The following is a 144,179-nucleotide window of genomic DNA, read 5'->3' on the forward strand; positions in this document are numbered from 1 at the left end:
CCAGACCTCCGATGGTTCCATACACGAACCGCGATTATCTCATCTATCTGTTAGATTTTATAACATAACTAGTTAATTTGGCCCGGTTGCAGGTTTCGCAACAGAACTTAAGACGTGTATACTGACTGCAGGGCATATTTAAATGTTTTCATGCAAACATGTAGATAAGTATTCCTGCTCTCTTTTGATATCTTTTTACTGATACTTTTTATGACCGTGTTGCTATCTTGGTACAGGTTTCCATCCAATTCTTATCCCGGTTTATAGCCCTTCCATAGTTTTGTCTTAAATACTAATTTAAATGTTTTATTTACAAATGTTAGTGTTTCCATTACATTAGCAATCGTGGCCCACTTTCTTTTTCAATATGTTTGACTGTCGGCTGGACTTGTGGTACAGTCGTCAACTCGTACGACTTAACAACATGCCCATCGTGGGTTCAAGTTCCAATATGACTGACTATTATCCTGCTATAGGTTATCAAAAAGACACTAAAAACCAAGCCCCGATGTGGCGCAGGCAGGCCTTGGTCGACAACGGTAGTTGTGGTAAAGAAGAAGATGTTTGACTATTCCGCTATCATTGACCATTTTTACAACCATATAGGACATGAGATAGCCGGTCTATATAGTACAGTCGTCAACTCGTACGACTTAACAACATGCCCGTCATGGGTGCAATCCCCAAATAGACCGTGCCGCCATACGTAGGACTATCCTGCTATGGGGGGGGGGGGGGGAACCAATTAGTCACTGAAAGCCAAGCCCACAAGTGGGTACAGGCAGGCCTTGACCGACAACGGTTGTTGAGCCATAGAAGAAGAAGAAGAAGATAGGACATACGAAAATTTAATTTAGTCATGCTGAACTTATGGAATAGCTTCTATTAAATGTCATGACATGTTCATATGACATATGGGTCTTCCATCCACAGGGCTCACTGTCACGGCTTATTATTGACCCGTGCCCTATCTTCTGCATGACTATTTGTGTACCAAGCAGCCAGGAGTGCTAAATGCAAATAAAATCAATTAAACTAACTTCATTTAACTTTGTTGCTTCATCATGTGCTCATATAAAAACCCATAGCCCAGGAATGTCCTTATTCCGTGTATATTATTATTGTATATTATTACGTGGGAAATATAAACCCGTTATATGCATGTTTTAAAGTTGTTCACTTAGTCCTAGTTATGCAGCTCCGATGGTTTTACTATTTTGCATGGTACCAAATTTTTGGGTTAATGTACAATAGAAAATTGTAATTGTTAAACGTTCATAGCGTACGATTTGGCAATCCTTTCAAGCAAGCATTTGACTGCATTTGGATGATGGTACATGAAGCAAGTACATGATAGTTCGAAGCAAGTCTTTTAATTTAAACGTTTTGAACTACACAAAAAAACACTACTACGCATGATAAAACGGATGGAGCGAGGTAGAATCTCCACCACAGAATTATTTAGAATCACTGTTGTTGGGTGATTTTAATGAAAATAGAATTCTTTTATTCAGGAATGTGTTGTTGTGTTGGCTGCCCTACGTTGTGTTCTGTTCCGTGCGGTTTTCAATCTGACACTTCCCAAGCAGCCGTCTGCCTACCTTTGACATTTCGTTCGTTAAATGTCATTAAGTTCGTTAATATTTTGAATTCGCTAACTTTGACGGTTGATCGTTAAATATTCCCAACAACTGGGAATTATTTGATAATTATTGATACTCTTTCAACACGTGTGTAGAAGAAAACAATGATGTCTTTTGAGCTGAATATATCAATGATTCAATCACTCTACCATTGCTTGTTGCCTCGGAGAATGGAAACACCGCAAAGAAATAAAAATCATCCAAGCACCCATAGTTGGTTAGCAAAACCGTTCTATAGTGAGTAACTTTTTCGTACAGGAAGATCCTATAGTGAGCAATCGTTTCACCTATGAGCGTAACGTGAGCGTGACGTGAGCGTCACCTCTTACTTCGTTTTGTATAGGGAGATTGACAGCTCAAGTCATACGCGATTTTCGCGGTACCGCAACGATCTCGGATCGTCTATTTGCAGCCGTAGATTTGTTCAGACAGTCAGTTCTACGTATGGGGGCACGGTCTATTAGGGGCTTGAACCCATGACGGGCATGTTGTTAAGTCGTACGAGTTGGCGACTGTACCATCATTAGTAGTTGCCGTATTGGAGAATGCTGAAGGCAAATTTTATTAAAAGTTTAATAAGCTTAAAGAAGTCATAATATGAAAAGAAGTAATAGTAAGAAGGTTAATAACCTTACACATAATGGATGTGTAAAAGATTTTGAACCACTTGTAGAGGCACATTGAGCGCGGGCAGCTACATTGAGCTATAATTCAACTCACCGAGCTACCTTGAGCTTACTGAGTTAGAAAGAGCTTTTAGAGCTGCGTTAGGCTTTTGTAGCAATACCGAGTACGCTGAGATACATTGAGCTTAAAGAGCGGAATTGAGCTAGCATTGATACCAATCGAGCTGCGTAGAGCTTGTGGAGTGATTGAACTCACCTCGACGTATTCGGGGTTTTACTGTGCGTGTGACACTGTATAGAGCTCTCCTCGCTCTTTTTGGAGCGCATTGCCTCAACACTTCTATCAACATTTTAAGGGACATTTTCGGATGAGTAAACAACACACAACAATGACTCGCTTATTTTAAATGTTTAAATATTTTCATAATATATTTTATCAATGTCTATAATAGCCCTTTTTCCATCACTACGTGATTGTTTAATATGTGTGTATGTCTGTGTATGTGTATCTGAGTGTATTTTTTTGTGTTGAGTGGTGTGAAAATGAGAGAGTAATGTTCTTCATTCATGGGATTCTCCCTTTGGTTTAGCTCTACTCAGCTTTTCAGCACTTGAAACGAATGCTTAGGTGTAGGTAAAACTATACGACTGCTGCTTCTATCCTTACCAATAGAATGTGTATGTCAATGTGTGTGTGTGTTTGCTTCTATTACAATAGGAATACGACACCTTTTCTAGCAGCGTCTAGAGAGTTCTTGGAGGAGGAAGTACTTGAGTCATTTTGTTGCGAGTTGATTCTCTTAAGTAGGATTTGCACAAAAACAAAAAAGACCTATGCTGATGTAAACTATGACCAAAAAAATGGGACTCCACGTTGCGTTGCGTGTTTGTGCTTCTTCTGCTGCTTGCTATTCAGCAACATGTAATTGAAATCGATGCAAACAGAAAGGAGAAGATCCATTTCTCCCAGAGTATGCACACTTCCCGTTTTCACACACTTACACACACACGCCCTTGCGTGTCTCCTATTTAATGATTAATAACTGACATGACTTTCAGTGATAAATATGGGTTTTTTTGTTCTTCAATAGTACCTTCTCCCTCTCTCTCTCACTTACTACGGTGACACACACTATTCAACACTAGAACGGAACCGTAACGTTTTTTCCTCCTGCTTCTTCCCCCTCTCGCCTACGAAAGTTAGCCCGGGTGCTCTAGTACCTGTTTAAAGTACACAAAAATGCAGGGTTCGTCTACCGCTACCTGTATGAAAAGCTGTATGCTTCGCTCTGCTCTTTTCTTCTCTACTGGTATTTTGCACTCACAACACTTCCTCATACAGTGGAGACGCTAACGAACTTTCATTAAGAAAAGAAAAGAAACTTATTGAATTGTGTACGAGACAAAACAGGTGCTGTGAGTATGTTAGCACCACCAACTGTTTTACATATATGAAGTGGAAGAAAAACCGTTCATCCTTCTGGCTCCTTTCAACATAGGAAGAGTTCTTTTTTGGCATTCGATTTGCATTCTTTTTCTTTTTTTCTTCTTCTCTCTACACATTGTGTGTTTCTCTTTTTCTCTATCGTTCTCTCTCTCTCTCTATCTCTCTTTCTTGTTCTTTTTAACTTCGAAACCTATATAAATGGGGGAGCGCTTCGGATTACATTTACATTAAGTGTTTTTTGGTTTAATAATGATTAAGTTAGATTTAATCTTTGCCTTTCTTCCCTCTCCCTCTCTCTCATTCTTTCTCTCACTTTCTATCTGTTAAATTTACCTTCCCTTGCATCCTGATGATATGGGAGTAATAGAGAGGACGAGGGCTGAGCGTAAACTTATTTATAGTAACGTGAAAGTGAAGGAAACCAGTGAGTTTTTATCTTTTCTTTTCTTTTTTTTAGTATCAACAAAACGAGTACCGCCTCTTGTATCACAACATTTGAAACGACATTTCTACACACATTTCTGTCTATATCGTTTTTTTTCTCTCTCTTTTTTTATCTTTCTTCTTACATAGCCTCTCTACTTGCCACTATATTGCACGCACACCCAATTGCATATTTCTGCATTCTTTTCTGTCCAGCAAACCCTTCTTTTACCAACCACAAAAATTGCCGTTCCGTTGCTTTGCGCGAACAAAACAATTATATTATTGTCACCAATGATAAGACTTACCAAACTCAAAAACAACTGCTGAAAACATAAACGGCTTAGTGAGTGAACCCTTACTTCTCGCTCTGTCTTTCTTTCTCACTCTTGCTACGGTAAACTGAGGATTTTGCTTTTCTCTCCGTTATTTTTTTTTTGTACACAAATTCTGCTGCTAAAAGAGCTCCTAAAATGCGGGCTTCTAAAGGACTCTCTCTCTCTCTCTCTCCACAAGAGCGGGCTTTTCTAAACTGTGTGTGAGTGTGTGTCTGTTTATTTATGTTTTCATGTGTTTTGTGTTAACTGCACGTTGCATTGAAAAAAACGGCACAATCATACCATTTTGTTTTGCAAATCATGTACCTTTACCGTGTTATTTGGGTTGCTTTTGCATGAGGTTAACGTTCTTCTACATTTTCTAGAAGACTATCAGGCGCTGTGTTTGGTTTTTGCATTTTCTTAAAAAAACTGTGTTTTTTGTTTGTGTCTTTTTCTGTGGTCTATTTTTCATTAAAAACGAAGCCGCCTACCGCGATGGGAAAGGGAGAGCCTACCTTTGGCGTGTGCAAAATTAGCGCTACGCTGCTGAGTGAATTGCATACTTGCAGGCGAAATGTCTCTACACATTCACGAAAAGGGATAGAACGCCTAAAGTTATGCGCTGCTGCATTACAAAATTAGCGTTTTTTCACCTTTTGTATGCATTTTGTTACTGTGTGTATGTGTGTGTTTGCAGGTAAATCCCTTTCTACGGTATGTTTATGTTCTTATTATCCTGTTGCTTGTGTTTTCTTCTTCTTCTTCTCCTCCTCTCGGCTTTAAACTTTCAGTTTTTTTTGTTTTTCAAACCACCACCAAATTTACAAAACCAAATGCTTAAAAGCGGCTTCCTTTCCAGCTTCCTGCGCTGCGCTTATAGTGCAGCTCATAGGATTTGCGCAATGACCGGCTCGAGAAGACACATGTGCTCGGCACCACGGACCGGCAGCCGGTTCAGGCAGAAGTGCCTGATCATGTCCGGTATCGTTGGGAACGGGCGGCTAAACTGACCGAGGATGAACTGGCCCGAGTCGGCGTCCCGCTGTATCCGCATGTGCATGAAGCCTTTGGCGCTCCTAAAAGAAGCAACATCAAAAAAATAATTAATGTTATGCAAAGGAATTCAAGAGAACGCTGTACTTACTTCAGCGTGAGTGAATAATCCTGTCGGGTTGATTCGCTGTTACGTACGAGGAAGCTGCCCTCCGACAGTGGTCGAAGGATTTTCTCCGCATCGATCCGGCTGATGGAACCATGGTACCAGCTGCAGGAGAGGCACAGATAAAAGCAAAGAGTTGAGGTTAGTATTTCTCTTTCCCATGGTCACATGGTAATAAAAAGATATTTATTGATCGCTTACCCTTGCCGGTCGAGCGGAATAGATGCATCGATGAGGTCCACGTTTGGCCTGTTTGTGCCCAGGTTCAGGCCAAGATCGAGCGTACCGAACTTTTTCGGCGGCCGCTGGCCACATTCGTTCAGGTTTAGCGTCAAACTTTGCTTGAAGAATCCTGCAAAGAGAGAGGAAATAGATGAAAATATAAACATCAATTATGTACCAGATGTTATCAATTCTTTTATCAAACAAATCGATAAACAGTTCTCCATAATAAAAATAGTAATAATTATCATTATGATGATGATGATGAGGATGATGATGATGGTGATTAGTATTATTAGTATTCTTATTATTATTATTATTATTATTATTATTATTATTATTATTATTATTATTATTATTATTATTATTATTATTATTATTATTATTATTATTATTATTATTATTATTATTATTATTATTATTATTATTATTATTATTATTATTATTATTATTATTATTATTATTATTATTATTATTATTATTATTTTTATTATTATTATTATTACTATTATTATTTTATTATTATTTTTATTGTTATATTATAGTTGTTATATTATAAAAAAACTATAACCTCATTAAAACTTACTTTGCATTTTTGCAAAACTAGCGAGCCTTTCTAAAGTGTGTGTTTGTTTATGTTTTATGACTGTTCTTATATGGAGATGAAACCAACCAAACGGAACGTTGTATTAGTAGTGGAAAAGATGTATCACCGCATTTGAATCATTCATTATATCCTGCTACTGTGTAAATTACACTCTGTGAACACAATTTTGTATTACGATCGATATTATACTATTGTTAGTTGTTAGGTTCTTCAACCTGGGAAGAGGAGACATGATCAAGCCTAAGTTGAAATGGAATCGTGCCAAAAAGCATCCTCCATTAATCCCATCATGAACGATGTAGCAGTTCAGTGTTGGATCCTCACTGCGGACCAAAAAGCGAAAAGCGATTGTACCGTAAGTTAAGTGTATGTGTTAGTATTAGTAGATTGATAGTAGATGATAAGGTCACATCCACTTGGTGCACCAAAGGGACTTATTTATAAGAGTTACATTTTAAATATGTATATGCTTATCATGAAGGAGAAAATGAACGATAATTTAGAATAATTATCTGTTTAGTTGTGTTAGTATCTGATCATGCCGGGAAAGGTCGTTCGATAAAGTATGAGATCTAATAGAGTTTCTCGAGTTTCTCGCTACTAATTCATTGCAGTCCAAAATCAATATGAAGTTTGGATCTGTTTTTGTCGTTGATAACGATCAAAAAGGCGAAAAACACAATTAATCACGCAGAAGAGTATGAATGATAGTGTTTGTCCTTCACTTCGTTCGTTCCAGAGATTTGAATTGTTGGCTGACACTGAAAATTATTTATCAATAATCTGCAAAAACGGGCCAGTCACCAAATACACCAAATACAATCGAAACTGAGTCATTTCATACATTTCCACCAACTGTAAAATTGTGATCAGCACCATTTACACTTTCCAATTAGAATACAATAGGATCACGGCTCGTCAACGGAATGCCCAGCCGAATGCCCTTCACTAAAAGCATTGGGCACCATTGTCTCGTTAATGCTTCGGTTAGCATAATCCTACCAATTGTCTACCGTGCTTCAACACAGACATAGAGAAAAAGAGAGAGGGAGAGAGGCAGACTTTTCCTAGTGAAAAACACTCGGCTCGTTATCAGCCGACGTCTCAATGCCATCCAAACGCAGCACCACCATCTGTGCGACCACCACCATCTAGTTCAGCCGTTACTATTGGTGCTAATGCTGATTGTTATTGTTTGACATGGCTACACGGCTGCCTGGTTTCCTCAAAATGGGAAACAAACCGTGGTACGTGATTGGAATGTCGCAAGGAGAGTTTTCCCGAAAAAAAAAAAACACAATCGCATTCAAACCCGTTGCACCAATTACTTTCTAACTGATTAATTCATTATTTATTCGCCGCACGGTGCGGCCCCATGCACGAGGCACATGATTTAAATATCTCCACATCTCATACCCAGCAGCCAGCGTGGTGCAGCATCCGGTCGCGATTGTTGTGTTTGGTTGGTGACAGCGGCAATACATTAAACATTAAACAATTGTGCGCGGAGCTCGTGTGTAGGGTGGGGTTTGCGGGCAAGCGGCTGTAATTACTTGCTCGTTTTTGTACACTGTGCGAGGTCAGCAAAATGGTCAGCCCGAAGCCGCGTAGTTCCGTGGTTTTAGTCACCTTCGTAGCGACTTCTTTCGAGGGTAAATCGGTCCTCGTAGCTGGCTGCAAACATGTCGGCTGTTATTCACACACAAAAAAACACTACAACGACTAAATACATCACGTCAGGATGTCCCTGTGTGTCCCTTGCTAAATGCTAGTAGGGCGCTCTACCCCCAGTTTAAACCATTAGCCATCTCTTCTCGATGTTTTTGCAACTGCTGAGCGATAATGTTTACAACATTTTTCACTTCACCAGCCGGACTCTGGCCGTGGACGACAACACACGTGGCTGGTTGGTTGGTTGGTTGCTGTCGTGCACCCGGAATACTAAAATACTAACCGTGAAACCATGCCCAAAACATGTCTGCAAACAACGGTGCTAAACGATTGTTTATCACATATATACGCGAGAGTTGCGGGGATGAAAAATGTCAAATCTTTGGCTCAACTGTGTGCGAGAACGGGGGGAAAACTTTTACTCCCCTTTGCTTTGCGCTTGTGTGTGTGCGTGTGTGCGTAACAGTACGCAAGGACACACGTTTGCGCGTGTGACGGCCGAAACCAACCACAAGGATACAGGCGTTTCGATGCATAATTTATAAGCGGTACCCTCTGTAACTTCCGTTCGAGAACGCAGGAACTGCGAGGAAACTGGACAAACCTGCCCGCACCCAGGCCAGGATCGCGCGCTGGACAATACGTTTCATTGTCGGCTTGTCGGTAACATGTGCCATTGAACGCCAAAGCCAATGCCTAAATCTCTCAATTCAAACAGAGAGAGAGAGCTTGATGGTGCGCCCAGCAAAGCCTGCTGTGATGCGGCTACCTTAATTAAGCTGTGCAACGCCACCAACGAACCAACCCCGGATGACAATTTCAGCACGGAAAATCGGGTTGACATTTGATGCAAGTCGCTTTCCGTTCCGCTTTTCAGACGAAAGCGATCTCACTATGAGCAGCGTGCTGTGAGAAAAAAAGGAAGGGGAAAATCAGTGCAATCATCGTCATGGTAGTCATGGCGAAAAAAAGGTATTCCCCTCTTTCACTTTTTCCACCGTTACATCCCTAGTACACTCTGACTCTTCCTTTCTATTCAGTTCATCTGTTGACTTGTTGTACTGCCGTGGTTGGATTTGATCCGCAGTACATCAAGTCAGAACAGCTCTATTAAACATGTAAACCATTGAAGGCTTCGATATCTAGGACGTCTAAAAGGCACTAGTGGAAAAGGAGTGTACGCTCTCTAAGCATGGATGAATTTGCAAATAACAGAGGATGTAAGAACACTGCAAAACAGCACATGTTATGTGCATGTGGCCAGTCGACTCTGTCACTCAATTTACACTACAAACCATTAAAAGCACGTGATTTTATTTAGCTTTTTTAGGGTTCTTTGCCACGTGTAATTTTCAAGCTTATAAAGCAGGCTTTTAGGCTTTAGGCCTTTCTGTGATTCATAGGAATGTTTAAGAAATGTTGTTGCAGGTCAAAACTACAAAGTACATCACGAATCAATACAATTATATTATTTTTTAAAGTAATTGATTAGATGTGTATTTCTCTCAGTTTTAATGTGTTCCATCGTATTTAGTTGTTTAAGTGTCGAACATCTGTGTCGGTCAGGGGCCCCAAAAATGGCACCTACGCCCCGCTCACAAGTAAAATTGCTACTCAATCTCTGGTTAGGACATTTGATACAAGCTTCAATCAAGCCTCTAATTTCGTGTGATCGCTTAGGGCCTCCACTCGTCTTAATCCGCCACTGCTAACAATCACCCACAATCCAAAAGATGGCCTTTTGTGGACGATTATTTACGTTCTAAATTCGACTCGATGCGGTATTTCTGGGTGTTTCTAGGTAGGTTCTAGGCTCTCTAGGTATTTTCAATCCATGTAATATTCCTCTTGATTTTCAACGTTAACGGTTAATGGTCATCGCACAACTGGGTATCTTCTTCATCGTCAAACGCTGCTTCTTTTTTTTATGCCTGTCATGGAGAAAGAATCACCCTCTGCAATTTAAAAACGTTTTCTAACATGGACAACAGCACTCTGTTGGGTGTTTTACACTTACCAAGAGGCTGTAAATCAACTATTAGTAAGGGACAATGTTCATCATCTTCCCATGTTCGCCCTCACGTTTTCTTCAAAGCATCGTGTGTCCGATACAACATTTCACTATATTTTAACTGATTTGGGATATTTGATATGCTCTTTCAACAAAAGAATCGAGAAATGTAGACCGCGGTCAATTATTGCACGTTTTACAAATGCAAACAATTCGTTAATGATCCAATGTTCTCCTAAAACCACAACACAATGGCGGCTCGATGTGGGGAAGAAATTTTTACTCACTCCAAAATCCGACCTCATCATGATTTCATCATGTGAGCGGCTGTTTTCTTGATCATCTCATTAGAGCAATCATCGGCGATAGATCTGCTCACCATACAAACAAAATCATCTCGCCTCAGCGAGGGGAAAAAACAAGCTTGCTCAGTATGCAGGAGGAAACGATGATAGCCTCTCAGTATGGGTTGAAGCAGCTGTCATTGAGCTCGCCATAGTGAGAGCAGGCTGAATTGTCATTTGGGACGGGACATGTTTCTGCTAGCGTCAGGAGTTTTTTTTGGGCGTTCTTTGTTGTTCTCCCCTGATAGTAGCAGCCGATTTTGCTGTTGCGATAGATGAAATGATACAGTATTGGACAGTGTTTTTTGGAAAGGGAATTCTATAACAGTGCTTCGATCAGCAGAAGCAGTAGTATTTGCCGGATGTAAGCCTAGAATTTGATTTAACGTAAAAATATTATAAATTTTACGTCACAAAGCTGTTATTTTTTTTTTCGATAGTAGCAATTGAGTTATATTGAACCTTCTTCTTTTTTTAGTTTGAATCTATTTGAAGTTAGTGAAACATTTTAGTTGAACAATACAATACAACTAAGAGTAAGTAAAAAACGATATTAAGGTTCTAATTCAGAGGTCTCCAAACTACGGCCTGCGGGCCGCATGTTGCCCTTAAAGGCCTGTATTGCGGCCCGCGATGACTTTGTAAAGGTTAAAATAAATAGCTTATTATAATGATTAATTAATAAAAATTCAAATATTTACTTTTGAAAGACGAAAATCCAATTTCCATGAAAGAAAGATACAGAAATTTGATACATTCAATTTATATTTTCTAATTAAAACAAGATTTAAAATTTTACCTATTGTAAAGGTAGCGTCAAAATGTCCCTAAACAACGTTAATTGTGAAGCAATGCGCCCGCGAACTGAAAAGCTTGGATACCCCTGTTCTAATTGAAACCTTTCCATTCTAGACCGAACGAAACTGTCAACATTACTACGATTAATCGGAATCCTATTGGAAACCGAAGACTACCAATTGTGATCATTCTAGTGATGGGCAAGACTGAATCAAAGGGTGCCAGTGAAATCTTAACAGTGAATGCATTGAATCGTGAAGAGTTTATTGGACTTATTTAAATCTCTGCAACTGATTTAAATCGGTAGCAACTCGTTCACCGTGAATTAAATCAACTGCGAGTTCAAGAACAGTGGCAATAGTTAAATCTTGTTTAATTGCTTATTCTTTTTTAAATCTTTTTTAATAAAGTAAAATTTAACTGTGAATTTTATGTAATGTTTAACTCAGTGAGTTGCATTATTCGCAACCTGAATAACTATTTTCTAGAGTTGCGTCTCAATGAGTGGTAAAACTCGGAGTGATATTTGCCAAATCAGCCAATATCACAAACTTTGGCTATATTTAGAGCAGCTTGTGGACATTGAACCATGAGTCTTGAATATCCTTAAACAATTGAGAACGTTTGTTGATATTAATTTGGCTTTATCTTACTTTGACTGCCAATTTGTTACATACAAATGGTCAAATTCGTCTCAAAATCTTTATTTTTAGGTTAGCAATAATCTGTATATCATCTCATGAAGAGCAACATCAATTTTAATGACTGTAACAAGCATACATAAAGCTCTACCGTAAATTGAAATGAGCCTTCTGCATGCTCTACTGTCTGTAACTATTATTTAATGCTAATCCTTTATTTTGTATTCTAGTGCAACCTTTTTACATGTTATCTCGGATGTACTTTATCCGATCCGATCTGATCATTTTTTGTCATATATTACACACGGTGTCGTTTTGTACTTTCCAAAACACTCCTCCAAACAAGGCATTGTTTCCTCCTACCAATTAGGCATTCCACCCCGTTTTAAGCCGAACGGGTATGCAAACGGAATCTTTATCTGCTAATGGAGGATTCTGCACATCATCCGCATCATCATGATGCCTTTGTTCGGTGCGCCTAGGTGTGGCAGGTGTATGTGTGTGTGTGTGGTCTGCACTGCCATAAATCAATTACCAGCCCGAGCCACGCAATCCTTACGCAAATGTCGCCCTAGTCAGCCCCAAAAAATCTCCCCCCAAATACGCACCACGTACGTGACGAATGTTGCAAGTAAACATGTACATATCATCCATTTATCCATGCAGACCGTGCAATGAAATGGTCATTACACAAGATACTACAAGCTCTCTTTCCCTCCCCTGGTATCGCTCAAATCGCAACTGTTACAAGATGGAAATCGATGTCATTCGATACATCCGAGTGGAGTGGAAATTAATTATTAAAATGAATGTACCGAGAGCTCCGTATCATGCGACACCAACGAGGGTGATTGAAACATCACTACCTAACCGCAATCGGCACTCGACGGCGCGGAGGGACGTGTACTTACCTCCTGCTAGTGCCAGCTTGCTATCGGAGTCTCGCATCGACAGGCTGGAGGAGGCTTGGGACAGCCCGCTTGATTCGGTGCTCGTCTGCAGCAGCATACCGCCGCCCGATGTTGACGCAGCCGTGCTGGTCTGGAATGGGTGCTGCTGCAACTGATGCTGCTGCTGTTGCTGTTGCTGTTGCTGTTGTTGCTGTAGCAGCTGCTGATGTTGCTGATTTTGGGACAACCTTAGCCGGCGCCTCAACTTCGGCATATCGAAGGGTAAATCACCCACGTCCACCGACGTGACACTGCCAGATGTGCACGGTTCCTGGTGTGACGGTTTGGAAGGAAGGGAACCCCATCAGTGTTTTGATGTGAAAGATGACGAGAGAGTGTTCGTCTAGCCATCGCCACTACTACCACTACTTACCTGCTGCAGGTGTGCTCTTCTTCTGCGCAGCTTTGGCATATCGAACGGCAGATCGCTTAGGTCCTGCGGCAGTCCCGACTGTCCCTTGCCATGGTCGCTCTGCTTGTCCTGGCCGAGGGAGGCCCGCTGAAGGCTGGCGTTTAAAAAGTTTGTTCGGGATTTTAGATCCTCCCGGGAGTGTAGCGAGATGCCACTATCGGAGCCTTGTATTTCGGGACCTGGGTGAGAGTTCAGTACAATGTTATCAGTAAAGCGTATGCACAACAAATTAGAGCACAGTGGGTATTTGGTAGGGATGACATATCCAAAGTCTCCAAAAAAAGTTAATTAAAAATAATTTGATTCTCCGCGATGATTTTTCAAAATAAATAATAATTAAATACATTCCAGAAAATATTCAATTTCATATGCTAAACCTTCTCCTAAAAATATCTGAAGACAAGGACCATGGCTCAATTTTAATTACACACTTTAATGTTTATCTTTTCTTGTCGTAAAATGTGATCTAACCATACTTTTCAAGGATATTTAGTGACAATACACTACATAACGTACTTGATTATGTTGAGAAAATATAAAATTAATTGTCATTATATAAAAATGAAAATGAATCAAAAGAAAGTAAAAAAGGTAAAACAAAAAACGAAAAACTAAGAAAACAAGCACAAGAACATAAACAAAGGAAGAGAAAATAGGAAGAAAGAAGACAAAAAGGTTAAATAAAACGAGTAAGACAAATGAATAGTATTTAAGAGAAGTCTTGTTGAAAGTTATAGTATTTTTAGACGATTTGCTTCGACATTTCACATCAACTGAGTCGATCCAATTTTCGTTTGTTTTTGTTTCCTTCTTTTCATTGTAAAACTTGTCTACATCGATAAATGTTCCAACCTTCTCCCACTGTGCTAGTGATGCCCAACCGAAACCGAACTTACCCGTTATTAACAGCAATGCCTTGTTCGGTGCCGAACGTCTCTTTGTGACGTTCGTTTTCACAGCCTCCGTACCTACGGCACCACCACCAGCGCTCTCCTCTCCCTCCTTCTTGCTCAACGTACCACTTCCTCCACCAGCAACAGCACCACCACCACCCGTAGTACCATCCACGGGCGACTGCTTCTGCGAGTTGTTGTTGCGATTGTTAATGTCCGACGTCTCCGAGCCCGGCTCTTGAGACGACTTGTCCGAAATCGGACTCAGTATGTTCAGCTTGTTGTGTATGGCCACCGGCACCCTCAGCGGGAACGCCAGCGACGGTCCCGAGTCGGAACTGTGCGAACTAAGCGACGAAGAGTGCCGCGAGTCCGAACTGGACGTACTGCGGTTCCCTTCGCTCGTACTCGACTTTAACGACTCCATGCTACCGCCACTACTCGAAGTAGCCATACTTTCCGTGGAGGAAAAGTTCCCACGTCCACGCTGCTGCTGCTGCTTACCATGATGGTGATGGGACGCACCCCGATGACCTCGCTTCAACTCCAGCACCCGCTCCGGCTCGAGACAGAGCGTCGAACGGGGCCGTTCACCCACCTTACTCCCATGCCCAAACGGTGCCCCCTCGGCAATGCTGCCATCGCAGCTACTCCCACCCGCACCGTCATTGTTGCGCACGTTCTGTATGTCCAACCGCAGATCCTTCAACCTCGGATGCTGAGCGCCCGCATTGGAGGAGGGCAGATTCGGTGCACTCTTGATGCTGCTAATAAAGAACCGCTCATGCTTCCCTGGGAACTTCATCGGCAGGGGTGCCGTTGACGGCGGGGACGGCGTATAACCCCGCAGGGGCAGCTGAGAGGAAGACGTGGAGTTGGCGTTCGCTATATTGTCCATCTGTTTGTCGAGCTGCAGCTTCTCCTGCAGATCCTGCGCCAGCTGATCCGCCTTGGCTTCTTCCAAGGCAGGCTGAGCCCCTGCAATGTCCTGCCCACCGCCGGAAGGCGTTTTACTGCTCGCGGATTTGGTCCGCTTCGTTTCGAGCCGCTTAGTGCGGGACGGTGGTGGTGCTCCTCCAGTTACCATGTTGCTCGCACTACTGCTGTTACTCTTCGTTAGCTGCAGCAGCACACTCTGGTTGGTGATCCGGTCCACCTCGTCAAGATCGTCGTCCGAGCGCGTTATCTTCGAATCGAACGCCGTCTCGTAGATTTGGCGCGTGCGCACGTTCGCCATCTCGTCCTGTGCCGGGGTGGAACTCTGCAGATCACCTGCCCCTCCTAGTGCACAGTCAGCACAGTCGGCGGCGCCCGGTTGGTGCACGTAGAAGATACTGCGCGGACGGAACAGCTCATCATCGTTGTCATCGTCGTCGCCGAACGCCTGGGGCGTTGCACAGGCACAGACTGCCGCCGGTCCGAGCAGACGGTGCGGTGGCATCGAGTCGACGCGCGGCCCAAGGTTACAGGTTGCCCGGGTGATCGCTAACGCTTGCGCCTGCCACGCCCGCCGCTTGCAACATTCGGAGCAGTCCGAATCGTCCGAGGTAGTGGTGGATGGGGAGTCGCACCGTATGATCCGTACGCCCTCCTCGGTGATGGAGTATCGCTTCGGTAGCGGGACTTCCTTCTCCGCGCCCGGTGTATCTAGGCTGCTGCTCTTCTTATAGCGGACGGGAGGATCACGACGGACCACTTCTGCTGTGGGCGTTTGCTGTACTGTTGGAAGATTCGCAGGCAGTCCAGTGTCTGCTGGAATTAGTTCAGTTCCTTCCCTTTCGCGCTGTTTGTTCTTCAGCAAGTCGGAGTAGTAGTAGGGCGATGGGTTCCGTTTGGCTGTATCGGGACCTGTTGTCTTGATGGGGCTTTGACGCAATGGTAGTGCTTGCACGAGATCGTCCGATATACTGTCCGGCGAATTCAGCTCCGGTATCTTGCTGAGCTCGTCCTCCTCTTCGTCGTTATCTTCCTCTTCAGAAGATATCGGTGCCGATGAACCTGCAATTCAAAATCAAGGCTTTCAAAATATTGAAATGCCATCAAAGGGACTTGTTCTACTTACCGGAACTAAAGTTTTGATTGATGTACTTCACCTCCGAACAACTATCTGGACGCCTTGTACGGCTTCTAGCGCGATGCCTGCCGGCCGGCTTATAGCTCCGACGGGTATCGAAGATCTCTTCGAGTGTTTTGATGGCGACGGTATGAGCCGCTGCTGTAGTTGCTGCGTCCGGACCTGGCTGTAGTGCAGGGATAGGGCACAGCGATGGACCGGAAGCTGATGGGACGAGCGGGAGTGATGGACGACCGATGGTACCGGTACCTGGTGGAATGCCGGACGATGCGATCGTTACACTGCCCGGTACGTTATTGCTGACGATGGTCGGAACCGCTGACAAGGGTTGCTGTAGTAGCAAAGGTTCTAGAAATGAAACCTGAAAGAGACAGAGAGGCAGATAGAAGCGCTTGGTTAGAGTTAGGAATAATTGGCAGAAACGTGGTGCACGAATTTTGTGCTAACATTCGGGAAATCTGGAGATATTTAGAATCGTTGAAACAGTCGGAATCTTCTGGACCGTTTTGAACCATCAATAATCTTCAAAGATACAGAATTGTTTCTCCAGAAAATTTCCCAGCAACTCATCTGATAGTTACACACGATTCTGGATGGTTTTGGACTGATCCAGGTGATTCCAACTGGAGCTGGCGCTTCTATTTCTTCAGAGTTGGAATAGGAATTAATCTAGTATGAGCTGAATTGGAACCGTTAGTGTCCTCCCAGTGAATCCATAAATACAGTGGAGTCTTTGTAAGTAATCTGCAGTCTTTCCAAATAAATTTTTCCAGTAGTCCACTCCATCTAGTCTGTAACCCAACAAGACTGTCGAATAGGCATGTTCCTATTTGTGTTTTCAAATTCTATTGAAAAGGTTTTATGGAGTAGAGTAGCAAAAATGGCCTGAAAATGAGGAAAATGCAAAGTCCTCAGAGAATATCTCCCATAGTTCTTCAACCGATTCGAGTACCTAGACTTAGAAATTCCAAGTCTTTGAAACCATTGAAGTAACGAATGTTCACAGAAATAATGTATACTAAGGTCCAAGACTAATGCTTAATATCTTGGATAACCCTTAGCAACATGTGGCTTTAGTTTTCCTAGAATAAATGTCTTTTCTTGGGTCCCTTGGAGATTCTAGTCAGAAAGACTTCACGGTATTCTCAATACCTGATAGTGTTACGGATAATAATAAACTACCAGTAGATACTGTGAACTAGATTTCTCGATTACCGGCACTGATTTTGAACCCTCAAAACAAACGAACGTACGGGGCCAAAAAAAAAAACAAAAACAAAATCAATCCAGAAGTTATTTCCAATATCAAACTATAAAAAACGCGCCAATACCATACGCCAATCCCCCAAAGGTACGATTTCAAGCCGGGAGCTTTAACCAACCATAAACATTTCAAAAATCGATTATCTTCCTATCCTTCGCTCGCCCGGTGCCCACACAGGTCACAGGACATGCTCCTCCTGGTGCCGTTCCTTCCCCGAGGGACCCGTTTAGGGTCGTGGTATATCTCGCTCATAATCCTACCCATCCTTTTGGCACACACACACATACACACACAAAAACACATACCCACAGCTGGCAGTACAACACGCCCTCAGGCCCGTGGCTATGTGTCCCACACTCGGGTGAGCGCTCGCGCGCGCTTGTGTGTGAATTGATGGATCCGTTGGGGCTTCATTCACGCGATTCACGGTGCGATGCCGTGTAATGCCAATAGTGCAAAACCCCCCGCCAGCCAGCCACTTGTTCCAGAGTGGTTGTTCTTGTTGTAGCAAAAACGCGAGATCCCACTCGCCACGTTTTGCACCAAGAACGCCAGCCCTGGAAGAATGTCTGTCGCCAGTTTCCACACGATTTGCTCGAGGCACGCCAACCTTACGAAAGGTGACATCTTGATCCCTTGGGCGACCAGCTCAAGTCTCCCCCGTGGAGTAACTGCAACACACAGACACACGCGCACACACACCCACAGAATGCCTTCAAAACTGGTAATTTATGACAATTTTAATTTATGGTGTAAACAGAAACATGCAAACCCAGGCACCCAGGCAGCAAACACGCACAACTGATACCGCTGCTCTTACAGGAGAAGAGCTTGTTGCCGAAAAGCTTGTTGCAATTTTTGAGCGTCACGTCATGATAAGAGTCACGGAAAAACCACGGGGGAAATTGAATAAATTTCTTCGCGTTACGCCGGGTTAATTCGATTAGGCTCATGAATATTTAGCGATACCCGATCACACCGCATCACACTGCACGAGGCGCCTGGCGAGCGTTTGCTATATTTTTCTAAAAAAAACTTTCTGCCCGATATTATCACTCTCTGGTCGGTGAGTGTGTCAGGGGAAAGGGACAATTTTTCCCTTAAAATGAGCAAAGAAAAAGTGTAGTCAGTCTCTTTCCCCTCCCCCGCGATTGAAGCTCCTCCAATCTGAACGTACACTCTTGCTAGTAAAATACAATTTGAATAAATTTAAATTGAACACTCTTCGGTGTATCAAGTTAATCCGAGTAGGTGTGTAGGGAAAGGTGTCATTGGCGTAGACCATTTGACTGTGGGTGTGTATATTATTTAGCGCTAAAATGCTCCCTCTCTCTCTTTCCCTAGACAGATCGAGCGAACCACATATGGGTGGTGGGGAATTATTTTCCTTTTATTTAATTAAATTTAACGTCCCATGCTACCTCTCCATTTATAAGGCTATTACAGCATTCCTTAAATCTCTCAATGGCTTATATAATTGCTTTTTGATTTTTGAGGGGGGAACTGGGCACGTAGAAATAAAGGCAACAAGACCCGCCTCTGCATCTTCCATCTCATTGAAATTAGCTTGCAATGGAATGTGAAAACCTCGACGTTCTCTCATTATGAAATATTTATCGAACATTATTGTCGAGGTTCCGTTTCCGATCCTCCTACTCTACCCGGCTTGTCCCGCAAACGGGCACGTCTATTTAATATTCCGCGTCGGTACGACAACATAGCAAAAAAGGGACAATGGAAACGAACTGAAAAAAATAGAGGAAAAATACTCTCATCTCGATAAGGATTTGCCGTCCTACAGGCAGGACAAATTTGAACGCCAACAGAACGACAGACTAGGAAAAATCCAATTCATAGTAACGATCTAAAAGCTACCCCATCCAGTGGTTGAATTCCGCCGAGTGTAGTCTTCAGACTCGTCCACCAAAACCCAACCGTGTGTAAAATATTTAAAACTCAATATTGAACGATTATAAATTTTGCCACCAGCTCAACAAGAAAATACACGAGCCGCCGAGCAAATGACTACGGAATTGAACGGTTTACGAAACCGGCTTCATCTCCCATTTGGGTAACAATGTGCAACAATGTGTCCGTCCGTCCGGGGGTCGTCTCTATAGCGATACTTCGATACGATAACAGTGCCCAAAATGGTAGACGAAAACCAATAACAACTACCAGCGGAAGTCAGTAGCAACAACGAACCAAAAAAAGAATGTCGGGAAAATGACTTCTCTGTGCCTAAACTCTAACTCCTCCAGAACTTGGAATTGTCGCTAGAGTGCGTTCCCTCGGCAATCGAACGACTGGCTTCTTGCTATCAGAAACAACACAAAAAAAGTGCACCGTTTTGAAAAGCATTCAGACTCGGTACGGCAAAATACCTTTTGTTGTTCGGTTGCTTTTGGCGGCTTCTCTCTGGTTTGGCTAGAAATGTTGAGCACAAATCGTGTCATTTGTGTCGGTCCTGCCAGCCGGATTGAATCGTATTCGCGGGAGGCTGATTGCGCGTCCGTTGGTTGGTTGGTAATAGTAAAAATTCCGCGCTTTGCAATCCCACTCGGATATCGTTATATCGGTTTTCCACGCTCAGGGCTTTCTCATCAATATACGTTGCGACCACCATCAGACTTTTCCAACAACTGTTTTCTGCCCGCTACGAGGGGAGAGGCCATTGTTTGGTAAAACTATACCAGCGCAATATGGTAGGCATGCAGGATTAGTAGTAGTAGAAGCAAACAGGGCGAACATACGAACACACCTATTACCTGGTGGTGAAGCGGATGTGCACATGGTAGGGTATTTCTGGTATGAGCAGAACCATCGGCAACAACAACAAAAAGTACGCCTACCACTTCATTGCACCAGCACCAGTGTTCCGTTGAGCAAAAGACACTCCAAGGTCTGCCGACTTCTGGTCGCTATATTTAGCAAAGTTGAGTGCAACAACAGAAAAATGAAAAAAAAAAAACACTCCTGCATGAAGAACATTGTGAGGTCCGTGATATGTCTGCACGTACAGCGGCACAAGTGCACAAGTGATAAGGGCTGTGTGTGTTCTTGTTCGCTAAACTTGCCATTTTAAGCCCTTAACCCATGCCCCATCCTGCATGTGTTTTGTCTTTCAAAGTTATTGATTTGCTAAATGAAGCACACATTTGCGTCATAAGAAAGTGGCTCTGCAGCCAGAAAGTTACAGACGTTTGATATCAAGATCAGCTTGCAAGGCAAAATTTTTTGACGTCCTTAAAGATGTTGCATTTGCTATGTAGAGAATGACCTAGAACTGCATAAATGCAACGATGTAAATCCTTGCACCTAAGACTAAGGCTTAAGCTTAAGGCAACTTAATGCAAATGTCACAGACACTTCATCCAAGGTAAGTAAAATCTGAGCTCCTTGCCACTAAAACGCCTTGTTTCATCAATGGAAGGGATACTTCAATAGAATAAATAGTAAAGAAATGGACAGATTCATGATATCAGAGTTATCTATACCTTTAAGATTTAAAAAAATACGTATGAATATTCTACCATTTGGTTCCAAAAGCCATGACAACATATAGTTCTGATTTAATTTCAAATGTGCTTCTGAGACTAAAAATGATATCTGTATGACTGTATAGAACCTTAACCTGGAAACTCTTTTGCTAAAAGTTGAGGTTAAGTTTTCATATTTAAAAAAATAGTATATGTATAGAAATAACAAACATTAGCAAATATCAAGAGAGGTAATAACTATACTCAACTATTCAAACTATCTGAAATCACCTTCTTCTAGAAGAAAACACCTTTATTTTACGATTTTAGGAAAGATATTCTACAATTATTCTATACACTGACCATGAAAATTCCAAATTATTTTTTTAAATGAACATTTAATGAAGTATTTATGCGAGATAATGCAAACAAGGCTATCAGTTTTCGGTTATCAGAATCCACCGTTTGACCTTTACTTACAAAACTTTCTAATTGAAATGCAAATCCAACATGGAATCAAAGAACACTATCAACCATCCAACGATGCAACACATCACCAACTACGGCTTTATTGAATTTTGCATTGCTCTTTAAAAATGCTAATCGAAAAAAGCAGATAAAAAAACCGCAAAACCTAAGCCTGGTAAAGCTTATAACCTCATAAAGTGCACCTTTTTGTAGCAACAAAAGTGACCCTCACCTCCCGCTTTTGTTTCTGTTCTCTCTTACTCAGTATAACATCCGCACTGATCCAATGAATATTGATTTTTACGATTATTAGTTGAGCTGGCCACTTTTGCGAGCATAACTGGGAGTGTGGGCACAAAATTATCCCATACCTGTGTCTAATGAGTTTCGCTGTCGAGTTTTTCGCGAGCGTCAAAATGGAAGAATACAAAACTTTTTCGCTAATTTCAGTAGAATGTAGCAAAGAAGTACGTACGAAGTACGAAGTCGCCCAGGGTTCAGGTGTTTATAGAGTGGTGTTGCACGATGGAATCGAGTCTGTCGGAAGCGATTAACAACAGTGGGCCAGGTACATCCTGGCAGCTCCACGCGCTGTCACAAGACCTTCTGCACAAACTGCACGTTCAGGAAGCAGGAAAGAAACGGGCGCTAAATCTACCTTGACATCCAATTATGCTTTAATTTCTTCAACCGCGATGAGCGAACGGAAGAAGGTAAAGTCGCGTTTAATCTGGACGGGACGTTCACAGATGGGTATACATTGTAAGCCGTGGCGTTATTGCTCGTTCATTGCTTTCGAAACAATTTAAGCCACTCGAGCGATTATGTGTCGACTTGTCAAACAGTGTTTTTTCAGCGTAAAGCTGTAATATGACACTGAAATGAGTAAATTGACAGTAAGGATTGAAAAAGTGTCATAAATTTAAGGCAATAGTTAAGATGGAAAAATGTATAACAAATTTTGTACTTTAAGGACTTTTAATGAATTCCCTACAAAGAATTCATTACAATAAAACTCTCCTCGACTCTTTTTTTCAATCTCTCCCCACTTGCATACATTTCGTATCACTTGCCGTTTAATAATTCATCAACCCATCGCACCGTTCGCACCGGCAACAATCGACATTCCAACACCCCCGGCAGAACCTGGCTTGCCCAGCATCAGGTTCATAATTTATTTACAATCACCTTCATCCATTTCGTATTGCATCCTAGCTCACCGCAGGAGGGAGGAGCGTTGGTTTCGCTTCACACTCCAAGATGAATCCCGGCAATGGTCGAAACGCAGCTAGAAACGCACTTGAATCCCCAGCTTCGTTCTCCATTGCTCCAGGTGTATTCCAGACCGTATGCTTACACCCGCTAGGACATACAAACATTCAACGTAACACGGGCGGCACATAACAATAACAAACAGCCACGAATGCTCCCCAGACTTGGGAAAGTAATTTATTTGCGTTTTAATTAAATTCTAATTCAATTAAATTATGGTAGTTCAATTTTTTGTCCATTTAAAAAGTAATTATTTGCACCACGGGGCGATTTTGCAGTGCACAGTCTTCGGTGCTCAAAAGAGATAGCGAGAGAGTACGTTGCTTGATGATCATCGCATGCTCTTGTAGTACGCCAGGCATCGGTAAAAGTAGTAATCAGGGCGTGCAGACTTCTTCAAAGTGCGACCAACGGTAAAATGTGGAGTGTTGTTGATTAAATGGTGTGTCTTTTCCAAGTGGTTGTTCACCTTCCCACCCAACGAACACGGGTTGCATGATTTGATTTTCCACAAGAATGCTGCTGCTAAACGTCATCAGTTAAGGGGTTGTTTCAATTGGTTTAGAGAGCGCGTTTTTCCAGTGTTTTGCATGCGACGGAAGGAATTGCTAGTTTGCCCCATAACTACTGTATTAATGTTAGTAATCTGATAGTAGCCTGATGATGGGGTGTACTAAGTGTTTGTACTAAAGTACCTAGAAGTTGATCCAGGCATTCCATCTTCACTATAGTGACTCTAGAACATGAAGATCTTCATAATACAACTGATGACAAACAGCTCAGTAAAGCCTAGGTCATACAGATAAAAATCTAGGACTCTTAAGTGCGCAATTCTCACTTTAGTCATATTAAAACAATTGCCATACATTAAAAAAAAAACTTAAAATTTTACTGATAAAATCTCCAAAATATCACAGTTCACAGTCTAAAACAGATGAGTTGAGGCTAACAATTAAACCATACACTTTAAAGATTAAAAAAAATTTGATGGCAAACAATCTGACTTCACGAAAAAGTGTGCAAAAGTAAGGGGTAGGCATCAACATCAAAAGATCATAAAATTCTAAGAAAACGCCAACATTAAATATCATTCCAACTTTCCTTTGTAATATCCAAAAAGTTAATAGGAATAATAGGAAAAGAATAATAGGAATAATAGGTAAAATGATAAAGACAATCCAGGGTGCTCCATTTGTAAAATGATAGAGATATTCCAAAATTCAATCAGACGTGTGTAGCCTGGAATTAAGAGCGAGTTGTATCAAGTGTGTAGTGTATTAATCTTGGCAGCCTACAATCAATAGATGAAATGTGCCAATTTCCTTATATTGAGACACTTCTTGTTTCATAATTTAGTGCCTTAGAAGTAAACAATTGCAGTTTTCAATGCACATGACACATAGGATAATATTTGAACTACTTTTAGATCTCCATGAGCCCCTTTAAGTATTTAAAACATTCAACGTGTACTTACGTGTTCTGATTGCGGACTTGGGGAGGCCCAATTGGTTGGTATATGCTGTACGAGGCAGGGATCAAAACTGGACGGTCGTTTCTTTACAAAGTCAATCGGTAAGCTGTAGTCATCACAGACGGATATCTGAAAGTACAAAAACAAAGCAACAAACTGATAAGTGGTTAAGCTTCAACAACGTAAACACTAAACTACCATATCCAGCACTACACAGAACTCTTGCAAAATGTTTTATAGACTCCCTCTCCAAACTGGTCCATCCAAAGCCAGGCATCCTTGCCACCACCACAAGTGCCCTTCACTCCAGCAGCTGGGTTACTTTGTATATGCATCTTTTGAAGTACCAAGCAAACGATTTCCATTTCCCGGTTACAACAATTTCCATATTGTAACCGTTGTCGGTGGAAATTCCACGGCTTTAGCACATACTCTTACTCCTCGCTCCTTCTCCGGAGATATGACGCACCACGCTATGACGCCCTCCCCTCTTTTTTAAGTTTGTCACACCCCGGTTTTGGAATTTCGTTTATTTCGGACCTCCTTCAAATGTGCATAAATTTTGCGAATTCTATTGTTTTCGTTACATAATTCATATCCGTACCAGCAGCACACGACAGCTACCTTGGCGCTTAAATCCGTGGGGCCCCGGCCCAGTCGGGACAGATTTCCGATACGCCTTCCGAAGCGTTTGCCGTTGATTGGGAAAGTTGCGAATGGAGGGATTGATTCGTTCAGCGTTTATGTTAAATTCAATTTTGCTCCGTGACCACACATTGTGGGTGGGATCGAGTGTGTTCACCTCCTCAAGCCGTTTGTCCTTGTTGCAAAACCCATCTAAACGTAAACGAGCCGGGAACCCCTGTTTGTTCTAGCGAACGTAGGTGGTAATGATACGACGATTAATACCCCACGCACACACACATGCGGACTGTTGTGCGTTCCCTTCGAGTTTCGACGACGAGGTATCGACAAGTGTTTGCGTCGGTGCGTTTTGTTTAAATATACACACACACACCCACCCCTACACGCATGCACATGCACATCCACTTCAAAATCAACCCTTTATTTATGGACTTGGACAGGGCTAGGGATAATGCCTCTCAGCCCCAACGACACGGGAATGTGGTCAAAAATGTGGTCGTAAAACGTTTAATTATTTGCATTATTTTTCCGAGAACTTCAGGACATGCCTATCGTTTTATGTACTATTTCTTGTGTTGTATTAATTAACACATTATTTACTGCTGTTTGAGTATACTAAACAACTTATACATTGCATTGATTATTGTATATATTACAATATATTGTATATTGTAAAAATATTAATATATTCCATACTAGTGCGCATAGTGCAATAGCACACCCTTTGGGGAGCAAAATTCAATCCCTATTCCTCGTTTTACTCTCGGAACACACTGAACCGTGGCCGGAAGTGACTGCTGGTGCCGGCCAGCAACCAGCAGCGACTGGAATGCACGCACACACACACACCCGCTCCGTCCAGCAGCAACCCTTTTTCCGCCCCATCCCATCAATGCATATTATTCATATTCATGATTTACGGTCGCATTAACCTTAAATACGTACAGCGGCGTTGAGCACGGGGTTCAGCTCGTTGTCGTGGCCGTTCACCGCAGTGGGGGTGGAAGAACCCATCCCAATGAAGTGAAATTTATTAAGCCGTAATCATTGCAAACAATGCACACCCACCACACCAGCTACCCCTTTTGTGCGGGATGCTTCCAGGGATGACTCGGAAAAGCCGAACGAGGAACGTTCATCAGCGACCTACGTATCATAATGTTTGGTTTTCATTTCCGTTCATGTCCTGTTTTTTCGACAGACTGGGAGGATTTCTTGTGGCTTTCCGACGGAGAGAGGGGGATAGTGACATGAGAGGCAGAATAGTCCACGTGCGTTTTTTTTCTTCTACGAGGGGAAATGACTCCCTCCCGCCGAAAAAAACAAGCAAACAAACACGCCCTGGCCTGGTCATTTGTTAAAGGGGGTAGCTTATTGAAAAAATAATTCATTCCAAATGATTTCGTATCAATTTCAATTACGCTCTGTATTTGTTGCTTTTGATGATGGCTGCATTTTATGACCCGCGCGTGCGATAAATTACGACGATGCGATAATTATCGTCAAAAAAACGCCGCAAATGCAAGCAAGCGAGCCTTTTTATTTTTTGGTGGAGCCTATTTTTAATGGTTATGGATGTCATTTTCGGTGGGACATTAGGTGATTGAAGCATCAGCCATCAGGCAGGCTGAAACCGATTCTACGCCAAACTTAATTAAGCTCAAAAGTCACATAACGTATATGAGGATTATAATGTAAGTGTTATAAGAGGGATTGTTTAAATGTTATTCAGTCCCATACATTAACAATTCCGATGGATAATTCACTTTAATCTGAGAGTAAATATTGAAACATTTATTTTCATCCAACGCCACTAAAACAGCAAAATTGTGCAATAATCATTGCATTATGATTTTATAACTAAATGAGTGTCTGATCATTACAGACAAATGTTCGTCAACTTGACTTCATTTTGAGCTTCGTAAACTTTATTTGTTAATGTAATTAACAATTTCGACACATTTTACTAAAGCTTCTTCATCAGAAGGGTAATAGAAAATGGAGTTTGAAGTCAAATTTTGAAGAAATTAGATTCTTTTAAGGATGTACTATGCTTGAATTATACACGGTTTTCAAAGTCACATTCGATTGTGCATATAATTATTCATCCCATCCAAGATGTTTTTCAACAGCTTTCAAATGGTGTATTTGTTTCAGAATGAAATTTCAGTTTCAACACATGATTTTCAACACATAACAAAGAACTGTCAAACTCAATCGAGCTTGAATCGTGTTGAAAATCATACTGAAGAAATTATAAATTATTATGATGAGAATGAAATGACAGAGTGCTGTGGAATAATATTTTGCACGCGGTGAATAGCAATGTTTACATTCGAAACTCACTTGGAAAACCCTGTAGTTATGGCGTAAAAACCGATACATTCTCATATCTGTTTTACAAATATTTATTATTATAGCAACAAAATAAAGAACTCTTTGTTGCCATTTCAACTGAGACAATCCAATTCTGTATATACGGAACAGCTAATGCATCAAAAGGAAAGGGTCGTGCCAATTTGTCCCATCTAAATGTATGCTACAAACAAAACAAAGCAACACATAAACCAAAACAAACCCTTGACAAATGTAACATTTGTCTCGGAAGCAGTTTGTGTGATTTATTCCAACCTTCCAGCCTGATGTGGAGCTGATCTATGAAGCCTCCAGCTTCGTACAATCACAATACAATCAGCTCCCAGTGCGCGCCGTTTTTCACATTAAATTTTCATACCTAACACTGATAAATTGTATCTTTTTTGTTGTTGTGGATGGGGTGTGTAGTATAGATATGCAAAAGGTAGTGGAAAAGAAATGTTTCAAATAAAAATATTCACACCTTTACACGACGGATAACAGGTCCCACCGAACGAGCGGACATAGATTTCACTTACCGCCAAAGGCAACTCCCGAATCACATCACACCCTTTCCTCCTGACGCTAGAACGAAGCAAGTAAGCAAGCCAAAAAAACGAACAAAATTCAATCCAACAGGCAGGCAGGCAGGCACACACGCCAGGGTGGGGTGCAAATTCAATAGGAACAGGTACCACACAATTTGTTTCGCCACCCCTTTCACCAGTGCGCATAAATTCGACAAATTACGGTAGCCTAAATGGGAGTGGCGTGAGGTGCTCGCGAGGGCAAATGTTCAGCGAAGGGAGGAAAAAATCCACCCGGCGTGTACCATCTTCGCTAAAGATTTTGGCGAAAAATTTGGTTCCTCACACACACACGAGACGCGCGTGTCTTCTTCTCGAAACATTCGGACGGATTTGCTCCAAAAAGCCGTGGAAGGAAGAAGCAAATCAAATCAATTTCCGGCTATAAATCAAAGGTACGGATGGCATGGCGGGAGATGATTCCAATATCTTCTATTTTTTTCTGGGGCCTTTTCTAGGTCCTCAGAAGTGCTAGCCAGCTCTGTCGTCTCGTACGCTGCTCGCTGTGATCGGCTTAATGGCCATAGTTGTCGTTTGGCGCGGATCTACACATCCCTCAAGGGGAAACAGTGACACGGTACTACTACACGCGACCCTGGAAAGACACTTTCTATTTCATTCTATACCCCCTTCGCGTACAGGCGCTGGAGAACCTTGTAACAATCACAATCCGTTGTGACGGTAAAAGACAGAAGGTTCACTAGGATACGATTCCACGACTCTGTACTCTGACTCCGGCAGGAAATTGCTCGTTTCATCAGCACACAGCAGGGAGAAAGGATTCTCTGTATCCGTTGCTGGCCCGGAAGCGTTGATCTTCTACCACCACCGTGGTGCACAGAGCGCCCTCTCTAGATCAAGCAAGAAGCGGTGAAGATTTATGGCATCTCATTTGAATGGTAGTGAAAATGCTCCCGATCACAAGTATTTGCTACAGATTCGCCCCCATAAAGCATCCTTCAGCACGTTGGAGATACCGTCACTATCGCCTCGATGTCCGTCCCAATGCAGACATGTGAGGGGGTATGTAAATAGGGGTTTTATTTATTGAACACACTATTTACATTTTATATTTATAACATCTAATATGCATGGCTTTCTCTTCGCGTGAATGTTGCATGTACGGCCCGTTGCATGTAACATTACAAATTGTTCGCATTCTTCCGTCCTTCGAAACATAAAAGAAGCAAACCAGATGGAGCTTATTCACACTATTCTACCGAGCGAAGCATGAAGGCGACTGCAAAGAGGTGGTGACGGATTGCACACAATGTATCCTCCGACCACATGTATTCAGTCGTTTTTTTTTATTCCTGGTAAAGGTGTACACTGATTAGATTTCCCAGCGCCATTCCCTAAATAGAAGTGCCGAAAGGCACTACAATCACTGCTCCTTGTGCTTTCCCGCCGTCAAACTACTCTCGTGTATATGCCACCGCAAGCAACAAATGGGTGCCATTTCCTTGGAACCACGCGCCACTCCCACACCAGGGTGGGCTACACTAACGGCCACTCATCGATCTACTTGTTCGCGGGAATTGCAATATACGTTTTCCCGAAATTGATTCCATTTACACGGGTTTTGGGAAGCGTTATTACGCACCATTTGTAACTGTGCGTGAGTGTGAGAAGCTGTCAGTAGCAAACGGCAAACGACCGCTGCTTGCAGACAATGTACCACCGTTCTCGCATTAGCTGTACTGTAATCAGTGCGCAAGCGACGAACAAAGCACTGCGAAACGGTGGTTCAACTTTAATTACCATCTGGCTGTCGAAATCTGGCAGTCCAAATTTGCATTTTACACCCAATCAGTGGGCAACATGTTGCTCGCAATATGCAACATTCAATTACTTATCCATTAGTGGAAATAATGGAGAGAAAAAAACCCTCCCAGATATAGCGAGCGCCAGTACCACATGATCCCAAGAGTACCGAGATTAATAGTGGGATATAAAATTTAATTCACTTCCCTTCCCAATAGAGAGGTAAAGGTTGTTATCCTCATCCTGACGGCTTCGAATTTCGTACTATTTCATCTGAAAATCCGGATGCTGTGCTGCCGGTGTAAGGTGTAAAACAGCAATAACTACACACGCTTGCTACATCCCCTGGGTCGACAGTAAAAATTCATTAAAATAGACTTTTATAGACGATCAATTTAACGCACTGACAGTCATTAACATATTTGTCCCAACGATAACGGGGCGGCCCGCCTGCGGTCATCTCCGGCGTCCAAGAGCGTCGTGCTAAGCGCACGTTACCAGACACTTGTTCTCTCTCTCCCGCTCTATGCAAGCTCGCCGAATCCCCCGAGTCGGAGCTCATCCACTGTGTGGTAATGGTGTTTTGCGGTGAGTTTTATTTCTTACAAGTTGGTTGGTGCGTGCGTGAGAGAGGGTTCGAATGGGTTAACTTTTATTGTCCACCGCCAGGTAGTCACACCGACGTGGACGTGCGCGCGGAACCTCCGGGAGTCTCCGGGACCCGGGACAAATGGTTATTTTATCGTGGGAATGTCGGTGTATGTGCTGCTGCTTCTATCAATAGCACGGTGCACGATGACCGTTGTCGTTACCAGCCCGAGGTGTCTGTGGAACGTGTGCCTGAATGTCATCAACACTCCTCCCCCCGCTATTGGGTGATTATTGTTTGACGCTGTAAACATTGCTTTGTTGCACCGTGTCCGTGTCGAACACGTATGTTTGGTAGTGGGTGAGTCGTGGTTGCAAGTAATTGTGGCGCTTGTTATATAAAATGTGAATAATGGCATCTCAATAACACTGGTTATTGGAACAAAAGAAAGTGGCAGAGATGTACAGAGTGGGTGTTGTGGACATGTGTATGTTGATGGGGTAGCCATTGTAACTAGGCGAGGTTACAGAGTGGATTAACCTTGTTGTGGAGTTCAAGAAAAACACAATCAGTTTTAAATTCAGAGTAACTGGAGCTCCTTTAATCTCCAGTCGTTATATTACAGCTTAGAAAATCTAGGAAATCTATCTTATTTGGACCAAAACATCGATACAAAATGCTTAATTTCTTGGAATAGATCAAACAAGGTGGCCTCAGACACTTCATCCTTAGAGAGATTGAAGTAAAGCTGGGATCTGATTTGGTATTACCACCAAGAAGATCCTAGCATAATAATCGAATAGACCCTAGCTATGGAGGAGTTTCGCTCCAATTGCAAACTCTAACAATTCCAACTCCGACAAGTCCAAATATTATGAAATTGAGAGCTAATTTCAACCAATTCTTGATCTGAATAAGAGTTATCTTTATTCAGATGTGTTTAAGTTGTAACACCAAGAAGATATGAACCTTTAAATTATGACTTATTCTTCGTTCAAAATAGCTAAGATTTTTGGTTTCTACAAACAGTCTTGTATAGCGTTATATATGTCAACGCTCTGTATCAATTTTCATCTAGTTTCTACTAACAAGTCATAAGATCACAGTTTGAATATTAAAAATATGTCAATAATTTAGCCAAATCCAATACGTTTTTAATAAGGACGATGCTTAAAAACGTATTGAAATTCGTATTTTGCTCTCAATTTCAAATTAGCTTCTCAGAACTTACATATTCTTCTCAAATTTGAATCAGTACCTAGAATCGAGTCACTTTTTTCTACACTTATAAATCATTCTGAAATAGGATAGGGAATCGATCCTTGATATTTATTCTTCAGATATTCAATGTTCCTCATTGCAATCCGGAAACCATTTGGCGGCACACCTTTAATAAATTTCACAAAAATCGAATTTGCCTGAATTCACCGTTTACCCGATAAAGAAACTGCAGACATTTCACGTACTTCGTACGCTTCAGCAAACCCCGTCACGTAACGACGGTAAATCCTGGCGTCGAAACGAAGTCGTGATTTCTGCAAACATGATCTTCCTGTTTGTACGGGCGGTTTCTTTTTTTGCGTGTTCTGTTTCGATTTATCACATTTTCTGTTTTTCAATACCGTTACATCCTTACAACACTTACCAAGAAATAATTTCTTGCTCTAAATGCTACACAAAAGCCGTAGCAACTAGACTAGACAACCACCGGGTGTTGCCACATTCCACTTTCTCCAAGGCTGTTCCTGCGCGCACACCACATCTGGTTGGTGCAAAGTTGCCGAATAAAAAATGTATACATTGCTTATGACACCGGGAGCCGGGAACGTGTAAGAAGCGTGTTTTGTGCGCACGCCAAAATCAATGTGTTGAAAAATGGCGCATCATTATTCTCGCACACAAACAACAATCGTTGTCACGGGCAGAGTGGCACAACGATCATAATTTCCTCACTCCTTGGGCGGTCCTGGCTACCTGGTTGTCACGAGCGTAATAAAGAACAGGAACCGTTTTCCCACCTTCACCCTCTGGGTGGTGTTTTTGTTCCCATTTCCTCGCCCCTCCACACCCGCAAAAGAAACCAGATAAATCTCCGACGCCCTTCACGCGGTGGTTCTGCAAGTTATTGCTCTTATTATTACATAAATTGCTTCTTCACTTTGCCCAACCGAGCGAATAAAAGGAGGCCGATGGGAAAACGGTTTTTGAAATCACTCAACTTTTCACCACACCCACAACACCACACCGGTGTTTCGAGGAGGAAGTCAACCGTCGTGAGTGCTTTGCTGTGGAAGCAGCCCCGCCCCCTCAACCACTGACCGAAAGCGATAAATTATGCTTAATGTATCTCACTCTCTCTATCTCCCCATCCGGAAAGCCACAGAAAACTCCAAATCCACAAGCAAGCCAAATAAAAGGCAGAGGCGCGCTTTTTCCGGTTACATCCTACTGCTCCAGTTGCTCTAGACGCGCACTAGTTGTTGCTGAAGATACGGGGGATAATAAAGGGGAAAGAAAAACTTTCGTACGCAAAGACGCGCACCAAACCACAAAAGCAGACACCGTGACGCCATTCTTATCACCTCGATTATCGCCAACAACGCAGGCGGCGGCAGTGTTTTTATCAACGGCCGAGCCTAACCAATAAGTATGGTAAATCTTTTCCTGCTTCTATTTACATAAATCCTTGCCGCACTCTTCTAACTGGCGCAGAGACACAGTCCTGCATGCTGGAGTGCTGGTCTGCTGGCAAAAGATATTGACTCCCCAAACTACCACCTCCATCCACCAGCGCTAAGAACGCAGAAGCAGAGAAAGGCAGACCAAATCGAATCAACATAAACACTGGCCCCGGCAAAAAAAAAGGATTTACTATCCAATCTCCCAGCGGGTTAGCAGGAGTTGGGAGTGGGGACCGTTTTGCGGGAGAGAGAGAGAATGATTCAATAATAATCATAATTTTCTTTGTCATCAGGGCTCGCTTGCTCTGTTTTTGGCTCTGTAGCCATTCTGTAGCCACACGTATAGCTCTGGACACCGTTCCTGAGATGTTTAACTTTTGTCCAACAATGTGCCAGAGAAAGAATACCACACAGAGATATGACTAGGCCAGGGAAATAACTTCAAGGACGTCTTGAAGCAAATATTGGAGCAGAACGTCCGTTGGCTCTGGTCCAAACGAGCGGCTGGTACCTACAAAACACCCACCCGCCCCAAACTACATCTCATTTCCGGCCAACTACAGTCGTAACTATTTATTGAAGTCGCTTAACAGCTTTGGACGGCTCGCACCAGCATCGCCACTGTCATGCCATTGGCAGCATCGCAAGCATATTCACACATTTTTTGGTTATGACAGTTCGTTTCAAGATGATATCTCCCTACCTCTTGAAACACGTATGGTTTTCCTTCATCAGTTTCTTCTCCACATATGCGAAATCTCCCCGGGTGGAGTTTTTCCGTTGATCCTTAAACGGTCCTCAAGTTGTTGTCGGAACGGAAATAAGGTAAGAGACTCCCCGCTGGCGCTCCGTTGACGATGGATCCTAACAACGATGTCCACACATCCGTTGCGTTATGAGCGTATTGCGGATCAAACGCAACGCCAGCTAAACATGGCTGACGAGAGAAGAGGAAAAACCTCCTGAAGAAAAAATGGAATGTTTCATGAGCCTATCATGTACCGAAATATTTCCCCCCACCTCACGGGGTTTGTACGTATCATAGTATATCTTGAGGTTTTTGATTACCTTTCCAACCAGCTGCAAAGGTACATTGTAGGACCAAAAGCTATGAAAGAACAAGGCCGGTAATGGTATCGACAAAACGTAGACACACACTCCCACCACACGCGTGCTTGCAACGCGTCTCTTATCCATGAGGCTCTAAGAGTATGACTGGTTCGTACATGATTATAATCCGAGAAGGATTTGTACCATCATTCCCTTCAACGTTTGAAGTTTTTTCCTTCTTTCTTGCTTCTCAAACTCTCGAACGTCTCCTTCCAAGAGGAAAAAATCCCGATAAGATTTATTGGACGGCTTATCTGTTGACGCAGTGATATGGTCCAAACTTTCGGCAGATTTGTAGACCGGAAGTCGTAATAAGCAGCCGAAATAATCTGATCCCCTTTTCTAAACCACTGGAAACATATATTTGCCTCCCGCCACGGGGTTTGGCCCGTCTTATCCCGTCTGGGGAGATTGACTTTAGCCCAGAGCTTGGAATATGAGGCCTATCATACATTTGTGAAGGAAACGTGAAAAAAAGGAAGTAAACGAATATCCCAATGCTGCTGTAGACTTGGACATCTTGCGCCGGCAAACCACTTTGATGAAGCTGTACCCAAACTAACATTTCGTATTCATAGAATCACGTAAATCCCAGCCGCAGTCTCATGCATATGAGCTCCATTTGCTCTGCCGAGACGCACTGCATAATTCTACTCGGGCAGCCCCAACGCCACACTTCCGAGACGGATCGATAACCGAGTGCCTTCCGCTTGTGGAAAGCGCCGTAGCCGTTAAGTGACGAACGAAGATGCAAAGAAATGAAGAAACACAAAAAGCGGAGCAATTCCTCAAATGCGCTCAAAGTCAGTGCACTTTAGCGTGTGGAAAAATAAATGACATCCAACACCTGCAACCCTTCGAAGTCGACATTCCACCACCTCAGTGTCTACTGAAAGGTTCGAATAACTCGGCGCCTCATCAAATTTCCACCTCGCACGGCGAAAACGGCGTGTCGGCGGCGCGTATGCACTTTCCACGATTCGTCAAATATTCATGAACCTCAGGCCCTTCTTCAGCAGGCCTTCCAGGCAAGCGAAAAAAACAATAGACCGTGTTCCGACCCGGGCTGTGGATGCCTGAAGGTGTATCAGCAGTAGGAACAGCAAAAAAGACATCACACTACGGTGTACGCATATCCTTCCCATTGTCACGGCAAAAAGTCTCCATGTCAAGACCTTCTCCAGCTCCAAAAATGGCAGAATGAGGAGCAAAAAAAAAGAAGGAAACAAACACCTTCATTCGTTCCATGCACTCCTTCCCTCCTAGAAGCAGAAGGAAGGATTCGGTTTCATTTAGTCAACTCCCAGCTCCCAGCAGCTTCCTCCGCCCCCTTTATCGTGCATAATTCGTCCTCTCAATCAAGGAAATGGAAAAGGACACTTTTGTGATGCTGCCTAGCGTAAACCGTTGGGTGTGATAAATTAAGATGTGTACGAAGTGAAACTTTATATCCTACGGATGGTGCCGAAACCTCGTGACAAGATGGATAGAGCATTGAGAAGGGAGGGGAAAAAAACACGGAAAACAAGGCACATAAAGTCCAGCGAGACGTAAATGTCAATAAAGGTGATTTGGTTGTGTTAGCGGAGATGGTACCGGGCAGCATAATGATGAGATGTTTTGACAGCTGCGGTTCAGTTAGCATCAATTAGGATCAGGTTCTCGGTTGCCGTGTCCCAGCTTCGCCTCTGCTTCTAGAGCGCTAGATCATAAATATTAAATTTTCGAACAATTTGCACCGTCGTTGGGGGTTTCGCGTGAGGTTAGAAGGTTGACGCTGTATCACGTGGTTGCCTGGTAGGAGGATTTGCGGACCTTTTGTTTGGTCATTGGAAATGGTCTGGTCGGCAAATAGAGCAATTTTGCTGACAAATTGAAACTAATGATTCATCGTCGCCTCGGTTCAATCGACCAGCGTCGAACAGCGCAATCAGTGCTAATGAAGGGCATCGGCACCAAAGTCTTCTCGGCGATGACTCTTCGCTGAAAATGTTGAACACGTTTCCAGAGGGCTTCCAGGGAACAGCAAGGCTTGCGCGTTCGATCGGGGAATGATACCAACCTGAAATGAGGCGAAAAAAGGCAAAAACACAATATTAAAAATCAATATTTCACTAAGATGTCGGTCAGTGTGAGAACGAGGGACGGAACAACAACGAAAAAATGAGCTCCAAGATAGACACCCAACCCGTTTGGGTTGGTTGCTTCGTCCGAGCGAACTTCTATATGCGCAATCCTAACTTCAATCCCCATGTGGCCAGGAGTCGGGAAGTAGAAGAAAAAAATGTAAAATTCATAAGCTACCTCCAAGCACACCTATCTACGTTGTTGCCGGTACGTTTTGCAAAGGTATGTTTTCGCTTGCCAAAAACCTCACCGGGATCACCAGCGGGACCATTTGTTTGCGTGTTAGAGTTGGTGCTATTTTTTCCTGGGTGGGCCACTATGTTTACTCTATCACTTGTACCGGTGTCCCTTTTTTGGCAGACCGAAACTATTTCTACCCCCTTCGCTCGCACTCTGGAGCCTTCCCGAGCCCCTCGAGTTCAGCGGGCTAACGTCCTTTTCAAGGGCCTTTAGTGAGTCATTTTTTTACCATCTTTATGTGACCATTACCGAGGTTTTCCTCGTGACAGAGAGAAGGAGACAAGCAACCCGTTGTAGCTCGTGCTTCAGCGTTGTCTCAGTGTGGATGTGAAGACATTCGAAACATAAACAATTTTATGAGCAAACTTTCCTTTCACCGCAGATAAACAATCTGTTTTGCCCGCTTCCACCTGCCTCCACTGTCCTGGTTGGACATTGGGAGTGAAGTTTGGTGGAAAAGCGCCGACAAGAACCTCTGGCATTTTTGTATCTTGTTATTTTTTCGGCTTCTTCATGTTTTACGCGTTTGAGTTTTCGATCTATCGTCCTTTTTTCTGTGTCAGGTGAACCTTCCCCTGTTCTGTTTTGCTAAAGGTAAGTGGTCCTGTCCTGCACACTTATGGTAGGGGTCGAGTGGAGCCCTCGCTCTATCACCCCCTGCAACTGCTTCAAGTCCCTAGGAAACAACTAAAGTGGAGGAGTGGGCAAGTTTGGCACAGAGCAAGACACCCAAGGACGATTGCTGTTGCTTTTTCGCAAAACACACTCGCACAAACATTCCTGCTGCGCATATGTTACATAACCATAAAAATCAAAATGAAGGTATACTCCCCCCGCCAGGTTTGAGGAATTTGAGGAATTTCCGGCACTTATATCCGCAAAAGGCATTTCGCGAACCTTCCGAGAGAAGAAGCGCTATACGGTGTTTGGGTTGAAAAGAAAATTAACATTGTTGCCCAACCGTTCCTGTGGTTTGAGCTGAACCTCAACGAAGACGAGGTTCTAGTAGACGCTCTATTTTGCGGGGATTTCTACTGAACCAGGTTGTAGTATTACTCCTCCACAAAAACCACAGACATTGTTGCCGTTTAGAGCTGTTACCAACACATCCCAGAGCTTAAAATTGCCCTCAGACAGGCGACTTAGTGGCTAGATTATTTTGTGAGCATTCACCGATACAACGGCTTTACTTAAACACAAAGAGAAACATCCAAAAATGCTTCCCACAGTCACAACTTTAAAGTTGCAACATTCCGTTGCAAATGTGTCTCTGAACGTTCCACCAACAACAACAGCAATAAAACACCAGAAAACATTCATTCCTTATTTATCTGCCCGAGTCGAAAACGGGTGCGTGAAAAAGCGTGCTAAAATAATAAATCAAGCCCACAAAAATGTTGCTCCACCAGCGACGAAACTTCTGGTTCGTCCCAGCCATTGTTATCGAGTTTGAAACGGTAGCAAAAAAAACAAAAAACAAAAAAAGTTTTCCAGCCTCTAAAGCACCGCCGTTTTGTGATTTTTGTCTTATCATGCAACGTAAACGGGCGATAGCACGGATTGAACAACCATCAAAGAGCGCGTAGAATGAGTATCGCATATCCCTTCTTTATGCTTGCATTCTTCCGCCAAAAAAGAATCCATTCAGCCGCTGGATTACATTCTTGGCGTGAAAATCTCTCGCGCACAAAGCGATGAAACGACGCACGCGGGCTGCAATAAAAATATAATTTTACAACACTTCCACTCGGGGCTTCTCGGGGAAATTTGGGGAAAGTTTGGCTTCCAGCGGCGGCAGTGTATTGAAAAGGGAATGGTACTGATATTGAATGTGCAGCGGAGAGCGAAAGTGAAACATAAAAAAGCTATTCAAAATTATGTGCTCAGTGGTACATGGAGTATTGGAAAAAATATATATGCAGGAAGTTCTTGCGTGATTTCCATGCAAACTGATGTGACTTTAAAGGGTAGATTTGTTCTTTGGAATGTTTTCCTAGTTTAGGAATTTTGAAGCAAAAGGATATATCGTTAACCTCATTTTTTTGTAAATGATCAGAAAATATCGCAATTGAAGTATGTAATATTACACACCACACATAGAATCATGAGTTTCAAGAAGATAACATCACTTTATACGATTATGATATCAACTGAATACTTTTATTTATAGTTCCATAAGGTTTGTGGGACTGTTTTTCAAAAATATTCTCACGACGTTTGAAGAGTTTCTTCTCAACTTGGCGCAGCGTCCTACGCGGACATACCGGCCTATACAGCTATTCAGGGCTTTAGAGGATACGTCGGAATAAGGCTTGAACCCAAGACAGGTACCTTTTGTTATGTCGGTCGAGCTGACGACTGTACCACGGGTCCGCCCGATGCATTTATTCTCTTAAAATTGCTAATAAATCGGAGAACAAACTGAAACATGTGTGGGGAAAAGCAAAACTTGAAACGTTCATCAAAACATTGAAAGAGTGCCAACAATTAAATATTTTTGATATTTTATTTCGATTATTTATACGACATTCAAACATCAAAATGAAGTAACCATCCATAACCATTCATTTTATACATATTCTTCTATTATGTCCAATTTTTCTGAAATTTCAACTCAAATACAAGACTGAAAATCCTTCGAGGCAGTGATTTTGCACATTCCTACACACACATTCACATGTCACCCGAAACCCCGAGTCCCAATACTCACATGAAGAGCAAACTGTCACGATAAAATAAAATTTTACTATCTTCAGGCACCATTTACCGTCATCCGCCACGCTTAACGCCTTCGCTAATGGCAAGTCGCGAAAATGATTCGAAAGGCTTCACGCCATCCCGCATGGAGCCCAATTTCCATACCCCTGTGCTAGCAATTGCCGTAAAATGTACGCAAATAAGTCGTTTAATGTGGAATCGAAATAAAAACGACCCAGAGTGCGGCACAATGACGTGCCGCAAGCTTGGGAGAGCAAGATATACATTAAATATGAAAAATGGAATATTTAACACCTCCGGGCGTTTCAGGTGGAAATACACAGTTTCCACGAACTGTCCGGGAATTGGCAATTCCAGTGCGCCGTTAAAATCTTCGCCCAAAATCACAACTAAACAGCGAGCGAGCGAGCGACCGAGAGCCGTAATTATCATTAATCTTTCGGCCCTTGCGGCAACGCAGATTTTTGGATGAATTCCACCCGCCTGGCTCCGCCTGTCAAGATTAAAACATCTCCTTTGCGCCTGGGCACTTTCACGTGCCTGCGAGTACTAATTTCCCGAACGCTCTCGTTGGATGGATGGATTTCCAGCTCCCCCTGGTTAGAGGTGTTCTTTCTCCATAAAGGTTTTACGGCATCAAAACTTGTCCGACCCCGGCTAAAACGAACGCGATGTGCATAAATACGATTATGAATAGGGGGCCCGCGGGGTTTGACAAGAAATGAATGATTAATGACTCCATCGTCCCGAAGACAGGCACGTCAACTTGAGACGAGCGAACCCTATTAAATTTTGTTTCCGGGGCACGCGCTTCTTCTGGGTTTGCCGCAAAATCGAATAAAGATGATACCTAATTCCAAAAACTCACGCACACCCCAAAAACGCCTAACGAAACGCGTTTCCGATGAGTTGAGATGGTAAATATTGCAAAGCACATCACCTAAGTGATGTGCCTATAAACGCAACGTGTTGGTGCGGGCAAAACGGAAGCGAGATAGTATGTCTCCACTTAATCCCAGATGCTCTCAGCTGCTTGCCATTGATTCTTGCATCATTCGAGCAAAGGCGCTTGATGGTACCTCTAGTACAATAGACACACATTTAGGAGGCATCATGTGCACTCATAAAATGAAGCCAAAGCCGGCGAGAGCTCGAGTTTTCATTCGAACGCGTTAAAGTGGAGAGTGATTAGTCGCAGGAAATGGTTTGCACGCAGCATCCCCAAAACCGTTAGGACCTTCTCCCAACCAATCCTATGCTTGTTTTGGACGCTCCCATCCGTTGGAGTGGTACAATTTGTTGAATAGAAATGGAGAATCCCCGGATCATCCATTGTCCGGCTATGGCTACCAGGGAGCGAAAAACCCATTATGCACCGATGCCGTACCGCACGATGGACAACCGTGGGCAAAAACCATTCCGGTTTCGGCCATTGGTCTACGAAAAAACCGGGAAGCAATTCAGTACCAGGCGCAGCTGGGCCCAATTTTAATATGCTCCTGCACGAATCCCATCAAACCGGGCGGGTTGGGAAAGCGCGCACGCTCCGGGAGGTTTAAAAATCCCGCTCCCCCAACATTATCTTCCTGGGGCATGCAGGCTAGTGGCTGCTGCTGCTGTAATTTGAGCCACGCAGAGGCCCAGCAAGGGGCATGTTTCCGTCGTTACATAAATTCTGCACAACATATTTTATAAATTTCCAACAAGCAGTGAAATTGTCTGCACTTAAGCGTCCTGCGTCCAGGATGAGCCCGTTGTGGATGAGCACGTGTGGACGTGTGATGCGAGTAAAAAGATGTTAGGCGAAAAAAAATATACCCCGAACCATCCTGGCAACGCTATGGAAACACACCGGTACTACCGTGTTACACACCGTGCGTTCATCCGCTTCGTACCATAATGAATTGCAGGTGTTTTTGTTTCGCGTGAGGATTTGGTGGACTTCAGGCGAAGATGGTAGAAAAAAAAAACAACCAAACCATTAGCAGAACCACGTCAAAATAAGCATTTGCATAATATGATGAGGCGATATTTGCATAACAGCTTTTTCGACCGATGCAGTTACTGTAAGTACTTTGTTATATTGCTACGTCGTTTGAAGGTCAACGATGCACTTTAAGGTCATGTTATAGATAAATATTGAAACCTTTTACTAATTCATCTGGTATCTACTTTTAAACATATTTACTGCTTATCAGTCTTCTATTAAAACATATGCGATATCCCTTATTTAAAATTATTTTTCAATTTTGTCTTAATAATAATATACTTAAATCTTAAAAACAATTCAATTAGCATAGTTTCTACTCGAAGCATTTTAATTACATCTACGAACTACGATATAAACCTTGTATAGCTACTTTTCAACGCGACTTCGATAAAGCCGTCGAATAGAGCCGTACATAAATTCTCGGCCTCGCGTACCAAAGGTCGTGCGATCGAATCTAAGCTGTGAGTTTCTTGGATTTTGATGATTTTGAGTAATGAGTACATACAATCAAGATAAGCGTATTTACATAATCATTGCTACTCTGTCTCATCTACCCACACCAAGAAACTTGTTAACTTGTCCAAAGGTATTGGGGAACAAAAAGGGAAGAAATAGAGATTTTCGATTTAGATTTTGTTGTGTTTATCTACAAAACACAATTTAACACACAAACCAAACATCAAACCCCCCGTCAGCACACGCGCCGTTTGTTACTCACGCCCAATGTTTACAAAAACGTCGTAATTGCGTCCGTGTTGGATGATATGACGGTCATTAACACAGGACAAATAATTGTTCACACTCGGCGTAATACGCATTTTAGCATTTTCGCGTGCCAACATTACTTACTGCTCACAGCACCAAACCGAGACGCGAGAGTGGTGTTTGACCGATGGTGGTGAAAATCTCGTTAAACGTACAACAAAACACATTCACGCAAAACCATGCTAAAGCAACAGATATATAGCGTGCGCGCTTCTAACTCGCGACCAAACCTCGCGATGGTAAGCTACCAACATTCCACTTTCACGCTATTACACATCGCGCTGCCGGTACATTCTGATTACTGTTTCCTTCGCCGAGGCCTCGTGCGCTTTCCATTACCATGCAAAATTGAACACGCGAAACAAGGCTCCTCGGCCTCCCAAAAGGGCCATTGCAGTCCAAGGGTTGCGCGTTCTCATCGTGTGCGCCTCGGGGTGTACTGTGTTGCGTATTGTACCTGGCCCAAAAGCCATAAAAAACACCAGAGCGATGACGGGAGCAGGTGGAACCGAAACACGGTGTTGGGCCAACTATTATTATCTTATTTCACGCACCACTGACCGGCCAGCATTAGGCGGATCTGATTTTCTGACCAACTGATACTGGTCACTGTACTGAATAGTGTTTGAGTGGGTGTGTATGTGTCGTTAGCACTTGCAGAGCACTGAACCAGTTCACTATTTTCACCAACACCTACAACAAAAAAGAAGCCAACTACCCCGTAACTCTTAACCCATGCGACACGTGTTGGTGTACCAGTAAAGCATAACTAGATCCTCAGTACCGGAACCTCCCCCAACAACGTTGGAGCGTTCGGGGGTGGGCTGGCTTTACACAGATTGAGATAATTAACCGGTAGATGGATGATTTACCGCACCTAATCCATCCACACCGGCAGCAGCAAACGAGGGAGGCAGCAGCAACATGTCTCCGCTGTGGTCTATTTAACTGCCAGAGTTAGCCATGAAGTCTGGCAGTTTCGCAAAAGATTCATTACGCTTAGGCATTACGTTCTGGCAGGTCATTGAGGTTTGAGGACAGCAAAAAAACCACTGCAAAGGGGCGTAAATGTATCCTGGACACGCGACAACTCCAGCCACAAACTGTTAAAGCAGCTCAGTCTCGATGTTGGTACATTCTGCACACATGCCACCACTGAGTAAAACCCATAAAAGGCCTCCATACCTTCCAGTGTGTATGTGTTTTGCTTATCTTTCAGTAAGTTTTACTAACACCTTTTGAGGCAAGTCAATTTGCTGCACATTGTCCCGGACCTAGAGATATGAAGATGCACATAAACTCACAGAGGGAGCAGGAAGTCGCAAAAAAAGAAACATTGTCATCTAAATCGGATGTACCCCGCACGGCTGGTAGTAGCCGGAAAGGCACACAAACACAAACCCCCACTGCCTTTAAGCCGAATTTACATAATCTACCCATATGTAAGTGGCGCTGATGTTCATTAAAATCACTTTCAGTGAGAACCAGTTCACCCCCCACATCTCAGACACAGGAGACCAGAAGGAGGAAGGCGAAAAAAAAACAACAAGGACAGAGCCGCCACGACACAGGATGTGCTGCTTTGGGGGGTCTCGCCAGTCCAGACGAAAAAGTTTATCGCAAGATAGATCCTATTTGTAGACGAGACTCTCTATCCGGAACTTCCGGCAAGCAGGAACACACACACACACACACACACAGACACACACACTCGTTCCACATCCAGTAGGGAAGGGCACTGAAACAAAGACGTCCCACCATACCCGTTGGAATGGGTATAATTGACGAAAAATGGTAATCAGCGTTCAGGTTCCCAGACAATAAACGAGACTCAAACTTCCGGGATGCTGGTGGTGGAATGGCGGTAGTGGTTGACTGTGCTAACTCTTTACCCCTTTTTTTGGTGGTTGTACTTGCGAGGATCGGGGGATATATTTAAATGAGATTATTATTAATTTCCGTAAGCCATTTTATCTGCTAAAGGGAGAGAGATAGAGCGAAACAGTGATGTGAAATTAGTGTCTTATTTGTTGAAAATGCCCAGATGCCTCGTTTGCCACAAAATGGAGTTTAACGAAATGAGGATAATGGTTGTTTATTTGTCTGAAATCTGCTAATGTAGTTTGTTGTGTGCTTGCATACCTAGTTGTAGCGTTTTAGTACACATTGTAGGACAGTTGTATGACAGTTTATATATGAGTAGTTTCAAAACAATCTCAGTTTGGACCTACAACGCACACATTTCCCTTGTAATTAGTAAAGTTAATTCCTAACGCTTAGAATGAACTCATCGAAATGAACACACTAAACAAGTTTATACTCGAGAATTATGGGATTATGGGATTTAGTCATTAGATGCGTGACAACTAATCACTGATGTGGTCATATACAGAAACATCAGTCCATTTTGGCAAAAAAAATATGCCAACAGCAGGAGCTTTTGTTGTGACTTCGAGAAACTTATTAGAGAGAAAACATAAATTCCTTCGAAGAAATGAACAAGTTGAACAAATGAATAATACTTTCCTTCGAAGAAATGAACAAATGAATATTACTTTCCATTAAAAGCCTATTTTTTCTTTCCAAAGGATTTCAGGGTTTCTGGCATACTTATCAGAACATTTAATTTCTAATTAGAAATGTTTTCTGTCAATAAAGGTACCCTAGGACATGACAATCACCATCCAAAAATCAAATCCTGTGCGAAAAAATCCAGTAAGTGTTATAAAGTATCAAAACCGTGTGTCGTCTTTGCTCTTAGTTAGTGAAGAAAGTTACTGAAAATAGAAAAAAGCTCTCATTTTGAGAGGGTTGTCAGATTGTTGTCGCTTCTGTGCTGCTCACCTTTTTATGCATGTCAAAATACACTTCAATAAACATTCTCTGTTTGTTTAAAGCTTGTATTACCATTCATATTAAACAAACTGAGCTTGCGAGTGTGGAACTTATTTGCCAACCCAGCCGTGCATACTGTTGTGCCCATCGGGCTCCACCATATATCCCATGACGCTCATTCTGACCGAAATGCCTCTCACCCCCGGGAAGATGCCGAGATTCAGCGCTGCACAGGAAGCGGCAACTTTTTCCACCACGCAACACTATCACCGCCTCCACATCAAAGCCCATAATCAAGTCATAAAAAGCGGATGATAACGTCACCGGGATATGCTTTTGTTCGTTAGGGATAACATTTTCCCCCCTTTCGGTGCAGGTTTTGTGTAGGTATCCTCACCTCGCACGCTTCCATGTATCGTCAGCTTTATTTTTTCCGTCTACTTTTTCTCGCTTTATTCAAACCGGACGTAGGCTCGAATGTGGAATTGACGACATAAACGGTAAACCAGGATGGCCGAGAGGGATGGCAGGATGAGTTGTTCAGTGTTCGGCTTGTGTGTGTGTGTGTGTGTTTGTCTATGTGAAAGTTTGTCCGGAAAGTTCAACGCTCGTTTGCTGCCTCCAATGTTCCATCAGCCAGGCTCTTATCTTTCCCGAAGGATCACACGGCGGGAAGTGGAGAACTTATTTTTAGATCCTTTCACGTTGCATTACACTCAGCCCACCAAACACCATGTTTGACCTCAAAAATGTTCGCCTCGCAACAGCACTTCCGCGCCCTCTAGTTTCCCAGGGAACACTCTCAGGCACCAATCTCAGCTCAACAACCTGTGGTGGTGGTGGTGGTGGTGGAGAACCTGTGTAGGCATTAAACTATTCCGAGACATCTTTAGCAGTGGCGACTAAAGCCGCATCCATTTTCACGGCTTGTCAATTTTTCGCCCAACCTGTCAGTTGGGTTTGCGTCAGTCGCTGATGGGGCGGAACCTGTCTTGGAACGTGGACGTCATTTCTACCTCCCAACAAGGTTCTTCGTACATCTAACCACCCATTCACCCGCCAAAGAGTTCAGTGAGAACACAGTGTTACAATCACCGCGTGATGGATACTTAGGAATCTTCTCTTCTTAAGCTTCATGACAGCAGCCCATTATTTGAGCAGTTCATCAACCACTTTCCAGCAGAAGATTACTCACTCTATCGATCGATCCATGCTTAACGAAGCAGCACCGTCATCCCCCAAAATTTTCGCTGCCATGTTTAACCTCTTCCAGTCTCAGAAAACTGTCCAAAAAGGTGGAGTGAGCATGGAGCAAAAAATTAACATCACGAGTCAATCTACAAAATGTTCTTCCCATTTTCCCCCTTTCCGCAGTGGCTTAATGTACACGAACATGGAAATTTGAGCACTCTACACTGTTCGTGGCTGCAGAGGGTGGTCATTTTATCGAACGGTTGAAATCAAATTCCAAACTCTACCTAAATTTCTGAAACATTGAGTGCCTCGCGGCGGTTACAGTGCTCTGTAGCCCCGTACATGGTACCGTTCCCTTGGATACACGGGATGATGCAACCCCCGGTGGCGTTTAATCCTTTGCCAGACGATTTCATACGTACGCTCTGGTCGTTGACGTTGCGATCACTGTTTTATACAGCGTCGGTGTAATATGATTTGCGATGATTTAGTTTGCACGTACAGTTAATATGTACGCTCTCCCTCAGTTTACTACGTGCTTTAAAGCGAACGCCATCAGCAAATGGTTTTCTACTCAATTGCTATTGCTATTATGAATATTAAGTTAAACTTATCGTGTTTAAAGGCCACGCTACCCTTCGGTGTTTTGAGGGGCCAAATCCAAAATCTGTCTCACGAACGAACGGACTGTACTGCCTCGGGGTAGCAAACAAAACGACCTTCCCATCCGTCCATCATACCGTAGCAGCTTCACAAACTAGTCTATTGCCTGCAAACATCAGCATCGGTCCCAACAAAAAAAAATACACATCATTTCTTCAGACTTTCTTCAACTTCAAACTTCCCAATTACAAAGATTAACGATGTCACGGCGGGAACCAGTACAGATGCGCCTCCCTCTACACACTCAAAAGAGTTACCGAATCGTACTGAATTATTTGTTCGAACCATTGGAAGGAAACTCTTTTCAGAAGGATAGAACTTAGTTTTTTTTTTGCTTTGATCTTTTCTTTTATTTTGGTTCCTTTTTTGCCATGTAGAATGATTGACTGATTCGACTCCATTTTCTAAGGTTCAAGAATGAGTTTAAAAATCGAAAAGAAGTACTTCCTTAGAATGAAGAAACACAAACAATCACACTGCTTTTTAGTCTAGGGATGTCTTCTTTGTCAGAGGTGAAATAAAACGTTCCATTTCAACCAGAGAAAGCGTCCAAAAAAGTATGGAGAAAGGTCTTCTTTGATTTTATTATCGCGCAATGTTTGAAGCATGTATTATTGTATGTATGTAGAAGAGTCTTTTACTTGATTTATATACACCACTTCTTCCGGTTTAGAAAATCAATTCATACATCGAATAACGATTGGAATTGATCACACGATCTTCGTTGTGGTACGCAGTCGCTTTTGTCAAGGCTCTATGCGTTCCTCATATAGTGTGGGCGTCAATAAAGCAATAAAACCTGCACACAATGCACCCACTACTGCTTTAAAACGATGCTTCCGCATAGTGATTATACTTTTAAACGAGTTTCGGCGCATTTCCATCGATGCAAAAACGAAAGCAAAATTGGCAATTTAACCTTTAATTAAACTGCTTGTTTAGAAGCTTCGTTTACACTTCGTCCTCTGTATTACGCTCGATTACTACTGCACCTTAACATGGTTTATGCGGACAAAGCAAACCGTTACTTCCGTGCTTCAAGCAAGCGGATTGACCCTCTGCACTCCCTTAAGGGAACGGCAGAACCATAAATCATATTTTCCCATAAGCTAATTGTTGTGCGCTCGGCCGGCTGGCTGAAAAGTCCACTTGACATAGGTTGACTAGCCTTGAAAATGGGCTCAACAATAGCAACAACAGCTCAACTTACCGTGAAGTGTTATCAAAACGATGAAAAGCGGTTAAATAAACAAATAAACAACCAATCCCGAAGGGGCGAAGGCTTTCCCTTTTTCCATCTAGTCTGTGTGTTTCAACGGTTGGATTGGAAAGATTTAGCCAAAGGGGGAGGAGGAGGAAGAATATTTACCCGATCAACTGGTGTCTGTGTGTGTGTGTTTGGAGGCTTGGTTGGCAGGGAGTATATTGAATCGAACATGATAAGGATGGAATTTTACTATAACTAACCCTTGTCTAGCGCTCCTTCCACTTCATAGTCCAGACAGGAATTCAATTGCACAAACCGAATTGGCTGATTTATTGATTTGTAATGCACTTCACATGTCCATTGTGTGGCATCGGCGGTACCTTGTGAACACCACTGTCCCTCCTCTTTTCACATTTGGGTATTTAGCATATAAAGCATCTTCACTTCGCATCTCCACTGTTGGATCAATACTTCCACACCCTGAATCTGGTAGGAATTCTAATTTGACTCAAAAACATCCCCCCCAGCTCTCTTCCTCCTCTTTCCTCCGGCGCGCTGGAATGGCTAACAAAATGGCGTCCCTCCCTGGCAGCTTCAAAGCATTTCCGGCCGATCTGATATCACTTTACCCGGGCGGGGACGGGAAGACAAACCGGACATTTCGTTGCCGTTGGTAACGGCAGCTCGAGGATGGACGGAGAGATCGATACCAGGAAAAGGGCTGCCCATCATCATCTTTCTTTCTCTTGCACACACAAGAGACTGTTTTCTATCTGTCAGGATGGATGGTTGGCCCGTCGGGACGCAAAAAGTTAATGATACTAAGTGATGCTTCTTTACGGTTTAACGGAAGCGTCGAAAATTTTCAAGTGCCCGCGTGGCGACCTTTTTAAATCATTAAAGTACTGACAATGTTGATACTCGAAAGCACATAATTGGACCGGGCGTATTGCTGCTGGTTGTATGAATCGGACCGGACTGAATAGGGGCTGGAAATTCCGTATGAGCAATCTAACTGTCCAGGTCGCTGTCTAGGGGGAATTCAATATTTTGCATTTTTTTCAAAGAAATTAGACGAAGTGAGACAAAGTTATGGACACACAAAAATGCTTTGTTTTATGTTCCGTTTCTGCTGTTCCGTAATTTAAGAACAACTTCTTTTTGAAGTGCGATGTGAAGTAATTTTATGTAATATTGTTTTTTTTGCGCACAAAAAACTCCTATCAAACGCATCTACCTTCATCCTTTCACTCTTTAACAGCATGAACATAAAACAAAACAATTTTACCTTTCCAAAGCATACATCTTCTTGTGCATTGCTTCTTTCGCTACCTTACGACTCCTTCTAACACCTTCAGTACGTTAGATGAAAAATAGCAATTGCCCCTCTTTCCTCCTCTCAGTCATTTTTTTCACAAACATGAAAGTAAATGTGGCCTTCGGATGACATTTCATGTCGGCACCGGCACCGGTGAGTGTCAAAAGCGTTAGCTGTGCACAAAAAAAAACCGCACAACCTTCCCTCATCTAACCAAAAACGAGGGTTCAGTGTACAGTGCCACATACGCAAACACACACACAGAAATAACCCTTTGCGCTTCATAAATTCAGCCTTCAACCCGGACGGCGTACCAAAGGTCGAACTGAAGAGGCTGTCGTACGCTTTTCGCTCCGTTTGCCATAAGCCACAGCCCCAGCAAACCACTTAAACCACCCTCCTTCTGGTAAGGAACCTGGCCGCTTACCTTTGCCGTCAGCATCCAAACGCCTCTCGCCAAGCACTGTACAAATGCACTCTCTATCCTATCCTTTCAGATTATGCTAGGAATATTCATACATTTTGCAAGGAGAGTACAAAAAATATTATTCTACACAGTACAGGAAAACATTTCTCACACTTTAGAGCTGCGGTAAATGTCTTTATGTCCCTCCGGTACGGGCAAACACACCACTGCAGTTGAGCGGGAATCTCATACTTTATACCTTTTAGATTTTTTTTGTTCTAGGTTTTAATATCTCTCCCGCTTCTACCCAACTGGTCACACTGTGAAGAGAACTTTAAAACTGCAGGAAACATAAATTTCACATAAGCTTGAATTAAGATGCAAGTAACGAACGAAACAAAAAAAAAACAAACACGACACATCTCCACTCCACGAAGGGAAATAATTGCCGACTTGTTTCACGAAATTAAACGAAACGTAAAGTTTCCGATTCTGTGAAAATTCACAAAGGAAAAATTAGAAACTTTTTCTCGTCCTATTATCTCCCACACCACCTCCCCTATCAACACATCCTTTCCGCACGACCCTAGGGTGTTTGTGTCCCGTCGTTAGCCCCCTTTATTCGTTCGCCCCGCGAAATAGAACTTTTTTCTACTGTACCTCTGTTTTGTGTCTGCATGTTTCGGTATCTCCTTTTGGGACACTCGTAACGATATGATAAAAAAAGTATGAATGAACACCGCCCAAAAGCATTCCGTGAGCCGAGGGTTTAATTATTTTTCATAATTTTTCATCCTATCGAGTGGTCATAGGTATGGGGCAAGGAACCCCCTACAGTGAATGAAATGAAGAGCCTCGATTATCTTCCCCCCGTCAACAGTAGCCGTCTAGCTGTAGCATCATCAGCAAAGGGAATCAACACAGGAATAAACAAATCCAAACAAAACAAGCAAAAAATATAAAATAGAAACTTTTTTCCGAGCCTTCCGTCCTGGGGAAAAGGTAAAGCTGGATTATTATTTCTTCCTTTCCATTTTGCAACCGCCAGGGGAAACATTACAGTGCGGGAATGGAGAGACCTGAGGCTGGAAGCAAATATTCAATTTACTGTGCTCGTCAAAAACTTCCACCAGCTCTAATTCTCGGTTTCAATAATCATATAAACAAATGTTTGCCTGCCTGCCTGCCTGCCAGTAGCCACACTAACAAACACCGAGACCGAGGATGCTGCTTTTAGATGAGATTGCGCAAAAGCTGTGATTATCTAAGGGAAAACGATCGCCATCATCGATTGACCCGGGTCTCTGGGTGCATTGTACAGCCACCGCAACAACACGATGGAAAGATTTTAATGTATCAATTAACTTTTACGGCAGTCAGCCAGCATGCGACGCGGGGAAACAGCAAAGCTGCCTCAAGTAAAGGATGAAAAACACAATAAAAGAAAAAAGAATCTCCTGCCAAGCCGTGCGAGTATCTGCACCAAAGCATGAAAAGTTCCGTGGCAAAGATGTCTACCGTCGATTCCGGCGAGCACTGCCTGGTGGCACTACACTTGGCAAACGATTTAACTTTTCTATCAATTTGCAACATGAAGTGTTAACAAAGAAGGCAAACCGATATGGCAAAATCCACTTGAGAGAAGGGCAAACTTTCTTTTGACCGCTGCAAAAGAGGCAAGCAGTTGTAGGAGCAAGTTAGTTTGGCGTGAAAATAGCTTGCTGTTGCTTGCTCAAAAGAATTTGTATTGCATTTTTCTTATCTGTATTTGTTGTTGCTAGTGTTGTGTCCAATAGACATAGACGTACTCATTAGTGTGTACTTTCAAACAAAGACCCAGAATGGTCCTTCGAACCGGATTGTCATTAGTTCTGTAATTTAAAGACACCTTTTTGTTGTTTTTCTAGTTTGTCACAGACCAAAGAAGATTTCAAAAGGAATATTTATTGCCAAATATGTTGTTTAAACGATTGTCACAGGATCTAGTATATAGCATCGAGAGTAATCCTCAAGACAGAACTTAAAAAGCCCTTTCTCGAATGGTTAATACATCATGGGGCTAAATGGCATGCCAGTGAGTATTAACGCCAAAAGGATTTAAAAAACAAATTTTCGGTGTCTACTGACACTTTTGAACGAAATTAAATCCTGAAAGACTGGCCAATACAAATAACTCATTTCAAGACATTAAAAAAGACAATCTCCTCACAAATCCCGCACAAAAATTGACTTTAACTTTATGTACATAAAAATTACGTTCATAAAACACTGATAAACTGAAATACTCTGCGCAATTTAAATGCAGTTATCAAAATGTCGTAAACATTCCATTCCCACCCAAACAGGTACAATTGTCCCAACGGTTCGACTGACCGACCCATCGTACCAAAAGGGGAACATGCATCGAAAACGCCATCGGCTGTAAGCGAGAAAATGGATATGATGATTGCTTTTGTTTCGGCAGTAACACCACCATCCGGTGGATTTTCCTCTGATTTTTTACAATACAAAACCATACAGGATGCAGGGAGGTGGATGCGCCCCAATGAAGGTGTAAATCATCACAGTTTGCTGTAGACACGCTGGTCAAACAACTGTAACGCATCGAACACCAATAACTTCCCCCATTTCTCTTCCCTGACAAGCGAACAATTAATTGAGGAAATTGAATGTGGTTTTAGGGAATGATTTATAAGAGGACCGCCAACGGACAACGATCGGAAAATTTACGCACACACGCACACGTGTAGCCGCAATTTAATAGAAATAAATGTAAAAAGCCACTCTCTCGCCATATTCGGATGGCGAGTAAGGACGATGAAGCCCAGACTAGTCAATATACTATTATGCCTCCCCAGTGCATCCTCCATTTGGGGATGCATCGCAAGCAGTCCGCTAACGTACGCGAAACAGGGAAACACGCCATAATTTCCATCCCACCAACTGGCCGAAAGCATAATCCACTAAATTAAAATAGCGGATTATAGTTAATTTTTACGATAACGGGGCTCATAACAAGCTGTTCGCCGTGGCAAGCCCCGTGGTGAGTTGGTTTGGTTTATCGCGTGTTGAAGCGCGAAGCAGAATGCGAAAGCTCGGCGGAAGTGGGAAACTCATTTTAAATCAAAGTCCTCCGGCAGGAGCACACTGGCAGGAAAGAGGGGCAGGAACAGCCGTGTTATAGTCAGCGTAATTAATTACGCATTTCACCAATAATGCACCGTGTTTCCACAGTGCGCTACACGACTCGTTTAAAGAGCAGTATTTTTCCCCCGGAATCTTCCCAAAAGACTTGAAAAAGCAATATGGTGGAACGTGCCTTTTGCAAACATTATTTTTATGTGACACGTATGTTTGGTACGTGTGAGGGAGTGCTCTCAGGGGTTGGCGAGCTCTCTGGCCGGGAGGTACAAATATTAACTTTCTATCATCATCATCATCACGGCCCACCAAAAAACCCTCTTGCCCCACAGTGTCAACTTACGCAAGGATCAAGCGTATGTGGCACCACTTGGCGAAAGTTAATGCGTTCAACTCGCCTGGAAGCCATCAATCAATTTCGGAGGCCTAAGGAAAACATTTTGCTCTCCCGCCTCTCACTCAAAAGGCACACACACACAGCAGGTCGTCATCTGTTGATGACAGGAAATGCTAGGCGCTACAAGGACGCTAGAAGCAATGTTACCTTGTGCCAAAAAGACGTTGCTTGTGCGAACAAGATCCCTTTTCGCCCGCCGTCAGATCGCGTGACGAGCGTACATGGGTTTGCTCACCGAACGAAAGTGCGAAGAGAGATAAATCGAGGGTAAATGCAACACAAATAGAAGAATCCTTATGCTTCTCCAGGACGCAAGGAGAAGCAGAAGTAAGCAGAAGGCGCTTATACACCAGCTGCTCTGCCGCAGCAGACGAGGTTGCGTCACGGAAGATAATAAAGTAGATTTGCAGCAGCATTTCATCCTCATCTGGCCCGAACACCAATATCGTCGTCGTCGTCGTTGTTGTCGTCGATGAAGTACAAGCTATTGAAATATGATTTCGGGATGAATAAATAAATAGCAAGAAAATTACAATCTCTCGTAGCGATTACGAACCATTGCGTCATTGACTTTCCATCCATGCGGCGGTCTTCAGGCCCGGGATCGTTGGGACTTTTGCAATCAATAATCTATTGAACGGGCAAGCAAGCAAAGAACGACCGGAGAAGCAAAAGCAAATTCAAATCCGATCAATATGGAAGTTCTCAAACACTGTCGCAGCCGGGTTGATAAGACACAGCCCGACGGGAAAACATAATCGATACGCCATTGGAAGGCGCGATGAACCGGGTCGGTGTTCAAGGCGCAAGTATTCTCTTCAATGTAGATACAACAGCTTATTAATCTCTCGCTGCCCGTACACTTTGTTTGCCCTGCCTGCTAGTGGATTTGTTTGTTTTGACGCGGAACAAATTTAGTCTCTTTTAGTGGTTGAACGGGAAGCAACGGCAGTGCTAAATGATTGTGATGAATTGTGATGGATGACCTTTCACTAAGGGGGTTTACTTTTGTTTGTGGCCAGTGTGATTGGGTGGTGTTTACCGAAAATATGCTACTATTGCCCAATAGTGGAGATAGTACAGTGGCTGCAATGACGTATTTGATTTTGGTCCTTCGAGCCGGATCACGGTTGATTAATAAATCTAACGCCTATCAATGGAGTTTGTTTGATGTGGGAGGCATTTTTCTCACATACTTCTTCGAATGAAATCTTTTCTTTGACATCCAGTAACCGTAACAGTAACTGAGGAAGTCCAGCAAGACCAAATGAAAGGTTTTATTCCTCATCACGTCTCACGTCAAGCAGTTTTGAAGTATCAGTAAATTCACTAATTGGCGTCCAACACTGCATATAAAGTGGGATTGCTTAAATATAACTTAACGAATAATCTTTCAATCCACATGATTCATTCATTCTAAAAATATTCTCAAATCTTTAAGCTATTCTGGAAGTTTTCAAATCCCTAACCAACAGCTAAATCTTCCCACAGCTATTCGAGACACTTTGGTCCATACTCAGTTAGCACCCACTCAGAGATTTACAATTGTTTCGGCAATCATCGCATCCACCTTAATGGCACACTTGCGACTGGTCATTTCATTAAGCCGCGCGATGATTGCTTGCTCCTCATTATTGTACGTGCCTCTTTATTTATTTTACTTCTTCGTCTTTTCATGCTGCGTCAAGTTTTCCCTTTCTCTTCAACCATCTGCGCTTTGTTTCATTTTCTACAGACATCCTACAAAAAAAACACAGGCATCTTTTGTTACCTTTTACTAAGACGCAAACACACCAGGAGACCTTTCCATTTATTTTCCCACTCCCCCTTTAAGTGGAGCAAACGCTGCGCAAGGCTCACCCAAGACGCACCTGGTCTAAAATATATATCGCACCCTCGGGATACCCCTCGCGAGCCCACGGCGAAGATATCTCCCGCTGGGACAAGTTGCCCATTACCGTAACTCATTAAAACATTTAGCGCCATAAACAGAGACGTCATTGTCAAACTTTTCAGCTGTGGCAAAGCGCGAGAATGCGCGCGCGCGTCGACAACATTATGGACCAATAATTATGATTAAAATTAATATTTAAACAGACATTACCCCCAAAAGCAGCAGCAGCAGCATCGGTGATGTAATAATAGCCGATGATGTCCCGTACGCGCTATTTTCGCTCCGGCAAACCGTCACCGGCACCGCTCATTGCAGGCAGAAGGATTGCATCGGGTGACATCGGCGTGATGACGCTACCCAAAACGGCCTTTCGTAATGGTATTAGCCGTTAAGCCTAGCAAACACATTGTAATTAGAGCGCGAAACGCTTCAAAGCGGCCAAGCACCAACAGCCTCGGATCGGGGACTACCATGGCTGCCCTGCAATGCGCCACCGAGCGCAGAGTGACGACGACGACCGCCGACGACGTCTTTACGGCCACGTTGGATGACGGTTCTGCGGGAGGATGGCCCTCAAAGCACGTCGAGCCGGGCGCGCTTTAATTCAATTAGAAACCATTTCCCCGGAATGGGGCACACGGAAATTTTAAGGTTTCTAATGCCCTGTCAACTAACCATTCCCACCGGGTGGCCGGGCAATCGGAACCATTTTCTCCTGTGTGTGTGTGTGTATATGTCTGTGCTTCTAAAAAACTATAGAGAAAGAGATTGTGAACGCTACGAGGGCAACGTATACGATGGCCCTCTCGAGACCATCTCCGCCACCGTTAAGTGTTGAGCATTATCCGAATGTCAGGTTTTTATTGTTATTGAATGAAGACGAAAGCATCGTCCCGGGAAAAGCGTACGAATCCTTTCCTGGTGCTTTAAAATCTAGGTTGCAAAACGAAATACAAAAAAACCTTCGTTAAACATCTTGATTGCAAGCGCCAAAGCCCGGAATATGAGTTTGCTCTTCCTTGGGTTTGTCCGCAACGCATTTTGTCGTATTTTTATTCACCATTCCGGCAGGAAGAGCGCGCTGCTTACTGCTGCTGCTGCTGCTTTACACCAAATCGGGCGGGCCCAGATATTATTTATGGCAAGCTTTATTTGTCTAGCCGCTGGAACGATCCCGGCAAACGCCCTTGCCGGAAAACAAGTGCCACTTTTACTAATAGAGATAGAGAAAGGGAGCGTCGTGGCGGGATCCCATTTTTGCAGCAAAAATCATCATCACACCCATCCAATCACACGGCCGCACGGCGGAATGAGAACCTTCCAGAGTACGTAATCCCGGGCACAATTTCGCATAATAGTTTTATGCTCCAGCCTCCGAAAAATAGCACCAGCCAATGCTTCGGAAAAGGCCTGGGAAAAAGTGTGGTATGAGACACATCGCAATAATCTTACACACCAAGTGGTGCGACATGTGTGGTAGCGCGCGCTGAATGGCATTCAATTCTGAAACGCCTTACTTTCAGGGATTGAAGACAGCGACATTACACTTGCTGTGGTGCAATAGTTTTTTTTTCTGAATTTTGGATTCACAGCGCTGTTCCCCTTTTATTTCCACCGGGCAAATGTTCCAATCCATTTTCCTAAGCGGTTTCCCCCAACCGGTTTTTTTTTCTCGGTTCGGTTTGCTGCCCGGCACGTGCTGACACGTGTGAGGAGCCGGGAGGAGTGATGTTGCTTTCGTCAGGCGTAGCGGATGGCCTTGCCGGCCGATAAGAAATTGCCTGCATGTGTCGCACATTAGTGTGGTCCATTTGATTATCTTCTATTTAGATAATTGCATTCATTTGTCTGGATTATTGTGCTAAACTACTGGCGGCGATGGCAGCTGCATTTTAAGCACAAGGAAGCTCCTAACCTTTGTGCCTGATGAGTGTCGGTGGACTGCAGGTAGCACTATAGGTTTAACTGGATTTTAGTCGCTAAGTAACTTCTATCAGAAGATTTGTATTCCATATGACAGAATAACCATTGTTTCACGGTGGAGAAATAGCAAGAAGAGCTAGTTCATAGACATTCTTCCGAAATAATCTTGTCTAGAATGTTAGGAAGTAGCAATTAAGCTCTTTGTTGTACCTTAATTGTGTGTGTCGTCATCTTCACAAGATGTCTGAAATTAAATGAGATTTCCAAGGTTTGTTCTCCCACATTTCTAATCAGCTTGAACATGTCAAATGCTTATACTGTTAAGTAGAAATTGTGGTTTCGCTTGTATTACATAAATCAATTTAAAAGTTCCGAAAACGCCCTCTATTCGCCTGAACTTTGCCCGACAACCTGCCGAAAGTCTCATTTTTCTTACACTCCCAAACAGCTAGACCACTCATTTGCAGGACACACTGTGCGGCTGCCGATGTCCATCGTGTAATTTATCGATCACAATTAATTTTCTTGCCACTTCCAGCCACTAATTAATTTTACGAAACCTGCTTATAAGCAGTACCGCACAACCGATAAAACTTTGGCGAATGATTCCAAAGTCCTGGCCCATACTCCTTTCGAATGCTTCTCCAATGCACGGGCTGTTTTATCGTGTCTAGTGCAGCTGAACTTTGACCAGAATTCACGATCAACGGCAATAATTCTCGTCTCTCAGGCTTCCTCGTGAAGAGGTTCCCCTGACAACGCAATTCCAATATTGATGGGCAGTGGAAAAGAGTTACACGCGCGACAAAAGGGAGCAAAAAACGGGGCGATGACTATGGGAAATTATAGGAGATCCCATTAGTTACGTGACCTTTTCCCAGGGGAGGTGAAGTACGATACTATTGTGCGACGAAGTTGGAGTTAGTTGGATGCAAGCGAATAAATTAGTTTGGTTGTCCAAAGCTCAAGTACCACACATAACCTAAAGGAGAAGTCATTTCTATTCCGCCCTCCGAACACTCTACCCTCCATCATTCGCCGCCTCATTCGCAAATGGGAATGTTTCCGGGAACGAGATATGGTTGATTTAAGTTCACCTGCATATTTTATGATTTTATTCACTTACAATCCAGAGGTAGGCTCAATAACTTCTTTTTCGCAAAACCGAACCTCCCGCCAGGTTCTGGAGCAAACTCCCCAAGTTGGTATTTTTCCGGAATTTAGAAATCAAATCTTCCCCTCTCTGACTCATGATGGTCTGCTCCAGAGAAGGGATGTTCTGAGTACCTGAGCACGATATGTTCCGTTCCAGCTTTGGTGCACAAGATACTATTGTAGTAATTTTCGCATTCCAATTCTATTTCGTCCTAATGGATTCGCCAATTCCAGACCTAGTTCCACGTTCTCGCAAGAAGGGGGGGGAGTGTCTATTTTATTTCGCCTAAAGGTAATTTTACGATTATGCGTCTTATCTGAAGGGATCACACGCTTGGAGATATCTTCTTTTTCTATTACGTCTCACTTTTTTTCGCTAGATCTTGCGCACACAACCATAAGAAGTACCTCAAACATTCAAACACGTGTACACACCGTGGTTGGTTTTAGGCTAACCGCCCACGTCTGTCTATCCCTTTTCCGGGACGTCCTTAGCACCGCGTACACCACGTTTAGTGGCTTTTTACATTATTGTTACGGGTTTTTGCAAACCGCAGCACTAGGCTCTGACATCTCAGGACACCGACGAACGAAGGTGCGAAAGAGCTCCAGGTTCCAGCGCTACCAGCTCGTAAACAAACCGATCCCAACGAAACCCGCGTAGGGTGTAATGGCGCATCTTTTATGGTGTCGTCCCACAGTTACTGCAACCCTCTCTCGTTCTCTCTCTGTCTTTCATCAGTAAGCGATTCAACCAAGTCGGCGCGGTACTCTTATTCAATATTTATATGCAATTTATAAGTTATCATAAATAAAAGCCGGGCCCGAGTGAACCCTCTTACCAGCGGAGCTGAGAATCTTTTGCCAGAGCTTACCTTTGCCGGAGGGTTGACTGACATTCGCGTAACGACGGAGATAAAAGGGAAAACGGACTTCTTGCACACACACACACACACACACACACACACGGGAGATGGGGTGCGATGAATGAATAATGAAAACATGTACCACCGCAGCCGAGAGAAGAGAGGAAGAGAGAGAGTGAGCGAGAAAGACAGGCAGAGATCAGAAGCCCAAAAATGTCTTCAAGTTGGAGGAGAATGTAGACGCCAGGGGGGTTTGTGTGACCAGGAAAAGGCGTGACACGAAAGACACAACCCCGACACGGTTCAGACAGACCCCGGTACAGTTGAAATGTCAGCAAAACTGACGGCCGGCCGGTTACTGGTCGGAAGCGACCGGAAAATGCTGTACGTCAACACTCGAAAAATCTTCGTCCCGTGTGTCGAGTGTGCTATCGTCGCAATTTTACGCTTCCGCTCGAGCAAAATCGTCCTCTTGAAAAGTCTCACACACACACAAGTCCCAAGTAGAATTCCCATTCCTGCACAGATCCATGGCTGGTTGGAATCGTTTTTTTCCCTCTTTTTTTCGCCTTCCTAGCTACTTTTTAATGATCGCAAGAAGCTGAAAGAAACCCCATAGAGTGATAGAGATGGCGAACAAGTGGTTCCAAGGAATCTCGTGACTGATTCTGAGGAATGCTTTCACGTCAACCTTTTCTTTGCTCCGGGACAAAGAGTCGCTCACATTCGTCATCCCGCTGGGGGAAAGTGGAAATTGGAAATATCTACCATTTTCACGCACCAGACTGGATGGGGTTCGCTTTTTTTATTTACTGTTCAATAAGATTCGAATGGCGTGCCATGCGACTGCCACATCCATTCTTTGGCCCGTGGGGTAGAGGAAGTTTCAGTAACAAAGCTAGTAAAACCCTCTGCTGGAAGTTTTTATTTACAACACTCCACTCTTCGATTTGTATGATGGACCTTCCTGTTCACCAGAGCACAAACAAATTCAAGCGTGAATATAACATTAAAAAGTTTTTCTCCCCCTTTCCAAGTGCTCGCCTTCCACCAGCAAACCATTGTTTTCAAACTTTGACAAAGTTTACTCGGTCAATCTTATGGAAAACGGAACGGAAGCGGCAGGCACAGGAAAGTTAATCATCCACTTCATAAGCGCTCATCAATATCAAATATTTACCGAGCGAAGCGGGCAGTACCTGCAGTACACCAATCGATAATTGCTGCTAATTCTCTGCTGCTGCTACTTCTTTGCGACCAGAGCACAGATTTTAAGATTTGGCCCACCCAGCCTACAAAGAGCACGCACAACGGAAGTTCAAATAAAATTAGCAAACGTCGCAGTGTGTTTTAGCGGTAACCTTCTGTGTCTGCAATAACGACAGCATCAAAGCAAGAGCGTGTACTATATTCTGTTGGCTCCTGCCCAAATCTTGCCTGCAAAAATATCTAGTCCACTAATACTCCAAAAAGCCCCCCAAAAGTGTGCTTCATTGAGTTTCGAACGGTGCGCCGCTTTGACCGAGATTTATCTAGCACAAATCTTTTCCATTAGTGAAAATAGGCAACTCAGCGAATCGTTTTCAGCATCTAAAATCACATCAAAAAGTGCCGTGTGTGTGCTTCTTTTCAGCTCTCAGCAGGGTCTGTGTGGAAAATAAACGACGAAAAACTTTTATCTGCTGACACTCATCACTCATCGAGCAAAGTGTAGAGGATGGTGGTGATGCTCATTGCTTCCACCATTGCTTTTAACCTCTCGCCCGGAACGCGTGCAAAGGAGAATTCATTTATCAAATGCCGTTTTAGAATTATTAAACGGCTTCACCTACCGCCAAAGGCCCTTCTGTATCGAATGGGACCAAATAAATAGCAGGGAGGAAGACGGAGTATGATAAAAGAAACCTCATAATTGAATGACATTTGTCAAATTTTGTACTGCTCGTTTTAACAGGAAGATCTTAAAAAAGGGCGCCGAAGATGATGTACACAAAAAAAAGATAGAGTAACAACAAAGCCAGTAGCCTACAAGCAGCACAAACCTGACAAGCGATGTGGTCCAGGCGGTGCCTACTTGCCCGGAAAAAGCCAACAACTCAAGGGAGGGGGAGAAGGCGTACGTTAGGAAGTCTATTAGAACCGGCAGGCGGAAAGCCTAGCAGTAGACAAATCTTTTCGACCCATCGTCGTGCGACGAAGAAAAAAAATGTATCGAAAGAAAATATTCTTCTTATGCAATTTCCCGCCGAAGAATGATTTTTGGTTTCTTTTGTTTCCGTAGTGCGGAAAGTTGGTAAGGCTTGGGTCTTCCCAGGATGGCCGGACAGCATTGAAGTCGGTTTAGGTTTATTGTGTTGCGTGGCTCGGGAGAAGAATCAAAATAATCCCCCAATTTGTTGGACACATCAAATCATCTTACAATTTTTATGATTTGATAAATCCCTAAATTACATTACTTCAGCGAACCGATATGGCCAAGGGGTTTTGGAGGAGAGCGGGATAATAAATAAAAGTTGAATTATGTTTTGTCTTGATTTTTTTTTTGTTTTTTTTTTATCAATACCAGTAAACGCTTGTTTAGAACGGTCATTCTTTCATGTCACGGTTCGATGCAGCATTTGTGCAAACTATTCGACTTGAATTATTTTGTAACAATAAAACAATAAATATAAATCCGTATCTTTAGTATGAGCATAGAGAATAAACACATAAAAATAGAATGGGTTGATTTAAAAAAATAAATACGAAAATAATTGATAATTACAGTAAATAACGTATCATCTCAAAAGATGATTTTTTGCTTTGTGTTGTAATTTATGGATGATCCCCCTCTCCCGTTACGTAATTTATGGACGATCACTTAGTTATTTAATCAAGCTAATATTCGCTCAATAAAGGAAAGATTTCTTAGTTAGCGTAATTTGCTGTAATACATTTGATCTATGCTATTCGAACTTTATTTAAATGCCTTACTGTTAAACAATAGTTTACCGACTGTGTACAATTTGGACGATATGTACGTAATGTTAACATCTTTACTGTTATGCGTTATGCTAATACTCTATTTAATTTCGAGTTAGAATTTCGAGCATTTTATTTGAGTTTTAACTTTAAGCGCTGTATCATGTAAACTAATGCCAAACAGAACATTTACACCATTAGTTTGTTATTTTTCAAGCCCAAGCAACAAGCAGCACTTCATTTCAAAACACCCGCCTGAACAAAGAGCGCAAAAGTAGCTTCCTGCTTCCTATTTCATGACACACTCCCTCACCAGACCGTTAAAATCAACTGAAAAGCGTAAACCCAATTTAACGCGCGCGTGTTTCGTTTTATCCTGTAGAAAACAGTCTTTCAACCGACCGAAAGCCATCCCAAGCGACTAGTGTTAGTGCCTATTTTCGTGCACACTCAACGCAAGGGCTGTCGCCACGAACACTACCTTAGAAGCAATGCTGGCGGACAAACAAACCGTGAAACTACCGGCCGAGTAATAGCCAGACCCTTCCACAGGGCCCACGGTGGCGGCAAGCGCAAGCTAAGTTTGTAAATAAACCATAAATTTATAACACTCATAAAACTCTCACGCTCAACTTGCACGCTCAAAGTGAATTGCACTTGAATGGTTTTACTACCAGTTTTTCACTGGTTTTTGTTATTGTTTTTTTTTGTTCTCGTTTTCGTTGTTGTTGCTGCTGCTGTCATACATCTTTACACCCCGGTCGGGGTTAGTACACGCCAAGGACAATAGGTACAGAGAAGGAAGGCGGGTCCGTTGTCGATCGTAGTTACGGTATCGTAACCACATTATGGAGGCCACATTACATAAAGATGAAATCTACCATGATCTTGGCATTTGTGGGGGTGTATGTTTTTTGCACATCATACGACCATGTTTCGGGACGGATTGGAAAGCAATAGCCTATTACTATTATTGCTACTTGGATAAAATGGGCTTGAGCAACGCTGGGAGGCGTCGTAATACGTACTCCTCTCCAGTTGCTATAAATACAAATTGTTTGTGAAAATGTTTCTTCTCCTTTCATAATAAGTCTGAGCGGTTCCTCAGACAATCATATAATCAATGGCTTTTCGTTTCCAATTTTTACGATAAACCAATTAGAAGACTCAATCATTTTGTCAATTAATGTCTCCACATCGTCCGCATTGATGTATAGCGAAGTGTATTATTTTAACCCCGAAGCAACCCTTTTGCTCTCATCATCAAACGTAGCTGACTTCCAGGCTCCAAATTGCTTATTTCTAACCCGTTCGGTTCATGCGTGGAAACCAGTTCCCATCGCTTCTGGCTTTGTCCAAATCCATGCGTCCCTTTATTGACTTAATGCTTTATCAGAAATCCCATCAACGTGCACTTTTCGCACAGGAAGAAATCCACTTCTTCCTCAACCTTTGCTTTGAGAGATCCAAAGCGAAGAGTAATAACAAAAAATAACCCCAGCTCCTCCTAATACCAATCTTGCCCGATTTATCCCTAGAGGACATTTCCCGCTGTGTTGACTAAGACGAAACATAAATTTTCCCCTTTCCCGGGTGGTGCAGAGGACGGGCAGATGGTTCTGCCGTATTGGCTCGTGATTAAAATCCTATCGATCCTTTCCGGACCGAACATTTTCCCTCTGCTCCGAGGAAAACAAAAATCAGTTCCATCGCTCTCCTTCCGTCTTGCCACCATTAGCTCCGCTCACATTTCTCCCCCTACCTACACCTCTACAATACGGACGGGCGGAAACTCCGGTGTGCTAATCGCCAAGGGAAAAAAACGCATGTTTACTGTCAACCTAGCGTCGCTTTATGTAGCAATTGTGGGCAGGCAACTGATTAAATATTGAACAACGGCGACCACCGCCGTCGTGCTTTGCTGTCCCTGTTGCTTGTAGTTGAGGGCGACTACACTTTTTTCCCCAAATACCAAGAGATAACACTCCGCGGGAAATGAACGCTCGAAGGATAAGCAAGCAGATTCATCTTCAAGTGGAGACGTTCGCAAGGAAAGGCAGTCATTCATCAAATCACCCCTGCACAAAAGGTGGGATAGGAGAGTGGCAGTAGTAATACCACCGGGCAGACTCCCTAAAGGACGACGTTTTGTTTGGCATCTTCCATCTGGTCGAATTGGAAGCAATTCCCTCAAGCCTTCATCTGTCGCATCGGACAGAGACGGGAAAGAGAAAGAGAGATAGAGATAGAGTGTAAACAAGCAACGGTGATGGTGCATTCAGGGGCCCATGACAGAAGGACCTATTTGGGCAGGCTCAAGAGCAGACCATGTCACCGTACGCAACCGCGCTGTGCCAATCGGAACACGTGTAGCTTTTCAGTGTTTTCACGAGGGAAAACAAAAATTACGTGCTCAGACGAAAAACTACCCTTTCCTTGCTGATGAATACAGAATCACAACTCAAATGCCGTAAACTAAGAATAAGGTAACGCAGAGTACGCTCAAGATCAATTTTTTTGGAGTTCCTGAATTTCTTGAGATCTTCTCCATTGCTGAGATATTTCAATTCCAACCTTTTCTGACTATAAACCACCAAAACTTCGTGTCCTTACACCAGCAACAAACTTGTTAAACTTTTCACCTGCTTTCCCCACAAAAACAACAACAACATCAACGTCTTCAAGTGCAATCTCACTAATGGCCTGAGGTACTTCTAGAGGGGGTAGAAAACAACAAGTACAAGTGCACACACCTCACTTACCAACTCACTTTAACGCATTGGGTGACTCTTTATTGACTGTTTTTTGCTGGTAGACCCACCCTACCGCATTCAAGTACTTCACTAACTGGCGAGTAGTAAGCGACGAGGATGTTCCTGACACACACCTGTCCCCGCAGAATTCCTCGCAGGCAAACACCCAGACAAGATGCTCGCCTCGCTGTAAAGTGCGCATTATTATTTATAATGAATTTTACTACCACACAACAATCTTCCGGATGTCCAACCTTCATCATCAGCCTTTCATCAGAGCCGGGAGTGGGAGGGGCGTACACTCGTCATCACTTCGTCAACGACGTTCGTGTCTTCCAGTAGCCGTGCTGCTGCCATTGCGGTATTAAAGTTTTCAACGCAACCAAACAGACCAAAACCCAACCTCTGCGTGGATTGACGCAGTTCCGCAGGAGACAAAGTCATCTCGTCCCGTGCCAGCTGGCATCCCAAAAAATCGCAAGAAGGCAGCAGTTTTCCTAGCCATTCAGTCTCACCCGCCCACAAAAGACAGGCAGGCAAGTACAACGGCGAGTACAAAAGAAGCTTCGAGAAATTTTCAACTAATTTGCATGTTTTCCCTCCCCGCTACCCAGAGCTCACGCAGGCCTCACACCAACCGCCACTACCGGAACAAGGGACAGTTCTACATGCGTTCCCTGGGAAGCAGCCAAAGTACCCGGCTCCTCCCCGGTTTCGCATATTAAGTGGAGTGAGTTTTTATTTCTTTTCCCCATTAACAAATACGTCCTCCTCCGACCATCGGTGCGGCGGGGTGAAGAGTTTTTTGCCCGCCCGAAACACGTGGCAAATGGTAACAATCGCGCCATCAAGCCTGAATTGCTGGCACTGAGTGAAATCTTGACACGAAGAACTCGTCTCGATTTTTTTTGTGTACATTCGTTTTGGCAAACTGGCTGGGTCGTTGATTTGTTTCGTTGGTTAGCTGCTGCTGCTACTGCTGTTGCTTAAGATTGCTTATTTTTACAAACTTTCCAAGCAAGCCTTTATCCTTCCCTTGAGAAGTCTGGCCCAACTTTGCCGTGGAATGTTTCCAAGTGAAGGAACTCCAATATGCAGACGAGTTTTCATAATTTCAAGCTTGGCAGGCTCAAAGAACCAAGCAGTTCAAGTCTCCCGTGGGATGATAGCGAAAGAAGAAGGGCGCAACCAAAGTCGGAGGGATTATTTCAATTAGATTCAGCGAACGAAATGACAATGACAAATGGTTCCTGGGAGTTTTTCTTTGAAGTTTCACTAAATGCAAAACTACTGCGCGCTTGTCAAAACATTGGTCTTCCTGCAGGAGGAAAAAGGGAGCAACAGAGTTGTGTGGAGCAAATCATAAATCCCAACTTTCCTCCTTCAGCAAGTGGCTAGGTACAAGCTATCGGCTTTACTGTGGTCATCGGAGGACAAAACCGTCCGACCGAGCGATCTATCTAAAGTACACATCGTTTGCAGGCTTTTCTTTGGCTTTGGTAGGGAAAAATATGCCTTTCATCATGGAACTTTTCCACGTCCACAGCTCTTTTCCTTTCAGCGGGAACTGTTTTGGGATGAGGTCTGGCACAGCGTGACAATACAGACGGCTACAAAATACCTGAACTAATTCCAACCCAACCAGTTCAAGAAGGCTTTAAGATGTCCCGCAGGACTAGAGTTCTTACAAGACAACACCAAACGAAAGAAATAAAACAACAATGCTTGATGATTTCGGACTGCGACGACGGTACAACTGTTTCCCACCGCACATTCTGACACACATTCCACCCCAAAAGTTTTCCATCAGAATCCCTCTTGCGTGTTTGGCAATGCGAAAAACGATCATTATCATTAGGTTAATGGATTTCGTATCTCCACCGAGCAAGGGCAAGCACACATCTTGGCTTGCAGCGAAGCAGCTTCTTTGCCTTTGCCAACCCGGACAATCTCATTTGCGAAGGAACAATTGCTTGGAAGAATCATCTGAATTGGATGAAGCAAGGCGAAGAATGCGCATTGCAGTAGACGCTTTCAAACGCTCCTATGCCCGGTAGCCACTAATTGATTGTTGATATCCCATCACCATCCCATCCCATTGCCTGCGATAATGATGATGTAGGTGAAGACATACATGCTCGTAGCTAAACGTTGGCAAAGACAAAACACACATCCATGGGAACAGTACCCTTTAGAAAGAGAGTGAGAGGTGTTTGACGCAATGAAGGCCAACGAAGCAACGAGCTTCCCAAAAAAAATAGTTGCCTTTCGGGGAGGTTAAACTAGCACAACGTTTTGCTCACAACAATCACTCTCAAATCGTGTTGCGTACAGCGGCGTTGTACTTTTGCTCTTGCTGAAGGGTACTCCTTCTCTGCTCGTCGATTTCCTTACACCCGGTTAAAAAGGTTAACGCAGACACCTTTCGCTCCGGTAGTTGGTTTTTATTTCCTCGTGATCGACGTGATTCTTCCGTTCCAAGAGAGGAGATCGCTTACCCGTGATACCACGACGATCAACTGCTGCAGAGCGCCGAAGTAAGCTATCGGACCGTTGATCAGCGTTACAGATAAGCGTGAAGCATGATTGATGAAGGGCACCATGAACCGGGAGGAAGGTAACCCTAACAACCCTATGAGCCAGGTTCGTCGCCTGCTGAAGACGTTTCCATAAATCGCTCCTTCGAGCAAGCTTTGATCCTAACCCGACCGACCGTCAGCCCGATTATTGGTCCCCATTGCGCAGTCGCACTGATCCGCACAAGGTCACTGTACCACAGCAACAGCAAATCGTGAAATTGTACAGGTGAAGTCTGCGGCGCCTCTTTTAAGTACCGAAAACAGCCACCCGCCGGTACCGACCGAGATTGGTGCAATTTTGACGAGCGCGCCGAGCTGAGCAATATGCCACACAATAAGCAAAAGGATGATTGATCTGGAAGATGGCATATCTGTGCGGCTCGCTGTGATCGCAGAGCATTGGAAAATCCAGAACTTATGCAAAACAGAAGAGAATTGACTGGGAAGGAGGATTACACACCAAATGATCATCCTTTGCGGCAAAAGTGAGCGTTTTGGTTCGTATTTGAAAGGGAACGACACTGACCGACCTTCGGCAAGACGACAGTTTGGAAACAATTCAACGTGCGATGACATCATCGAAGACACGAACCGCCAAGAGATATTTTGCGATTGATGATAATTGTGCGCTTCACGAAACAAACACCAAAACGCTTCAAAACCCTAACGGCAAAAGGGTTACGCGAAGGGAGCTCTCCGTTCATTAAATGTAATGCCTATGTTCGCAGCATCCTTGCGCAATTTGTTTCCTGTCTAGGCCAGCCAGGGCCCTGCGTGCCTTAATTAATTCCTGCCCCAGAGGAGGGCAGATCTTCATTCGCCTAAATTGCTCGAATTGTTTCCTGTTAAACAATTGAGCGAACGCGCGCACGCTTGCGTCTAATGATTCCGTCGTTCGCGGCATCATTACACGGCCTTAAGGTCTCGGTCCGGCTCATCCCGCGTCACGAGCTGCGAGCTAATGATATCAATAGTTGACCCGTCAGCGAAATGGATCTTTACATCGGCTACAGAAACGACCCCAAACGACCTGACCCCGTCGTGTGCTGCCGACGCCACCGTGCCGACGTTCGTTAGCGAGCATGAAATTCAAGGCACTCCTTCGCGCGCCCGGCAGTTCACCGCGGCTTCATGGTTTAATTTCACGAATCTTCGCATGCTGACTGATGATCGGTTTTTGTTTGAAAATTGAAAAGCGTAGCATCAAATCAATCAGCTCACAAAGTACGGCTGTAGCCCAAATATGGGCTCTCTGAAGGGGGCGAGGGAGTCAAACAGTGTTTCCGGCGCTTCCTGAAATCGATTATTTACGTACCTAACCTTGAGCCGGGCGATGTTGTTGCGCTAGCCGTACGAAAACGGGGCTTTGCATAACAGCAGACACGGGTTTTGTGTTGTGCGGTTTGTGTAACATATTGGTTGGCTTCGTGATGCTTACCTGGAGAAGGGAAGAGTAGAGAGAAAACGAAATGGAATCAATAAACGTAAACAATATTATGAACGCTTGTCATATTATAACTACGAAATGTTATGATAAATTGTATTTTTAGACTTAATTATGTTGTTTATTTCTCGCATGGCAACCGGTTTGGCACAGTTCTGCTCACATCCTGGTTCGTTGTTTAGAATTTCTTATTCCCATTAGCTATGCAGATTTAGCAATGCGTCTACACACACACACACACCATACCTTTTCTAACGAGCATTACCGGATGCATCTCCATTTAAATACCCCCAGTTTCCGGGGCGGAGGTCAACGGCCTGCACGAGAAAAAGGGTCACCCAGTCGGCTGTCAATGCGTCAATCATCGTCAACGCCATCATTTCCATCACAGAGTAATCAGAATGACCACAGACACAGGCACCATACCGACTTCCGGGATTCAGATTTCCTGCCCCAATGCCCCATTCCACGCAAGCCACAGACCAAAACGAGGGATGCAATTTATTCATGATTCGTACACATCAATGAAATTTATTTCACGCCCATAAGCCACAATCATGTCGCCGGGATGTGGATGGGTGTGTGTCGCCAACTGTACTGACCAAAAGGGTGACATTGGTGATGGAAGAAGCATAGAGAGGAGGAAGTTAAATTTAACGACTGTATTTTGTACTTGCCGAAGAATAGGAGAATGAAGGAGTTTCTTGTTTCGATATTGCAAAAGTGAACCATTTGCTTCGATTGGGGAAAGGTTTTATTGGCAGTGGCTCAATGGAATTGATGGTTTAGCTGCATCAGATGACTACGGTTTCGGGTTTTCCAGCGAATTTAACACTACGCATGACGTAGAAACGTGAAATAGCATTTCATATACAATTTTGGAATTACAACCTGTCAAATTCATGGTAGCAATTACACTTTGAATAGCAGTAAAGAGTAGATAAATCATTAAATGCAATGGTAATATCATATTCTCCAAGAGAAGAGGTTGATAGAGTTAATTAATTCACTTAAAGAAAAAAATCTTATAGAACTACTCCAATCTAGATTTATCATTGTGTTCGAGAACTTTGGTAGCTTTGGTTATTTTACCAATTTTCCCAAAAAAACATTGAGAAAACCCCTATATTCAGTCAAGATAGCAGACAGAACCCAATACAGAATTAAATAAACAAAATTGTACAACCGACAAGAGTCGGTTCTCTCTTATCTCTAGTGTACATCAAATAGTGTCCAAACAACAAGAAAGACAGTCTGGGACAACATGCAGAGATTAACTTTTTAATATTATTCAACAATGAAAAAGGTTCTCAGCGATTATCTGGGAAAATAAAATGGGAGCTTTTGAACTGCTAGAATACGTATCTACGTCGTTTCTGATCAAAAGGATGATATCAACAAAGCCCCAAAATAATTACAAATTTGCCCTGGATTTGAGTGGTTTGGTCGTTTTTAGTGTCCTTGAAGACGACTGTGTGTGAGTCGCCTTCGCCTTTATGAAAAGAAGACGAAGCAACGCAATTTGGAAATGATATTTCATATTAAGTTGGAATTACCATATAGAAAAATACATCATGCTGACCACAATGACTAGCAGCATAGCAAATAATCAACGTAAACACACAACAAAATCATTTTGTCCTACAATGTTACACTTTTAGATCGTGTGTTAAAATAAAACAAACGATAAATCATCCACCAAGAACATTCACAACACGGAAACTATCGCAAACAGTAGTCATTTACTGAGCTCATGCTATTTTAAACTTCTCCTTGACCTACGAACCGCGACACAATATTCCTTTCCAAAGCACCCACAAAATTGAACGTCGTCATCGCCTTAAGGCACTTACACTTTGCACCATTCAAATAGAGCAGGATAAAGTATTTATCATTTGTTTTGATTATGTTACAATATATTATGCAAATTCATCGCCTCCATCACCATCTCCGAGTGAAAACCACAACTCGTGGGAATTACAAGAAATGTCCGATACTCACACACACACACACACAGCGTAACTACCGCTGTTGACCTTTGCTAAGGGAAACGAAAATTACCTGTGTAAAGCAACAGCAACGGTTGACACTTTTATTCCGGTTTTATGCAAATGACCAACACCATTTGCACTGGTAGTTGGTAGAACCGTGTTTTGTTGCTGTTACCTTTCCCTCTTTTTTTCGTTTCCTCAACCAAACGCTAACACTGACGGACGACAAGGGGTGATGACAATTTGGACGAGTGTCGAACAACAGCAGCAAAAAAAAACCGAGCTGTTAACCAACCGTCAGTATCTCCCTGTGCTCGGACTTTACAGGACTTTGCGGACCAAATTACTAGCCACTCAAGTGCACACAGCCCGGATCGGTGGGCGGTTGGAGTGTGTAAGTTATCCTGGAATAGGAGATTTTCACCATGTACAGGCTTCATTCGATCCAGGCCCTCCAGTGCCAATCTCAATTGAAGTGTAGTGCTCCCATCGACGAGACCCATCGATGCTGGGTTGGAGTATCAATTTCAATTAAAAATAGAACACGTCCGTCCTGCCGTCCCTGCTCTTCTACGCCGTCAATGACTAACTTCAATCCAACAAATTGACACCTGTACCTGTTAGCACAGCAACCACACACATACACAGCAATGGTATTTTGGGGTTGTTTTATCCTCAACTCTCTCGCTGGGTGCTCTTCAGTGTACTTCCGTTGGATTTTACCATCACGTGCTCCTTTTTCATCCATTTAAATTGAACAACAAAGCTAGTCATCCCTCGCTTTTTTTGGTTTGGAAAGTGAAAGAAGAACGAGGAAACAAAAGTCCTTCTTCACTGCTCCAAATGGGGCCCACTGTGTGAGCTAAGCAACAAACGGGAACCCCTCGATTGGAATGGAAAGGACCTTCTGCTAGTTAAATTTAACGATAGAAAACTTTCACTTGCCGCGTGACCCTTGCGTGACATTTTCAAACCCAGCCCGGCGCACACGGAAGCCGGAGCCACTGCACGGAACAGGAGAAAGAGTCGGCTCATTGTTCCTCGCGCTGTGGCATAATTTAATGAATTCATATCGTATCACCAAGCACCATCGTGTCCAAACGCACCACTGTCTGTTCCGCTGTTAATTAAATATGATGTTTACAAATTCACTGTTGCTCTTGACGGAAAAGCCCTTGAGATCCGTGTTACGTGTCCGTCGAAGCTTAAATACAGTGAAAAGTTTCTGAACGAGATGTGCGTCAAAAAGGCCACAAAAGTAAGGGAAGTAATTTCCTTTGCAGACTAAACATCCTAAGGCGCTTACCACCGATCTTCTGCAGACAGCGCTCGATGCGACACTTCGAAACAGACAAACTCCGTTGCTTGTATGAAATTGAATTTCCGACAATTTAATGATCCTAATAGAGATTTATGGACACACACACGGCGGTCGTTTGTCGACGGTCCGGGGTTTATTGCACCATGACCGTGGGTTAGGTATTGCACACAAAAAATAAGACCGTCCCAAGAGGACGACCCTTTGGAAAACTACAACTCTACACCACTCCACCCCAACTCCAAAGCTGAGTAAACTGCTTTCTTTTCAGCTTTCTTCGGATTTTTTTAAACGATGGATGGTCTTTGTACCTGCTCTTCTAAAGGTTCTCGGTGATAAGATTACAGAGGCGTCAATGTGAAGTACATCCCAGGAACTAAAGAAAATCCTCTCCTTTGATGTCTTCTCAAGGGTAAGTTTTGGTAGAAGAAGAACAAAATCCCTTTTCCGTCTTCAAAACCATTTGCGGTGGATTAGTAACATGTGTGAAAGTTGATTGGCAAATAGCTTTAACATAATGCTTCCTTCAGAATTCGATTCAATGCTCAATGTCTTAGGAAATAGTCGAAAGCACCTTCTTTTTCAGCAAGTCCTCCAAGAAGTTCCGTTTTCCGGCTCTCGTACGCTAAATGTAAAACAATTTAAAATTATGGGCCAAAGAAAACATGTACCATACTAATTTACATTTACATTTTACCAACAAAACATAACAAACATCCATTCAATTCGTTGTTCGCCTCCCTGGCTCTACTCTTACGTCCAACCACTCCATGGAACACACCTGTCTTCTCTTGTTTCCCATTTCCTGTACAAAAACACAATCGTTCCGCACACAAAATCCCACCCGATCCACCATGTAGAATGCTCTGTGTGCGTATTTCAGTAATTATGCTAAGACCATCGTTAGGCATGCTGGAAAAAATACCATCCTAAGCCTATTGTGCGATTCCTTCAATTCTAATTTTCCACATTAGCAACCACGTGGGGGGAGGCGCCCTAATGCCACACCGCGTTGCGAAGGCTGCCTCCACCAACGGCCCTGTCAGTTTGGCAGCCGCCACGAACAACTCGTACTTGCTGTCTTCGACATAATTAATTAACCCCACGAGAGCAGTTCGGCGGGGCAAAAGCTTGCCGTACCGCGCTAGAAAAGAAAGCAGACAAAATATGCGCACGGACAACATCTTGCAGCAACACTCGTGGAATGCTGCTTAAGAAGAAGAACAGGCCTGGAATAATGCTGCCTTTTTCTTTTCAAATAGGCATAGTTTCCACTTTTTCTTTCCACCTCAAACACGACTCAGGGCACACGCCATCTTCTGAACTCCGGACGCGGGGTTACGACGTTGGGCTAATGATTTGACGAAACCATGCTTTCGCATAATCTCCGTACCATTGATGATAATGGAGCCACGGTTTCGAGGATGCGAGCAGCTCCTTGTAAGCTGTAATCCCTTTCCCAACTCGCGACTAAATCCGCAACCGCTGGTACCGGCAGGCATAAGGAAACAGCTTATTTTTTGATGTTTTAAGTATGTCCGGATCATCCGGGAACATGTGCCATCTACTTCCCATTAAATAGTACAAAGAAATGGTGATACAGAGCCGAAGGATTGTTTTCACTAAATAAGAAAGGTCTTGAGCGCACTCCATGCTACTTCCTCAGCGATGATAAACAATACCAGCTAATCATTCTCGGCTTTCACGCATCGAACTCCAACCAAAATGAACAATGCTCAAGCCCGGCGATACGTCTCGTGTAGTTTATCGTCATTGGCAGCAAAACAAACAACTTTATCATTTGCGAGCTAACACCGATTCGCAAAAGCTCACATCTTCAGCGGTCCTTAACGAACATCGTCACGATGTAAACCACCATTAGGCTTCCACAAGCTGAGGGAAGAAGACAGTGTCAACGTATCGTCTTACACATTAGTCACGCTTCGCCAGCCACATCAAACGAATTCATCAATCCACCTCGCTGGTCACCCAAGATCAAATGGGCAATCTCATTTCGCGACCCACCGAGCCATGAGAAAACTCGGCACCCTCCCGCATGTTTTGGCACACAGACGGGAAACATTACCATCAATTTGCTCGCACCACACACACACACACGATGGGATGGGATGTGTTGAAGTTGCGCCGGGCAGATCACTTTTACAGCGCCAAATTGCGTCATCAAGTGGCGATTACATTAGGCTGATTAAAAGTGGCCTTAAACGTGCACCCTGTTAGTCCGCTTGACGTAAAAGATTGATATAATAACGTTCATCCATTCACAGAAGTCTGGTGTAACTCAATTACGAAAGTTGTTGGGACAATCTTCAAGAGTCGGTTTAAGCCGAAAAAAAAATTTTGTGAACTCCTTCCAAAAGTCTGAATTACGTGTCACCGAAGGATCCTACTTATTAGCATAATACTTCATTCATTAACCCCAAACAGATATCATCATCGTATCCCTATATGATATGGCTATAATCAAAGTTTCGTCACAGTCTCAATAATCTGTTCTACACCTTGAATTTGTAACCTTTCGACAAGACACGCAAGACATGCTCTGCCTTCTAAAACAGCTCGCCCTATTTAGAAGACAGTATTCCACCTCCAAAAAGGCACATTAATACATCTACCACACTCTAGGCCTATCTCAGACCATCGCAGACGACGTGTTTATCAACAGCATCTACACGCGGTACCGGCGGGAACGATGATGCCTTACACTTCTCCGGCACTACTCGGTCTGATTTTTCCCCGTGAATGGGTCTTGGCTTCGAGAACGTGCTGCGCAATAAATAGGCCACAACTGAGGGCGATGCGGGCGAGATGTCTACCCGGCACAGGCGAAACGAGATATTAGACGACGATAGCATGTCTTGCCAACATTAACCCAGAAAAACATGCCCAAAAATCTCTCCACACACATACACTCATTTTCACAAGCTACGTGAGCCATGAGGCAAATGATAATGATCCTGATGATAGCACAGAAACAGGTTCATAGATATCGCGTTTCAGAAGCTTGCAGGAGGTTGAACTAGCGGAGGTTCTCTGCTGTCAATCATTTGCAGCGAAGTAAACGCTGCTACTTCAGAGAAGGTTTTTGTGGTGAACATTTTGACATTTCCCAAAGTCATGAAATGGATGTTACGAAAGAAGAAAGATCCCCCCCTTACGAGAGTTATCTCGCGTAGACCGTCCACACTCAGTTTTATGCTCCAAGGACAGGCAATCACTCTCACTCTCCCAGTTATTCTATTTTTGAGATGATGAGATGTTAAACGACTCTCCATGTCTCCTGGACTGCGAGATGATGTTCAACAAACATTGGCATGATGCTGCTGCTCTGCCTTGTGTACAGGAATTTCCCTCTTAAGAGAATAATCTTTAAGGTACGACGACATCAATAACGATAACGCATTACGTCTTGCCTTGAGGGAATCGTTCAAGGTCCAATATGTCCAAGATGTCCTTGCGGAGCGCGCCACTTTCCCATCGACAGAGAGAGAGAGCACAACACGAATAACAACTCCGACCGAACAGCGGGAAAAGAAAACAACAACACCAAACAGCACTCCCAGGGAAAGCCCCATCATCGGGGGGTCTCCCTTTATTTCCACGCGATACTCATCGGCGATGACTCATAGGTCGGTAGGTCGCCATCACCCAATATACCTTGTGTTATTTTTACGATGTTCGCCTTCTCGCGCCTTCTGCTCCACCAGCCGCACACAGCACAGCAGGTCGGAAGTGGGTTTGCCAATATAAGCTCGGGCTACAAACCTGGAACCTGCCCTGGATGACACTGATTCTACACTAGCACGGCACAAAACGGACACGTCGCGACACACTGTTCGCTTTTCGCAAGCGGTTTTGGAGCGCAAAAAAGGGTTACACACAGCAATAAAAAGAACTGGGCAAACTGTCAATTTACTATAAACACACACACTCTATTATTTGATGACCGATAACACACACCGACTGGAAGGTATAGCTTTTCCACCCGCTCGGTATTGTTGTTGTTTTGGGGCGACGTTGGTGCTCGCGCAACGTTTCGTACCGTAGTGCGACCACCGTCTGCCGGGCCCGCTGCTCTATCCTGGCGGATCGAATTCGTACACTCGGTAGCACGAGGGCTGCTGATGATTCATCCCTGCAACATCGCGGCCCGCAAGGAAACCCCGAGCACATTAGCGCGCGTGTCCCCCAACAGCCCACCAACCCACCCCGCGCACACTCACACTCTCAGAAGGGCTGATACCTCGTCAGCTGGATCAAACTGACTCTCTCAGCCGTGGGCTCATGCCTTTTCCATCGCATGCTCAGTTGTCGAGCCACTTTATGCTCGAAAATTTCACTCACAAACTCTCGCTCTCACACACAGCAACACAGCATGCGGCGAGGGAAAACTCATGCAGCGAGTAAAATGGTAAAGGAAAAACCCTCTGCTTGTGGACGGGAATCGGCGAGTTGCCTGGACGGGGACGTGGAAGGCGACGGTCGCATCGATGTCCTTATGCTCTCGGGAGGAAATCTCGGAGAGATGGAAGATTTTCTTGCAGTTTGTTTTGCCTGCGGCAATAATACTGCTACTGTTGTTGAAGTTTTTCCCAATTTTTCACACCGAAACGCTTACATCAAAACTTATAATGGCGCACAGCGTTGGATTGGCTCGAATTAAAACACTTCTGGATACGAACATTTCATCTCAAAACACTATCTGACACGATACAAACACGAGGATTCTTTGGCGGATTCTGATGTCGCGTTTTGCGTCACCGGAGATTGCTGAGAGCGTTTCGCACGCGTTTCCTATTCACAACTCCGAGTGGAAAATCTTACTGTACAACACCCAATTTCTACTGCCACTCTGCGCTGATGATGCGTTTGATAACGCCCTTAAAGTGTTTGTACGCGTAGCTGTTCAACTATTGCCCAACTTGGAAGCCCCCGAACCCAGGACGGTCCACCCAGGACATGACCAGCGCGGCGAAAATGTTGCGGACAACTAAATGATGTCATAGGAGCGGCTGGAGTTTTTAGAGGCAAAAAACATCCACTCCACATCACCCTCCGCTCATCTCAGGATGGTAGGAATGCTATGCCTGGCAGAGCGTGACAAGGATAACGCGATGGGAAAGGTGCGTTATCTCCTTTTCCAGCGGGAGGAAATGAGTACCCCAGTGAGTGTACTCACTCACCGGATCAACAACGCGCCTTTCCCAAAAAACCATTCTCTATTCAGTGGAAAAAGGTTTGGAAAATAGACAAGAACTCATCGGAAATTCGAACCATTTTTGTACGGGGAGTATGATACCGAACTTCCGCACCAAAGAGAACGAGTGATGCTGAGTGACGGTGTTTGCCGAAAACGGGTAGGCTAATGGCATCCGCTTGTGACGTAAATCGGAGAAGTTGTTTTGAGTAACCTCGGCCACGAAAGCATATCTCTCGTCGCTGGACCTGCGCACTGCCAGGCTGCTGCTGAAATCGCAACGTTCTTGCAATGCCGTACATATCCTGCCGCCTTTTGCTTTGCTGTTCACTGTGAATAGTCTGAAACCTTTGGTGTTTGGAGTTCGAAATCACAACGTCGAGCGCTGCTTCCTCGGTTTGCTCTATCGATTCGCTTATCGGAAACAAATGCTATCGCTGCGATGCTGTCAGTTGCTTGGACATCTTTCGCCTCGTGGAATGGATGTGGAATAGGGAAAACAGCACCGTTTCCTAGCGACTCTTCTGGTTCGGTTACGTAAACAAATGCTGTCAGTTGGTAGCGCGGCGGAAGCTGACAGCCGTTGTTTTGGACGACGACAGCACTGCCCGGGAGATGATGATACCGCCACCTGTCAGCACAGTTGCTGTGCGTGATTGTGCGATAGCGACGAAATTCAAATTGTTTTCTGACAGTTGAAGCAAGTGGTCACACACTGGGGCGCATTTTGCTTTTGTTTTTGTTTTTTTTTAATTCGTGCTGTATTCTTGAATAATCAGGAATACATGTTGATATCTATTTTGTGTTGTGCTTATGCAGATTACTTCATGAGTTGCTCATTAATGACATATTCAGCCTTTGGTCCTGGGATTTAGTCATCTATTACCCCATGACCCGCATAAGACATTTGGTAGCTAATGTAGTACTAAAAATTACACTACAATAAAATCAAGGATCCTAGGTTTTTATTGGGCCGGTCTGGTGGTACAGTTGTCGACTCGTACGTCTTAACAACAAACTCGTCATGGGTTCAAGCCCCGAATAGACCGTACCCTCATACGTAGGACTGACTACCCTGCTATGGTAACAATAAGTCAAAGAAAGCCAAGCTCACTTCACCAGTGGGTACAAGCAGGCCTTGACCGACAACGGTTGTTGTGCCAAAGAAGAAAAAGGTTTTTATCAGATTCTAATATTTAAAAGTTCATCTAACAGATATTCTTCAACTGATACCGAAAGTTTGTTTCAACTAAATTGGCTTCTCGTCAGATTTATGCAGTAATACGCAAGCAAACGAGGAGTCAACTACCAACTTCCAACAAGTCCGAATGGGAATTGAACCCATCCCGACCTGCAGGAACCAACGCGTCTAGCGAATATACTTTTGAGACTTACGCAAATTGGAGCCGATAATTTCAGAGACACACTATTTCTGAGAAATCCTAAGCATCCTGAGAAAAGTTTTTGTCACAAAATTGCAATCTTATACAAACAGCTACCTTCCTAGAATGAAAATTCCGTTCAACTACAAACAATCCAGCCATAGCATTGAAAGCCTTCTGAATACTGTCATCCTCAAGCTCCATTGTTCCCATCATCTTCTTCGGGCCGTGGTGAATCACGTCGCACTGCTGCAGGACATTCCCGGCACCAGCTCGAGAACCTAATTGTTTACAGTTGTTTCCGCCCGGCGTACCCATGCGCCGACTAAAGCAAACAACAACAGCACTCGGAAGCTCGGCCACCGCCCTCCGCTTTCCAAGTATTCCCACAGGGCGTCGATGTCGAAAGTCTATTTTTGGACGCGCTGGGTTGAAGTGTGCACCGTAAGGCTCACCCGTTACCATGCACAGCAAGGCCAAACCATAACTTTTGTGGGTCTGTTTGTGGCTCGGTTTGCCTAGCGCTATCGGAAAGTTACCTGCCACGTGGACTCTGCGCAAGGCAAAGCGAAAGTCCAAGGCAACCGTTTACTTTGTAGCGCGGGAAGTCAACATTAACACGGATGGATTCTCGCCCCGAACGGTGAAAACCCCTTCCAAGTTGAAGGATACCTTTCGCCCTGTGCTATTACTGTTATCCGGAGGGTTAGTTTTCTCGAAATACTCTCGCTCTCTCCCTTCTGTTACTTTTGATGTCTTTCTCCAAAACACCACAACACGATGACAACGATGTTAGATTGGAGGGCGACCGAGAGAAAAAAGAAGAAGCGAAAATCATTATTGTTTCCCACTCCCGCCGAGCGGCCGCACGCAATCTCTTATCAAATATTTACACTAAATTTATTTGCTTGCACTGAATTATTAAACCCCCGACAACAGCTACAGCAAACAGCTCAACTCATTTACACAACTTTTCCGCTCAAACGTAGCGTGTAGTAAGATAACAGCAAAGCAACGAGTGATTGCATTTTTGCGCATGATTTACATTTGAATCCTGCCAATTGCCGGTCTGGTCCCGAGGTGATGACTTCCTGTCTGTATTTTTTTAGAGCCATAGCCATACACACGGCTCTCCTGTCCATCATCCCGGAACTGCGAAAAATGGATCCGTTCTAAGTCAGCAGCCGGCGGCCACGCGCGCTGTGATTAACTTCGCACCGTAATGATAGCTATTAAGAAATATTTGTATGCAGATATGACTCGTGCCGTTTTGGATTTTTTTATTATCCATTTTCATTGCTGCTACCCCCGTTCGGTAATGTGCACCGAGAGACGGGGGCCCAGTGTAACGCCGAGCGCCCGTCGTTTAGTTCGCAGAGTGACGGCTTGAGTGGCTCTCGTCGTACGAAGAATGCAACTGAGCCGACCAGTTTTATGACCACTTTCAAAATCCACCATACAACACCGACCGTTTGGTGGGGAGGGCGAAAGGAAGGCATGGTGGCCTGGTTCGGTGCTAAAAACTGCCCAGTTCGTCGAGCGCATTCCGTGATGCGTTTCAGTTCCGTGCTTAAAAATGCATTCAGTACATTTGCGGGGGGTTCTGTAGCAGCGGTTGCAGCGTGCGGCGGCACGGAGCCGTTGTCATAAAAACGCGACTTAAAGCGATGCACTTGAAAAAAAGAAAAATCATTCACCACTGTTCCGGACAAGTGTGGCAAGTTGCTGCGGCGGGGCACACTGTCCTATCGGATCGGAACCGTTTCCAAGTGGCGGTGGTGATTATTTATTCGTCTCACGCAATCTGTGATGTCATGGTTAGTCGCTGTGCTCGAGTGATGTAAGACAACAATGTAGGGGAAGATGGTTTAATCCGTTCAAGGTAATGTTTGTTTTGCATACTTTACGCAGTTAAGTGAAACCTGATGCTACATACAAGAAGCGTTCGAAGGATACAGTGTTACATGTTTGTTACGAATGAGAGAAGAATTGGGAAACCACTTCTAATCAATTGATGTAATAATGTTCTCAAGAAGTCATGTTTATATAATTATTTCAAATCAAAACATTCGCTAAACACATTTACAGAGTAATTCTGTATGATTTCTCAATGCCATAATCAAGACGTAATCGGAACATGAAGTTGTTTTAAGACGTTAATGCGTACGGTAAACGATTATACTTCTCTTGTTCTGCGCAATTTATCACCTGATGATGAACGGCGGGCTGTTTTTTGTTGCCTTATTTGTCCATTGCAGTGCAGAGGAATATGCGCCAGAAGCATGCGTAAATCACTAGCGCACGAGGTTGAACGCGCGTTTTGGATGTCAGTTAATTAGGATGAATTGAATGAGCAAGACACAATATGATGTTAATTAATTCGTACAGCTTTGATTGCCAAATGTAGCAAAAATGTGAGATAAAGGAACCACAAAGTTATTTGTACATGAGACAGAACAGAACTATGACAATGTGTTGCAGAAGTAGACTAAAAACAATAATAACTAAAAGAAGAAAAGAAAAATAAAAGAACATAAAATAATAATTGATTTAGAATAAATGAAACTGAATGTATACAAAAATAGAATGAATCAATGCAAAGTATATAGAAAAACAGAGTAGTAAAAGAAAATTCGCAGCATAGGAAATAATAACACTTATCGCGAATTTCGTGAAAGAACACAAAACTTTAGCAGCTTGCTAAGATTCGTAGATGACTTATTATTATTATTAATAGTATTATTTCAAATTGCATTGAAAAATATACTATCTCAAATTGCATGCTAAATCCTATGAACAAATATAAAAGTTGGTCTTTCCTTTAGTAACCGGAACAAATAAAACACACAGAAAACACATAAAATTTTAAAATTAAACTGTTTTCAGTTAGAGAAATAAATATGTTATCAGTTACTAACATTTCTCGACTGACATTTTGTTAAGAAAAACAAGATCTTGTCAGCAATGAGGCTTTGATGAGGCAAACCATTTTTGTTGTTTATGTAATAATTTTAATAGTGTTTCAATTGCTTTCATCTAAGACATGAGCTAAATGACGTAAAGAGAATTGAACAACAGCGAGAGTGAATGATCTCTACAGCCAGATATGATCGCTCCAAGAACTCTATTCATCTTTATCACACGTTTGATTTGACTTTTTTTGATTCCGCCAGTGCTGTTCAAGCACACTCAATAAAAAAAAACTTCCTCCCAACCTATAGTTCAACATTTTTGTGCCAAAAACTGTATCTCATCGCTTATTATTACACACCCTTTGCCAAAATCGACACCCTGCAACCTCTTCGATACAAGACCGGAGCTTGACGGGGCGACGGCCTGATCGGATCAGTTGCTTGCAAAACAATTATTCGAACCACTCCAACAACAACAACAACAAAACTAGCCAACTAATCAACCCATTTCCTTTTCGTGACTTGCAACACAAAAGACGTCACCAGCATCATGTTCTACAGAGTGCCGAGCCATCGCTCGTCTTCCCAAAACCGTACAGTTTCTTCGTCCAAACTCCTCCTGATCGGAATTTCCTGCCCCTCCACCGGGTGCCCTTTCTTTCGCCACCCTTAAGCCACACACACAAACACACACGGGCATCCGGGTTGTAGCGTGAGGTTCACCCGCGTCGCTAAAAATAACCGGAATAACCCCAAAAACTTTGCACGATCCAGGATCTGGCCGTTGTCGAGATGTTGCCACCTCACGACCCACACGCTCTCTGACTGTGGACGCAACTGTGGATATTGCAAAGCTCACGACTGTGCTGCCATACGACGCGGATCTTAGGGTCTCATTCTCATTCTTCTTGCTGCCTCGCTGCTCCAAAATCCGAACGTTAGTTATCCACCGAAAAATCTCACAATTCTGGCAAATTCCCAGGAATGTGAACAAACACTCCACCATTCTGCCGGCTGTGTAACGCAAGCGATGCCATTTATTAATAACATCCGGAATGTAATTCAACCTGCCAACACTGCCAACACGACCGCTATCTAAGATCCCGGGGCGCATTTAGTTGTGATTTTCAAACGCCCTGCACGCCCGACTAATTTCATCATCTCCATACAGGGGAGTGTGAGAAACTGCGTCATACACACACACCAAGCCGACAGCATGATTACACTAATCACTTCCAACTTTATTGGGTACCTTACTTTTCATTAGCATCAAGAACGCCGTCACTTTGCGATGCAACTTCATCATACCTCATACCGAGCGCCCCCTCGTCATTCGTCTTTAGTTGCAAAGGTGACTTGCATGTCAATTGAGTTCTTCTTGACATATCTCACCCTGGAGCTTGCTTTGAAGCGTGCGATGAGACACGCTATCATTCCACAAAGAGTTCGTGGCATTGACGCTCCAGCATCTCCAAACTTTTCTGGGGTGAGAACACGAATCGCTAGCAGTACCTCATTCCCTGCGGTAAATGATTATCTTTTCAACCTGCCCCGCATTATTTCCCCCCACAACTGCTCACTTTCTTTCTCATTCCCCACATCCAGATATTCATGATTTTAAAAAGGGGTTTATTTCAGAGCTTCGATTTACTTCCACAATGAAGAACTTCTACAAGAAGATCGTGGGTGCGTTTGCCAATAGCACCAACAGTGGAAGAGGACGGTGCAGCAAAAGACGAGAAGTGGAAAAAACCGTCTCACAAATGATTATTGCTCAATCATCTTCATTCATTTATACACATTTCCTCCATTTAACGCTTTTTGGCTTCCTAAAGCGTCATGAACCGCATCATCATCATCATCGCCATCTGAACCTCCATCACCATCGTATATCCATTTTATACTCTTTACCCCTTTTTTTCTGCAGAACTAAATTCGTTTCAATTTCAGGTGGACGGAGAACGTGATTATCTACTTGAGATTTTACACCGTCGTTGATCCTATTTTGCGTTTTTTTGTTCTACTCTGCTATCTCTCTCTCCTCCAATTCCATTCCAATTTGCAGCGTCCGTGTGCCGTCAGCTTGAAGCGGGGTGCTGAACAACAATGGTAGCGCTTTGTGTAGAGCCACAAAATGACGCGCACGACCCGACGCGCCATTGATTAATCAAATCGTTTGTTTCGAGAGCGCCAGCCAGTAACGCTGCAACATGCAAAATGCGTATGTGAATTCAACCAACCAGTCAGGTTTGCTGACGGTTTGAAACACAGCATATGTCTGCTACTGTATAAAATGCGTTCCTTACCCCGTTCCGGAAGTGGCCCCGCAAGCACTTCGAGTGGAGCATTTGAACAGTTTTATTTTATTTTCAGTAACAACAAAACAATGGCTGCTAATCCCTTTTCCCCCTCGTGCTATATCTCTGCTCTGTCACAAAACATCGTCCATATGGAACGTCTGCAATGGTTGTACCGCTTTTCAGCCCCCAGCAAAAGCATCGTGCTCTGCTCCGGAACACGCAACGCCGGATTATGCTCGGATGCCATTTCACCGACATAAAGACGCCAACGACCAACACCCTGAAGCAGCTGCTTGTTGCCTGGCTCGCGTGCTAAGCCTTCCATTCCTGTCCCAAATATCCTAACCCCAATATCTCCCGGGAGGTAATGATTTACGCCTCCCTCGCCAAACCGTTGAAGATCCCTGGCAGCGCGTAAACGTCACCGAACGAGCAGCAACCTTCAATTAGGCACCAGATTATGACGCTTCAACGTAACGGCTTCTTCCGCCGGCTTAAGCCGCCACGTATCGCCACGGCGCATCTTCTCGCGAACGTGAAAGGTGCTTATGCTCAACGGACCGTTTGCCGAGACGGTTTATGCTATACAAGGTTGCACATACACTCACCCTTGGTTGGCTACCGTGCGGAACGTGTTTACGCTTCCCCTGCCAGTGGAGAGCTTGCTGTAATCGTCTGGACCGAAAATGGCCTCCCAGGATTCCCGGATGCAGCAACAACAGCCAGCAAACGTTTCCCGTGTACACCAACGCATTTTTGAAAGGATGATGGCTGGAGGAGAAACACAAAAAAATGCTCCCTCCCCCTTTACACCCATCCGCACAGATATATCATGCTGGCAACACTCCATTAGCAAATAATTATGGACAGTAAAAACGCACCGAGCCGCCACTACAAATTTTAATGGCCTTGAAGATTATCGTTTTTATCCCGCGCTCGTTCTTCGCCGTATCGTGCAGCATCACACACCTATCCCGAAAAAGGGTTCGCTGCTTGCGAGCAGTGAGTCTTTTACTGAGAGAATGACAGTGAAGTATTCAAATTAACTGGCGGTCCTTTTTCGGGGTGGGCAAGGGAGAAAGTCAATTTTTCTTCCTTTCACATGTTTACTCTTAAGTGCTCTCGGTGCCATAATCGGGTCCCATTTTCTATTTTTACACACACACACACACACATATAGAGCACATCACAAGTCTCGCCCGCCCTTTTTTTCTAATTGTTTCAACCTTTAATCATCAGCTCGACACACATCAACACCCTATGTATGCTGTCCTATGCAAATGATGGGAAACCCCGAATTGGGTGAACTTCAAACACATCAAAAGCCATTGTGACAGAAAGGATACATTTTTTTACGTACCTACACAAACCAATTCCAAACTCATGCTGAGAGATTGTCGTCATTGAAAAACTTTTCGAATCTTAATTTCAACTGACCATGCCCACCAAACGACGAACCCGGTTTCTGGAGTGGTATCCTTGGACAATGTTGCCCCTTTGCCCGTTAGAAAGGAATAAACATGCCCAGTTTTACAGCATATTTGCATAATATGCGCCACAAACTGTCATTGTGCTGATGCAGCCCCATACACACATCCATCGGCATGAGTAAGCGTGTTTTTTTTACTACGATGTGTGTCCGACCGTTTTGCAGTTGATGTCCCTCCGTTGAGCGCTTTGTGTTTATTGTAAAGTTTAGAATTTGCAAAATAGGGTCCCCCGCTGCGATCCTCTTCTCCACCACGGGGACCGTTTGCATATGAAAGGGTAATTTGTCATCGACCATTGTGTCTTCATTTGCAGTCCACACTGAAAACGAGTGCGACATGGACAGACCGACAGGCAGCGAACCCCAAACTGCGCAACCAAAAAGTCAATCATCCGGAAAATAGTCAACCCACTGCACTGTGATGCGATGGAAGAGTGAGCATGTGTTTTACGATTAGCCGGCCAATTCAATGCACTCAGCAGAAAAAGGTCACACACCACACCAAATGGCCCTTCAGCATCGGAAAAGATGAAATGTTTTCATTTTGGCAGCCCCCTCCTCCCCACCGGGCCACAAACGGACCGGAACTAACGTCTCTTCCTTCGTGGCGTTGCTCTCATGCATCAAACAACAAAGGGTGCTTGAGAAAGCCTTCGAATTAGCCCCAAAACATGGCCTCTAACTTCAAATAGCAATCAAGGGGGGCGAAGAGGAAGAAGTGGCGGTGATCGGTCTAGTATGCAAATAATCGCCCGCCGCACGCCACTTTCAGCGCTCAAGTGCACCGGCTGCTCGAGTGCGCGATGATCCTTCAAGTCAATAAGATCGTGAGTGAGTGATTGTGAGTGATCGATGCAGATCAGTCATTGCGCAGTGAAGGCTGCTGCGCATGATAAAGCGCTGGCTCCTCTGTTCCCCTTTGCTGTCCCCTTGGTTTGATTTGCAAAAAGCATCTTTGGGACAGGCACACTTTTGCAACATTTACATATTGGGGGATGCGCGCACTTTCAAGGCGCGCGGCGATTATATTCGGCACAACCTTGACATTTCCAACCCCCGACCAGGTTAGTACGCCGATCTAGATGCCGCATCGCACTGACGCACTTTTCCGTCCTGGGCCAAGCACACCATCCAAAGGGAGGTGATAGTTTGCTCACATCGGGTGCATCCCTTTTGGATGCAACGCGCATAACGCTTCCCCCCCCCCCCCCGTCGCGTGTCATAAACCGGTGCAGGGTTTGTGCAATGTAGGCACACGCAGGCTTCTCACGGTGGGTAGTGAATGTAGTTACCTTTCGCTCCGGTCGCCCGATGATGATCCGATGAAGACCCACAACCCGCATCAACTATCGGAAATCGCCACCGCGTTCTTGGTTTGTTTTTAATCGCCCCAGTGCCAGTGCATATGACTACCGCACGCTCGAACTATCTAGATCGAAGGATAGCGTGCATCCACACCGACGCAAGATTCACGTAAGATGTCCGCCGCCGCTCGGGTGGTAAATTATAATTATTCTCATTGCGAAAAGGTGAATCGCTTTAATGAGATCTACGCTCACTTCTTGCGTCCAAATCCACCGGTACTGGAGCTGTGGTTTTGGGGCCGCCACGAGTCCTCCCCATGTATCCCGAGGGGAGAGAACCTGTGTGGGTACGATTATTTATAGAATGCCAATCACCACCTGGAGGAGTAAATGTCACACACGGGGGAAGGTTGGTTTCATTTTTCGGATAAACTTCCATCATCTGCGATGATATCTCTAGCAAAAACACCCTAACGACCGGTAGCGTCTCCCACACACACACACTGTTCAAGATGTAATAGCAAGGTCCCGTACACAATGTACTGCATAGTAACTCTAGTGTGCGCCGGTGGCAGTGACGGATCGACATTCGGTTTACGATATGCCGGAGGTGATGATTAAACTACTTACCCCGGACTCCATCGTGTGCGAGTGACCACACGACCAAACGCAAACCTCAACCACCGGCGACACTCTGGCGACCTGTCCGAGAGGCTGTCCAGAAATAGACCAGCGCTACAGACATTAATCTTACGCGCAATCTATCGTGTTGATCACTTGCGGATTATTGATGGCTGGAAATAAAGACTCCATCTCACTGTTCAGATGTTTCTCCCTTAAGCTGGAAAAGATTTCAATTTGTTTCCCCATTTAGAAGTGTGTTATACGGTTTTATTCCAAGATTCTTCTCTAAGATGCCGCCCAGAAGTTACGCTAATGTTTGAATGTTAGTTTTTTTCCGTATTGATATCACTCCCGCTCACGCTCTCTGACAGCATCAGCAACATGATAAAGTCTGCCGAGGCACAAATCGATTCCACTGAGGGATATTGTTATAATTCAACCGACCGTGCTGTTGCGTGCCTTGCGAAATGGCGTTGCAACGTGTGCACGAACTAGATCAGACATCCAGACCAGGAACACCTTCACAACGCAACACCTCCAATGATGTGCCTCCCGCCCCACACCACCTCCCCCCACACATCTTTGCTTAACGCTGGTGTGCTTTATGAATTCATAACTCATACATAAATTATTACTTTCTTCATACCTCCTCGTTGGGGCTACATCGCTTCCCGGGGTGCTTCTCACTTTTTCGAGTGATTTCTGTTCCCTAGCAGTGCCATCCGCACGTCCACCCACAGTAACGGAGCAGCGGAGAGAGCCGAGATGAAGAAACAATTTCTGCTGCTGGCTGTGGACGTTCCACTCCACTCTCTACATTGTGGTGCATCTTCGTTCGGCTGTTGATCTCCAGCCAGGATTTGCCAATGTTTTCCACACAAAACGCTTCACAACGCTAAGACTCGCGGTGCGCATGAAGTACATTGCTACGGGTAAGCCGTAGCCTGCGCGCTTTTTGCCATAAATTTCCCTGCATTATACCGCGGCTGTACGCTGCTGACTGCTTTTCCCTCTCGCTAAACCCCTGGACGCGGGCAGAAGAAAAGTGCGGAAAAGTGTATTCACACCAACATTTGAGCTTGCGAGGGTGATTCGTGACGGCTGCAGGTGTGCAGATGGTTCGTACATTCTCATCAGCCCGACGATCTTGGGAATGTGTTTTGTCTGCTGGCACACGGCGGCACACAGCTGAACGTTCTCGAGCAAAACCGAGGCGAGCAAAATAAGTTTAAAATATTCGCCCTGTCCCCCTTGTATTCGGACGACTTTCCCCGGGTTTTTTTTTATAAATATTTATCGGCAATTCGATACTTGGCGAAGGATCACGTCTGGGCATGTTTGGAGAGTTTCGGTTTGATACTTTCCCCAACCCGACTGATGGCCATATGTTGTGTGGTTTCCGGTGTACACTCCTCAACAGTTTTCCCCAATTCGCAACTACTAAACAACAACGCAGCCAACACAAAACGGAGTGTATCCACGGTATCCTTGCATCGGGATAAGCTCCCATCTTCCCCCTCCCTTACGATTGGATCCGAATTTATGGCCACCGGTGCAATATCACCGGCGGCTGGCTCACCTTTACACTCCCGCACCATTTGAAAGGTTACATCGTTTGACTATTTGTGGCAATTCATAGCGAATGAAAATTTATTCATAGTAGAGAGCATGGCTTTGATTTGCTACAAACGCTGCCCCTCCGACGACGCCACGCCGCGCGACTGTTAGATGCAACAGTTTGGCAATCGATACCTCGTTAGGCGAAATTGAATTGGCATGTTTTATCATCGCTCCTGTTAAGCGGCTTTGTGGAGAGAGATAAAATGATACAAAAAATTGTTTGGACAAACTTGCTTGGTATTCATTTAATGAAAAATGACTCCAATATTTGTTTTACTATTTGTTTAGAATCTTATGTTTAAAATTCTGTTTTGTTTTGTTCAGGAATGTCAATGAAAGCAATCACCTTTTTGAATTCAATTTGTAGACCTTAAACTTCAAAAACAAATTGTTTCGTTTACATTCGGCGAGTAGTACATAAGTTAAATTTAAGTTAATGTCTAGGCCATACACTTATTAATTAAACTAATTAAAAAAAACTCATAAATTTATTATTATTAATATTTGGAAGAACGCCCAAAAATGGCACTGTTACCATTAAAAAGCTATTAAAACACAACCAATAACGTGGCAGCCCAGATGTCCATTGGATGACTGTGTTGACTTCTTAAGACCAGGAGAAGGTTTGATTCCCATCCGGGGTACCATTCAACCTTTTGCTCGGGTACAAACGCGTTGAAATGTCTTATTTTAAATCGGATACAAACTAAAAATTAAAATTAAACTTTCAATTTCTCACTACCATATTTACCCCACACTTAATCTTGCACATTTTAGGCACAAAAGAGTTATCCAATCCAATCAGCAGCACCTTGACTTGAAACTTTTACTCGACCGACGAATGACTTTCATGATTGCTTAAGTATCATTATCTTGTAAACACTTTCGTTGTGGGAAACCGATCAATAAGATGCTCAAATTTAGCTTCAATGTACATTATCGGCTCAATAAGCACTACCTAGAGCCAGCGAGGGTAGCAGCGTTTGTCTAAAGCATCCAACAAAATAGCACAAATATGCTATCATTCACTCGCCTGGTAAAATTGCTCATCAACCAAGCAAAACTTCCACAACAGAGATGTCGTCGAAGTCTTAATTGCATGACCCCTTACTCCCCGCCAAGCAGACCGAATTGTAGATGGCTTGTCAGTAGTTATGTATCTTCTTCTGTGCCATCACAGCCATCGTCCGTCTCAGTTTTGATTAATGATCAGGCTGATTAATTTCTTGCCAATTCCAGACACTCTAATTAAGACATTAAAGTGGAATAATAGAAGAATCGGAGACACATTTTTTCCCAAAACGTAAAAACACCAGCCAATTGTGACAGCTTCATAACGAGACACCAATTGAATTTCGTTTCGCAATACACCGGCGCGGCGTTCGTGCTTAGCAACAGATTGAGCATCACAGAGTATGAAATAAGTAACATTGAACTACAAATGTCTTCGATTATGCCAAAATCAGCAGGTACGCGCATCAAGCACTGACCATGGCATTCACCTCAGCTGCGCACGCGCATGTGAAAGTACGGGATGAACCATCACTTGCCTGCTTGCTCAGTACCCTTAAAACCCCCCATGTACATAATAATGTGCCTTCTTCAGAAACAATAAAGTGTCTCTAGGACACGCCGCTGCAAATCCTTTTTAATATCTGCCGGTGGCGAGTACATTCTCCTACTTATCCCTCGATCGCCCGGATCGATTAGTACTTTTACGGATTATTACCTTTTGCAAAACCGACCGACATCATGCCGCTCCAAACCTTCACGCATCCACTAATGGAATCAATAACCTCAAAAAAGCATCTCAAGTAACCGTTCCCCATGGTGCAAAGGGAGGGGAAGGCCACATTACCCAACCCAGACCCAAATCCCATCGATCTCCGCGCGCGCTTCCTTCACCTGCTGATTTATTTGATCAGCAATTTTTTCACTTAATTTCACCACCACCACCACCACCATGGGGATTCTGTGGTGTGTCTTGAGCCATCTTCAGCCGAAAGGCGGATCGAATTGGGTGAACGAAAAACTCGGGCTGCCGAAAACAAAAACCTAATTCCGCAAGGGCGCAAGAGCCCACACCGGTCTCGTCGGCTACGGACAGTCACTAAATGAACCAAAAAAAAAACCAAAAAAAAAACATAGAAAAAAATGACATGAAATTGAACGGAGCCTCTTCACAGTATCATCTGCTTCTTGGCAAAAGTGAATGTACTCGCACCGCCGTACGCAAACATGTAAAATCGCACTATCGAATGCTCTGTGTGTCTTACCGAAGGGGGGGGAGTTGGTGTGATCGAACTAAATTTCTAGCCTTCTCCAACTTCTGCTCCAAGCCTCCAAGGAACCTCCAAAAGCCATGGACGGCGACGCTCAACCGGAACGATCAACTACCAGCGATCATCATCTATAGGGGAGCTGCTGCTGCTGCTCCACTACGATCTACAACACAATCGATAATGACGTCTTGAGAATCAACCTGCCATTGTTAGTGACGGGGGTTGTTGAGGTAGACCATAGCGGGGAAGATACTGCCACCACCACGCACCACGCAAGACCCAGAGATTGGACACCCGCGTGCCACCAAAACTGGGGGGGGGGACGTTATAGAACACATTCACCACGCGCCGTGGGCTCTTCACCTTCGCCGTCAACCCGAAGACCGCCGTGGCAGGGGTTTTGGACCGTTCGCGGATTATGACGGGGGAGTTCGTCTTCAAACGACAACACTCGAAGCGACTTGGCCAGGCCTTCTACCGAACGGCCGAACTCCCCCACCCACGGCCCCCGTGCAGCGTTCATCATCATCATCAGCATCACCCTCTGCTCATCACCATCCGGGTGTGTGTTAGAATCGGCGAACGGCGTCGCGCGCGCGATGCTTGTGCTTATATAAAACCGCAACTCATCTTCTACAAGCATTAGTTCAGTTCGACAACTCCTCGAAGCTTGAAGCTTCTCTTGCTCATCCACACACACACACAGACACTGTGTAGTTAACAGGTGTACAAAGCTGCGTGTGTTCGATATTTGGATAGTGCCTTATTCCCTGTTTAGCAACATTTTTCCAACTACTGCCTTTACGATGGTGCACAAGACGGTAATGCTCGTCGCTAAAAGTTCTGATCCTTCCGCAAAAAACACAAGTTCTCAAACCCATTTCTCCTCCTTCCGGTACGTCCAGCTGTTGCTCTGTGCATTCCTGGGCCTCGCTAGTGCAGCCCGGCTCGACAACCTATACGGTGCTCCGGCCCCAAGCGCCTCCTTCCAGGGTGGTGCCGGTGACGGCAACCTCCTGAATGCTCCGCGCCAGTCGCCAGCCAACCAATATCTGCCTCCGTCCGCCCAGGGACAGCAGGGCTACCCGTCGGTAGCACCGTTGGGCCAGCAGGGCCAGCAGCAGTCCGGCTTCAACACGTACAATCCGCAACCTTCCGGACCGGGATCGTATCCAGGCTCGGGCAGCGCCCCGAGCGGTCCGGCCGGTGGAAGCTTCCAGGGCACGAACTACCAGCAAACGACCCCCATCCCGATTCTGCGCTACGAAAACGTCAACAACGGTGACGGCAGCTATCGATTCGAGTAAGTATTGAGTGGCATCGGCTGCATCGTTCAGGTGATTGATCGGCGCAGGGGTTAAAGGCTGCGCTATCAGCACGGTGTATCTACTGATTATGACTAATTAATCACTTCATGAGCTCATTCGTTTGCCGCGAAACAAAACGATCGATGTACATCATTGAATCGTGTATGTGTGTGTATGTGTCTGTGAGTGTGTTTGATTGTGCTTAGATTGTTACAAAACGTCCCGATCGTGCTAAGTGTTTTTCTACTGTACGATTTAATCACAGTTTAAAAGTTCAACAATGTGACTTGCTGCACACTAGGAGTTCAATGTGACGTGCAATATGGTTTGACCAGTGTGGAGAGCTCAAAAGTGCATCGAGTAGTGATTAAAAGGCATAAAAAATATGGTCACGTACAGAGTTTGCTGAATACGAAGTTGCTGGAGATGATTCACAACAGATGGGGGCGTCGCTATTACACACGTTCCGCTGCACGTGAAACTATGAGTGATGTGAAATAGCTTCTTCCTCCTACACGTGAAATTTAACTAATCAGTGGTTTCTGGTTGCTTTTTATGTGTACAGTAATAATCAAGCTTACTATATCGTGATTTGTAATGCATTCCGAATCAAGAAAATGAACTTCAAAGTGATCTTTTTTCCATACAATAAGCCATCAATACGATGACAAAACGTGTCAGACAGCGGCTAGATTAGAATATACACGCGTGTATGTTTGTTAAATTTTTAACCAGCATAGTCCAATAATGAAAATCCTTTTGAATGATGGATTCAGTCGGTCTGAAATAGATTCAAAACCCATAACCTGTGGTGTACAAGGCCGTATCCGTGCGTATCGCGCCAAATGATCTTCGCTATAAGAGATCGTTTAAAGTCGTTCATGTTGCACGAGTTTTTGTTTTTAGATTTTTATGCGCAATTTGAACTCAAAACTCGTAGGTCATGAAGTTAAACTCAATTAGTCACGATAATTTAAAGATCATGTAGTCCGTTTCAGTGCATTTTAAATCAAACAATTGCCAATTAGCCTATTCGACACATACTTTTTTATAAATTCAATTGCATTGATTGTATTTAAATTAATTTCGACTAAAGTTATCCCTTAAACTAAGTCATTAAGTAGACCTAATATTTTAAACTCCATCCATCTTTCTGTTTGCTTCCTCCGCACAGCTATGCCACCGGCAACGGTATTCAGCACCAGGAGGAAGGCTTCCTGCGCAACCTAGGCCCGGAAAAGTCGGAACAGGTCGTGTCGGGCGGCTACTCGTACACCGCTCCCGACGGTCAGCTCTACAGCGTCCAGTACAAGGCGGACGCGAACGGATTCCAGCCCGTCGGTGACCATCTGCCAACGCCACCGCCACTGCCCCAAGCGCTGCAAGAGTAAGTACCGTACGCAAGCCTGCGCTGTTTGGCTAACGCAAAAACGCTAACAACGCGCTGTATATCACCTCCCCTCTCACTTGCAGAGCGTACGATCTCCACGCTCGACTGCATGCCGAAGCTGCCGCCCGGCCCCAGAACCCCGCCTACCAGGAACCGCAGGCCCAGTACGGTGCGCCCCAGGGTGGATCCCAGCAGCAGAGCTCGTACTACCCGCAGCAGCCTCAGCAGCAGCAACAGCCCCAGTACCACCACCAGCAGCAGCCGCAGTACCAGCAACCGCAGCAACCACAGTACAACCAGCAGCAGACGCCCCAGTTCAGCTCGCCGAACGCCATCCAAGGTTACCCGTCGGCACCGGCCAACCAGTACCTGCCACCGGCCAAGCGGCAACAGGGCTTCAATCCCAACAGTGGCTACACTTACTAGAACCCTGCGCTGCCTGCATTCTATCGATTTCAGTATTTATTTGTGCTCCCCAAACAAACAAACAAAAACCCGAACTCACGCTAATAAACCAGTGGTGCTGCTAAGATACAAGCGCGCGCGGCACACACACAACCATTGAGGGTGAAACCCTTCAAACTTCGAACTACGTGTCCCGATGTGTTCTACTTTCACTGATCAATTCCGAATTCTGTGAGGTGTTCTTGTGACACTTGTAAGTCAGTTATTGAGTACGACCTTGTCAAGTAATGGAGGAAGTTACCATGTGTAGCTCCTGATCAAAATCCTGAAATCCTTTCTCCCGCTCCGGAACATGTTGGACAATGTTACGCTCGTACATAACAGCTTCAATGCGCTTCCAAAATCCATCTAACCTTGCCTAAAATCTGAAAGCTCTCAACAATCACTCGGATCTACATCGGAATCACGAAATCGAAGTCAAAAGTCAAGACCATGACCCTGACATTCGCCACACTTCTGCTTCACACTCTCGGGGCATAATTGAGTTAAAGGCGCTTTTCCAACTGCAATAAAAAGGCATGGCTTACACCATTCGGGCATGTAAAACTGTGATTGTCCGATTGCTGTTTTTCACGAAAAGTGGCACAACCCAGCGGCAACACACAGCGTCACAAATCTTGCATTCTTGCAAAACAACCGAAAACCCCCGTACATCACCGTAATGAGCTTTTGTACAGGTGGGCGCGCTACTGGCCTGCTGGTTTTTGTTTTACCTCGCCAAGGGGGCCTGTGTTGCCTACTTTTCACGCTTAACCAGCCGCCGAGAGCCGCCGTTCTATTATGCAAACCTCATTCAGCCTCTTACGGGTTTCCCCCGTAAAGAATGCCCTTTCGACCCATTCGGTTGCGATGCTCTCGTGTCATGTCAAAGGGGAGCGAAGGCGTGGTGGCGCCCGTTGTCATAGCTACTGTACTGTTTGTCGCTTGAGTGCGTTACGGCCCTTAGGCCGTGGGGCAATCTTCTCCACCAGAAGTGTGCGAACTGTCGAAGCGCATCTTTATGGACTTCCTACAAACGCATACAAACCCCTTCGTGCCAGGTGCAACGTGCAACACCGAACACGCCAGTGGGCGCTAGAGATGAAAGACAAATACAAATCAGTCACCGAGCGCCCGAGAACGATAAATCAAAGCACGGGCCCATAATTATCATAATTTATGTTGTGAAAAAAATTTACGACCCACACGACCACAACCACATACTGCGTGTGTCTAGGGGAAAGGGAGTGAGAGGTGATTTGGATTTGGACCGATAAGATTGGCTTTCTTGAAGCAGCCAAGCATACATATGGACCCACACACATAGCAAACACCTCAAGTGGGTGCATTTTTTTTTACACGAACGGTGCAACATTCTCCTTCAAAAGTGCGTCCTTCTCCTCTGGTTTGGCTAGAAAAGCGGATGGATAGTTAACTGGGCTCAAGGGTTCGGTTCTGTTCGATTCGGTTTCTATGCTATGATTCTCGCGACGGGCGGCCGATCATGGGTTGCCGATAATGGACTGATCGGTGATAAAATCCGCCCCCAGCGCTCGTCCATACATCAAACGACGCGCCAAGGTGCGAGAAACAAAGCAATTGAATTGTTTGACGTTGGGTTGATACGAAAGCGATGCAGTGCTGCGGTGCTGCAAAGCGGAAGAGAGATTAGGTATGGGGATCACGCTCGTCAGATAAGGAACCGGACAGTTTCAGTTTTGTACGGCGAGAGTTAATTAATTTAATTGACACACTCGATGATATTGCTGCTGTAGCTATCGTTACGTTTGATCGCTGTGTGACGGCAAAAAGCATTAGATGCATCTGTATTCAGCATTCTTATTATTAAGGGCTATAAATTGCAAATGCATCTCGCAAAGTACAATTGAAAGCATCACTGACGGTACGACCTAGCCCGAGATGGTTCTACCTATTCTATTACCAGACGAATCGGTTTACGGAAATCGTATCAATGGGCGAACCCATTTCTGCAAGCGATTTATGATGTGGCCATCAGAAACATTGTTGCGGTCCAGGTTATCAGTCCGTGCTGATCAACGCATTGTGCGTCTAAAATATTAACTGCAACACACCTGTCAGCAAAGGTGTCAATCAGTATTTGCAGTGAAAAGAGCTGATCTTTGGTATTCGGTTTCTATGCTATGATTCTCGCGACGGGCAGTGTTGTTTGGAACCATTAAATTTAATTTTAACACCTGAGTATGTTCTTAAATTCTCCAACGATTGTTTCTGTTTTAGTTTTTGTAATCAATGTTTAGTTTAGTTTAATATTTATTAATTGATGGACTATAAAGCCCTCTCGAGTTAAATTGTGTACAATAGATAACGAAACAGAACATTGATATATTGTTTTCATTGAACGCACTTCGAACACTTAAATGTGAAGTCAGTTTAGCTATCGTCATTCCAGGCTCGTAGAGATCGTCAACTGAATTTAGTGAACGGCACATACAAACAAGGAGATTGCCAATGCCACAGTTTGTACCAGCATTGGCTGGCGACGGAGTATTCTGGCAGAAACATAGAGGTAAATCCGCGAAAGCATCTTGGGACAGTCAATGGTTCCTTTTAAGATTCCGGTGATAAATGCCAGCCTGGCGTGCTCGAGCGGGATCCCAAGCAACAAACACCTAGTCCTGTAGTCGAGACAATGCGACCAATCACGGAGGGCGAAGCGCGTTATCTTTCGTTGGATGAACTCTAGCCGCGCAAGTATCCGAGTAGATGCAGGTCGTCAAACAATGCTAGCGTATTCCAGCAGCGGTATGATAAGTGCGCAGTAGCGGAATTTGGGGCAAGTGTGCCATACGGGGCAAGAGTGCCACCGAACATTTTTCCTTAAAAACTTTAGTTTAATGATCAATTGTGTATACAGTTGGTTGCTTTCCAATGACTAGGTATACTGAGCCGACAATTTCATATAGACCAATCGAAATTTCCCATTGTTTTGAACTGATTTATGTTGAGTTTCAAAATTGAGCAGAATATTATAATTTTTTAATCCAACCAAATAAGCTCTCAAAAATCATGCGAACAATCAACCGAGAAAATATTTACACCACCAGCTGAGAAAACGTGAAATTTTTTGTGGGGTTAGTTGAAAAAAACTTTCTTTTTGTCACTGAAAAATTAAATTTCAAAAAAGTTACAACTTTTGGGGCAAAAGAGCCATCTCTATTTGGGGCAAGTGTGCCACCATCTTTCATAGGCGAGAGCTGTCAAAAATGTAAACATTGTTGTAGCGTTCAGCGGTATGGTGCGCTTTTACGAGCGGATTCTACTCCGGAAAAACAGACCAGCAGCAACCCATATTGCGATACAGTTTGGTGACTCAAGACATGTAGGAATACATACACTAGTGCCACAAACGTAAATATTTCCAATTATCTAAGAAATACGGTTATTTTAACCAGGTGGCCGTCTTGCCCCATACGAGTGGCACTCGTGCCCCATAGCCCAAAAAACAACGTCTTTTTGGATCCTTTTTCAAACGCTTCAAAAACTGTTTTGTTTGCACTTTTTTCAAACGAAACTCATTTATAAGTGAGGAATTAGATGTAAAATGGTTATGAGATTTAAATCGGCTTTTGAAAAACACGCTTTAGTGAGTTATAACTTGAAATGCTTAAGGTGCCACACTTGCCCCAAATTCCGCTACAGTGTCTTGAAACAGATCGGATCACGAAGCTCGTGCGTGATATTTATGACCAAACCAAGTAAGTAGCCGATTGTAACTAGCGGCAACTTGGTGTATCTGTTCCTCGAAGGAGAGTTTAGCATCTGGGAGGATTCCTATGTCCTTGACATAGTACACTCTTTCGAGGTTCTGGCCGTTAAGCTTATAATTGAACTACGCTGGAGCTCTTGAGCGGTTGAATGAGATTATGGCGTAAATTCAGTCAAAAAATTTAGATATCAAATTACTGACAAGGTCGTTGCGCGTCACTTTCAAGAAATCTCCATTACATCGTATTAATGTTAGCATTGTACGCATTTCTTGAACATAACCTGAACATTTTACTTGAAAAATTATTAAAGGATGTAAATGATTTTAACAAAAATATTCATTGGAGTCCCTGTTTAGACTTGCCGTTCCCGAATTTACTCATGTACATTCGTATGGCTTCCTTTAAAGCTTTATTTCATAAAAATGTCTCATAAAAATTATGTTTCTGTCATCAGCGTTTCAAATTACGTAGTATTTTCCGAAGGTCTAACCTCTAGGGGCCTCTAGGAAACATAAACGGAATTTCATTATGTATTGCCATTTACAAAACGTATTCCACTAAATGTTATTTCAATAGTTAACAAGCTAACTTTGGACAGACAAATGTAAAATATTTGTAAAACTTCTTAATATCTGGGAACGAATTTCAATATAAGGAAATTGACCAAGAAATTTAGATAGCAAGAGAAGTTCTGGATAAATGCTTTCTGAATTTATAACACAAAATCTTTGAGAAACTGGGAAATTGCACCAACGGACTCTGAACCAAATAGCGAAATATTTCCAAAAATGCACTTTGTGCGCTGTACTGTATAATGTACTACAGTGTACGTATAGTCCAAGCATACTCCCTTGAGTAGTATATCCACCGTTACTATCAAATTGATGCAATCTGAAATTCGATTTGCCGCATAATTCCAGGTCCTCCCATAGAAGCTTTCGAAAGTTCACCATTATCTAGAACGCCTTGTGCGCCAGAAAGCCATTTTTCTCCATCAGTTCTATCACCAACGATCACCTGGCTAAGGAAATGTACCATCGCCAGCCTCAAAATACAATTCGTCCGTTGTCCCGCAGTCCTATCGCACTGACCCAATCTCAAACCACACATTTACTGACAGTTTAAATTGTGCATCGCCGGGGCCACGGTTCTCCCGATCCACCATCCGATTCAGGAAAAAAAAGCTTAATTTACAACCTGCACAGAACACCCACACACATATATACAGACACCTACAACGAGGCAACAAAGTAATCACATTTGCGTGATACTTCCATATCAATTACCCGGCACGAGTTCGCAAGCATCCGACACTTGTGCATGGGATCGAAGTGCTTTGTTGGCGGGAGCACCTTTTTCCTTTACGCTTTTCCTGCACCACGCGTTTTGGGTTTTTGTTCCCGATCGCACCGGAATGAAAGTTCAATTGCTTAGCAGCCCCTGCTCCGAAATTGGTGGAAAAAGGCAGCGAGTGGAGTGAACCACACAACACCCCATCCCGCACTCACGCCAAAGCACTCGTGGGAAAAGAAATTACAAAACTCCCGTTGAGTGGACCGCGAGCACAGGGCACTTGGGGAGGGCGTTTGCGGTTCGGCAAAATGCTTGCACCCGGGTTGCGGCTGACAAGTCTTCGGACAAAGCATATAATTCAACATCGTACGTGTACAAGTGGACCACCGGTTAGCAGGAGTAATGATCTGGGAAAAGCTTGCCTGATGGATTTATTATGGACACTGCCGGCGTGTCCTGGGTGACGTGAGTCCGCGCCTGAAGGAGCCTGAAGTTGTGGTGCGGTTTCGGAAGGCATCTTACTCCCCACCAACTTCTCCATTCCTAAGACGGCCCCGGGCGCTAGCACGCTCACGCCGGGAGGCATGATTTATGGTAGTCTTGTTGCAGGACTTACTTTTCCATTAGTGAATATTGCGCGAAAGAGTTTCCACCCGCTCCATCTCGAGCTTGATCTTCCGGGCAAAGTACAAAAAAAAAAACAGTACTTCCTACGAAGTTTCCCAATTTCGGGTATGAACAGGGTTAAGTTTGTGCGGTAAACGATTGTTTTAACGATATGAAATAAACTCCCGCCGGACATTAGCACGCACACACGGTACTTTCAGGGAAAACACATGTTCGCTCTGCATGCTATCTGTACTTCCGAGAGGGGGCAAGACAAAGAATCAATCGGTTAAACTTTCCACCACTTTCAATTGACCATCTCCCATCTGATTTGTGGCCAACTGTCTTTTACGGAGATTAGAGGTAGAGGGCAAAGATTAGAAAACCTTTGGAGTTTCCTGCCGAGGATCCTTCTTTCGCCCTGTCTCTTTCTCTCACTATGAACACAACAAAAGGATGCATTATTCATATTGGAAACTAGAAAACTTTTCCTCATCATTCGATAGTAGGAAGTAGGAAGTAGGAAAAACCTGCTGCCGGTTTTTGCACCCCAAACATAAAACCAAAGCGCGATAAAGAACCGCTTCTTCCGTATCCTTCTTTTGCTTCCGCGGTACTACCTGGCCTGACAGATGATTCTGGTACAAGATTGTGCAACCACAGCAGCGGGAAACGGCGATGGGAATGAAAACTTTTCCAATACAATTCATCTATCTTTGTTTCTTTTTTTTTGTTGTTGCTGAGCTTTTTTAAGATGTACGAGCACACGGGAAAATCTGAACGGACGCGCACACAGCCGGCAGCGTCAGGGCTGGAATCCAATTTGATGTCACACCGGCTTACTTATGCTCCCGAGACTTGGCTCCAGTGTCTTTGTGATTGCATTTTCGGTTAATGTCGTGCAGATGGGTGTGTATGGGTGTGTGTGCCTTTTCCTGTCTGGGACTCTTGGCAGCTCTGTTAAAACTTCATTCCTTTACTCAACGGTTGAATTCAGTTAGCACAAACTTATGACCCTGTCGAGGCTTTCTTTGTCTACCCTATCCGAGAAAGGTTCCTTTTTTGGGGATGATTTTTTTTCGTTTGCTTTACAATCAATGATATTAAATTGTATCAAGAAATGTTTTCAGCTGATTGCTTTGCTAGCTGTTTTCATAAGATGTTAAATTTTAATGCTAGAAAAAAAAAGTAGAAAAAAAGCCGCAACTGACGCGTGTTTTCGAAGACGACAATTGTGAAATTTAAATGGACAGTGTACCAAAAACGGCTTGACTTGTTTGTAAGTGGTAGACAATCGTATTTTTCAAATCGAGGATTGCTAGTTGACTGTGGACAGTTGTTAATTGGAATGGAAAACCCTGTAACTGATACATAAATTCGAAATTTGTTGGAGTATCATCCGTGGATATCAATTAACCGGCAAACGTCCGGTCCTGAGATGGCCAGAAAATTGACGTTTGACTGTAAATCAATTATCTTTCCTTCAGCGCATTACTCTCAAAATTTCCACATATTTGAAAGAAATATAATTGAAATTTCATTTTCTTTTTCACTTCTGCTGCCTCTGGTTGGATCTTTAAGGTTACCTCATCCCGAACACACTTAATTAAAAGGGTTTGGTAAATAAAATTTAATAACTTCTGGCGTTATAATGCAGAAGGTCTATGTATGCAGCAGGAAGTTTTATTTGAGTTTTAATTTTTACCAAATTTGATCGATGAGCTTAAAAGAAGAAAAAACAATAAAGGACCATGGAAAAGTTTAATGTATTGTTATCAGTTGTGCTTGATGCGATATGAAATAGCATCAAATTACTTTCGCTTGTCTTGTTTTAATTTATACAAGAAGCGAACAAATCTTTACAAAATTTCCACTCTGATAGATCTCTCCACTTTGCCTACAAAAAAATACCGACAATTTGCAACAATCTTCGCCCTTTAGAATTCTGTATACAAGCAGTTTTCCCGGTCCCCACGACGTGTCTTTAATTTAATTTATGATCCTTTTTTCTTATAATCACAATGTTGCATCTCCATCCAGACTCGTGTATTTCAAAAATATCTTCTCAAATAAAAAAAAACAAGCTGCAAATCTTCAAAAACTTTCGCCAGACTAAAAAAATGCTACAAATTTCTTAACACAATACCGTACAAATTAATATGCAGACAATGCGGCAGTCTTACACTACACCCCCTACATGTCCGGGGGATTGTTTTTGCTTCAGGTGACTTTCGCCGATGATCTATTTTACCCTCACCCGGGGCTCAAAGAATCCTGGGCAACAAGGAAAAAATACCCAGAACGAAAATTGCACCATAAAATATCGCTTAAGTGTGCAATAATACCGAACGGCTCTCGTTGCAAACGTATCATTCAACCGATCGTTCATCTAAACATTCGCTAACACTGGCCGGCCACGACAGTTTCCCACTCATCCCGTCCCGTCTGTCTCACTGGGTTTGAGTGTTTGGATTTTCACCCATTGTGCAGTTTGCCTGCAATACTCGACATGAATATGCAATGAGCTCCTGGCCGGACGATGTACAACGCGCGCGCTCAAGTAGCATTCATGCATCCCCCAACGGTGGTCCTTTGCCAGCTTATTCAGCTTAGAGTATTTTTCTATAACAAACAAACATCTAAATTTCCGTATCAACGGGACCGATCCTGCTCCCGATAAGATCGGCAACATAGACGATTGGCGGGGGGAGCGCATACCAGACTAAGCGCGGCATCATCCGCGCCCGAAAAAACACGTCCGTGAGGTGGAAAAACAGGTGCAGATTTTCCACCAGCACCTCCGGACAGCGAAACGGTTCGTGTCAAGAATAATGGAGCTCCACCACGGTGTGTGTCTGTGTCACATGTGTTTCGCGACCGTTCGGCCATTGACATCCCCCGTTGGGTGGCATTCGTATGCCACCCGTGGAGCGTTAATTAAACGGAATGAAATCGTATAACTCACTCGGCCCCTGGTTCGCGGGAGCAGTAATGAATAAATCCAGTCGAGAGTGTTTGTGTAATAGCGAGGCATCAGCAGAAGGTAGGGAAACGTTCGTACACTTTCAGTTTAATTTAGCTGTGGTATGAGTCGTAGTTGGTTTGGAAATTCATTATTTGATGTAAAAATTGATTCGATTTTTAAGCAAATATTAGATTAATACGATTACTTATCGAATTCAAACAGTAGAAATTTCAATCTGGTATTAAAAAACAATAGAGTTTCAATCTATTTTTGGAAATTTTGGGGTCAACCTTAGACATTACTCTATACAGATTTGATGGGTTGCCTTTACATAAGCTATTGTATTTAATTATAACTGAACCCATGCTAAAACTTCGAAACAATACGCCAATACTACTACATGCCCTGCCTCTCTCTTGCCATAATCGCACTGTTTGCTGAACCAATAAATCGTCCAGACCAAGGATTGAACTTCCCATTCCAAATTGTCAACCCTATTTTCCAATCAACCGGTTCGACGGATAAAAGTTCGCTTAATTTCAATCAAACCCCTTGTGCCGATATTCCGAAAGCGATCCTTTCGCTTACTTTCTTTTTATTTTACTTTGAAGCATGTCAAATTTGCCCGTCTTGTCAAATTGATTCGGATCGCTTGCTTTTTTCTTCGTTTGGTGACCATTTCTACGGTCAAATTAAAAGAGACAAACCGCCCTAAGTAAATATAGAAAACCCGCGATCTATGGCAAACAGCGAGAAAATTAACATTCACTCTGCCAAGCTCGTCATCAAGAGAAAACTCCCAAGAAACCCAACCAGAGAACCTATTTACTGGGACAATCCAAGTACAATCACACAAACCAAGTATGACTGCAGTAACCTGGAAGGGAAAAAGCCAGCCGCAACAAACGGAAAAAACGGCAGCGTCAAAAAATCTCATAAAAATGTAAATTTTCAATAAAAATCGGAGTCTTAATCCTATTGCACCAACCGTCCGTCTTTGCCGCGCCCAACACGTTGCTGATTAGGACCCACCGAAATACCAGAGCCAATCGTCAGAGCCAATAACAAACCGGAACGGGAGAAGGGAGTGTTCACAATTCCAGTTCTTGCTCATTTTTTTACCACGTTTTATGTTTTCGTCTCTTTGCTTCACATTTTCACGTTGATGCGTTCGGCTGCCAACTTTATCACCTTGAATGAGGAAGCGCTACAATTCAGGAAACGCCGTCGGCGTAGAAGCTGACGATTGCGATTGCGATTGAAGGCACAATTTGCACGAGAGCACGAGCGCTAATAATGAACGTTACTTGCAACGAACTGTTATTGATTCATTATCGATTTGATTGATTGATCATGCTGCAAAATAATGTTCTTTTATAGGTTTATTCGCGCTGAAACTCTATAACGAGAACCATGTTGCACTTATTTAGTTGAGATTGAAATGTTTTCAGTTTTTTTAAATGATGTTTCATTTTACTCAGCTGTAGCAGTCGTTTTAACACTTCACATCACTGTACGGATCATTTCACACTTTCACTTTCACACACGAAGCAACGAATAACATGCTAAATAGACTTCACGTCTGCAACCACGGGGGTGTAGCTCAGATGGTAGAGCGCTCGCTTAGCATGTGAGAGGTACCGGGATCGATACCCGGCATCTCCAGGACTAATTTTATCTTTCATATCCTTTTTCTCTCCTCAACAAAGGCTTTCGTTCATGTTACGCATTTGCTGATGAACAACGAAATGCACCCAAAATAGATATTAATTGTTTTAAAGAGGGGGAAATACAAGATTCTCGTAGTTGCGGGACGCTTTCCATGACTGACTCTTTCTTATAAGAAGTAGACTTATATGTTGGGATTTGGACTGTATGGCACGCGTTTTGAACAAGTTCCTTGAATATTCCTATTTTTGACAGACATTCCTATTGCATTCACAGTACGCTTGCAAATCTCCCCTAGTCGATTGCAACACTCCCCTATAAGATAGCAAACTTCCACAGCTTGCATGCAACATTCCCCTTCCGATTTGCAACATTCCCCTAAGTGATTGAACTATTCCCTTATATGATTCGGAACCCTGTAAAAAGGATGCTATAAAGTCCAATTCCTATGATATAAAGTTCATTTCCTAAAAAAAGTCAAAAAATTGTCCCACAACTATGAAAACCCCTGAAAAACCTTGTAAATACAGGTGGGTCCCCGAGATACACGATTAATGCGGACCGAAAACGGCCATAAAATACCGCGTATCTCGAATTTCCGCGTATGTCGAATCTCGGGATTTCCAGCCAAAATATCACTAATGTTCGTATAATGTTACAAGTTGGGGGTGGTTTAGCCACTTAACTATTTATTTGATATGATTCTGACTCAATAAAACAGTTTTAAACCTTTTGAATTTTTTTAACATTCGATCTAAAGGGAAATTATTTGGCATTTTACAATTGATGAGTCAAATCAGTACAAATTGCTCTGTCAAATTTAGACAACCGCGTATTTCCGAAACCGTGTATAAGAGGTGCCGTGTATTTCGGGAACTTTCTGAACTAATAACACTATTCAAATCAAATATATACTCAAAGATATTGTCTTAAGAAGGCAATTATCACTGTTTAAAACAGCCTGTGGTTTAGAGTAGTAACACAAATAATGTTGAAATAGGTTGCGATTCATTACATGTGCGAACTTTTCCATAAAATACAATGCAGATGACCCAGCTAACGCATTAAATTAATTTAATCAATAAAATTAACAATAGAAAATCTTTTACATTGCTTCTGATGACGAACGTTTTAGACTAACAGTGATTAATATTTTATTCCTCCAGTACTGACAACAGTACGTACAGCAAAACCCACAAAAAAGGCAATAAAACGTCTTTCTAGTTCAGACGGAATGAATATCGTGGTCCTTTTGGTGCAACAGAAAAAAGAAAGAATCCTAATCACAATACGTAAACGATTCGCCGAGCATAAATTCCCAGACACGCACGTACGCAGAGCAACGGCGGTTGCACATCGTGCTTGCCCTGTTCGCCTCACGCTTTCATACAGTTTAGACGCGTACCGTGCGAGAGTGGCCACGTACTGTGAGCGACCAAACGAGCGACGGTAAAGCTTTATAAAAATCCTGTTTCTCGATTGTTTTTCTTGTTCTTTTTGCTTCCATTTCTTCCCCTGTTCTAACCGCCGAAACTGCAGCAAACTGTCAACGGGTAGATCATACGTTGCCCGCCAGAAATAACTTCACCAAAGCGCGGCAAGCTACTCTCTGCTACCAGTCGTGAGCCGGCGGCTTCGGTGCAATCCAATTCCCGCGACATGGGATGGATAAATTGTTGCCCATCGTGTCTCCCGGTGTGGTGTGTGTATGTGGTTTAACACGGCAGCATCATCCATCGTACGGGTACCAACAACACTCGAAGAGCCTGGACGGCCTGTTGTTCGACCAGGGATTTTGCACGGCGCAGAAGTTTATTTACTGCAGAGCTCAAGCCAACCAATCCACAGCAGCACAGCACGCGACGACTGCTGCGGTAGTCCCAAAGCGTCGGTTCATCTCACCACGGGATGGGAGGAGGATAACGTTTTCGCGTACAAATACGTATCTGTTGCACCACTCGCATTCCAAATGCGAGTCTGACGGCGTGTCTTACTGCATCGTTTGCAGTTTGAAGAGCGAGAAAAACACATTGGTTGCAGGATGAAAAACATTCTCGTGTCCCTGAGGGTATGTTTGTATACTCGGTGACTTTAAAACTTTCAACACAAGAGAAGGTTTCCCAGTTCCTGACTGAATGACATAGAGGACCTACAAAGCTTAAAACATTTTTCTAAGCATCCCATTACCAATCAGATACTCAAATGATGCTCTTATTTATCTGGCCATCTCTTCTCTAATGGCCAAAAACCCCAACAAAAAGACCCATCCCTTTGAAATTCTAAATACTTCTCTAGGAATCCTTATCCTACCAGCGGTTGCACTGCTTCACACTTCATCTTCGACCAGTCTGTGTGTGTGTGTTGCGACAATCGGGTTTTGCCTAACTCCCCACTCGATGATGATCCCATTCTCCCCAAGAAAAGAAAGGAAAAAACCACAAAACACATGGCGCTTCTGCACATGTTGGAGCATTTTCCAACACATAATTTCTGTACGATGTCGATGTGTCCAAAAGGAAGTGGAGAGGAAGACACCGGAAAGGCAAATCGGCAAATGGCGTCCTTGTTGTCGCATGCATCTTTTGGCCCAGAGTGCTGTCTCTACCCTCAGCCGAGTCCTCAGACCACTAAGCATCAGTATGAGGTTGAATGGAAGTGACACATGAAACATTTCCATATTTCATCCCTCGCACATCCAGTGCTCCCCCCCCCCCCCCCCTGGAAAAGCCCATCCCAGCAATCGTTGCAAAGAAACGACACCCAAAAAGTAAAAGAGGAAAAGGCACCCACCAGCTAACACCCCGGAGGGCAACCACACACCACACGCACACCCAACTGGTTGAGTTGGTCGGTCGAGGGAAGGCCAGTTGTGTATTGAGAGCATAAATAAAATAAATAAAATTATTATGCAGGCGAATATTTGATGTTTTGATGCTGTCGAACCTATCCGCCGGTTAAACGGGACCCGGCCAGCACCCTATCGACCACCCATCCCACCCAGACTCCGGCCACAAAGAAGGGAAGAACCCCCCAGGTTTCGGGACGGTTGTTTGGTTTTGAATATTAAATGGTCGTCCGGTGCTATTACCCGTGCAACGTGAGGTTTTTCACTTTTTAACTTCCGTGACCAACCCGGGAGAAGCTGTTTTTTTTTTCAGGACAGAGCAGCCGCTTTGTTCCATAACAGTTTAGAGCTAAAGGTTTTCCTGTTTCTTTTTGTTTTGCCTGTGTATAAGCATCAAATGAAATTAAAAACTGGATGCAGTTGTAATATTTTCCGACATGTCAGTCGTGCGACATGGTTTCCGCTAAAACAGATCTACCTGAACAATTAGCAGCAGAATATACAGAAACAGAGAGAGAGAGAGACAGAGAAAAAAACGGCAGACCAATTTAATCATTGGCTGACAGTTTATTTTTTAAATGAATTGTGGCCGTTGGAAATTGAACAGATAAACTGTGTACGGAACGTGATGGATGAATATTTCATTTTTGACATACAGGGAGCTAAAATAACAAACAGGCAATCGTACCGAAAAGAGATAGTTGTTAGTTTATGTTCGATTCGGTAATAAAATATGGACAACTATTTTCCGAAGGCTTTTGGGTAGGCTCAATGATCCCATGGACAGACTAACCGACTTTCACAAGGTCCGCATTAGCTAGAACTTGGACCGGACCTAGATGAGAGGCTGATTTTATCAATGAAGAGATTGTACCTGATTATTTACAACATCTCTGCTTTTTCCAGACTTGTGTGTTTATGACAGCTTCTGCATAGTTTTCAGATATTCTAGGCAGCAAGCAAACGCATGTTCAAGGTAAGGTTGCAAAGTGAGATTCTCTTGTAAATTCCCTTTTTTAAAATGTGATCTTCTCACTCTAGATGAGATGATAAGATCTGTTAGAAACGTTTAACCACATCTCATTGCATCTGATGTCAATAGACTCATGGATAGTATAGGAAGCGGAAATAATCTTTAATATATCTTGGAGCTCGTTTTAGAATACAGGTGGTCCCCGAGATGCACGGTACCTCTTATACACGGATTCGGAGATACGCGGTTGTCTAAATTTGACAGTTCTTTGAGCAAATTGTACTGATTTGACACTTCCATTGTCAAATGGCTAATAATTTCCCTATTGATCGAATGTTAAAAACTATTTCAAAAGGTTTAAAACTGTTTAGTTCAGTCAGAATCATATCAAATAATTAATTTGGCGGCTAAGATCACCCCCTACTTGCAAAATTACACGAAGATAAGTGATATTTTGGCTGGAAATCACGAGATTTGACTTACGCGGACATTCGAGACTCGCGGTATTTTGCGGCTGTTTTCGGTTCCCATTAACCGTGTATCTCGGGGACCGCCTGCATTATCTTTTAGTGTTGCAGTGAAATAGTTTGGAGCTATTTCTATACTCCTTCCTAATAAACATTCAGTTATCGCACGATCCAAAATACAGAATTTCCTTTCCCTATGTTGATTTGAATTGAATGGAATCGAAAATTTCAATTTATTAATAAATAGTATACAGTTAGTATATAGTTAAATCTCTCTAGGGCGAATCTTCAAGGGACCGTCAGCTTAGAGAGATATTCATGTCTAGGAAAAGTAATATAGATGTTGCCATGAAGTATCTAAAAATCCACGGGAAAAGCATGGTATCCTTCGAACAAGTTTTGTGAATGACAGCCCAAAAACTCATCTGAGATAATTTCAGCTGCCAAATCGCATATGCAGCTTGAAGAGTATTCGCCTTAGGGAGAGATTCATCTTGAAGAGACGTAAAATGTATGGAATATGCCGAGTCAAAATGTTCATCATAAAGAAACAATTCATCTTGAAGATACTTCATCTTAGAGATATTTCACTGTATATTCCACGAGCCGGTCTCGTAGTACAGTCGTCAACTCGCACGACTTAACAACATGCCCGTCATGGGTGCAATCCCCAAATAGACCGCGCCGCCATACGTAGGACTGACTATCCTGCTATGGGGGGGAAATCTATTAGTCACTGAAAGCCAAGCCCACAAGTGGGTACAGGCAGGCCTTGACCGACATCGGTTGTTGAGCCAAAGAAGAAGAAGAGAATTCCACGAGATACAGTGCACAGCACTTTGCAACGTCCATATGTCTGACTACCTTGAGGCTTGACACGTAAGATTTTGAAATGGATTGCTGAATAGCTTCAGTATGGCTTTTTTAAATTATAACTAATTATAACTAACCAACTCTTGTACAGCAGGCTTCCTCATCTACAGCCATAGTGTAGAATTCCTCAAACAATTCCTCATGTCTGATGGTACATTTACAACCATTCTCAAAATTATGTTCAACGTGATTTGTATTTAATGCAATTGTATTGTAGCGCAATTTCCCCATACAAATATAGCATCTTTTAATATTTTTATTTTGTTTGGGAGTTTCTACTACTTCTCCAACAGAAAGATTTTGTTTCACAACTAATTCCCACCAAGACATTATTGTATACGTCCATACAATGATGGTTGCGAAGTCCAATAAACTTCATAAAACGTTCACGTAACACTTTAAATGAATCCTTTTTTGTCTATTACACTTAACGAAACGATGAAGACACAGGTTTTCAAGAGCTCAGTAAAATCACTACAGTGCACACTCGCCAGTGAAAGAAACAATCGCACTACACAAAACACTCCATTGCTTCCAACGACACCCAGAGCCTGTTGGGTGTGACCTTTCGACCGATTGAAAAGCTTTCCTCTTTCGATGCATTTTTCTTTGCACCAGTAACGGGCAAACGCAGAAAACAGGACACTATATACTTCAGCAAACACACTTTCAGCGTTCTTTTCACCAACTGCAGCACGAGCGAACTCGTGCAAAAATATCGTTCTAGCCCCTCTCTCTCTCTCTCTCCCCTCTCTACACTTTATTCTTCTCAAGTTGTCTGAAGCTTATTGTTCTATAAATAATGTAAATACTCGAGAGATACTCGAGCAAAACCACCACGCGCCAACCAGCCAGCCAAGTTCGCAGTCCCACTTTCACAGCCAGGATGTGAAAAGCCGGAAACTCGCCAAAGGGACATCACTACGACAGCAAACGGCACGAGATCAAACCCGATATCTGAACACCAGAAACCAGCGGAAGAATAGTAGCGTCGGTTTGCCGACGCAATCACTATTTTCGTGATGTGGGCGCGAAAACGCCATGGAGAGACATTAATAATGCATCGACTAATATTCTTTTGTTTCGTTTTGCACATTTACGAACAGTTTTTTTCCTCTCTGGTGTTTGTGTTTTGCTTGTGCTTCTCCTTCTCCTAACTAGGGAATAATGTTGGAGGATTTCCCTTTTTTTCACTCCCACATCTTGGAAACACCAAAAATTACGCTTCCTTTGAATGTACGGCTCGATTCGCCAAAAGACAAATACAAACCAGAGATAGAGAGAGAGAGAGAGAAACTGAACGGTTGCTGAGGCCAAATAACTTTTCCGTTCGTTTTTCCGCGCTACTACGCTTTCAAAGAAGAAGGAAAATGAGTTTCCTGCAATGTTTCAACGGCAAACACCAAAGGTGAGGGAAAAGAAGCTAGGTGCACGAAAAGAATGTTCGGTGCGAAATAGTGGTAGTTGCCTTTTACCTTCTTGTTTCACCTTTCTTCTCTTGTGACGCCCAAGCGCAACCAAGGAAAAACGCAAGGAGGAAAAAATATTGTACTCCAACGATAAGCGATTGTGTCTATGTGTGTCGAAGTTTATTCTCGTAAATGAAAAGCTTTTCTACCGCGTGCCCCGGTGTGTACACATCCTATCACCTCGTCCCGTAAAGTGTTTGCCAGGAACAACTACTGCCGAAATGATATAAATAACATCGAGCATCGGTGCAAGTGGCAAAAGCGGGCGATGCTTTCCCACAAGTCATGCCGAGAGTGTACGGCGTCGTGTCGGGAGACTACGGTGTTGCCATTTATCAACAAACGAATGAAAAAATGGTCCAAGACAGCGCACCACTTTGCCATATTAAAATATGGTCACCCCATGCCAGCCTCAAGATTGAGCTTTCGTTGAGGGAATTTTGCACAGGCCTAAAAGCTAGATGCTAAGCGCGAGAGACGGAGTCCTCAGGGAATTGTAAACACAATAGCGAGCACGGACAAGTGATGCATTCAGTCTTGTCTAATTTGATCATCCGTCCTTTACACAGCGTTTTTATCCCTCCTGACAACATCTGTGTAACGAAATAAAGCGCGATGTGGTGCAAACTTTGACCTAGTAAGCAGGAAGGTAATATCTTATTACCTGGTTGTTTCCAAGCTGAGACATTAATTATTTTTAAACGAATTGTATTGGATTGATGTAAAATATTGCTGCACATTTATCATACATTCCATAAAAATATTGAAGTAAATCAATCAATTGTTTTACCAGTATCATAGAAAGGTTTGTTCTCTCCAATACACAGATTATCTCATTTCTTCCCAGTTTCCTACCAGTCAATCAAAGCAAATCCATTTTTTATGGATAATGAAAACTTATGCTTATGCATTGGAGATTAATTTATCTAAAACTGTAGACAAAACACTAGTTTGAAGAACTATTGGATTCAAAAACTAAAAATATGAATTTATCTTTTACATACACAAAACACTATAAAAAAGAATTCAGCGATAAGCATTTTTATGTATATCGTTGATGAAGAAATTCAATAATTTGTATATGTGGTATTTGTTTAACGTTTTATACTTTTCGGCCCCATTCCGAAGCAAACAAACGCTACGTGCAAATTAAAATGTGCCACATTTTTGAATCAAACCGCCAATACGGGAAATATCTGCAGCTTATATTTTGACATGTAGATGGCGCTATGCGCTTCCCCTGGTTGTATGCAATTCGCAATACTTGTACGCTATCGGAGCACGTTCGCAGAGCACTGGAAGGGCTACACGAAATTTAAATTTTGTCTTTAATAGTATGTTTCTTAAATATTCTATTATTTTTCAGCATTAAAAGAGTTGTCTTAATTTAACCTGATATCCGAGAAAGCCTTTTGTCTGATTCTTTCACTTCGTAGCCAGATTGAGTTGCTGGAAGTTGCTGTTATTCGTACTGCTACTTAAAAATAAATCAGTACATTGGAGTAGTAAGATCGAAGACAACTTCCGCGAAAGTTCTTCAATAATTGTTATAAGTATCAGTCTGTAGGGCTAAAATATTTGCTGATGTTGTAAAAACACCATTTAACTGTCCAACACCATGAAACACCATTCTGACAGTTTATTTTACCTGGGATACTTCCCTCTAACTATTCAAATACAGTCTGATCCCGAGTTACGCGGTTTCTGCGTTCCCAACGAATCCGCGTAACTCGAATATCCGCGTAAGTCGAATTTCACATTTTTTGACTAAAATTGTATTGATTACTCCGAGTTTTTTATTTAATGTAGTACTTTTACACACTTTATCATTTATTTGTTATGATTCGTGCAGAAAATTCTAATATTTCTGGCTTTTAAGCGGTTTCAATTTGTTAGCAAAAATGCAAGATATACCGATCTTGAAGCAAATTGTATTGATTTGACATTTAATCTGTCAAATTTAGAAAACCGCGTATCTCCGAATCCCCGTAAGTCGAGAACCGTGTAACTCGGGAACAGACGGTATCTGTTATTCTGAATTAACTTGTATGTGAATTAGAGTTTAGAAAATTTCAACAAAACCTGATTAATTAAATAAACATTTAATCATCATTCTGTAGTTCGATAAACTGCCATCGCTGTATGGTAAATCTTGTAACGGAATTTGACAAAAATACTTATATTAATTAATAGTTAATTAATAGAGTTAATATATAACAAGAGCTGAATATAACTTTGAATTATCAATAAAACAAGTGTTGCAGACAAATTGATTGTTAAATTAAACAATGGTGCGATGAAGTTATTTAAAAAATATTTTTAGAAATGACCTCCTGACATGTACTAGCATGAAGTAATTTGTAATTTTCCCACCAACAGCCTATCCAAACAAATTCCAACTATTTGCAAAGTACTTTCGTTCCAACTCTACGGACGGCGGGGTGTCCTTAGAGAGGTGAAATTCGAAAACCTATGCGCCCATGCAACAATAAATAAAGCAGACTGCACTTTGAACAACAACAACAACAACATACATACCTGTTTCCGCAGCATTGTCCTGGCGCCCGCTTCCATCGGGTCCTTGCGTTCGAACCGCTCGAACTTGAAGCTGTTCGAGCGGTAGAGTTCGTTGTCCTCGCCGCGCCGATTGCGGCACAGCCTGCGAGTGATAATGTTGCCGCTGCTCTTAGGCCTGAAGAACGCGAGCACCAAGAACGGGCAGAAGCAGCGAAAAACGAGTGCATAAGAAAATAGAAAAAATACACACACAAAAGCTTACTCGGAGGAAACACGAAAGGCGTCGGGATGGAAAAAAGTAGGTCAACCTATTAAGGAAATTGCAGCCCCGTGGCTAGCAGCAAAGCGCTAGAAACAGACACCCATCCGGGAAAGGGACTAGGAACCGCAAAAATCCTTTCCCGCCTGTTGTGGTTGGTCGGGAAGATACTATTCGGGTTTTTTTTCGGGACAGACAAACATCACGCGAAAAGCGAAATCTCTTACCCGCACGGTTTGCACTGCGTCATGTGCAGGTCCCAGTTGAGGTTGAAGTTGAACATCTTCAACCGTGCCACGGCTCGTTGTCTGAGCGATTGTTCGTTGGACTGTTGCGCGATGGTGACCGATTGGCTGTTGCTCCGCCGGCCGCCCGATGAATGTCCTTTGTGGTGGCCTCCCGACCCGTGGCCACTTTGCGAAGCGCTGTAAATGGAGAGACGATTGTTGGAATGGAATGATTTTGATTTGTTATTTTTATTGCACCATTGTTTGCTACATTAAAATGAGGTTCATAGGTAAAAGATTACATGGCAGTTTTGAGTCATTCTGGAAGCAAAATTCCACATAATGACATTCAAAAAGGAACTATACTATGCTTAAGATCTTATGATCAGCAACGATCGGAAATCATCATCTTCAGTTTACCTATATACTTAAACTGAACTAAGTCTCTAGAGAGCACAACTTGTGTTGAAATACGAGGACAGAAATACATCCTTATTCTTGGACATTCCCATGCTACACAATGACAGTCAGCCTTGAAGAACACACCAGCATGCAAGGCATAGACCATAATATGATTGGTGTCAATCATTGATCAATTTAGTAAAGACTCCTCTAACCTCGGGTTAAGTGGCATCATCATAGCATGTTCTGGTCACACCAAGGCCTCTAAGAACCCTTTTCCATGCCAAAAATACTATTGAACGCTCACACATGCTCTATACATGGTAAATATCATATCAATAGATTTTTTATAGAAATCCATTTGAGTCCATTTTCAAGAAAATACAGCGTTAAAACGAGACATTTCGAGATCAAGAGCCATACAACCAACCCAGGCCTTAGAAACTCCAAGAGATCTGGTATGAGTTGGCACTAATATGACAATTTGATGTTCACTGTTTAGGACAGGGGTCTCCAAATGGATGATCTTTGGATTTAACCGGATGAATGTCAATGTTATATTAAAATGTTGACTTAATAGCGAAATATTTATTTTTCACCTTTACAAAGTTATTGCGAATCACATTCAAGGCTCTCAAGGCCGCATTGGGTTCGCTTATCATAGTTTAGAGACCCCAAAATTTCAGGGCCGATCTCGTGGTACAATCGTCCACTAGTAAGACTTAAAAACCTACTCGTAATGGGTTCAAGCCCCGAATGGATCGTGTCCCCAAACACATTATCCTGCAATGGTAGTATGTAGGCACTAAAAGCCAAGCCCATTAGTGGTACAGAGGCGGCAGGCATTGGCCGACGACGGTTGTGTTGTGCCAAAGAAGAAGAAAATTCAGACACAGACAAAAGTTTCATGTTTCAGGATATTTAGATTAATCTATGTTGCGAGAGAACTCAGAATTATGGATATGGTATCGATGTTCTGCCAGATTATAAGTCATTAAGATGAATTGAAGAATTTGTAAATATTAATGAACAATGATTTGCTGTACTTAAGATGAGCATCCACAAGCATCAACATATGTTGATAGCAATAAAACATAAGCATCGAGATCAATGTTCTGTAGAGGAGCTGTTGAATGTATAGGCTACTGTACTCTTCGTAAATATCAAATGGAATGAATATCTTCTTCTTATTTTTACAAACGTACATCGATGAAATACTTGTATAGGGGCCTAAATAAGGCATAATAGACAGGTCCAAGGAAAGGTCTCATGTTAAACTTCTAGTCGTACCAAGTCTTTTTTAGTTGAATTTAACTTAAATGAAGGTCGGTTAGAAGCATCCTTAAACGTTTAATCAAGTTTTTCTTAGTCTTAAATCTTAATGTATGACATAAGAGATCATCAACTTCTGTTTGTTATAGATTATTTTTTGTTGAAATCTAGTCTTGACTTAGACTTAACATAAAACCAACATGTATAGCTATATTTAGTAGTTTTTAGAAAAAAATATTCTGTTTTCATCTTTTTATAAATTCAAATAGAAATGATTGGCAATTTCAAATTGGGAACTTCATTACTCTACGATCCTCTCCCTCAATGATTCATCCTGCTGTCAGAAATATAAATGATTCTTTGAAAAAAAGACTGTTGATTCACCGCCTACTCGGTACGAACTTCGGCCAAGCGTACGTCATGAAAAATGCAAACCCCCCCCCTCCCAACCCCTTCTCTTTTACTTACCCTTCCCTGCTGGGGCGACTGCGGCGCCGCCGGCGTCGCCGCTTTTCCGACGAGGCCGTGCTCGCCTGCGGCACCACCACCGACCGGCGCCTTTGCACGGCCACCACCTGTGACTCGCCGAAACCGGCCGAACTGGTCGTGTCGGTCGAATGGTGCGTCGGCCCACCGGCGGAAGGACCGGCCGACGGACCTGCCGTGACGAGGGACGCAGCATTTGGTCCACCGCTTGCGCCACTACCGGCCGTTGCCGCCGCCTTCGATGAGGAGGATCGTAAAGTGAGGCCCTGATTGACTTTACGCCAAACCCGCTCCATCGTTCTATGGACACGCGGAGGATTGTTTCCTAGGATACACGAACACACACGGAGGAATTTTCCACAGGGACGAAGCACCGCTATTGTACGATGTTGCCCATCGTAGAAGGCGTGGGGCGTAGTAAAGAGGAACCTCACTTCAGCAGGTGTAAAGTGCGACTTGCAGTGTGGTAAGATACATCCTTTCACCACTCGCTGGGGCCACAGAAAGGGGAACAGAGAGCTGCTATTCTTATTCAAAATTTTCACACGAAAGCTTTTCCGACCACTAATCGCTTGTGAAAATTTCCATTCAACATCACTCACTCATGTCACTCGAACCACAGTTTCCACTCGGTGGATCACACCATCGGCGAGGATACGTTCACACTTCCGCACTTTCTTTAACCACTCCGCTGGTTGACGACTCGCTATATGGGCGACAGGGCGACAGGGCCACCGTCCTGACTCTGCCTTCAAGGTATCTCCATCACAGTGCCACACAGTGTATCCACAACTTAGATTCCTTCCTTATGCGACCCACAAAACCAGAAGACGCGACTGGGTGTTGCTGTGCTATTGTTCCCGATCCAAACAAAGGATAACATTTACGGGAGTTTGAGATATATTCCAAGTTAAAAAAAGGCTCACGCACAACCTACATCTCTACAGATGTACGTGATAAAACGGCTTTTGGCAAGATATTCCGTAACCTTCTTGATATTCACCGTCCCGATAAAAGGAACAGCTTCCGCGAGGACTATTCACCCACTAATTTGACACATCTCATTTCGCACATCCGCTCTCTCCCACGAAGGTTGCTTCGATCCGTTCACATTTAACACCAACATACACACACACACACACACAAACACTCACGCATACACGCAGTCACATTTCCATCATCCGCGGTTTTTGTTCCCACGGTTTTTTTTTTGTCTCACGCTATTCCGAACACTAATTTCCAAACACCGTCATCCGTCGGGGAAGAACATTTGATTTCAAGATTTTAGTACCCTCTCTTTCTTTACTGCTTTGTACTAATTGGCTCTCTCTCTCTCTCTCTCTCTCTCTCTCTCTCTCTCTCTCTCTCTCTCTCTCTCTCTCTCTTTCGCTCGCTCTCTTCTTTTTCTCTGATGTTGATGTGTACGGTTGATCGGTGGCTATGGTGAACTCCCCAAAGAATATCCATGGCCTATTCTACCCACATCCATATGCTTGTCACACCACGAATAGCACTCCTTACATAGCAATGCTTCCGTTTTTTCAGGAACTTTACCCCGATCGGCAGACACTGAATGCACCAAATGGAGTACTGCAACCCGAGTTGTTACAGGAAGGGTTGTTGGCAAAACAAATACACGGTGCACACACAACTAAAAACAACAACCACGGGGCCACCATACAGGACACAGGTACGGCTCACGAGGGAAAGCCCCAAACTGTGGAAACGTCACGAGGAAAATTTTTGACAATAATCAAATCCATTTTCCGCTCTTTCCAGAGAGCTGAAGGAGAGTGTGTTGCGGGAGAGAGAAAGAGAGAGAGAGCGCACCCACGAGAGAACATCCTCCAGCGGAGGAACATCTCGTGTTCTTTTGTGTTCTCTAATAAGGGATGCTTGATGACTAATTCTGTGTACTATCAGTGAGGAAAGGGGATGATGAACATGTTTTTTCCACAATTTGTCATCACAAAGTAGACACAAAGATGTAGAGAGTGTCCAGTGGCCAACACTGAACAGTTTCCATTCTACAACTCAGAAAAACATGAACAACGTTCCTCCTCTCGCCAAGATTTTCCAAATACAAGTGAAGAGAATTAGACGGTCGGTTCCCCCAATGGCAGGTCCCATGACTCACACGGTGGGTGGCCACAAACTCTCAGACTCCGAAACTCCCAACCGAACCGCTCTTCCTACACCATGTGATTCCGACGGGAGTGCGAGAGAGCGGGAGTGGAAAAGTGCGAGCAAGAGAGCAAAGCAGCAGCTGCCGTACAACGGCAGAGTTCGAGAGGAAAAACAACCACGTGTGTGTAGCCGACGACGCAACGGAAAAATGCCACCACCACTTCCTTGGAAACCAGCCGCCGCTACCAGTCGCAGTAGCTCTTTTCGACCATCGCGTACCGGTACACGCAAGTAGTAGTACAGTACACGCCGGGAAGGGTGGTGTGCACGCAGCTGATGAGTGGGGAATAATAACAAAACAATTACGTTTTGGCGATGGGGGTGTTGTTTTGTGTTGAGAGAATATTATGTGGAAGAATCTAATGTTTTCGTATATTAACAGCAGAGTTTGAAGATTATTTTAATACATTGAAATTATTAAACATGGTAAATAATATTATATTAAAAAACCCTTTTTTTAAGTGTTATAATAACAACAAATAAACGCTTTGTATTAAATTCAAACACTGAAAGATAAAGGCGGAGGTGATTATTACACGTGCTCCAATCTGGAATCGATCTTGAGAGACTCTTTACGAGCCTGCATAGCTATCCAATAGGCCACCGAGCTGAAACTAAGAAACGAATTTTAAAAGGCATCCAGTTACGTCTGGACTTCATTTCTAATGAGTTTTAGTATGACAATTTTAAGAAACTAATTTGACTTATCGTTTATTTATGAAATAAAAACATAAAAGCAAAACCAACGATTTGGACCGTTCCTTCCGAATAAAAATAAACTAAAAATAGGAAATATAGAAATTTTTTGAAAATAACAACAAGTATAAACCGATCTACAGTGTAAATGGTACAGACTCGGAAAAATAATAATTAAGATACACTCTGTGCCTGTAAGCGAACCCTACTCCTCACAAATCAAGTGTTTCTATTCTCCGGTAAGCTTATCAGCTGTTGCCTTTTCCCTGAGGGGTAAATGACTAACTTTTTATCCATTTACCGGGTAAGCTGTTTTTGCATCACCGGAGTTTAAAGGGCAGTCGAGCCGAAACCAAAAACTCCCAACGAATGTCGTATGCATTAAACGAAAAAACGAAAAACTAGTTACTAATTTCTTTCATACAAGTCCATTCAATCACACACACCATTCAATTAATTTGCGAAAGGGACACTCGCGTTTGCGCAATTAGGTGTTGCGTCCCCCTCTCTTTCCATCCGTTTCTTGTTCACTTGTTCAAGCGTGGTTTTACTTTTATTGTTTTGCTGTTCAGTTTTAAGTTAATAGTTCTCAAAAACTGCCCTCTCTCGTGCTAACCACCTGCCCTTCGTTCAGTGTCTAACTATTCAGTCGTCTTCGGCCCATCGTTTTCTTTTTTTGTGCCGACTGACTCCGACCACCTTCCTAGTTGTTCTGTTTGCTGATACGTACTGTACGTCCTTTGCGGCATTGCTTTGTTTGTCATTCTAAATTCTTATCGCTTATCTCCTAAATATGCTATTATTCCGCTTACTGATGGAGTGGTATTTCATATAGTGAGAGAGAGAGATATAGAAAAACAAAACAAAACAAAACAATAACTAATAATAATGCCACCATTAAAGTGTGTGTGTGTATGTATACCGCGCTATGCATAGTATAGCGCCGCAATTGAAACGCATTAATAATAATAATAATAATAATAACATTAATAATAATAAGAAACTAACAAAATAATCTTTTTTTATACATAAAATAGGTTTAACTAGCAGTTTTGTTCGAATTCTCGCTTCAATTCTTAAACGATACAGGGTTAGACTCTAGGTTTGCTCATCATGTACAGTGGTAGTGTATATTAACACCTAATTCAAGTAACGGGCTTTTGTTTTCGCTTTGCTTTTTGGGAAAATAAATAAGTTTCTGCTGTAATTTAATGAACATAGCAACAACACTTTGGGCAGCCCTGCAGGCCTTCCCCCTGCGGGTGTGTTTTTAAGCAGCATTTTGTTTGTTTTTTTTTTTAATACACAAATACTGCTCTGTATGTGTTGTGTGTGTGTTAGTGTTGCAAGCAGCAGACGCACTGCTTACAGTCGGTGGTTAACACAGTACGAATGGAGCTAATCGCCCCCATAATCGTATTGCTTAGACATATTTAGCGGAACGAGGACGATTTTTTATGGGGAGGAGGCCATAAGGCATCCCCTCAACCGGTCTCCTCGTTGGATGCTTTCCCCGTGTTGGAATCTCGTTTGCTTGCGCCTTGTCATAATCCGCTCAATCAGTCTAATGGTTTTTTTTTTTTGCTTCTTCTTCTAATTTTGCAAACCAATCTTCAAATTCCAATTCTCTACTAGTGCAGTGTGTCCTTAATTCTTCCCTCTCAGTCATGCTAATGCTAAATTATCTTATGAATGCATGCGTTTTGTTTGCGTATATTCGTTTGTTCGGTTAGCGTAAGTGTTGGTTTTGGCGAGATTTGTTTTAAAAGGTTCTCGTATGCCTTACACAAAAGGTTATTGTGATTTTTAAAACACTTAATGATTACCTAAGAACTGATTCTAGCACTCTTCGCTTACACATTTTCGATCGCGTGCGCGCGCGCCGTTCTTTGTTGGCGTGTTGGTATTTATTTTATGCTAATTCGCGTTCATGTGTTTGTGTGTGTGTGTTTAAATCAAGTGTATTTCTACATCCCACGACCCTCCCGTTTCCGTTCCGTGACACACCTTTCGTTTATTACTTCACAAGCACAAGATAAAAGATGCGAACGTTAGTGCGCTCTTGTACCCATCTCCCTCGAAAGAGAGAGAGAAAGACCTAATTATGAATAAGTTATTTCTATATAAAGTGGATTCGCCTAAGAGCGATAGTAACTTTTGTTTCATATGCTGCTTTTGCCACTACTCCTAGTAATGTCCGCCTGCCCGCTGCTGCTTACTACTTACTGCTTAAATTCCTCACTTAACACTACTAATCAAAGAGTGTCTCTGTGTGTGTGTGTGTATTCTGCTTTGTTTCAGTTTCTTTACCCATATATATAGTAAAAAAAAGAAGAGATTCGTTCTATACGTGTTCAAACTTTTCCTTTCAATAGAAAAGCGATAAAGAAAATCAACAAAAGAAAAAAAAACGTGAAAGAAACATTGCAACAAAATCTACTTTTAGTACATCTTTTGATCTTCGCAACGGAAAGAGGCTTCGTGTATGTGTGTGTGTTTGTTGTATACAAAATCAACTTTGTGGCAGCAGCAAATGGGAGAGTGCGGGGGGTGTTCATTCTCCTTTGCTTATTCGAAACACTGTAATTCTGTAATGATGTTTGGACCTAACAGAAAAAAAGCAACTGTGCTTGTACCCAAACAAACCCAAAAACGAACGCAACACAACAGTGCACACAGACGAAGAACGGCGTCTGCAAAGACAAGGAACTAGAGCGTTGACTAAAACGTATCCCCACCGTACCAGGGATGTATCCACGGGGCGGAAGGGGGCGGCGTCGGTGGGTAGATGGTGGGCGAAGGTAATGCACAGGACCGTGCCGCGGTGCTGGTAGTATCGTACGCACTAATACTGTTCCCACCAGCAATGCTTCCTCCACCACCAAGACTACCAGCACTTGTTCCACCTCCACCACCACCCTGCATTGGCGGATGGTACGGTGACCCGGCGGCAAAGTGGGGTGAAAATAAGCTGTTGTTTACGGCTACCTGCTGCTGTTGCTGCTGCTGAGTTTGCTGCTGGTGTGTTGCTGCAGCATGTTGGTGATGGTGATGGTGGTGATGGGCGGCAGCAGCCGTATGATGATGCTGGGCGGCTGCGGCAGCCGCCGCCGCCGCTAGTGCCGACTCTTGGAATGATGAGTAAACGGAGGGGGGTACTAGGGATGATCCGTGGCCAAGCATACGGCTGGCGGCGGCAGCAGCGGCTGCAACGGCTGCCGCTGCCGATCCACTGCCCGCTTCAGCGCCCGCGGCGTAGTAGTCGGCAAGGGCGGAAGAGCTTATCTGCGCGGTGGCAGCAGCACCGCCCTTTTCCTGCTGATAGCGGCACGATGACATGGTTTTCTTGTCGTAAAAGCTGCCCCCACTACTGGACGAGCCGGCCGAACCGCTCAGCGAAGGTGAGCTGAATGCACCGCCGCCGGAAAACAGGGCCGCTGCCGTCGCACCGGAAGGTGACACTACCGAGGACGCGGTGGCAGAGGGCGAGATGCCCGCCATTGCCAGGGCGGCAGCGGCGGCTGCTGCTGCGGCGGCCGCCGCTGCAGAAGACGATGACGACGCGGACGGCGCGCCCGTTGACGAGGAGGATCCTTTTCTTGCGCCACCACTGCTGGAATGAGTTCCGACGCCTCCGCTGCTGTTACTGCTGCTGCTGACCAGCGATAACGATGAGGAGGACGGCGATGGGGTCAGGTTGCTCCAACCGGCCGCCGCTATCCCACCACCAACACCACTGCCGGTGAACGAATCGCCCATGCCACCGCCTACAACACCACCACCACCACCACCAGTGCCACCGCCAACACGACTCGACGAGGAGGATGATATTAAATCCGATACGATCGTGCTCTGAGGGCACTGCTGCTGTACCCCCCACCCCAATTCCTAGCTGATGCGGGCCCGCTTGTTGGCCTGCGACTCCTGGTTCAGGTTGCTGCTGCGGATCATGTACTGCAGCTGCGGCATGTACGTCATCACGTCCGTCACCTGTATCATCGGCATCTTGTCCACGTTCGTGCGGCCCGCCTCCTGCAGCGCCTGGTACTGCAAGCTGAAAAAGGGTTGGAGAGGAGTGAAGAAATTATTAGATTGTTGTCAAAGTTTAATGATGGGGACTATTCTAGCAGCATTTTGCTATGAATTACTGGGTTCACCGACTCATATTGAACAGTATTGAAGAGTGTTACAGGGTTTACCGAGTCGTTTCCGAATGCCAAAACTACACAGGGTTTAGCGAGTAATGTTGCCAACGTAAACAGTATTACAGGGTTTCCGCCTCACTTTCGAATGTGAACACGTTAATATGATTTTCGATACCTGAATTATCCTATTGGACTATCACGCGTGGGCAATCATATTGAAAACATATTAAATTTCAAGTAAAATTCAAGTAAAATTCTGTAAATTTTCACGAATCTGCAATGTCCATAATTCGGTGAAACTCGCAGTTGCATTGCATTGCGCCATTGCAGCTACAGTGAAATCTCTCTAGTTTCTTCAACATGTATTGCTTCTTCAAGATTAACATTTTGACATTTTGGTCCGGTCATATTCCTTACATTTTATGTCTTTTCAAGATGAATGTCTCCCTCAGGCGAATATTCTTTAAGCTTCAGCAGCCCAAATGATCTACGCTGAAGATTTGGATGACAGGTCACAAAAGTATTGATCAAAGGATGCCAGATTTTTCCCAAGGTTTCTTGGATACTTCATAGCAACACATTCGTAACCATTCCTCAACATGAAAATCTCCCTAAGCTGACGGTCCCTTCGAATATTTATCTTAGAGAGATTTCACTGTATCATCTGTTGACATCTTATGGTTGAGTAAGAAAAACAACCCTATCGGTTCGTCTTTCCGTAAATAAATATATCATATTTAATGGTTGACCTCAAACTGTTCTATCTTCTTCAAGCCCGTAGGAGCTTTTTAATTAACTAATTAGGAATCCCTCTTAATTGTACATTTCCATTGCTGGACAGATTAAAGAGAGTTGAGTGTAAAGATGAAGTTTATAACTAACCGAATTATCGAATAAAAGTAACTTGAGCAAATAAAAGTAAAGGTTTCTAAGGTACTTGAGTTTAAAGTCTTTTAGAGGCCTTTAGGGGCCATCCATAAATTACGACCCATTACACGATCCTTTTCCTCCTTACCTATTGCCGATGAACAGATTGATGTCGAGCGCGTTCAGCACCCGCCGGCACACCTCCAGGCTGATGTACGGGAAGAACACGTCCTTCAGGTCGAAGATCGTCATCAGATACTCGGTGTTGCGGTACGGCGTCTTGTTCACGCAGTAGATGATCTTGTTCTCGACCGGTTTCTTCACCACCTCGTACGGCTTGTACTGAGTCACGCCCATGTTCATCTCGGGCAGCACGATCATGTTGCCGTGCCGCGTTTCCGTCAGGCTGTTGATCGCCGCCGCCGCAGCCGCCGTGGCCGCCGCGTGCTGCTGGTGCTGTACCTGCTGCTGCTGGGCCTGGGCCTGCTGCTGCTGGAGCTGCTGCTGCAGAGCGGCTACGCTGGCGTTGCGGTAGCTGTTCACTCCTCCGCTCGCACCGTTGCCACTGTTGCCACTGCCGGAGCCGCCGCCGGACGAGCTGCTGTTGGAGATCGCCCGGCCACCAGATGACAGGCCGGCCGATCCGGACGCCGCCCGCCGACTAGATTGTGACTGTTGCTGCTGCTGCTGTTGCTGGGCAACGGCAGCGGCCGCCGCCTGCTGGGCGGCCGCCAGATGCTGCGGCAGCGTGGTGCCTCCCATCGTGGACCTTTGGGTAGAAGATAGATCGATTACATCCGACAGTCCTGCTGCGATCAGCGCGTTCAGATAGTGTGTTCTTCCGTCACTGGCCACGCCACCATTGCCGCCGCCCGCACTAGTGATCACGCTCTGATTTCTTGTGTAATCGTGCCTACTGCTACTACTATTACTACTACTACTATTGCCGCTCGCTCTACTCTTATCGTGCACTATAACGCTAGGGCTGCCCGTGTTGGTGTTTGTGCTTTCCCGGTACGATGGTAGCTGTTTGCCGCTGCCGCCGCCGCCGCCGCTATTGCTCGCCTCCAGCAGGCGCTCGTTAATGATCTCAATGTCCTTGCTCATCCGCAAATGAGCCAACAGATCGACGCCATTCGCCACGAGACTATCCATCAGATCGTTATTGACGCCGCCTCCGCCACCGACCGGTATTAGGGCCGGCGGCGGTTGCCTTGCCTGACCGCCCTTCGGTGAGGCACGTGTCGGCGAACCAATCGGCACCGCGGTGATGGAGATCGGATTCTTAGGGTACGCTACCGGCTGCCGGTTGCCGTTCACAGCGTAGCTCCCCAGCCCGGCCACCGTCAGCTCGTCGAGCGTACTTGCACCTCTCTTCCCGGCCGGTGTGATCGTTACATTCCGTCCAAGCGAAAATCCATCCAGACTGTTGCTACTGCTGTTGCTGACACTACCACTGCTTCCCGCTGTGCGACCACCAGAGTTCATGGCCGCAGTAAAGGAAGCAATGGCAGCGGCAGCAGCGGCAGTAGCAGCGGCACTAGAGCTACTATTGGCGCTACTACGGCTCGACTTGCCGGCGGTAGCGGTGTTACGGTTGCTGCCGCCACTGGACGCCACCAGGCCCGCTCCACCGGTGCTGGCCATCGTGAGCTCGCTGATCTGTTGCTGATTCAGCCGGGACAGGTTGACGGTACCGTTTGGGCTACTGGTGGTTGCGAATATGGACAGAGCGGGGTTTAGGTTCGGTAGGGTATTGCCACTGCCGGCGGTACCCGAGGAGGAGCCCGAGCGAAGGACTGAGGAGGATGCGCCACCGCCACCACTCGACCTGTAGAGGAAGGCACATTACGGAGTAGTTTTCGGTTTTTTGTTTTTGTATGCAGTTTCTTTGGTTTGGTTAAGGTACATCGGGAACAAAACGCTCACCAACAGACACACTCTGCCTTCATTACAGCCTTCGTTTCACGCCAACACTCACGCATTGTGACACGCGAGGCATTCTGAAACGGAGCACCCAAGAATGGAGCGTTCTCGTTTCCTTTCAAAACTTGTTTCCCATGCAAATTCGATATTATGTTTTTTTTATTTTGTTAAGAAAAAGGATTAATGTTCGGCAACGAACTGTTTTTTTTTTTTTTCATTCCGTTAGTTTTACCATCGTTTACACATTAAATTCCATCCTACAGCAAGGGATGCTTCTGCCTTTAATGTAACTCTAGTTTTAAACTGCATTTTCTTCCAAAAACTCGGTGAACAACAGCACCGGAACAATCTCTATCATTCACAGTTGCACACAGTTGGCCAATCTCAACCAGGTCGAATGGGGCAAAATTGAAAATGGGGAATTACGGGGCGATCAGGAGAGGGCAAACATGGGTGGGGGTGCCGAGGGGAGATAAAAGGAATTCTGTAACTAAGTGGCGCGAGATTCTTCCTCCCGGAACCTTTCCGGTGCAAAGCAACAGCAGCAACACTGAACCATGTCCACGCCGCCAGATGGCGAGGGGTAGAGAAGAAGGAAAGCACACACCACTCCACCACACAGGGGGCGCCACGGAAAATGTGCACGGCTCTGTACTGCAAACGGCGCGCGAGAGAGTAAGAGAGAGATACGGACGCTACTCTGAAGTGAAGGAAAAGCTGAGAAATTGGTTTAGGAGATATTAAACGCTTGTGTTTAAAAAAAAAAGATACATATCACAGGACGGACAATTTTGTTGTCGTTGTCCAGGTGGGTTGCCACTACTGAAACAATAATGTTTTTACCCAGATAAAGCAGGTAAATAAAGTGAACCCGTGAAACAATAGTAATAAATAATAAACTGGTTCGACGGCGTTCCGTTGGGTCTGCAGCGTCTGGTAGACGTTGTTGGTGGCCGCCTTCCGGGCGGTCGCGTTCGCCATGATGGTGGGCGCCTTCGGCGGCGGCTGGGCCGGCTGCCGCGTCCAGTGGATGGTGTTCGTTTTCGGCCCCGAAAGCAGCTGCGAGTCGACCACCTTGCTCGGCCAGTAGTCCTCGAACTCGGTGCCGGGCGGGAAGTATCCCTTGATGTCGGTCAGGCTGATGACCGCGACCGAGTCGCTCGCGAACAGCTCGTTCCGGATGCCCTGCACCTTGCAGCAAAACTTCAGGTACGACAGATCCCACCCGGACAGGTTGTCCGCCTTCAGCTTCAGGTTGTCCGTCTCGCCCTCGAAGTAGAACAGCGGCACCATCTTCTGGTAGTCGCGCACCGTGTACGGCACCACCGACTCCTTGTTGATGCGGATGAACCCGCACTTGTCGTTCGGGGTGCTGCACCCCATCAGCAGCTTCTTGTAGCACACCTCCAGAAACTGGTAGAACTTGTACGCGTCGGACACGCGCACCACCAGATCCTTAAGCGTGAACAGCTCCCGCCCGAAGTGCATGTCGCAGTGCTTCTGGTTGATCTCGTTCAGCAGCTTACACTCCGCCTCGGTGATGTAGTACGACCGCACGCACGTGCACGTGTAGATGTCCTGGTGCAGGTAGTTCAGATACTTGTTCAGCAGCTTCATCTCGACCATCCGCACCGCGCAGTAGCGCTCCTGCTGCCGCAGGATGAACGGGATGTGCACCTTGGCCGGGAACACCTCCCACCCGAAGTGTCCCTTCTGGCTTTCCTCGTCGTTGGCCTTCTTCTCGGCGCCGTTCTGGTCCGAGGATCCGCCACCATCGTACGCTTTGCCGCTGCCGTTCGACGTGACACTTTGGCCACTGCCGAGCGGGACGGCAACGGTGGTAGACGCCGACGCAGCCGCCGCCATCACGTTGCCGGCTGTGGCGGTCGGTTTGCGCGTCAAGTAGTTCAGTATGTTCGTCTGGCCGGTCGTGACACCGTTGGCGGTGACGGTGGCCGCCACCGCGGCCGGTCGGGCCGGCACCTGTTGCTGCTGGACGGCGGCCGCCGCCGCCTTCGCCGACTGTTGCTTGTGTGCCTCCACTATCTTTGCCGCCATCTCGTTGATTTCGGCGTCATCGTGCCGCTCCTGTTTCACCGTGACCGGTGCCGCGGATGACATTTCTTCCACCACCACCACCGGAAGCGCTTTTACACGGAATCGGAGGGAGAGAGCACTTTAAAAACACAGATGGGGGGGGGGAACACTAAAGACCTGGTCTTGTCGGGTGTGGGAGGTTGTTTTAAGGGGGGGCTGTTTTGCTTTCTCACACGCACACGAGGAGGGATGGGGGCGATTTTCACGTAATCATAATCACGGTTTCTACCACTACTACTTTAGCTTTACAGCACACACAAACACACACGCACAGACACTTTCACGGTGAGGAACTTTGGATGTTTCCAACAGGAAGACCCCCTCCTTTCTTTCAGCACAACTGTCGTTTTGTCAACCTTTCCATCCAACACAACACACACACACGCACAGTAACACACACTCGCAGGAACTCCGAGGAGATGTCACGCGTGCCTTTCAGCTGTCAAAATCTGCTGTGTGTACTTTGATTCTTTCGGTACTTTCCACTGCCAACAGACACGCGCGCACGCACACAACCACCAACTGCTTCTATAGCCGTATTAGAAACGTGCACGCACACTGCCGCAAATCAAATCATTCCACCGGAGTGTGGACACCGAGCGGCGGAACGGAGGACGGGAGCCTCACATACAGAGGGACGGGCGTGTATCACCAACCACACCACAGCCCACACCAAGGTTGTTTTCTTCTTGCTCTGCTTGTTGTGCTTCTAACCGACACCAACACACTACACTCTGTGTGTGTATCGCAAATATGCCTGCTTCCTCCACACACCACACACACTCCGCCGTTGCTCTCGTGCGAGCGCACACACGCACACACAAGCTTTTGGATTCGCAACTGTGCGCGCACACACACTTCACGGGATTTGCTGGAATATCGCACACACAGGCGGGGAAGGGGGGCTATCTATTGCTAGGCTTTTGCCTTTTCCACGAACGCACACAGCGCAGAGAGGCCAGTTTGCACAAAAGCGACCCCCAACAATGGGTTTTTTAAAGCTCGCCCGCAGTCGCTGCTGCTGCTGTTGTTGTTTGCCTCACACAACTGTCACGAAACTGAAACACTTTCCCGGGTCCAGATTTTCTTTCCAAACAAAACAAAATCAAAGCAACGGGAATTTCCTGCTAAATCCTCTACCGTCTACCCTGCTAAGTAGCACCACCACACGGCCACAACACAACGCTGTCCTTGTATTGCCAGTACACACACAATACACACCACCGCGATAGAAATTCCCTTAGTATATTTTTTGTTGTTTTTTTTTTGTGTTTTCGCGTTCTGTCGCTTTTTGTTCCGAGAGGAGCGCGCGCGTGTGCCGAGTGTCGCTGGCCTGCCGTTACACTACTGCTCTCATCCACACGTCGTTATTTTGTGTGGTGACGGCGGTACGTAAAACACCGAAAAACCCCCGGATCGAAAATCGCCCAACCGCGCTCGAAGAGAGCGAGAGAGAGAGAGAGAGCGCGCGCACACGGATGAGAAGTATACACAGCAGTGTCAGCAACACATAAAAGCGTGCAGCAACACATAGCAAGTGGGAGAGAGAGCGAGAACCACACACACGCATCGGGCAGCGTACCCCTTGGGTGCGAGAGCGAGAACGACCACAAACACATACAGCCAAGAGCGCGGACTTGAGCCCCCGCTCGCACGCTGCTGCTGCTGCTGCTGCTGCACACACAAAAACCGCTCATCCGCTCGGACTTGTAGTCTCGCACAACGAGGGCAGGCGCCTGCCAATCGGTTGGTCGTAGTCGCCGTCGTCGTCGTTCGCCATACTTCTTCTCTCGCGGGCGCTGACTCTCGCGCGCGGCGGCTCGCACCGTCATCATCTCGTCGCACCGGTTTCGCTCCCTCTCCCTTTGGCCCGTTTGTTTCGTACCGTATGTGTGTGGCTGTGTGTGTTTGGTTTTGGGTTCAATCTAGTAGCGTTTTGTTTGGGGGACGGGTGGTGATTGGAGAGAGATAAAAAAAAAACATCACATACACAATCTATATTATATGTACACGAAATATAGGTAGAGAGAGGGAGTGGGAGAGCGAGCGCGTAAGGGACAGCTACGGTACAGTACGCCCTCATTTATTTTCGTTTCATTTCCCCCCCCCCATCCCCGCTTGTTCCTCTTCCTCTTTTTCCACCATCTCCATCCGTAACTTCGTCCTCAGCAGGCGGCGGCTGTTGTTCAGCTTGAGCCTCGCTTTTCCACCGCTCTCCTCTCTGCTAAGCGCACGCTCTCCCGCCAAAGGGAACACGATCGCTGTTCGCGCGTGTGATGTGTATGTATGTACCTGTGTGTGTGTGTGCGTGCGTGTACAAAAGGCAAGCGAGGCGAGAGTGGTGGTAATATAAACGAAAAACATACTTTGGCGCCTTTGCTCCGGGTCGTAAAGAGTCTCTTTCTGCCTCTCGCTCGCTTTCTTTAGCTCGCTCTCTCTCACTCGGGCACGCTCTTCCTTCCTACCTACACACCCCTTTTCGCTACCCCGTTGGCCGATTTTCAAGCTCCTTTCTTTCCTTGAACCTTTTTACGATCTCCCCCGCAACACTCTCACTCTTTCTCCCTCTCTGCCGGCTCTTCCCTCGCTCATTGCATCTAACAAAACCACCGCGACGTGCATTTGCGTACGCCGTGCTGCTGCTGCTGCTGCTGCGTTTCTTCTACGCGCTTTTCGCCGTTCGTTCGTGCGTACAAAAATGAATTTCGCGTGTTCGCGTTCGATTGGAAACTGCCGCCTGGTGGTGGGGATGAAACAATGGGTGGAGGAGAGAAGTCAATTTTTGGGAAAGGTTGCATACCATCCAAATGGTATGGTATGTGCGAGTCTTGCCGGTTGCAGACGGCCAGCAGGAGCGCAAGGTCATTCTGCAGGCAAAATGCACCACCGAGAGCGTCGTTTGCGTTGCGTTACTGCGCGAGCTGCAACTATTTTCCAAGAAACTGTAAAGACTGTCGAGCGGGAGGGTTCGGGGTCGCTGGAAGAGGTCAGCAGCGGACAAAGAATGGCCTTCCTGAAAGCGTGTATCGTTAGAGGAAATCTAATTAACCACCAAGGGCTAGCACACGATCGGGATTAAAAACTGATCACTCTTTGTTTCACTTCTTCTTTCAGATTTGGCTTTTTTTCTATTATTGCTTTTATATTAGATGTTTATTTCGTATAATTTATGTTATTTATGACTGATTGATGAGGAAATTTTGAGCCTATTGGTCTAGTTTGTCTCGTAATTCATACCCTAATAATATGACGTTATTTACCGTTTTTGAAATGTTTGATTTTTGGTTTGTTTGGCTTTATTGTATACTTTTATTTAATTAAATTCGTTTGTTTATTTGTTTTTATTAATCATGTATGTTTCGTTTCGCATAATTATCAACAAATGGCAAATTTAGGTATAATATCAAATATTGTGGATAAACCTTATAATTAATCTTAATTTATTAACAATAATTCATAATAGTACTTGAACCAGATAATATTTCAATTTATCACAGTATTAGTATTAGTTAATTAAAATTAAAAAATAGTAATATGGCCGTAGCATTAATAAGAAAAAATACATTATAAATAAATATATAACATTCACATTTGTACTCCATTCTTACATTACATCGTAAGTTTTTTTTTATTTGTCATGTTTTCATAATTTCAATAAGGCACACAGGCTAATGATAATCTCATTTCCTAACTACGTTTTACATGTACACAAACCCAACATTAATTATCGCTACACGCAATCTAAGGAATTTTCCCTTTCCCGCCCCGGCAGACGGCATCGTCGAAAGCGATTGTCCCGACGGCCCTACCGATCGTCACACACACACACCACCACGCACTCGTCTTCCGTTCCCCGTTTCTCATTGTCTCGATTTATATGTGTTAAGTGAGTGAAACTGTGTACATATCTCTGAAAAAGATATTCCAACACAATCGCACACACACGCGCATACGCACCGATATACACCCATATATCAGCTAGCCTCGCAGTTCCCTGATTGCAAGACTTGAGTGCGCGCGAACAACCAACGAATCCAGCAGCAACACAGGCAGCAACAACAGAGACAGAGATAGAGCGTCGAATAAGCAAACGCTGCTCAACGTACTGCTGCTGCTCTTCTCACACGCCCTTATACATTGCAGTATTGGTGGGCACCGACCACGGGGTCTACTAAAACTCGTAGCCTCCTGTGCCGAGCGAGAGACTACAAAAACACACCACACACCGTGACGAAACGGCTGCTGCTATTGCTGTTGCTGCTGTGGTTGTTTAAGCTGGCCAACAAAAGTTCCGTTTCGCTCAGCGACAGGCGAAACCCGAACCCAGCTCCTGATACCTCCCTCACTTACCCTATTGCACACACATTGCTACACTTCGGGCGAATAATTTATGCAAAGTACGTGCCGTTTTTTTCGCCCCTTTTCGCCCAAGATATCCCAGTAGGCAGGCGCCTATTACTCATCGCACGAGATCTTGCCGAGATAGTAAACAGTCATCCCCTTGGAGCGTGCTCTTCTTTTTTCTGCTTTTTTGCTGCTTTGAACAACAACAACAACAACAAAAGCAACTACTTTCTCCGTCGCTCGTTTTATTTTCGCACAAGACCCGTTGCGCATCAATAATAATCGAGTCAGCGTCTGTATGTGTGTGTGTGTCCGTGTTTTGCTATGCTTTGATTATAGAAATTCCGCTTACGGAGCAACAACCACCGTCGAACAAAACATCCAGTACGGGTTTTCTGGAATAACGCGATTTGGTACACGATCTTCTGGGAATTTCCATACAAAATACACAATTTTTCCACTTAGCTCAAAACACCCCGGGTGTTCGGCATTCAAGTACCTAGTTTTACCCCGCAAAACTCTTATTCAACAAACAGAAAGATGGAAAAAAAAACCCCGCACACACACACCCCGCTCCCGGGCAACAACCATTTTGTAGCCATCTTTGAAAATAATTTCCGGGCGCCTTGCGAGCGAGACTACGACTACGTTTCGCCTCGGCTTATTTACGTGTTGCTAAGGGAGGGAGGTTTTCTTGCTACCTCTTTGTGTGTGCCTTATGTCTCTCCCTCTCTCTCTCACTTTCTTTCTCTTTCCCTCTCTCTTTCTCTCTCTTTTTCGCTCACTCCTTGTTGCATGCATACCACTGGCTACCTATTTCACCCAGCTGTATCGATAATGTCTCTCCCTCTCGTTTCGGTTTCCATCGCTCTCTCGCTCTGTTCTTCGTTTCCTTGAACGGGGTAGAAAAGTGTAGGCACCCGGGGTCGGGTTTGGCGTCTGTTGTACTACATTGTATAAAGTTTATGCGACGAGGGGCTATTCACCCAAATACCCTAAATATCTTCGTGTACCCGGTCCGCGTAATGGTTTGTAGGCCCCGATCGATGATTATACCTCGAAAGCAATTAAACTGGGTACAACAACACACAGGCATAGGAGACTATCGGAGATTAGGAAATACTTATGACATGCGTGACAGGCGCTGGGATGGTCTGACCCCGCTGGCAAGCGCACGAGGTCAGCCGCTTCGCTTTTGCCTGACGTCAGTCGTATCTTCTAGTATCGGGTTGGGGGTACAGTATGAGTCATCCAACACTTAAAGTTTTTAACGCTTAGTAGGGTACATTTCACAATAAATTTATGTTCTTAAGTAAGCTTCTTTAAATGCCTTTGAAAACTGTTTCACATAAAAAAACTGTTTTTGTATTAGATACAAACATATAAAAAAAATCTAAACTACATGACGTGTCCTATATATTATACAGAGTGGAGTTTATGAGAGAGTGAGAAAAGAGAAAAAGAGTGTGTGTGAGAGAGAGAAAGAGAGAGAGAGAGAGAGAACTATCCCAAAGAGAAAAAAGAGCTCAAGGTAGATTAAAGTGAACAATAACGAAAGGACTTAGATTATTACCTGTATTGAAGAATACATTACCATTTGCATATTAAGCTCAGTTTGGGCGAAATCGGTAGCGAATTATCCCACCTCAAGGTAAAACTCTACGCGTCGAATAATTCTAGCACCGCTGTATCCAGGTAACATTCACCAACCCCGTCTGCTCCGCTCGTGCCCGGAGGTAATAAACTGCTCGCTCAAGTGTTGTAAAATATCCTGCGCCTGTCAAGATTTATGACGGTTGCTATGTACTGGTGACCTTATTAGTGATATAAATATAAAGAATGGAATAAAACAATACAGTTCACTGGGTAGATTAAGGTTCGTGAGTAGTACAAATAGTATGACAGAGCTGAAATAAAATAGTCTCTCATTATAGATTTTTTTAAAGAAAGCGCTTGCATTTGTGTTTGTGAGTTAGATATGCGCTTGTCTGCTTTCTAATGGACAGTTTTATACCATAAACAGACAAGAGCGGAAACTCCTATGGCTTGCGTCTGAACGAACACGTTGCGAAAACGTTAGCTGTCAAATTGTCTGGACAAACTGTCCTTTCTTCTTGCCAGGGCTCTTTTTTGTTGTAGTTGCGTGAGAAACAAATTGATGTTTAGTGATGGATGATTGATGGGTAATGTTTCACTGTTGCCGGAAACAATTTCAAACAACAATCAAGAATAATACCTTATTACATTCATACTAAAATACAGGCTTTTCCCGAGTTACTGGAATAATCCGTTCAGGAGACATTCGCGCTATTCGGATTTTGGCGCATGTCGAATGTCATATTTTACAGTCAAAATATGGACGATAAATAGTTTTTTTAATGATTAAATTTACTACTTTTATGCACATAATAACTTATTTCATACAATTTGTGTACAAAATCCGGCTTATTCTGACTTTTTTTTTGCGATTTCAAACTTGTAGCAAAAATGCAGTTAATTTTGTATTTGAAAATTGTCAGAGAACATGTGAACTGCCAAAATAAACAAAAATCGCCCAACTCGGGGAAACACTGTAGTCATCTTTAAGGGCATAGAAATAAAATATGTTTAATAAATAAATTAAAAAAAAACCATAACATTGTTGTCTACCTTGAACAAATGCTTCAGCACCAAATGCAATCCAGACCAAAGGAAGAAAGAAAGTGATCTACAATTTCTACTAATGACATGGCCAGACGATAGACAGCTACGAGATTTTGATTATGCGGACAGTCTCACTCTCATTAACAGCTTTAATTAAGCTCGAACGCGAAGAAACACGTGACAAAACAGAATAGCAAACTCCCGTACAGAGCCGCATCGGGGGATCGTAACGAGATTTGAATTCACGCTGGAACATTTTGCTTAAAAAAATGGCATCGCTTCTATCAACTACACTACTCAGCAGCAGCTCTGTCTGATGAGTTTGAAATGCAATAAAATACGCCTCCAGCAACGAAAAGAACGGGTTTATGGACGGAAGCACCTGAAACAAAACCATTCTGTGATTAAACGTTCAGCTCTTTAGTGCAAAACTAAAATAATCTTTAGCCAACTGATATTGTGCTGCAAGTCACCGCTGAACGCACGATGATAGGTGGATTTAATCTCCACCACCACCACCACCACAGCGGGGCCGAGCGTACATACAGCGTGCCAGCGGGCGAGGGTCACGGGATCCCCATATAGTTCGACCCTCGCAGGGACCCCACCCTGTCGCCCACCCTTGCTGCCACTGGTGCAATCTACCACCCTGTTGTTGTATTGTGTACTTTCCGAGCGAAAACCACACACACACGCAGCGCGTTTCGTTAGCCCTCAAAGGCCATCGTCTCCGGCGGTCCCTTTTGTGTTGTTTATTAGCTAGTGTTGGTGCAATGGGTGGAATGGTAGGTGGGTCTTCGTCGCTTTTTCATCGGGTTATCGGCAGCAACGGGCTTTTTTTTGTTTTTGCAACTGCGTGCGGACCTTAGAGGTGTTTCGTTTCCCGTTTTCACCCGTCCGACTCGACCCCTCCCCCAGCATCTCGTCATAACCACACCAAAACAGGCACGTTGGAAAAAGGGCGAAATATTCACCCAAAAAGCCCCCCCCCGCCCCCTCACGGACCACCAAGCATCCAACATTTCGTTGCGTATGGGCAGTGAGGGCGGTTGGGGAGAGGAGGAGGGAGTTTTGTAGAGAGCCTCGTTTGCTGATGGCATTGATTGCTACGATCGCAAAGAGAGGCTGGGGGCGGTGCGCGCGCGTCAAGGCGCTCTCTCCCGCCTCTCCCGTCGCACCCTCCCTCTCTCTCATCGCTCTATATAATTTAGCACACACAGCGATGCCCTTCTATTCATCAGCAGACGGTGGCGGCGGCGGCGGCATCGGCAGATTCGATGATGCTTTAAAACAACGAAATTTCGTCATCGTATGCGAGCCGCACTGTTGTGTGTGTGTGCGTTTGTAGTCTAGCAACATTCGTTCACCGAAAAACCGTCCGTCTTTCATCATCAGCCCCTCTCCACACATTGTCGCCCTTTCCCTCTTCGGTCTATCGCTGCCGCCCTATCGCTCTCCTCCCCCCTTCCCACCACCCTCCCTTTTGCAATGTGTGCATCCTGCTTTTCATTCACCGCAGCGCGCAAAGTGTGTGCTGTACAGTGTGTGTGCGTGTGCGATGGAGAAGAGAGCCGTCTGCGCTTGTGAGGAAACAGCTTCGCACTACTAACACCGCAAGCGCGCGCTCTCTCTCACACACACACTCACTCTCTCCCGCTCCCTCGTCGTTTGCTTGGACGCGCTAAGAGCTTGGATAGGAGCAAAGCACAAACAAAATGCGCAGGCTAGAGTAGGTGTAGTAACCAACGCAACTAGGCTGCTGCACAGACCACATGCTGGATGGAAGTAGAAGGTAGAAGAAGAAGCAGAGGTACGGGGGGGGGCTAGATGAACGCGTATGTATGTGCTGTTTGCTGTCAGGTCGGACCCGGGCCGTGTGTATGTGTCGTTGCGCCCTCGTGAGCGCTAAGTGGTGGTGGTGGTGATGGTGTGCTGCGGAGAATGCGGGAAGCACATACACAGAGCGCGCGCGGGCGACCGCCATTTTTCCGGTGCCTCTCCGGGGCGAGCGCGTGCGAGACTATTTCAGGTTTCGGGGCCAGGCGGGTTTTAGATTTTTCGTTGTTCGTTGTTTCTCGTCGTCGTGTGTCGTCGTATATGTATGTGTGTGTGTGTATATCAGTTTGTATATTATATTTTTACTGCCTTTGCTGCTGCTGCTGCTGATGTCGTTTCATTCTTCACACTTCTCCTGCCCTTTGCCCTTCCTCGTACCCTCTCTTCGCACGCTCGCTCGCTCGCTCGCTTCTTCTCGCACACCGTCCGCTCGTTTCGTTCCTTCTCCTGCTGTCCCTTTTTTTTGTTGGTATTGCCATGCTGCATTTATCATCTTTTCATCGCAGATGTTTTGCTTGTTTTTCGTGTTGGTTGGTTTCCATGTACTCATTGGACGCTTCATGTTGCGAAACCCCCCTCCCTCCTAAAACTTACGAAAGGAATCAAGCCAACAAGAACAACAACAATGCAGATCCGTTTATTTAGGTTGCCTTCGCCACTTTTGTGTTTATGTGTGTTATAAACTTGTAAATGCTTTGTGTAGTAGTGTGCCCTTTTGTCCCTTTTTCTCGCTGTATGTGTGCAGCTGTAATTTTGGCCAAGCTTTGTTACATGTTTGTTGAGGGAAGTTTGAATTTAAACACTGTTGTGGAATCCATTCTTCCACCAGGTTCGATGGTGCAACTGCAACACCGATCTAAGTTTCTGAGTTTGAGTGAAAAAAAAATCCCGCTCTCTTCCACCTCTTCCCCACCGGGTCACAAGGTTTCGTGAGATAGTTTGGGATTGTTGCTGCTGCTGCTGCTGCTGCTGCTTCTGCTACTACGATCACCCTCTCGCCCTCCCCCTTAGGTCACCTAGCAACGGAGAGCGCAGCAAGAAGTGTTTGCTGTTTCCCTTTCTATTTTTTCCATCGATTTTACCGCAGCGGACCCACTTCTAATCCCAAACCCTCCCACCCCGCGTACTGTCTCCCGGCTGTGTTTTAGGTCTTTTTTTTGCCCATCTCTTGCCCCATCTCCATCCCCTCCCAGCAGCATGCCTTACCATGCAAGAGCCAGTTTGGGTGGGTACTGTGTCCCCCACCACCCTCCTCCTCCACAGCACGATGCTTTTTTTGCAGGCACGCAACCTGTACGTACCACCTCTCCCCCTTAGCTCTTCGCTTTAGTACATACATACAGTGCTCGTTGGAAACGATACCGCGGCTTGGTGGTGTGTGCCCTTCACCTGGTTTCCTATCACCAGCAGCTACCCACTGGGCGCGTGTGTGTGTGTGTGCGTTTTCCAGCAGAACTGCCGTCGTGATGGAGGCTTTTATGGTCCCTGGTGCGTGTATGTGTGTGTGCATGTGTGTGTGTGTTTTTTTCCCAATCCACAATCAACAATCCCGATCATTTGCCATTTGCCAGTGTGTTTCATGAGTGAGTGTGTCATATAAATTTTAATATTTTGAAAGAAATGCTAAGTTACAGTAAGTTTATTTTAGAGTTCGATATTAGATTAAAGAGATAAGCAAAAGATCATTATTGTATAAAACGGTTAGAGAACAACCTAATTTATAACATTTTTCAAAAATTTAAAAAGGAAATTAATACCGTCAGTACTAATATAGCATTAAGAATTTAAGTAAAAGTTATAGTTTGTAATAATGATAACATATAACAAGACAATCCTTGTTTGTTAAGTAGCGCACATGTTATGAACATAAGGAACCACAAAGGAACAAAGAAATAGTTACAACCAATCAATACCAATCAAGAGCTGGGATGCTCAGATTTTGAAACAGATTGAAAAAAGGTCTCAAATGCTCCAAGAACCAGTTATTCAAAAAATAACTCTTTTCGGAAGGATATCGAACCAACATCGTACCTGGAATTTCAGTGTACCTTTGAGCACAAACATCAATACCCTACTAAAACTCTGGAAATTCCATCTAAAGGTAGCAACGAGATTCTACGAGTTATCAAACTACGAGCAAGCAACAATAATGAGTACAGATGAACAGCTATATTAAAAAAAAAACAGGAAAAATACACCTCAATTTCTGACAAACTGAACGATTAGCACATACACAGAGGGTACATAGTAAAATAAATAGAGACTTCCTAGACATCCATACGTATTTATGGTTATCTACACATCTTGAATAAACATGTCGCAATTACTGTCAGATCCACAAGTGCATTGCCACAGATCGAGGTTTGCCAAAACAGACTCTCCTGCAAAAAGCAGACAGCTTCAAAGGGATACGTAAACTACGAAATATCGACCACTGATATTCCATGGCACGTTGAATAATCAAGATGAATTCCGAATCATTGGATTGGCTAATGATAAGCCAAGCTAGTTGAAAAGTGCAGAAAATCCTGATAGTGAAGTGACGAAAATTGGAAGAATACTAAGGCACAGCCATGTATAATAGATCCTTATTGGTTGGGATGTGCGTGTAAATGTGTACTAACTAGTTAGCTATAGATTTCACACTCGATAGCTAGTATAGATGGCGGATGTAAAATATTATGCACAAAAATGATACAGAAAAAAAGCATTCAAAAAACTTAGCGAAGCAAACTGAAATACATCGCAAGAGCTACACGTTATAGCTCCATTGCAATCACTCTTTAAATGTCGGTGTATCTTTCTGTCAAAGCTCGTTGAACGTACACCGTACTCGAAACATGCGGTTATAACAGCTACAGTAATAAAAACCCATTTGAGACATAACTGATAAATACTGAACATGTAACGTCAAACCCAAACTGTTACGTATCGTGTAGAATCATTATCGCAATCCGCCCAGTACTGAAGTTCATCGGTATGCGTAGGCCAATAAAAAACAAAGACATCATATCTTAAATCCGTACTGCGTTGGAAGATCAAATAAAGAATGCACTGCAGGGTTAAGGTGCAGCATGCATACGGATCATTGAATCCTTTCAGTTGCCAAGGCATGCCGCGTAGGTCATAAAAACTCAAGTGTGTTTAGGAACAATCTAGAAACGCGCAGAATATACTTAGGACATAAAAAGGCCAAGGCATAAGAAAACGTATAAAAACCAACAAAAGACTACAGAAACAGATCTATGCAAAGACATTCAAAGAATAAAATTTATCGATATCTACTCATTAATATAAGATATGCAAACACAACCAAAGCTTACAAATGGTTCCGATATATAAATTGGAGTTTTCATAGAATTAGGGAGAAACTGATACACTGGAGACTGTCAAAGGAAATGTTTGTGTTTTACTACAAGTGCTCTGAGTGTCCCCGTATCGCTGTAAAGGCCGGGGGACATTGTCCGTACTCGCTAGTGTAATTTCAATTTTCACTAGCGCATCTGGTGGCGGCTGACCGAAGCATTTGGAGCCGCTTCAGAAAATATGTTATTTTTTCATGTTTTTTACTTAAATCGGACAAGAAAAGTTTTGTAAAAGGTGGAAATGTATTCTGCACGCATTGCATCCATTTTCATGACAAAAAAAGATGGAAAAACTACTTAATTTTGAGATCCGGCATGACCATTCCCTCGATGACCAGCCGCCACCAGATGCGCTAGTGAAAATCGGAATTACACTAGCGAGTACGGACAGTGTCCCCCAGCCTTAAGGTTTCCTAGAGAGGAAATTTCTTTTAAATGTTTAATATTGCCTAGACGACGGAACCATTTACAGTAGTGTCATAGAACTTTATTAAAACATGGCTACCGTAGTTACAGTATTTTTTGTTAATAGATGATGAAAACATATGACAGATAATAAAGTCATCGAAAAAAACATCATAAACTTGTTTTTTTTTTTACAATTTGTCCGAAAAGCCAACGCGACGCCATAAAAAATACCTTAAATCCATAAAAACCCTGGTGCTGCAAACGATCTGACACGCGGGTTGTATATGTTACCAAATTCAAATTAAATTTACTATTGCTGCCATCAAATCGGCTTCGGTGCATCATTCACTCAAGTGAACATAATCAACATAATCGTAAAACAATGTTTAAAAAAACTCTCTTTATGACCCGCATGAACTATTGCGGGTTAAGCCGTACCGGCCCTTTACACCGAAGGGTTTAATACCCCGTACAGCCAGTACAACCTTTTGCTGCATCCACAGCCCGACCACCACCACCAACACCACCGCCACCACGGTTAAATGCCTTGCAGCTTTCGCAGAAACTTCCCCTCCCCCCCTTCACATACTTTCTGCGGGTCGACCACTACCGCCACCACCAAAGCTTAGGTCCCCGGATCATCAGATGATGACTGACAGGGCGCAGCCAGGGTGTTTCGCCGAACACAACAAGCACCGGATGTCGCTGGCGAAGAGTGTTGGACCAGGGTGGGATTTGAGCAGGAGAGAGAGAGGGCGAGAGAGGAAAGGGAGGACCAATGCTGCGGTGAATAGCTGGTGCTGCTGCTGCTGCTGCTCTGCACATCGAAGTAGTCTCGCACCGAACGGAGAGGCCCCGCGCGTTCGAAGTGGGTTCACGTTCACATTCACGTTTGGCTAGAGCTGCTGCTGTTGGTGTTTTTCGGCCTCGGAGAGAATAACAACACGACGACGATGACGACGACGGCGGCCGTCCAACCAAAAGCGTACACAACAGAGCCGCCGTGCTACGTGTTTATGTACACTCTGGGTGGTAGTGGTAGTGGTAGTGTGGCGGGGGATATAATACACGCCCCGGTCCCATGTCGATGTCGGGTGCTGTCGAGCCCAAACACCCCAACTCGAAGCCCAGGGGGCCTTCCAAGAGGAATTTGGAGGAGGGCATGCGAGGCCTGCAAATGCTCCAAAAGGTTCGGGTTCCGTTTTTAGGCTTTCATTATGTGTTTTGCGCGCGGCCATTGGCGGTCCAGGTCCTTCCACATACCACCAAACAAACTCCCACATACCCCTCCCACTGCATTCCTCTTTCCCGCTTCGCTAAATATTCCACCCCCTTTTTTGACCCCAGCAGGTTCCCGGGTATCCGGCTAGAGTGTGGCAAAAAAGCGTCCTCTTCCCCCCACTAAAAAAGCCTCACAGGAAGTCTCCCCGAGGTGTTTTTTGTTTCATTCCCTTTTAAAACAAAGCAAAAAAAACAACACCCAGCAGGCCCTGCTTGTTTGTGTTTGCTAATAAAGGTTTGAAGGGTTTTTGTCATGTTTTTTCTTCTTCTCTGCTTCGTTTTCTTCCTACGGGTTGCGCCGCTATGACCCGTTGATAATGGTGGTGGTGGTGGTGGTGTGTTATTTCCAGCCTCCTCTTTCGTATCGTGTTTCGAACAGGAAAGACATGGTCCTCGCACCACACCCCGTGTCCACCAACACCACTACCACCGCTAACCGAATTCGCTCTAAAATTATGTTTACGACATCTTCTCTTTCATTTTCGCCTTCTCTCTCTCTCGTTCTCTCTCTCTCCCTCTGTCTCTCTCTCTCTTTCTCTCTCACTCTCTCTCGCTCAATATTGTTTCGATATTTACCCCACGAAGCACATATATACAAACATACACACACACCTTTCACCTCTATTATAAATCGCGTGTTAAAGCCTGCTGCGTTGCCATCACTCCGCGCCACTCACCTCCTCCCCCTCATCCAACCATACCATACCGGATGGAAAGGGAAGGTTCTAGGTTTCAAATATTATCAACACCACCTACCTCCCGCTTCATGCTGCCCCTCCTCCAATTATGCCCTTCACTGATTCATTAGTATTCTTCCAACACACACACACATACACCCACGCACTCACTTTTTCTTGTTTCTCCTCTTCTCGACTCACCAATCTTCGACTCCAATCGCCGTATCGTTTGATCTTACGAAAGGCGGGTGCACCACCAACACACCACCATCAACCACCGTTTTTCCGGTGTCCCACACGCATTTTGGTGTGTGCTTTTTTTCTTTATATCAACGCTTGCTTCGATTTTTCATGCATCCCATAATTTTCCCACCCATATTCGCGCTATGTTGGCAACTTGGCCGTTGGTTGGACGAAAGTTGAATTTTACTAGCCCACCGCTGCTTTTTCCACCTTTTCTGGGGGTTTTCTACATTTTATCATATATTTGTGTGTCTTATTTTAAGCAAAAATTCTCTTTCTCTTTCTTTTATTAACCATATTTTGGTTTTCTCAATTCGTTATTCATCAAAATTGAAAATCAGTTGGTTGTTGTGCTATCCTTTTCCTATTTCCTTTTATTTTTGGTTGTTGTTTTAGTAAATACTGTTCATTGTGTATGTATTTGTATACAAAATACATACATACACAAAGCAATATGTTGTAAAACACACACAGACAGTCGTGCATAATTTTGGCTTGTATCGTCATGGTCATTGGCGCCTAAACGACCAAGGGAAAAACGCAACCATACAAGGATAAAATTAAATCCTTCGTTTGTTTTGATTTTGGCCAACACCAGGGCAGCGGGAACCAGGTCGGACGGAAGGATCTAGCTCTCCCTGGCTCCCGTCCGACTGCCGGATAATAAATACCGACGGTGGAGCGGAGATACGCTCCGGAAATATTGATCATTCGATATAGCCGCCCGGGGAGGGTCGGGGTCGGGGTTGTAGTCGTCACGAGTTTCGTCCCTTGCCAAACGGACTTACAGGTATGCGGGGAAGAGAAGATGCGAACGATTTAATATTGAAAAAATAAATAACCTACACCGAAAGGGGTTTTGAGAAAAGGATACTATTTAAAGCATGCTAGCATTAAATATATTCGTTAGCCAATTGTTTATAAACGAATTAACAGTTCAAAACCTCAAAACTGGAGGATACAGCTGAGTGGATAATAATAGTAGCATTATGGAAAGTTATCTGATTGATAAGACAACAGATATTTAAGGTACTTCAGAAACGTTAGCAACATTAATTCAAACTAATCACAAAACACAAACTACGTACAAAATACACTGAACAATTTTATCTCTTGCTGGGTTACGACAGCCTGATTTAACCAAAAGAGCTAATTTTTAAGATTTTTCAACTATAAAAGTTCCCTAAATATGGGCCGAAAAGAGTTTTCATTAAAAGAGAGATTAAATAAATTACAGATATTTGAGAATAAGTGAAAGAAAAATATCAAAAATCTTTATAAAAAATAACTACACAAATGCTAAAAAGAGTTGT

The 144,179-nt window shown here is 44.1% G+C and overlaps 4 protein-coding genes and 1 non-coding gene across 5 annotated transcripts; 2 read left to right on the forward strand and 3 right to left on the reverse strand.

Annotated features, from left to right (window-relative positions):
* Window positions 1-5,150: 5,150 nt before the first annotated feature.
* On the reverse strand, window positions 5,151-117,722 carry LOC120904508. Its single transcript, XM_040314534.1, has 11 exons — window positions 116,134-117,722; window positions 113,992-114,189; window positions 113,527-113,680; window positions 24,199-24,324; window positions 16,230-16,602; window positions 14,171-16,165; window positions 13,236-13,453; window positions 12,824-13,133; window positions 5,820-5,970; window positions 5,604-5,723; window positions 5,151-5,535 (listed from the first exon to the last, which is right to left on the reverse strand). The coding sequence occupies exons 1-11, from the start codon at window positions 116,445-116,447 to the stop codon at window positions 5,346-5,348; spliced, it is 4,149 nt and encodes a 1,382-aa protein (XP_040170468.1). The 5' UTR covers window positions 116,448-117,722; the 3' UTR covers window positions 5,151-5,345.
* LOC120904509 (pupal cuticle protein 20-like) lies at window positions 91,566-94,228 on the forward strand. Its single transcript, XM_040314536.1, has 4 exons — window positions 91,566-91,760; window positions 91,845-92,242; window positions 93,421-93,633; window positions 93,720-94,228. The coding sequence occupies exons 1-4, from the start codon at window positions 91,746-91,748 to the stop codon at window positions 94,060-94,062; spliced, it is 969 nt and encodes a 322-aa protein (XP_040170470.1). The 5' UTR covers window positions 91,566-91,745; the 3' UTR covers window positions 94,063-94,228.
* Window positions 104,286-104,358, forward strand: Trnaa-agc. Its single transcript has one exon. It is a non-coding gene; the product is annotated as a tRNA-Ala (tRNA).
* A 4,033-nt stretch (window positions 117,723-121,755) lies between the features above and the next one.
* On the reverse strand, window positions 121,756-122,793 carry LOC120901150 (alanine and glycine-rich protein-like). The gene is made up of 2 exons (XM_040308860.1): window positions 122,110-122,793; window positions 121,756-121,953 (listed from the first exon to the last, which is right to left on the reverse strand). The coding sequence occupies exons 1-2, from the start codon at window positions 122,791-122,793 to the stop codon at window positions 121,756-121,758; spliced, it is 882 nt and encodes a 293-aa protein (XP_040164794.1).
* Window positions 122,794-122,901: 108 nt separating this feature from the next.
* On the reverse strand, window positions 122,902-129,670 carry LOC120901151. Its single transcript, XM_040308861.1, has 3 exons — window positions 126,816-129,670; window positions 124,195-125,894; window positions 122,902-123,088 (listed from the first exon to the last, which is right to left on the reverse strand). The coding sequence occupies exons 1-3, from the start codon at window positions 128,091-128,093 to the stop codon at window positions 122,923-122,925; spliced, it is 3,144 nt and encodes a 1,047-aa protein (XP_040164795.1). The 5' UTR covers window positions 128,094-129,670; the 3' UTR covers window positions 122,902-122,922.
* Between the last annotated feature and the right edge of the window lie 14,509 nt (window positions 129,671-144,179).

This window comes from Anopheles arabiensis, chromosome 3 (assembly GCF_016920715.1).
Source record: "Anopheles arabiensis isolate DONGOLA chromosome 3, AaraD3, whole genome shotgun sequence".
In the NCBI taxonomy this organism is placed as follows: Eukaryota; Metazoa; Arthropoda; class Insecta; order Diptera; family Culicidae; genus Anopheles; species Anopheles arabiensis.

What these genes read in the sequence shown, in the direction of transcription:
- LOC120901150 (XM_040308860.1), bottom strand. Translation starts at nt 122,793, where the DNA reads ATGGGCGATTCGTTCACCGGCAGTGGTGTTGGTGGTGGGATAGCGGCG. An exon ending in CCGCCCAGCATCATCATACG is followed by an intron (nt 121,954 to 122,109) that starts GCTGCTGCCGCC and finishes CCGCCAATGCAG; the next exon opens with GGTGGTGGTGGAGGTGGAAC.
- LOC120904509 (XM_040314536.1), top strand. An exon ending in GACGGCAGCTATCGATTCGA is followed by an intron (nt 92,243 to 93,420) that starts GTAAGTATTGAG and finishes TCCTCCGCACAG; the next exon opens with CTATGCCACCGGCAACGGTA. An exon ending in CTGCCCCAAGCGCTGCAAGA is followed by an intron (nt 93,634 to 93,719) that starts GTAAGTACCGTA and finishes TCTCACTTGCAG; the next exon opens with AGCGTACGATCTCCACGCTC.
- LOC120901151 (XM_040308861.1), bottom strand. Translation starts at nt 128,093, where the DNA reads ATGTCATCCGCGGCACCGGTCACGGTGAAACAGGAGCGGCACGATGAC. An exon ending in TATTTACCTGCTTTATCTGG is followed by an intron (nt 125,895 to 126,815) that starts GTAAAAACATTA and finishes ACTACTCCGTAA; the next exon opens with TGTGCCTTCCTCTACAGGTC. An exon ending in AATCTGTTCATCGGCAATAG is followed by an intron (nt 123,089 to 124,194) that starts GTAAGGAGGAAA and finishes ACCCTTTTTCAG; the next exon opens with CTTGCAGTACCAGGCGCTGC.
- LOC120904508 (XM_040314534.1), bottom strand. Translation starts at nt 116,447, where the DNA reads ATGGAGCGGGTTTGGCGTAAAGTCAATCAGGGCCTCACTTTACGATCC. An exon ending in ACGCAGTGCAAACCGTGCGG is followed by an intron (nt 113,681 to 113,991) that starts GTAAGAGATTTC and finishes CGCGTTCTTCAG; the next exon opens with GCCTAAGAGCAGCGGCAACA. An exon ending in CAAGTCCGCAATCAGAACAC is followed by an intron (nt 16,603 to 24,198) that starts GTAAGTACACGT and finishes TGTCTCTTTCAG; the next exon opens with GTTTCATTTCTAGAACCTTT.